The sequence below is a fragment of the Natator depressus genome, chromosome 15 (genome assembly GCF_965152275.1).
Source record: "Natator depressus isolate rNatDep1 chromosome 15, rNatDep2.hap1, whole genome shotgun sequence".
Taxonomy (NCBI): domain Eukaryota; kingdom Metazoa; phylum Chordata; order Testudines; family Cheloniidae; genus Natator; species Natator depressus.
This window is the reverse complement of record NC_134248.1, coordinates 10,889,294-11,032,693: the sequence shown is the minus strand read 5'-3', so window position 1 is coordinate 11,032,693 and position 143,400 is coordinate 10,889,294. Positions and strand designations below refer to the sequence as shown.

Here is a 143,400-nt window from a genome sequence, read left to right as displayed (position 1 = left end):
TTGAGATCCTGTTGAGGTATATACACTGAGCACCAGATATTTTACTGTGTGGGGGACTTCAGATCAAAGCACCTTCAAAACAGAGCCCTTCTCTGCTGTGCATGGACATTAAAGATCCCCTGGCACTTTTGTGGCAGTAGGGGGTTGCCTGTCCTTCTTTAGCTGAAATTCCCTCCCGCTGCCCCAGGTGGCTGCATTTTGGTGGTGCTGTGAGTCTGAAGTGATAAAGCACTTTGGGGTCTCCAGGGGTGGTCAGTACCAACAGCATGGATACACGTGGGCTGTTATCAGTTATGATCAGAAGTGGCCGAGAAACTCTCTGACTGGCCAATCTCAAGCGACCAAAAATCGTGAGTCAGGCCACAAAAAATCATGAGATTTAAAAAAAAATTGATAGTGTGGTTTTTGGTCAGTCTTGATTTTTTAACTCCCCCTGCCCACTCCCTGCATGTGTGTGTGACGCTTAGTGTTGTGCACTGTACCAATTTTACTGGGAAATGTGATTCTGACCCCTGCTTCAGAAGCGCTCACAGCCACATCTGCCCGTTCCCTGCCCAGCAACTTCTGATGCCTCCCAACCTCCAAACCAATCCTTTTATCAGTTCTACCCCCCCCCAGCTTCCTCCTTCAGTTCTGCCCCATAAGTTCAGCCACCCTCAGTTGAGCACATCCCCCACCTCCATCAGTTCAGCCCCCCAGCCTCACCTTTGCTCCTGCTGGATTCTTCACCACCACCCCCCCCACACACACACACCTGGGAGGCTGCAGCAGGAACCCCTCTGTACCCCTGTCCCTCCCCAGGCTGAGTGTTGCAGGGGCGGAGTAGAGTGCTGTCCCCACTGCTCACAGGAGGGAGCGGAGCTGCTGAGCTCTTGCTGCTCCCCGAGAGTTGCTTCTGGGTAGCTGAGGGAGCTCTTCCTACAGCAGCTCTGACTGTTGCTGGGCCCCAGGAGGCAAGTAAGGGGGGCAGATAGCCAACTGGGGGGCTGGGCTCAGTCCCTCAGGCAGGGCTCAATCTTGTTAGAGGCCTGGAGCTTTTTGCCTTGTCTCCAGCCAGGCTTCAGCCCAGCCAGAATCCCCTCGCTGGGGGGCATGCCATGGCAAAACCTGGCAGCACCACTGGTGAGGGGCATTGCTGGCTGACGTCGCTCATCTATGACAAACCTGAGCAGTCGGCCAGCCCATGTCAAGGTAGGGCAACCTTTGCCCAGGAGGGGCACAGAGCTGGGCTGTGCTCTATGAAGGGGTGGCTCAAGGACAGCCCCTACCTCACAGGGATCTCAGACAAGCTCTTCACTTTCATCTGTAGTCCGAAGGTGCAGCCCACAGAGACACACAGCTCACCGTGCCTTGCTTCATTCAGTCCAAGCAGAAGGTTACCCCGTATGCTGGGAGCTCTTCCTGCCCTACCCTTCTGGTGTGTGACCCAGGAAGGGGCTCGCTCAACTAAGGAGGGTTTGTCTGGAGGAGGGGCAGCCATTGCCATCCAAATGCACCTGCTGCTGCACTGAGGGCTGGTATGTGTCACTCAGGATTGCACAGTTGCTGGTGAAGAGCAATTTCACTGGGGTTGCTTGGAGGAGATTATACAGGGACCTAATGGCTGGCCTCTGGTGCTTTTCTGTATCAGGCCAACTTCAGCTTCCTATGGAATGTGAATGAGCAAACCTGGCCCGTCCCACCCTGCCTGGCAGCATATCACACAGGGGGCAACCCTTCCTCTGACACTGACCTTGGGTCTCCTTCCTTCCTGTCTCAGAGGGAGGTGCTCCTCCTGATGGGCTGGTGCTGGGCAGGCCTCGGGCTGCTAGTGGCCCCTTTATTATCTCTTCTGCTTCCTTTCAGTTCTAAGACTCAGCTGGCTTGGAAAGGGTCATGTGTCCCTGCTATGAACAGGAAAAAGGGAAAGTGGCATATTGTTGTCTGTCCCCTCCCCAACACCACACTCATCTCTCCAGTTAAGAGAGTATCTTCCTCTGTGCCAGCCAGGTGGCTTATTATTCACTGAGTAGCAGGCTTGCTTAGCACCCAATTTGGCAAAAGAGGATCTAGGTCTAGTTGCAAGAGTGGAGTTCAGCCTCCATGATTCAGTTCTCAGTCCCTCTGCTGCCACTGTCAGGTGAGTCGTGGAACCCACTAACAAGGACTGAGACCATCCCATCCCCACCTGCAATAGGTCAAGGACGTTGTCCATAACATTCAGACACTACCAATTTAGATGGGAGATAGTGCTTTAGACACAAAAGGCTCTGTATCTTGTTACTAATCTGCTAAACCAGCCAGTCCCCTGACCCATGCTGGGTTTACACTAGAAACCTACAAGTGAAAGGCCCAGTGTTGTCTTCTCAATCCCTGGAGCTGTCCCCATCCTCTAGAGCAGCACTGAAATTAGATTAATTCATGAGTTGCACCTGTATTTATTCTGCATGGTGCCTTCAATTAGTCCTCTTAAGACATCAGTCATTTACTGTGGAGGGAGGTTACAGGCTATATTATCCATAGGAATTATCAGTAGTCGGGGTGGATAAAACAGAGAATGGAGACCCATGGATGGGAGACAGAACCAGGGCTCAGTGAACATGATAGACTGAAACAAGATCAGAGCTATCTTGATGGGCAACATGGTCACACTCAGCTAAGGACAAAAACACTTAGAGACAGCAGCCTGAGGCCTTGGGGCTTGTCCTGATGAGTACAGGGCCATGGCAAGAAAGAAAGAAGGGAGACAGATGGAGCCTTGCTTGTTCCATATTGTCCTGCAGGGCTATTTGGAAGCCTTCCTGGCACTGGCTGGGAGATGAAAGCAAAAGGATTATCCCTGGAATGAGATTATTAGATTGAAGATTTAATCTCTGACCCTGTCAGCACAAAAAAATAGCAAAACTCCCTGGGATTATTTGAGGTTGCATAGGGAAATAAAACCAGCCCTGGGAGGAAGAGACTCTGCTGGAACCAACAGCAATCATCGCATGCATCCAGACCAGCCCCCTCTGACCTATCATGGGGTTGATCCTGCAGTGAGGAGCTAGTGGGTTTATGGGGAATGCCAAGACTTTCCTCAACAGAAGCCTTGGGCTTTCATGTCTACTCTAGCCCAGCTACAGCCTCTTCATGCAGCACAGCTGTGCCCTGATACAATCCACAGCCCCAGTGGTTCCATAGGGCAGAGCTGGACTCAAGATTCACAGGTGAAATTGTGTTTAGTGATATTCTTTTCTTCCAGATTAGAGTGAGAAAGCCCCCAATCTCTGCCATCACCAGACAGGAAAGGCACCTCCCTACCTTCCATCTGTCAGAGCACCCTTCCCCCCAATACATGCACTGCACCTGCATCCCACAGGTTGATGCTTTGTCAGGGTTACTCTAAGCATATGTGATTATTTGTAAGCCCCCAGTAGCAGTAATGAGCAGAGAATGTGCCCAGTGATTGAGATTATGCATTCTGGGGAATCCTGTGCAATTTGGACTCTGTGCAACCTCCATGAATGGGCTTATGTTTTTAAATAAATTAAGACAATGTCCCACCATCTGTTGCTGCAGGCAGAGGAGCCTCAGTGCAGGGGCAGGCAGCAAGCAGGCAGCCAAAGAGACAGTTACTGTGACTATTTTACCCATTCAGAGGCCACACGCACGCAAACTCATTCCCATCATACATACATACACACACACACACACACACACACACACACCCCCCACAATGTTCCTATTGCTCAGTATGCCATGTGCATGCGCACTTACTCTTATCACACACACATGCATCAAGTGCCTATCACTTAACACCTGTGCAGGCATTCCCATCACATGCATACACAGGGGGAATCCATGTACATTCCCTCTCATCCCTCACACATACACACGCTGTTCCATCACTTCACACATTCCTATTGTGCACACACACAGAGGACATACAAGTGCACACGCTCCCATTGCTTAGGGACATGCCTATACAAACACTCCCATTGCATGCACACATACACTCCCACCATACACATACCACACGCATGTAACTAGCTAGGGTTCTGTGCTACACGCATTACAGAAGTATCTGTGCACAGCACACACACACCATCTGCACACACACATCACAGGCCTGCATGTTTGCTTGAGCATCATGTGCAACTATTTGTACATACGCTTTCCTTTCAGCTCTGGTGGGCATACCCACATACCTATAGCAGTATTGCGTGTGCACACACAGAGATCTCTCATGCAAATAGCCATGTGCCCACTCCCATGCATTCCCTACACACACGCACACACAAACCCTTCTGCCCACACACTCCTGTCCAAATACTCTCATACACGCGCCCACTGCTGGACTGTCAATTACTGCCGCAGCAGACTGACTGGCACAGCAACGAGCAAATGGAAGCAAGAGAACATCCTCATTCAGGACATTGCGCCTTTGGGAGAGAGAAGAATTTTGGAACCTGGCAGCCTGAGGGGAAAGAAGAGAAATAGCAACATTGGGCTAGTCGGACTCTCTTCTGCCTCAGGCCCTATCCTGGGAAGAAGGACAGACAAGGAGAAGAAAATGCTCCCAGGAGACTGAGAGAAATCCAGAGAGGGGATGATGCCCCTTGAACTGCAGGAGGAACTAGGCCCAGTGATCTAGTGAGTGACTGAAAGCCCCAGCCTAGAGAAACGGGGATGTGAATGGGGCAGGCCCAGCATCTACCTGAGACACAGAGAGTGAGGGGAAGACAGGAGAGTCCAAGGGAGAGCCTAGGATAAAGAGAAGGAAAGGAACAGAGGGGGTAGCACCTGATGCTATAAAAGAGGGACAGGAAGAGCCTGGGGGCCAGTATCATGGTACATACTGCAGAGTCACACACTGCGTTCTAGAGTGCACTTCTTAGTAGGCAGACAGACAGACAGAGTCTCTGTGTTCTGGATGACTCTACAGCCTCAGACACTGGGCCAAAGTAACCCCTGGTGTAAGTCCACTGACAAAGGGATTTCCAGCAAGGAGGAACTTAGCCCATTAAGTCTTTGGTACCTGGCAGTATGTATACCTTGTGTTTGTATTACGCTGCCTGTGGCTAGAATGGCTGGAGGTATCACTCACGCTGAACAGCACCTAGTCACCAATCCTGCAACAAGCAGCCTCTACCTCCCCTGGCTCCAGCTCGTCCCCCCAGCCGCGACATGGGTCCCAAAGCAGTCTGGTTGGAGTGGATCGGTTGGCAGATGCTCCTCCCTCTGGCCTGCCCTTCACCTCACACAGAAAGGCCAGGGCTGCGCACAGCTTCAGTTTGCACATTTATCACCTTTTTTTCCCCCCCCAAACATGTATTTCTAGATGCTCTTGGTAAACGTAGCCACAGAAGACACGATAATGTACCAGGGAGGCATAAATAACTCCAGACAGACACACAGCAAACACGGACACAGTTCACCAAGGGAATTGAACAGGTGCAGAGCACAACCTGCTGCAGCCACCAATCCCAGATGGCTTTGCTTTCATCCCCCAGTCCAAGAGGGTCTCTCCTTCTCTTGCTTTGCAGCAGTTGGTGGGAGAATAAAAGCAGGAGGGGAGGAGTCTAAAGTTGCAAACATCTCATGAAAAGATCGTGGCTTGTCCTGGCACTGCAGTTTCCTGCTGTCGCCTTCTCGGAGGAACAGTTCCAGTTATGGGACGTTATGAGTCTTTCACAGTGTGAAAGGGCGGAGGGGTGTGGGGACCACTTTGGGGCAGGAGAGGCGGGTCATCTCGCACTGTCTCAAATGCATCCAGCCTATAAACCTTTGCATGGGAACGTCGGGGCTAGATGCTCCCCTCAGGTCTCTTCTGCCCTCTCTGAGGTGCTGGTTCCTCTTCAGATGAGCGTAACCTTCAACGGGACATCATCCTAACAAACTCTGCAGCCATTGACAAACAGAGAGGCTAGAGGAGAACACACCAACTGCACCAACACATTCCCATCCCACCTCTCATCATCCTGAGACACCATGCAGCCAACAGGAAAGCCCCATCCCCACTGCTCACTGGTTTGGTTTCTTTACTGACCCTGGAGTGTTTACGCAACGAGTTACAGGATCCCACTAGCCAGGGCAGTTTATCATTTGGGACACCTGCCCTAAAACAAGGTAATGTCTCCTTTCCACACTAAACTCTTTGGTGAACACTGACACAGTATGTCTACACAGCAGCTGGAAGATGTGATTCCCAGCTTGAATAAATGTAAATGCACTAGCTCTGCTCAGGCTAGCACACTAAAATAGCAGTGTGGCCACGGCAGCATGGGTAGCAGCTCAGGCTAGCCACCTGCATTTGTACCCAGGGGGCATCAGGGAGGAAACAGAAATCCACCATTGGGCTGCCCATGGCCACAGAGAGGTTTCTCCTCTGACACAGGGACAGTCTGTCCTAGTATGTGATTCAGGGAGACATGCTTAACACTGAGATGCATTGAGAAGAGTTGTACAGCCAGACACTACTAACCAGGAATTTCCTACACCATCCATCTCTCCCCTAATAGCCTTATCCTAACTAGGGAAAATCCTAGGAGATTCTGACCCAGCTGCCTCTCACCCCATTCCACAGATACCTGGGCCTCTTAGAACATAGAGATCGTTTTCCTTCCTCCATTCCTGGAGCAGGGCAATAAGCCAGTCTCTGATCCAAAATCCTGCCTGACCCCAGTGAAGATGGAGAGTAGCACATTCTCTCTCACCTTCAAAATCCACGTGCCCATCTCCATTCAGGTCCACATCTCGGATGATCTCTTCAATATCCCGATGGCCCACCTGCTGCCCCAGCAGCTTCTTCATGGCCTCCCGCAGCTCGCTGGTGCTGATCTCTCCATCGCCATTGGTGTCAAACTGCAGGGAGGCAACAAACAACAGCAGAAAGAGCACGGTCAGCTGGAGTGGACCCTGGGAACCCACAGTCTCCAGACTTGGGTCCCATGTTTTCCCCTTTGGAGTGCACATATTTGTCCATGAGGTCCCCTGAGTCCCTCCTGGCTCCTTCTTTCCTTCCCTAGGCATCTTCTCTCCTCCTGCTCTGGGGCCAGTCTGTTCCAGCAGGTCCTTTTCCTCTCCTCACAGACCCCAAACATTATTACTGTGCTTGGCCCATCTTCCCCTTTTGTTCCCTTTTGGGCCTTTGCTCTCCTTGTGCTCCTCTCCTTTCCATACTTGGTTTCTCTTCTTTCCTTCTTAGGGCCCTCTTTACTATATATGCTCGCTCCTCCTCCTCATTCCCCCACTAGTCTTTTCTCTTTCCTGCCTTTGCTCTCCACTTCTCTCCACTTTTACTACATGAAAGAGGGCACTTATCTCTCTGAGGGGGTCACACAGCACAGGGAGTGTTCATCTCTGAGGGGGTCACACAGCACAGGGAGTGTTCATCTCTCTGAGGGGGTGATGCAGAACAGGGGGGCGCTCACCTCTCTGAGGGGGTCCCGCAGCACAGGGGGGGAGCTCACCTCTCTGAAGGCATCACGTAGCTCCTTTACACCAATCATATCTGCAGTTTCTGCCAAAAGCTTTGGTCCCATCAGCTCCACAAAATCTTCAAAATCCACATGGCCGCCCACTTGGGACCAAGGGGAAATTTGTGTGTAAGACATTAATACGCCCTTTTTCCTTAGCCCAGCCGAGCACCCAGGGTAACACATCCATACATGGCTTCCACTGGAGATCAGCCACCCATGGGAGGCACAGCACAGAGAGTGCAGTTCAGGGGGAGGAGAAGCAAACATGACTTTACACCACCTCTGCACCCTCTGGATTCTGGGCAGGGACGAAAGGGTCCCAGCTCCTCTAAATTACAGCAGCCCATCCCAGGCTGCCTATGAGGGGCAGGCAGTTCAGAATCCCCACAGCACTGTGTGCTATGGATCTGCTCCCAGCATACACCATACCTCAGGGCTCGTGAGCGGGCAAGGACATGGCAGCCCTGTGGATGTGTCTGAACAGAGGGAATTCTGCCTCAACCAGCTGTATCTCCTATATGGGCCCTATACTGCACTGGAGCAGGGGAGAAAATCTGCCCCAGAAATTCAACACCACAGCTGGACAAGCTATTTGTAACAAACAGTGTATTCAACAAATTAATGCATTTTCCTGTTTATGAAGTAGCTGCAATTGGTGAATAGTTCCTCAAATTCCTACCTGTTTGTCAGATCACCAGCCTGACCTAATTAGCCAGCCTGTGGATCACCAGACCACCTGATCTAATTATCCAGCCTGTGGTTCACCAGACCGCCTGATCTAATTATCCAGCCTGTGGTTCACCAGACCACCTGACCTAATTATGCAGCCTGTGGATCACCTGATCGCCTGACCTAATTATACAGCCTGTGGATCACATGGCAACCAGTGCCATGGTTATCTACTATTTGTTATGTGTTATTCTCACATGGTACTGTTTCTGCTCCCTCTCTGGATGATTAATACTTTCTAGCCCAGGGAGTACCACAAATAATGCCTAGTGAATACTCCCGTGGGCACCATACAGCACTGCTGCAGACAGGTGTAAGGACAAAGAACTGACGATAGAAGGAAAGGGCACAAATACAGCCATATCCAATCACAGACATGTTTGTGAATACACTTCCCCATTATTCCACCTTTCGTGTCACAGCAGATGGACAGAGGGTAGCCCCTCAGCCCATCACTACCCACACACCAGAGCTATCTCCTCAATACGCTCACACCTCAAGGTGAACACCCCAGCATTCTGCTCTGACATAGCACCACCCTCACACCAAAGGATCTCCCTCCTCTTAGCACCCAGTCTCCCTCCTCAGCACAGACCACCTAGAGACCAGGTTCAATACAACATGCAGCAGCTGCACAACAATGCCTTAAACATCCTTAGAAGGGCAACAGTTGACTGTGCACACACCAAGGGAAGTCCTATGTTGGTGTGTCTGTCTCAACATATTGCTCTGATACCTCACTATCTACAAACCCAGATAGGTTGGTAGGTTGGAGACAAGCAAACTGACTGATGCCCAAAGAACTAGGCAAACAGACAGATGGACTAGCAGAGAGAGGGTGACGGACAGGCAGGCAGCCAGGACAACAAAGGAAGAGGAACAGATGAGAGCAAGAGACTGACAGCTAAAGCCCAATGCATGGAGGCAGAGAATGGCAGTGAGAGGGGAACATGCAAGCGAGGGGTCACACTCACAGTTCATGTTGATCTGCTGGGATAGCTCTATGAGCTCCATCTCGGTAGGCATGTAGCCCATGGTCCGCATGCAGTTCCCCAGGTCCCTGCAGTTGATAAACCCATCCTTGTCTTTATCAAACTCCTTGAAGGCTTCTCTTAACTCTGTCAGAGTGAATCCGATAAGGACAATGCTGTCAGTGATGGTGTTAGACACAGTTCCCAGAACACCCCCGACGAGGAGTCAGCAGCACTCTGGCATGCTAGGATCTCAGAGATGTTCTTCAGGAAGGTGCACATTCCCCCTGCAGATTCCCTGGAGACAAGCTGGAACTGGAGGAGCTCTGAGCTCCACCACCACTAGCACTGCTGCACCATTCCCCACAGCAGTCCCTGCTCAGACTGCAGAGTCTTGGAATGGCCAGACGGTCAGCGCTCCTAGGACTATGTTCTACAGCCCTCCTGCAGGAGATGGAGCAAATGTGATCTCCCCCAAAATCATCACTCCAACACTACACTCTACAGCCCTTCTGTCAGGAGGTGGAGTGTATATGAGCTGCCCCAAAGTCAGCACTCCTGCACCATTCCCTATGATGTCTTCTGCAGTGAGTGGCTAGAATGGGAACAGCTATGAGCTCATCTACCTAGTTTTACCCCAGATTTCTCCCCCCTGTGATCAGTCTGGCCAGCAGTATGTTTTCACTGAGCAGAGAGAAAGTGAGACATGGAGGAAAGGTCAAAGTTTTACCTTCAATTTCTTCTGGTCGCAGTTCTCTGTCCTGCAATGAAAGAACATCTTCTGTTAAACCCAACCATTTGATAGAAAAGTGGTCTCAGAATAGCACTCATGAATACAGGCAGGTCTGGGAGCATCACGCACAAGCAAGAAAGTGACAGAAGAAACAAGAAGGTGATGACATGTTTAATCCCATCTACCTGGCAAGGCTTTGACATCACTCCCTTTCCTATCAGGAAAGTACCAGCAGCTGCCTGCACACTTCTCTGTGGAAACCCATCTCCATTTCGCCTGCTGCCCAGGTGGCCAGATAGAAGTATTGTTCCACACCTCAGGTCCAGGGCAACACAGGCTTCTCAAACGGACTCCAGCACTCCACTCCAGATGGATGAGCTGGAACTGAGAGCCTCCACAGTGTGCCTGTATCATTCCCCTACAGCGACTCTGTGTGGCAGAGTCTGGCACTGCTGTAGTTCAGAGCTCCTCTGAAGCTCTTACCATATTCCCTACAGCAACTCCTGCTGGGAACATCTGGGTCTGGAAATAGCTGTGAGCTGCTTCACAACCAGCAAGCCTATAGTGATGGAGAGCAACCATGAGCTCTCGCAACCCTATTTCCTAGAGCCACTCCTCTAAGGAGGGACTGGAACTGTAGAAGCAGTGAGTTCACCCCAGATACAAACATTTCAAGCCCAGGCAGAGAAACAAAATATACAGCAGCAAGGTCATCTACAAACAAAACAGGACAAGGATTCACCATGATCAGGAAACACTGCAACTTCAAAACATCCAATTTGGGTGTCGTTTTTCAGAGAGGGGAGGGATGTAAAAGAGTATAGGAAAACTCCAGAGACTGCATCAAGAGGAAGAAAAGATGAGCGTGGAAATGCACTGCTTTCTGGTTACTAAAAACCCCTTCTAACTCCACTTATGGCTCCCAGGCAAATCCAGAATATCTGAGAATTTGGAAACAGAGATGAAATTTCCTTTCTTGTCTGAGTCCTGGCTTCTCCCCTCATCTCCCAGGGGTCTGCAGCCTCACCACAGGTCCCTGGAGACTGTGCCCTTGATCTGTTTCATAAGGATGAGCTCTTGCTAATTAACCACAGGCTTCTGTGGTAACTCTAGCGGCAGCTACCCAGAGAATACAGCAAAGTAGGACACACACTGGTTTATGTCTGTGCAAACAGGGGCTGTGCCAGAGAAGTGATCAGCTTGTCATTCATAACCTTCCCAGAGGCATCACTGTGCTGCATGGAACTTTCAGAGCGCTCTAGCTCTGCAGTTTCATCCTTCACAGATCTGGTAATTTCAAACATGTCATCCCATTTCTTCTGCTTTCATAGAAACTGATTTGTAAAAGAGTTCACATTCTTTAAAGCAGGCACAGGAGGCCTCATTGCCTTCCTCTCAGTGATATCATAATGAATTACAGAGACACATGATCAGTAACATAGTGCTTAATCTGTGCCAGGGCTGAGCCCTAGCCCCTCTGGGCTTGCCACGTCAGTTATGAAAGTAAAAAAATTGCTTGAGCCCCGGCACCTCTTTCATTACACATTAAGCACTGTATGCATACATCTCTGGCCAAGAGTCTCCAAACTCTTTATGAACTTTAATGACCCCAGCAGTCCTCCTTGAGCACCACCAGTCTGATCAGGAATGTTCAAGATACAGAGGTATCATCATCAACTCCATTTTACAGAACAGTGAATTGACTCATGCAAGGTTACTCACTGCATCTGTGGCAGCACCTGGCTGAGAACGCAGATCTCCTGCCGTCTAGGCCTGTGCTTTAACCACTAGGCCAGTCTGTAGCGCAGTAGATGTCTGAAACCCCATTACAGCCAGCGTCATTAACACACCAGAATGTCCACGAGGAAGTCTCAAGACTTTTTCAGCCTGGCCTCTATTTTGGCACATAGAGGCATTTGCATGTGCAGAGATGTGAGCACTTCTTTGTGTGTGCAGATTCTATCATTAGAGGGGGCCAATGACTGTATGTGCAAAAGAAGAGGCCACTCCAGGTCCCTTGGAAAATCTAGACCAAGCTGTAACTGGTGTTATGAGGAGATTTTCTGTTTTAAAGTCCAAGGAAGCTCCCTTAAAAATGATTAAATAGGAAAACATCTGCTTAAGAAGAAATCAGCTGAAGCAGTGTAAAGCTTTCTGAGGAGAACATATGGAAAAAGGGATACACCTGTTCAAAGAGCTCAGGTCCTAGGAATACACTAGAGGTGATCATCAACCACTCCATCATAAGAAACTTTCTGGCATTCATTTATTTCTGTCCTATGCACACTAAATCCTGCTGGTCTAAAGAGTCAACGAGGAGAACAGCTGTTTTAAAATACATTCACTCTGCACCAGGGCTGTTGTCAGAGATGTCTGTGCTCCTCTCTCTGGAGCCTCCTAGGATATTATGAATTTCCAGGCTCTGAACATGGTGGATATAGTCACCTGCAAGCTATTGACATTCTAAATGGAATTTGGATCCAGTTCTTTATATAAGCACATATGATTTGGTAGATGTTTGTGTGCCATTATATATATGTGTGTGTACTTCCTTGAGAATATTTCTGCATGTGTTTTAATGTACTGGCTAATGGAATATGCGATTGTCTGCTAGTGGTTGGAGGCTGCAGAGAATAAAAATTTACAGTGAGCAATAACTTGCCTTCAGCTCAAGTGGAAGGGGACTAGGTTTTGGAACTAAAGGTCCTTGATTCTATTCCAGCTAAGGACAAGTATGTCTTTGCATGTGAGTATATAGAGCAGAGATTTATTATGGAGGGATTCCTGACAACTGGATTTTAACTGCCATGAATCTCAGACATTGAGGATGAGCTTTGTTTGACTGGAAGAGCATGTAATGTACTGGATGAGTATATGCAAGTGTGTATACCTAATCACATATATGCCTGTATGTGTGTTAATAATATGGTGTCTGTGTATATGTGTTTAAGTACATTAGTATAGATATTAAATGTCTGTGTACAGGGGTATGTGCTTTATATTACTGTGAAGGTACAGTATGTAAGCATGTCTCTATGTACATTTGACATGTCTGTGTGTATATTTGTGCATATTTTAAGGTTGCAGGAATGGATGTATATGTATGCATATATATGCTTGGATGGGTAGAAATATCGATATGGGTGTGTGCTGTATATTAGAGGGGGTGTAGGTACTGGTACTTGTTTGTGCATTGCTTATTTGAAGGTGTGTGAACAGGTAGCTATTTTGGGGTTTGCATGTATGTGTTCTCCTGTGCAGACATGAGAGTGTGCATGAATGTGTATATGAATCTGAGCTTGTGTGTCAGAGTGAATATAGACAGGTATGCATCTCAGGGCGTATTTGAATATGCTCATCTCCGTGTATTGATGGGCCCAATTTTCAAATGTGGGCACGTTATGGGACAGTCAGATCCAGTGAAGCACATATAATGGCCATTTAGGCCCTATGTACTAATCTGAGCCTCCATATATGGGATGTGGATGTCTCATTGGAGTGTCATATTTGAACACTGGAAGCCTCAGGTATATCTGCATCCATATGACTGTGTGAGTGCTTCAGTGCGCACTGATCTATTGATCTGTACGTATTTCTACAATGCCTACTACCTAGGTGCCAGGGTATCTCCGCACATCTTCCAGTTCACATGCCTGAGCATGTATGTGAGTCTGTAAGTCTGCATTTGCAGGTCTGAGGCTATATGTTTACTGTGGTTGGGGGATCTCAGAGTCCCATGTACGTAGGTATATGTGTGGCTACATGTTTGCGGCATTATGGGCATTGTGTTTTGTATGTTTCTCGCCCGGCAGGGTGTAACTTACGTACAGGCTGCCTGTTTTCTGCGAAGCCCTTCCTCAGGAAGATGCATGCTGGCCCCAGCAGGTTGTGCATGACGGCGCAGTTCTGGGCCAGCATCATGAGTGGACCTTGGTACTCGCAGGCTGACGGCCCCTCTTCACTGGTCTGAACAGCCTTATAGCAGGTCTTCTCCTCATGACGAATCTTCCCAGCCAATCAGCAGCAAGTAAACAATACAACAGAGGAAGTTACCTCCCCATGTCTCTCAGTCTTTGATCTGATGTTTTACTGGGCTGCCTGACAGAGTAATTAGCCCTAAATTTCCTTCATCTTTCCATGCTGGGTCCCTCCCACCAGTCTAGTACAGGCTTGTATAGAAGCAGTAGGTACAGGAGTTCACTGTCAATGGCTGATAAAAGTCCAGCCAACCAGGAAGATTTCACTTTGAAATGACATCAAACTTTCTCAAAGCTGCACACATCCCTCCAGCTACAGATGAAAGGGCCAGGATAGAAAATGAACATCTCCCGCCCCTCCTATCTCCAGCCCCAGAGTAAATGATTTCATGTGTGGCCTGCAGTCTGTGTATGTACAGAAGGAGATTACTGAGAGAGAAGCTTCCGTCAGGGACCTCCACTGAACAGCAGGCACAGAACCTGCACAGAGAGTCTAAGTTTGGCTTCAAGTCACTTTCAGTCAACACAGTTCAACAGCTTACAGCTCTGTATTAACACCTGTACCATAGTCTTACTAAAACCGTCAGATGGCCATTTACAGTGTCAGCGAGCTGAGTTCCAGACAATCACAATTCTAATGAGTTACAATAACTGACCGAGATTATGAGAATGTAGTCTGTTCAGGTCACTTACAATCCAAGTCCCTGCAGCCTTGTCTGCGCTGCATTTTCACAGACCATTCTCAAGGAGTCCACACATCCCAGCCAGTTGGGACTGCAGAATAGAATCTGAGGTTGGAGCTCCAGGCTCCACTGAGGAGTCACTGCTTTCCTTATATAGAAATGCTTTTCTCTGGCTCTGGTGGAAACGTCTCATCCTGGTATTCCCATGCAGCTATAAAAAGCCAGCACTACCCACAGGACCTTTGGTTTTATACAATAAACATTAACAATCATATTTCTGCTTCAGGAATGAGCTCCTGCTTGTACCGATGGCATTCCCAGAGTTCATCTGGGAGGCTTTGTCCACAGCCATTGTCTTTTTATATTGACTCATCCCTTAAATCATGAACTTCTTCTTTCAGGGCTGAGAAACAGGCCACACTTGCTCCCCACTCACACTTGCTCACATTTATTGTAGCTATTTGCTGCGTCTGCCATATGATACTGCATCGCACACATGCTTTGTAGTTTACATTTTAAAACACAGTCTTAAGACAATCTGCTCATGTATAATGTCATGTGACTATCCACCAAAAGCACCAAGACCAATATAACACAAAAAGAAACTCACAAAAGAAAGGAAATAGCATAACAGGGTTCTAATTGCAATCACAGATGGGAAGGAAACCCTTTACCTGATTATACATGGCAGATGGGGAATTTATCTTTACAAATATAACAGACTAACATCAATCCACACCTGGCACATCACGGGCACAGCTAATGGTCTTGACATTTGTGTGATAATGACGTGAACATTTGTCACTTTGGTACAACATATTTTGTAAATCACCAGCTTTATTTCCCAGAGTCTTTTTCAATATATAATATGAAAGATTGAAAATATACACGTCAGGCCAAATCTGTCGCAGGAGTAATTCCACTGAAGCCAAATGAAAGGTGAAAGGTTCCAAAGCCTAGTCCTAATCCCTACCTGAGCCACCTAGTCTCTCAAGCTTATTATGAAGTCAGTGGAGTTCCATGAAGGATGAGATTAGCCCATTATTTTCCTATGTGGACAGAAATCACAAGTCTGAGGAGAGAATTGCCAGAGACACAGAACAGGCTGATCCAGAGAACCACAGGTAGTGCAGGGAAAGGGAATTGGACTTCTCTGGCCTAGTGTGACACCATGTGAGTCTCCCCTCACCCCTCTGCCGATAGTGACCCAGGGTCATTTACAGGGCTCACGGAAAACTGCCCTACAAAGCACCAGTTGCTGCTGCTGTCCATTTGCTCTGCCCCTCCCCCCCCCCCCCAATCTGGTGCTGGAAAGTCTCCCTTCCCGCATGTGTCCCATAAACACATCAAGCCAAAGCAGAGGAGACAGCTCCTCTGCCAGATGGATACAAGGCAAAATGAGGCCAGCCACCTGTTAGTGGCAGAAGCAGCAACATGCAGATCTGAGTACTGATGGCAGCAAGGTAACAGTGAGGAAGGCTCAAGCCCTTCTTCCCTCCCCTCCCCAATAAAACCCCACAGCCACTCCTGGGGTGATAAAAGCACTTGGCCGGACTCCAACAGAGAGGTGACTGTAGAGCTGGCAAAAGGTGCCAAACAGAGTGACTTGAAGAATGAAGCTTTCTATTCAGCCACTGTTGAGGCAGAAGCAGAGCCAGCTTCCCCCACATTCCCCTGCCAATGTGCCTCAGTCCTGACCCCGAGGGCCACTCCGAAGTACTGAAATTTATCCCATTTACACCTAGGTGCCTCTGATGAGACGGTCAATTAGTGTTGTGACAGTGGTGTTTACTGCTGTGCGGACACTGTGCACTAAATAGGGGGCTACCAACAAGAGACCGAACGGGAATGAATTTCAATGACAATTAACTAGAGACAGATGTGAACTAGGGAGGCGGAGGTGAAAAGGTCCATACACCAGTCCCAAACCATATCCCCTGAGCCATCCCGTCCCTCCAGATTATTCTGAACTTTCTGTCTTGTCTGCCAGAGTTCAAAGTGAGCCCGCTCCCTGCTCTGTCAGGGCACTTCACATCCACCATTTCCAGGGCTTCCTCCTCTGTCTAAGCTACTCAGGGAAGTCTCAGTTTGTCTGTGTAGAGATCCTCTCTCATCATACACAGCTTCTTGTGCTGCCTCCATAATAAAGAGTGCTGGGAGCACTGCAGTGAGAGAAGCTGCTAGGGAGAGGGTTTGGGTGACAGACGATTATCTGTCACCGAAGCTCTGCTTGCCCCCTTGCCTCAATTTGAAATGATGCCCCCCCACAATGCTCAAAGACGTGCAGAAGGCAGCATCTCTGTCATGCAAAATCCATCCTTCCTCTCCCTGAGGGAGGCTTATCAAAAGCAAGAGGCCTCCAGGTTCCTAACCCTGTTCTCCTAGTTACGTTAAAGCCTCTGTTTCCACTTGACAGGCTGCGTTCGGAAGGAACAAATGGAGGAGACCAGCAAGAAGAGAGCCCTGCTTGGCATCATTCTAGCCAAGGTGGTTCCTCAGTCTCAGAACAGGACATGAAAACTCAGTGGAGCTAGGGACAGTGGGAGAAATCTCCCTGACAAAGTCTAGTTCAACCTATGTCCCATCTCTCCTTGCTCACTGAGTTTCCCCTCAGTCTGCCAATGTCAAAACCTGAGGAAGAGAGGAGGAATGTTACACAGAGCGGCAGTCTGAGGTTATGTCATGTAATGGTCTGATCCTGAAAGGTGCTCAGTAACTCCAGGCTGCAATGAGGTCAACAGCGGTGTAGGGGACTCAGCACCTCACAGCACTGGGCCCTGAGGCCTTAATATATGGGCCAAAGCGAAGCGTGCAGAGTTCTATAATGCAGCCTGTGGGCTTCCTCACCTTAACCCCTTCATTCCTACTCTCTGGAACTATGTGCAGACTGCATCACTTTAAATGGCTCTTAGGAATGAAGAATTAAATACAAATAAAGGCAGGGCCTAAACAAGCTACAAGACCCAGAATGCAATGCTCCATTTTGATCTAAGCAGTCAGGGCCCACTGCATGCTGGGACCTGTATTCTCTGCAAACCACATCTCCACATGAGAGACGAGTGCAGGTACATTCTGTTCCATTTTATGTGCATTGGAGGCAGACTGCAAATTGCCAGAATAGCCCTTTCAGATGTGCAAAGTTTAGGCACCTCCAGCTGGCTGAACCCCAAGTGCCTCTCCTGCTTCTTCCCCAGGGTCACACTGACCAAAAGGGAGAGCTCAGCACTGTCTAGCTGCTTTGGAATTAATTGCCTCATTACATACCCCATAAATCAGCTGGGTCTGCTGGGGTGGGTGGGCTCCCTCCCACACAGCAATGCTTTGTCATTACCAAGAAACACTCCAGATTTAACTTACACTTGTGCCTTGTTTGTGGTAGCTGAGCTCGCAACCATGAGCTGCTCCACAAAAGTGACAAACCCAAGGCCAGAAAAAATTCACTGCTAGCAAGGCCTCCACACCATGAGCGTCCTCGTGGCAGGGCCGTTCCATGGCTGGCAAGGTACTCAGTGACTCCAGGCTGCAATGAGCGTCCTCACAGCAGCACCATTTCACTGCTGGCGAGACCTCTGCACTGTGAGCTTCCTCATGGCAGTGCCACTTCGTTGCTGGCGAGGTCCCCTCAGCATGGCTTCCCCACAGCAATGCCATTTCACTGCCACTGAGGCCTCCATGCCATGAGCTCCCTCAGTGCGGTGCACTGCCATTGCCTATTACAACCTTCCCCTTTGTAAGGAACAAGCAGAGCATTTCGTGGTGAATTATTATTTGGTTCAGCGTCCCCAAGTGAATTCCTTCCTCCAGCTGGCCTAATGGGCACATTCTATCTCAACGCCTTCCTCATCCTGATACGCACAGTGCCCAGGGAGAACCATTCCCATTGCCAATTCGGCCCATAGTGGCAGCACAGCTCCTAAATCTAATTAATCCCTGAACCATTCTGAGACCTAAGCACACAGCAGCCCACAGGTAAAATGCAAACAGACACACATGGCAGTACAGGTGGGCATGAATGTGTACACACATGGGGCATGCTTACACATGAGGGAAAGCATGAACACACATACCTGAGCAAACATGACCAAACACATGCAGACACATACCACAGAAAGCAGGCACCCACATATACATAAATACGGGCACAAACATGGATACATACAAATATGCAAATACACAAATACTCAGATCCACACATATGTGAGGACACCCAAGAATAAATGCACACATGCAGACACAAATGCACACACACACACACACTTCTATGTGTGGACACACACTCATGCATACACTTAACCACACATCCTCACTCAGAGATGTTGCACACGTACGCATGAGTATGCACACGCATTCAGATATACACATGGAAATGCACACACACGCAACACACATTCATGTGCTCATTTGCATACACATAGAGAGGGACATATGCTAACAAATTTGTGTGCTCCCACACTTTCACATGCACACACATAGAGAAACAACACAAATGTCCACACCTTCACATGCACACACACTGACAGACAGATACGTCTTAACTTGCACACATGCATACCCACACAAATGTGTGCACATACAACCAAATAATATCTGCACAAACGTGCCCATATGCTTGCGCACATACACGTGCACCACATGCAAGTGGACAAATACATGTATATGCACATACACACACTTACACACATGATGGAAACATGCCTACTCACATACGTACACACCTATTCACAGACTAGCTGTGGCGTTCATCATCGCAGGTTCTGAACAGTGCATTTGCATTAACAGCTCTTAGGAAAAGGACTTCGGGAGGGAGCTGAACCATTTGCAGACAAGTCTGCATGTTCCTCCCACCTTCCCTTCCCGTCTACCCACAACGTCACCCGTCCCAAGAAGCAGGGTTTGAAACACGCATAACGCACTTGGATTCAGGGAACATACCTTTTTCGAGAGGTTTCTCAGTGGAGACTTCACACAGTTGCCCATAATATGTTGAGTCTGCCTTTCCGATGGACTTGGTTATAAAGGAACCGAGGCAATTGATTCCATTAAAGGTATTCCTTGGGAGCAAAGCAAGAAAGGCAGCACCAGTCAAATCCAAAAAGTTATTGGCTGCTGGGGCTTCCCTCTTCAGGGAGGTTTTTCTCTCTGCCTCTCTCTCTCTCTCTTTCTCAGAGTCTCCCTCTCTTTCTGTGTTTTTACTTTATGTTCACTTTCTTGAAAAGATGAAGTAGGAAGAGAGGGAGAGGAGAGAAACAGAAAGAGAGAGAAAGAGGAAGAGAGAGAGGGAGGACAGAAAGAGGGAGGTGGAGGTATAATCTACATCAGATTAATGCTCAAATCCCTCCCACCCCCCTCAATCTGCAGTGAAGATTGTTTCACTCATGGAAGAGGGCTGATTCAGGGGAAATTAAAGCAGAGAGTCACCATAAGAAGTGATTTCAATGACAAGCCCAGGGAATCTGGCTACTTTGGGTCCACACAGCCAGTGAATATCTCATTCTGTATCTCCCCTGCCCCCCCACCCCGCCCCCATTTCCAATTTCTCTGAGCTTTTCAATTACCAAAGAGCCAGGCTAGTTGGAAGGCAATCCACTTAGAGGCTCTGAGCGGAGACCAAAGCTCAGACCAGCACAGCAATGGACTATTTATCTGGATGGGACCTGCTCCTGGTCTACAAACAATAGAAGACCTGGGAGCTGGCTCTTTTACTGCTCTTTTCCTGCTATGGCCAAAGCAAGTAGCTGAAGGCAGCAATCCAGTGCCTCCAGACCCCGCTTCACCTCCAGAGAGTAAATTTTCATAATGAAGGAGAGATGAAGTGCCAGCCAAATGCCAGAGTCTCCCCTGCCTTCTGTAGTTAAAAAACAAGTGGTTGGCTTTTCCCTGCACACATGTGAGCAGAGATGGGCCCAACCAAACCCCTGACAGTGCCGGTACTAGCCTATTGGGAGCCCTAAGCAGGAATATTTCTCACACACACACACACGCACAAATAATAATTAATATGGGATCCTCTTGAGCTGCTTGGGGCCCTAAGCAATTGCTGTGTCTGCTTATGCCTAGTGCCGACTCTGCCCCTGGATCCGGACTTACCCAAGTTCTGGGGATGTACTGGGAAAGTGTTCAAATTCCAGATCCAAATTTCATAGATCACTCCATATTTGCAGTGAACTGAACCAAACACTCAGCTCCAAACACCCTGGAAATCTAAGGCCTCCACCACATATATCTGAATGTGAACTGCAAGGATTGGGCCCTTCTCTCATTCTAAGGCACATGGAGATAATAGAATCTTGCTCCTTCCCCATCACAGGGCAATGCAATACCCATCCCTGAAACAATCAGTATTTGAGTCCCAAACAAATTTACTTCTGGCTTCAGACTTTGAGAAGGCTGAGAACGTTCAGTCTGAAGGGAGGTTTAAATTACAGAAAGGATCCACCACCATCCCATGCAATAGGGCTTTGAATTTAATGGTGGATGCATCCTTAGCTATGAAGCCACCATGGCTGCAGATCCACAAGAATAACTAGACCATGGAATGAAGAGCCACTTCCATCTATAACTGCAAAGAGAGAGGTGATGCTGGAGCTTCTGCTGTACTTTAGAACATTCATTAATCTGCTAGGGGATTTAGGAGTTCTCACCTACAGCGGAACTGCTTTAAGACATTGTTCACAAGTGTGGTTCCAACAACAGCTGTTAAGGGATCCACCCCAGGATCTTAGCCCTTGTGCTGCTGTGCTGGAGACATAGGGTTATTCCCCTTTCATGAGTTCTCACCTGTAGGATTGTAAGAATGGAGAAGGATGAACTGTCAAGGCAACAGCAAAGAAGTAATTTTTCTGCTTTCATACTATCCGGCTGTAGGAAATACTGTAGGATCCCTGGGTGTGAAGAGAATTCACAGATATTCCACAACGCTGTGGTCTCTTCTACCAAGAGTCGCCTCAAGGATTGGTTTAGGAGCCCTGACTGTGATGGGAGCTGACAACGTCTCCAGTTCCAGTCCAGCAGGAATTACTCCTCATTCTGCTAGTATTATACAAAGGTGAAGTCTCCACACGCTATAGCCAGCCTCTCAGTGCCCCTTGAGTCCCTTCTCCAGCGCATTCTCTGGGACAGATCCTGCACATGGTTATACCAACAGCATCTGAAAGACATACAGCCTCCAAGATGGAAAGTTCACTATGGAGGAGGTTGTGGTGGCAGAAATTGGCCAGAAACTGCCTACCACCCAGGGCAAATGGGTGTTATCTAACCCTGAAGAGGGGTTTGGGCAGGGAGGATGGGGAAGCACAGATCAGGGCATCCCCTGAGCAGACTCCATGGGCAGGGTCCCTATGGAGCCCTGTTGGGAAATTTAGCATCTCTTGCCTCCACACTCCCAATCCCTGCAGAACCGCTCCAGGGAGCACAATGCTGGTATCACAGCCCACCTTCCCTCGGAGTAGAGCGGGATTAGGTTGCACAAAGAGCTGTAATTCACCCCTCCCTGCAGTAGTATCAGTGAATCAGATCTTCTTTCTGTTCTGTTGTTTTGTGAACCACAGTTTGAGAACCACAGATGCAGGGGAAAACGCAGGACCATGTTTGGGAGCGGGAGTTTGATCCAGTCCCAGACTCACTCAGCAGGAGAGCTAGAGGAAGCACTAGCCATGGGGGAGCTCCCAGCTCCTCCTCTCCTGTGTATGTGGCTACTGATTTGAGCCTGCACTGCTCAGAGATGCTAATTAAGTGCTATACTGGGCCAAGCTGTTGGCCGTTAATAATGTTCTTTGTCAGCTGGAACCATCCCTGGGCTCCTTGTTTATTGACAAAGTGCCTGTCTCCCTTGAGCAAAAGCTGCCACATAGCAAGTGAGACGTCTCGCTCCTTCCCGAGACAAATTACTCCAATTCCAGAGCAAACCTACAAGAGAATCACCTCCCTGCTGCTCATGAATCTCGCTGTGACAGGCAGCATAGGGCCAGGAACGCCCTGCAGTTGATAAATATCTGCCGCCTGTGTCGTCCGAGAGGGGAGGAAACGGAGCAATTTAACCAGACTTCTATCCCCAGAGATGGCACTGGCAGAAGGATTAATCAAATCACCCAAGCTGCTACAGGAGAAAGTGGAAAGGCAGGGAACTGCAGGAGGGACAGGACAGAAGACAGACAGAGCATAGGGCAAGGGTAGTCAATAAGTGGACCAAGGGCCAAATCCGGACCGCCCAATGCTTTTGAATGGACCATGAAATCTTTTATTTTCTCTGGAGTCTGGACCTTGACTATACCTTGACCAAGAAATTTTGGACCTTGACAAAAAAAAAACTGATTACCCCGGCACAGGGGAAGGGCCAAGAGGAGCACTTCCAGATCCGGAAGGGTGTGGTGTGTCCGGGATTGGACCCATTTTGCACTCAAGTGTGCAACATGAGCATAATCCTAAATCTTCAGCCCCTCCCTCTGTACATAGAACTCCTCTAAAGTCAAAGAAACAGAGCACCTGTCCAGCAAGCCTCCAATTTAGATAGTAGAGAACCTAAGCCAGTGATACTCAGACTGAGGCTCATGAGCCACAAGTGGCTCTTTAATGTGTGTCCTGCAGCTCTTTGCAGCACATGATATTAAAACACTGTATGATTTAATTATTAACCAATCAAAGTTATTAACCAATCAGGATGCTTTTACTATGTTAATAACCAATTGTCGTTGATAAAATAATAATACTTGGTCAGTCATTTTGCTGGCTCCTGAACCACTGAGGTCTGAGTATCACTGGCCTAAGCACATCTACTGATGCACATCCTGCACAGCCAATTCATTTTACAGGCTGTGGTCCGATTCCCATTCCCATCCTCAGCACCTCTAGTGATGCGCAATGAGATGTGGCATCAAAGCTGGCAGAAGGGGCATTAAGAAATCTGGAGGGAGGGAGCCAGAAATGCAAAAAGGCCAGTGAAATCTATCTTTACCCCTCCTCTACCTCTCAAGCTTCTGTGCCTGGGAGGAAAAGAACCCTAGGAGTCAGCAGATGGTTACGTGTGTACACAAGTGTTTCATGTGGGTGCACATCAGTGGGTGGATTTATGTGTGTGTGGGTGCAGGTAGATGTGTGCATATGTGTTTGCCCACACACATTAGGTTTTCTTTAGAAAAGTCTGGAATTGTTTCATAAAACTTTTTGAAACATTACTGGGCTTTTGTGACATTCAACTCTCGCCTGGGTCCTTGCATCCCCACTAAGAATCCCAAGGATGGGACATGGAGCCTGGCTTGGATGGAGCCTGGCTTGGAGTTGGAATTTATCATGCAGGAATGAGAAACTTGCTATGGAGACTGACCACGGCATGAAGCAGGAAGGAGCCTGGTATGAAGGCTGGGATAGGCACAGAGTAGGGGGATGGACTAAATGACTGAATACTGTCATTTTTTCCATCTCTAGATTCTATGATCAGAAGGAATGTTGTTCTTGAGAGAGATGGAGACTAGTGAAGTAGGTTTTCACCTGTAATAGCAGCTATCTGTTATAAGACGCCTCTTCCTGCTAATGATGAAAACGTGGAACTGACACCTTACATACAGACATTAAAGAGGGTCTTCTTTCCAAAGACAAATGTTGCTGTGTCATAGTTCTGATTAGTTCAGAGGCAGCTGCTAGGGCTACTTCCAGTAGCAGAGAATGCTGACAGCCCCAAGAGATAGATCGAAAACCAACTCAGAAATTGAGATCTGAGAGGGGAGGAGGGGAATTTGCTTTGTCAGATTGCAGCCTACCTTGGCAGCATAGAATAAAAGTGTTTCTACTGGGCAAGTAACAGTTTCCAGAGGACAAAGCATTCCTGTTCCTTATCAAACTTCAGGTCCCTTACAATATGTCATCTTTCATCTTCTGGGACAATAGATCAGACCCCTGTTTGTGACTGGTATAACAACAATATTAGTGTGGTGGTTTAATCTCTGGTGAGAATATATGTAGGAGGGTCAAACTCATCCGCAGTGGACCTCCACTGAAGTCAATGGAGCTACCTAAGGGACGGATTTGACCTATTGTGTATTTGGAAGGTTTCACTGTTTTTTATCTTGAGAAACCCATCTGACTCCTGCCTGTTTAATTTATCCCACTCATACGTGTGATTTCTACCTGCTCTGGTTCTGAATTCTTTCTCAACTTTGCCATGAGTTTGCATCTGGATTGCTAGCTTTCAGCCTTGTTCTTACTCACCCTCCACGTGGTGGCTATATAACTCTGTAGAAATAAGAAACAATGCAGTCGTGTTTGTTGGATGACTTTCAATGAGCCTGTTGATTAGGATTTATTAACATCCTTGGAGCTACATTGTCATTGGTATCAGGGGTCCTTCTGTTACAGCTCCCAACCACTGGTACCAGCGCTGGGCCTCCAAATATCTGAGACTGGTCATCTTCCCCCCTTCTGTGTTAGGCCCTGGCATGTTATTGCTGCCCATTCAGTTGTGTGTTTTCCAACCAGGAATAGAGCTTGGACTGTACTATGCTCCAGTCAGGCAAAAGCAGGTACAACTGAATGCGGGGGCAGCAGCAGACACAGGTCTTGTACAGGAAAGGTCTTAGTCTAGCAGGCAAGTACAACTGCCTGAAGAGTTTGGGACCTTCTTTATTCTTAAGTGTCCATTGCTGACTCATGCTGGCCATAACATTATATGAGTGTTTCTCTTCTATGTTACACTAATTGGATCAGATTCAAACACAATCAGAAAGTCTGTTAACAAAATTGAACCTCCACAGATATTTCCCATCCCTCCCAAGGTATAAGAACCATGACCTGCAATTGCTGCTCAGGACAGTTTTATCTCTAACTGTTCAAACAAAAGCAGAGGGCCTGAATCTCAGTTACACACTGTAGAGTGGAAATGGCCTTCTAGTTTAAATAACCTTTCCCCTCAGTGCCCATCCTTGCCCTAAACTCAGGAATAGGGGAAATGTGAATCAGTCACACTGTCTGGAAAAAAACATGACACTGCAGAAAGCACTACTTATCCTCTGATCCCAGGGTCAGCCTGGGTCTGTACCTGGTGAGACACTAAGTGCTGCAGTCAATGGTGCTGGTGACTAGAGAGGTGGTGCTCTTCCCTTGGAGTCAACACTAAACCAATACCCTAGTGTGACACTGCAGATTGGTATGAGGCGAGAGGTATCATCATAAAACCAAGGTCCTGATCATATGCACTCATTAAAGATCCAATGACACATTTTGTAAGAGTCAAGATGGTATCCCAGTGTGAGGTCTCCTGATCAAATTCCAACTCGGGTGATCATATTCTGCCTTCCTTAATTGCCCCTCCAGTTTTTTAAGTGAATACAGGTTTCTTCTTTACTTCCTGTTCTGGACAGTTGTGTCATGTTGCTGTGCAGTGTTGCGTAGCTGCCACATTCTACCCCAGAGTGGAGGGTGCATATCAGTGTGGGATGAAGTGATCCATGTATATCCCTTCCCAGGGTGGTTGCAAGAGGCTACACATGTGCAAAGTATGTTAAGTAAGGGATAGGTAGCATAGAGATTAGAATATTTCAACACTTTTGATTTAATGGTGACTTCAGTCACAGGTGTATTGAGTTTGGTAGCCTCATCTTAGTACAGTAGGCTACTAAACAACTGCACAGGACCACACCAATTGTAACAGCTGTTTGCCTCTATTCCAAGAAGGGATCTTGAACTGGAATAGAAGGGTGATTCAGGTTTATGGATCCTGCTGACTCTCTACAAGGTCACACGAATGTTACTAGGTAATTAAAAGGGAGGCCAAAGTTAGCTAAGCATCTTTTACTGGATATACATCATACAGTTGCTTGTTATTGGAAATCAATACCACTCATGGCTCATAGGAGGAAAACAGCAACTGGAGCTGTGATGCCGGAAAGAACCACAGCTAATTTTGGTGACAAATACACAGGATCTGCACTGTACCTAGTGCCAAACTCTTCCCTGATTTATACCTTGTGAAAGCCCATTGACTCCAATGATATTTCATGAAACATAAGTCAAGGCAATACATAGTCCTTGGAACCTACATTGGGCTAATTTAGAGGGCAATTAATTTTTTTTCTCTCCCAAAAGATGAGCCTGATCCAGCCTGCAGATTTGTGCATGTCAATGGGTTAGATATTATGTTGTATATTTGATGAACAGAGCAATGATGGATATTTGTTTAGCTTGGTTTTACTTTGATGTTTTTACCAAATCCTTAAAAAATAAAGATCTATTTTAAAAATATGTCACTAACAAAATTAGTGCTCCCTGGCAGAGGTGCTGTGCTCAGGAATCTTGCCCATTGCCCCTCAGTGCTTCTGTGTGCCTGGCTTCCATCCTTCAGGCTCTTTAGAAGCAATTAATGTGATAAATTCTTCCCCCTGCTGAGCAAAGGGTAGACTGCATGGATGTGCTCAAGTCAAACCGTGTTTTTCTGTGTTCATAACACACAGGGGGCTCTATGAATATACTCTGCATATCTCTAGAGCCTTCCAGCTGAGGAGCTGAAAGACATTAGTGAATTAAGCCTACAAACACAACTGTGAGGTAGGTATTATCCCCACTGTACAGACAGGGAACAAAGGTACAAGTAGGGTGACTTGCCCAAGGTCTTTAGCATAGCTAGAAGCAATGTGAATAGTCTGTCTCCCAATTCTGCATGTTAACCACAAGTCCCTCCTTCCTTTTCCAGTAGAACATGTCAGTCAGTGGGTGCTCAGCACACCTGAAAATCAGGGTATTCTTCTTTAGGTGCCTGTACATTTAGATGCCCAACTTTAAGAACTAAAATTTGAAAATGTTAGCCTTTATATGCATATATGTACATTCATGCAGGGGCATGTGCACATACATTGGATTGTAAGAAAACTGTATATTTGAAGTTGTGTGTGTATGTATATTTTTAAATAGAGGGAGTTGTGTTTTGTGTGTGTATCCTTCTAAGAGAGTTTTGTGTGTACATATATTTAAGTGTATTCATGGAGAGTACTCTGTATGTAAACATATAGGCGTTTGTGTGTGTGTATGTGTGTACATATGTACATACATATATAAGGTTGTGTGTACACTACGTAAAATGATTTTGTTACACAACGCAGGTTGTGTGGATACATTTAAAGAAGTCTATATACAAACATGTTGGAATTTGTGTGAGCATGGGTATACGTGAATGTTTGGAAAGGATCTGTATGTGTGTGTATATACAGCTTGTCTTTGCACACAGGGATGCATGTGTGTGTGTACCCACACAAAGGAGTGTATGTATGAAGGCTATATGTCTAGATACAGGGGTGCCCATATGTAGATTGTGTATATACATACAGGGTTGCATGAATGTATGTTGACTGTGTGTATACATACAGGATGTGTATGTGAGTGTGCACACAGGCATATACTTGTGTAGCAGTTGTGACCATGTGTGCTCTTCTTCTACCATGCAACATCTTCTGTACTAAATACCTGTTGGATGATGAGGGCAGAGAATTATCACAGCATCCTCTGTGCTCCTCGGAGGAAGGAGCTGTTGAATTTAAATACCTCCTGTCCTGTTGGGAAGTTGGGGAGGACTTGGGGGCCACATATGTCACAGCCTCCCACAATGCGTCACTGCCTTCCTGCTCCAGGACTATTCCGAATGGTTGGTGGGTGTATGTGTGAAAGCTTGGCAAGATGGGGTCAATAAGGGGAAGAGCCCTTGGAAGTTTGGGGGTGGGGACTAAGCTAGAACATAAAGAAGTCTGCTAAGGAGAAACCTACACTGAGACTGTAAAAAGAACAGGAGTGGCACCTTAGAGACTAACAAATTTATTTCAGCATAAGCTTTCATGGGCTACAGCCCACTTTATCGGATGCATAGAATGGAACATATAGTAAGAAGATATATATATACATACAGAGAACATGAAAAGGTGGAAGTTGCCATACCAACTCTAAGCGGCTAATGAATTAAGATGAGCTATTATCAGAAGGAGAAAAAAAAGTATTGACAGAGCCAGAAGAGTACCCAGAAGTCACCTACTACAGGACAGGCCCAACAAAGAAAATAACAGAACGCCACTAGCCGTCACCTTCAGCCCCCAACTAAAACCTCTCCAGTGCATTATCAAAGATCTACAACCTATCCTGAAAGATGATTCCTCACTCTCACAGATCTTGGGAGACAGACCAGTCCTCACTTACAGACAGCCCTCCAACCTGAAGCAAATACTCACCAGCAACCACAGACTACACAACAAAAACACTAACCCAGGAACCTATCCTTGCAACAAGGCCCGATGCCAACTCTGTCCACATATCTATTCAAGTGACACCATCATAGGACCTAATCACATCAGCCATGCCATCAGGGGCTTGTTCACCTGCACATCTACCAATGTGATATATGCCATCATGTGCCAGCAATGCCCCTCTGCCATGTACATTGGCCAAACCGGACAGTCTGTACGCAAAAGAATAAATGGACACAAAATTGACATCAGGAATCATAAAAAGAAAAGCAGTACTTGTGGCACCTTAGAGACTAACCAATTATTTGAGCATAAGCTTTTGTGAGCTAGAGCTCGCTTCATCGGATGCATGTACTGCTTTTCTTTTTGCGAATACAGACTAACATGGCTGCTTCTCTGAAACCTATCAGGAATCATAACATTCAAAAACCAGTAGGAGAACACTTCAACTTCTCTGGTCACTCAGTAACAGACTAAAAGGTGGCAATTTTGCAACAGAAAAGCTTCAAAAACATACTTCAATGAGAAACTGCTGAACTGGAATTAATTTGCAAACTAGATACCATTAACTTGGGCTTGAATAGACACCGGGAGAGGCTGGGTTATTACACAAATTGAATCTATTCCCCCATGTTAAGTATCCTCACACCTTCTTGTCAACTGTCTGAAATGGGCCATCTTGATTATCACTACAAAAGTTTTTTTTTTCCTCCTGCTGATAATAGCTCATCTTAATTCATTAGCCTCTTAGAGTTGGTATGGCAACTTCCACCCTTTCATGTTCTCTGTATGTATATCTATATATATCTATATATATATATATCTTCTTACTATATGTTCCATTCTATGCATCTGCTGAAGTGGGCTGTAGCCCACGAAAGCTTATGCTCAAATAAATTTGTTAGTCTCTAAGGTGCCACAAGTACTCCTGCTCTTTTTGCGGATCCAGACTAACACGGCTGCTACTCTGAAATCTGCCACTGAGACTGTAGTGAATTCTGCTGGTCAGCAGCAGAGGGCGCCTTGGTGACACTGATAGAGTAGAACCTCCCTCACTGGAAAGTCCCATAAAAGGCAGGGTCCCCTGGAAGGGAGTGGAAGGGTCCCTCAGGGACAGAAAGTAGGGAGGGTCCCAAGAGTGGAATGGGGCAGAGAGGAAATGTTTGGTGTAGGAAAATGAAGCCGAGAACAGGGTCCCTTGGTGAAGACCTTCCTTGGATCACAATCCTGACCCTTCCCCTGAAACCAGAGTCACAGCACTGGATTCATGCTAGATGTCTGTGTCAAAACCATCTGTTTGCCTTCTGCAGGTTTGCTCTAGGCTACCGGGACCTGCATTCTGGGCCTGAGATCCAACTCTTTCCTATCCTCTGATTCTGCACCAGGCACCCATGGTTAGGATTTCAGAGTTGTCTTTATACCAACATCCTGTTTCATTCCCTCTCCTCTATAGTTTAACATTCTGGTCTCAGAACTGATCGTTTCTCTGCATCTGGGCTCACTCTGGATACCCACTTCTATGTCTCAAACAGGACCTCACAGACACCACAATAAATGCAGCAACAATAATAGTCCAGTCAGAGAAAAGCAGCTGGACAGGAAATTATGCTTCCCTCTTCTGTTTTATTCTGTGTTAAACTGTGCACCCAAGTTCAGTGTTTCATCAGCTAGGAAGAAGAAAAGGAGGACTTGTGGCACCTTAGAGACTAACAAATTTATTTGAGCATAAGCTTTCGTGAGCTATAGCTGTAGCTCACGAAAGCTTATGCTCAAATAAATTTGTTAGTCTCTAAGGTGCCACAAGTCCTCCTTTTCTTTTTGCAGATACAGACTAACACGGCTGCTACTCTGAAACCTGTCAGCTAGGAAGGAGACTTAATGGAGTCGGCGCTAATGTGGGGACTGGACTATGATCCACTGAAGAAATTCCCTGCCCCTCAAAAGATTATGAGAATCGAACATCCTAAATGTGCAGCTGTGAGAACTAGTTTCCTCAGTTCACCATAAACATTGAGACATGACTGCTCATCTCTGCTATTGCACAGCCTAGGACTACATCCAAGAGACTCTATCACTGCAACACAATGACATCCCCTCTGCTATAGCACAACACAGCATACAGGGACCTCCATCACTCACACACATCTGTGTAAGACAGTCTGGGATCCGGAAACTTCCATCACTGAAATATAAATGACTCTCTCTCTCGTCATTCAGACTGAAGAGTATCCTTGTGCGTTTCTGCTTGGAGGGCTCTAAGTTGTGGGCCTGATGCAGCAGTTCTTAGTCAGGCAACACTCCCATTCAAATCAATAGGAACTCAGAGTTCCCAGTGATGTCAACGAGAGTTTTGCCTTAGTAAGGACCTCAGGATAACGTGGAGAACAGGGAGAAAGTGCTCACTCCTTCTCTGTGGGTGGCTGGGAAATATTCTCTTGCCTTGAAGTTTCTGGCTCCTTTTGGAGAAGAGCATTCCTTATGGCAGTTACTCACCCCTACAGCTTGGGACCCCAACCACCTGATAAGCAGGGCTAGTTCCCCTCACTCTGGTTTGATCCATGATGCACCCTGACTCCATTGCTCTTCTACTAGTAAACTCTGAAGAGATGGAAGAAGATGGACAAGGAAAGGGAAAGAAAAAGAAAAGAGGAGGCTGCAAATAAGATTTTTCTCCTCCTCCTGTTTAATGTTCATTGGGTCTCTAGAATTAAAACCTGATCCAGGAGTGGGACTGCAGACACCAAAAAGATAAAGCCTCTCATGGCCTCTGCAGATGGAAATACAACAGGCCCTTTGGCCCTGGGCACTTAAAGACAGAGCCTGTAAATATTTGATAGGCTCTTATGCCTTTCTCTGACCCACACGATCCCCAGGCTATTAGAAAGCAATTGACAGAAAACTGTGTTGGGAAATCACTTCATTAAAAAATTTAACAGCCAGGGAGGGCGTGAAAGCAAAACAGCTCTGAAAACGGCCGGGTCTCACATGGCAGGATCACTTACAAATTAATATTGCATGGCAAACGCCAGGAAAGGCTCTGCTCAAAGGGCCAGTACTATGGAGCCAACAGAACTAAACAAGAAAGAATTGGAGTTATGCTACAACCGCACTGCTATCCTAGCCACCACACTATTACATTGCTATGCTACCAGGCTATTGCTGCACTGCTATCCTGCTGCCAGGCTCCAGCTGCCACACCACTGCGGCACCACTATCCCTGCTGCCAGGCTACTTCTGCACTGCTGTCCTGCGAGCACACTACCACTGCATCACTATCCCTGTCATGCTACTGCTGCAACACTGTCCCTGCTGACATGCTACTGCACTGCCGCTATCCCACTGAGATGTTACCCCTGACAGCTATCCCCGCTGACACACAAATGATGCACCCCTTTCCCTGCCATCAGGCTACCCCTAGACTGCTATCCCTGCTGCCAAGCTACAGTTACACCTTATCCCTGCTGCCATGTTACCCCTGCACCACTATCCCTGCTGCCACGCTAACACTGCCCTGCTATCCCTTCTGCCCTGCTATCCCTGCACCACTACCCCTGCTGCCACGCTAACACTGCCCTGCTATCCCTGCACCACTACCCCTGCTGCCACGCTAACACTGCACTGCTATCCCTTCTGCCCTGCTATCCCTGCTGCCACGCTAACACTGCACTGCTATCCCTTCTGCCCTGCTATCCCTGCTGCCACGCTAACACTGCACTGCTATCCCTTCTGCCCTGCTATCCCTGAACCACTACCCCTGCTGCCACGCTAACACTGCACTGCTATCCCTTCTGCCCTGCTATCCCTGCTGCCACGCTAACACTGCCCTGCTATCCCTTCTGCCCTGCTAACCCTGCTGCCACGCTAACACTGCCCTGCTATCCCTTCTGCCCTGCTATCCCTGCACCACTACCCCTGCTGCCACGCTAACACTGCACTGCTATCCCTTCTGCCCTGCTATCCCTGAACCACTACACCTGCTGCCACGCTAACACTGCACTGCTATCCCTTCTGCCCTGCTATCCCTGCACCACTATCCCTGCTGCCACGCTAACACTGCCCTGCTATCCCTGCACCACTATCCCTGCTGCCACGCTAACACTGCACTGCTATCCCTTCTGCCCTGCTATCCCTGCACCACTATCCCTGCTGCCACGCTAACACTGCACTGCTATCCCTTCTGCCCTGCTACCCCTGCTGCCACGCTAACACTGCCCTGCTATCCCTTCTGCCCTGCTATCCCTGCACCACTACCCCTGCTGCCACGCTAACACTGCCCTGCTATCCCTGCACCACTACCCCTGCTGCCACGCTAACACTGCACTGCTATCCCTTCTGCCCTGCTATCCCTGCACCACTACCCCTGCTGCCACAGTAACACTGCAGCGCTATCCCTCTGTCATGCTAATGCTGTACTGCTATCTCTCCTGCCACGCTGCCACATTACTGCTGTACCAATATCACTGTGCCACGCTTCTGTGCCACTGCAACATCCCATTGCCACGCTGCCATTCTACTGCACCACCATCCCTGCAACATGCTGCTGCTCCAACATCAGACACCAGGCTGCCATACTACTGCACCACTCTCCCAATTGCAAGCTGCTGCACCACTATCCTCCTGCCACGGTCAGTCTTCCCCACCACTGCACTAGTATCCACCATCGAGCTGCATTATTGCATCATTGCACTAATATCTCCACCACTACACTGTCACTCTAAGAAACTACTCCTGGACCGTAACAACACTGCATTAAGTTCACCGTACAAAATTGTATTTCCATAATACTGCACTAATTTTACTCTCACTAATTCACATTAATTCTCCCCTCCAGCACTGTATTAACATCTCACTCACTGTTTTATGGTATTACAACACTGCACTGCCAGACTGGCACAGCCCTGTGCTAACATCACACTGAATGCAATTGCCATGAGACTGGATATCATGCCTTTACAATATTATATTACTCCATCATTAGACTGCCAACCTGCTACACCACTGTGCTGCCAAGCTACAACACTACACAAATATCCCATCCTTGAACTGCCAAAATATGCACACGCTGCACCAGTATCACTTCCTTATACTGCCCCAGGACTGTGTTATTATGTTACTGCATTGTCCGTACTGTACTATCAAGTCATTCTGGTGCTGTACAACACCCAAGCATAAGTACCACACTAAAATGCTCTTATAATATTATGTATTACTCCACAGAGCCAACACACTAATATGTCATTAGCCTAATGTGACACTGTGGCTTATACTAATACAGTATTAAAACACCCCACATCTGTTTATCCATGCACCACTGGACTACTACAGTATAGTATGATGCACTGAAATAGCACTATTGCTCTATATACAATACCAATGTACCTTGAGTGTAGTTAATAGAATACTTCTTTCTGCATTACCGTACCCTGACAGTACCATGCCTTAGCATTAGCCTGTAGCATACACCATCAATGCACCACATAGCTGTGCTAGCACACCAGTTATATATTTATAGCACTTCTGTCCATGCTCTCGTTTCTTTCTGTACAGTTACAAATCTATCTGCCTAAGACACAACTCTGGAGTCCTGGGCTGCTATTGCACAGGGCTACAGCAATAATGACATACTGTGTGAAGTCATCCCTGCAACGTTTTCTGCTGGTCTGATTGTACCACTGTAGTATTCTGCATACGCGGCCATATCATTGCACCACTCTGTAAGTACAGCAGGACGTTTTTCTTGTGTATCAAACACATACTGGTGCTCCTGGATCATATTTTGTCATTGCTGTAAATCTGCAGCATTGTGCTCCCCTGCTAATGTGTAACTGAAAATTTATTTTAACTGCTTAACTCACTGTGTGATAACAACACAGTGGGCTGGGTGTGTTAGCTAGAAATTCCTGGACTAAAGAAATTGTTTACTCTACGGTGCTGTTGCTCTCTTCTAATGACAGTGTATAATAAATGGGTGTTGCAGCTCCTGCAACGCTATACTGCAATCCTGTGCATTACTGCACCCCTGTGACACTGCATCCACCCATGATTGAAACGGGCTGCTATAGGTAGACTTTCCTGTCCTCCCCTACGACTGCAAACTCACATTTCTATCCAACTGCTAACATTCACTTCTCCACTCCTGGGACACAGCCTCCATCTCTTCTACTACCATGACAAAACTTGCACTTGCTGCTGTCTTAAGGTCTCCATCCATTCCTGAACTTTACAATTACAATTTTCTTTACTTTGTGCCTGTGCTCCTGTATCCAACTATTTCTGCATTCCATGCTGTAGCTGCCAGGGCATTCCTGCACTGCTGTGTTCACCCATTCCCAAATGTTCCTACTACAACCCATGCCACACTCCTGTCTTACATTATCCATTGAATGGTCATTTCATCTAAATCCTTTCAGAGAAGGCAAGAGGCAGACAGATACAGATACAGAATGCCACGCTATGAAAGAAACGTCTCTGTTTCTTCACAAGCACAGGGGCACTGGGTAAAAGAGCCAGAAGCAGCATTTCATCTGTGCCCTTCTTTCTTGTAAGCAAGCCAGCATTATTGAACTGGGGGGACTAAATCTTGCAGAGTTTATGGCATGCAGTAGAAGGTGGTGACACCTGAATGTGGGTAGGCAACACTGATATAATAAAGAGCCCATTCAGAGCCAGTTTCCATCAGTGGGAAAAGGTCAATTCAAAACTAGGTAGACAATGGCTTTTGTGTTGGGGACCCCATCCCTGGCATGGATTTATTTTGTGGTTCTGATACTTTGAGGCCATGCAGGGCTACAGAGCTAAAATCCACACTCGGTTACATCTCCACTGATGTCAGCCAGGTTGCAGAGATGTAACTGAACAGAATTTAGCCAATAGATTTCCAGATATGCTGGTGGCATATTGCTCTTTGTCACCTAATTTAGCACGGGCACTGACGAGGACCCTGAATGTTGCTACTCAAAGATTTTATCCCTGAGTTTTGTTATCCTGTTTGTGGGGCGGGGAGAAATACTAGTTCTGAGTCCACTGCAACAATAATATTAATATCCCAACAAATAAAGTATTGTTGATTATGCAAAGTCCTGGGAAAGGGGAACAGGTGAGGTTTGATTTTCTTCAGTGCAGTCAAGGTTATCAGAGGTTGACAGCACTTTCTGCCACTGAACTAAACAGACCTGGTGCACACTGTTCTTGCTCTTGACTACTAAGGTTCTGCTCCTCCCTTCCTCTCTCCACCACCCCAACTTGACGAGACATTTCTACACAACCTCCCAAGCCAACTTTGTCTATAAAACAAACCACAAATCCTAATTCTGGTTTCACTGATCACTCCCTGTACTGGAATTTAGCACTTCAGGCTATTGGTTTATATCTATAGTTGTGCTTCTGGGAGATCTCAGTTACATTAATCTTCCTGGAGATTACATTTCCCAGTAACATCCCATAATGGTTCTAAATGAAAATTGGAAGTGAGGCTCCCTTTGCCTCTTCACTTTTCAAGAGTAGCCCTGTCAGGGGTCATTTCATTACCAGGCGCAGCTAAAAACAACAGCTTTGTACAGAAAGAGCTTGCAAACACTGAAAGCATCTGTTCCTTCTCAACACACTGACTGAGAGGGTTTCAGAATTGGGTCAGAAGGATTTTTTGTCCCCCTCCCTTCTTCCGACAGCTCTGCCATCATAAATGAGTCATATTCTCATTGCACATAAATGTACCCTAAGGAGAAGTAAACATATAAAGAAAAGAAAGGGCGAGAGAGAGAAAGACTAATATCTGCATTTCTTTTTCAGATCAGATTCTTTGACTCCCTCCCCCAAGACTAGAGTGGATTTTCAGCGAACCAAGGAGAGAGGGAGATGGGGCGAGGAGTGGGATTCACTTTGGTGTTGGGATGAAATAGAATTAAGTGCCCAATATCTCTCAGAGCGCCACACGCCGCACAGCACATGCAGACCCGACCAGGAAGAACCCTTTGTCACCCAGCAGACTAGGGCAGCTGCGGCAGCGTCCGCCTCCCAGTGGGGATTTCCTATAAGCCATTGACCTGACGGGGTTTGTTCTTTCCTTAGGGAAGACACAAAGTGCACAGATTCCACCCCCCGGCTGCCCTTTATCAATAGACACTCGCAAAGCCAGCTCCCAGTCCGCACACCTAAGCCTATGCCATGCCCGTCCGCGGTACAAACCTTCCCGCTCCACACAAACACACGCACCCTAGTTCACAATTGCAAGGAAGACGCCCCTTTAACTTTACACCACTGTGATGCAAATGGCTCAGAGAAGTTTGGCAGAGGCAGCCAGGAAGCAGTGCATTTATAGCTGCGAGCTTATCTCTAAAGCACAGGAGGGCTCCGAGCCGGCAAGCCAAAGATGTGTAAAGGGGCAGAAAGACGCGGGTGCTGGGCGGGTGTGAGACACTCTGGTCCTTACCTGGCCAAAGACGGAGCTGAGGATGGGGTGCAGCTGGTGGAAGAGGGGATCTGCCTCCCCGGACCTGTCGCTGCTGTTGGACTTGGTGGAGTACTTGCTGCTGGATTTGGACAGAGGCGATGAGCCTTCAGAGAGCTTTAGGGACTCTCTGCTAGACCCCTCTCTGTGACCAAAGAAAAAGTCCTCCTCCCTCTCCTCCCCATCCCTCTGGGTGTGCGGCTGCTGTTGGTCCCGGCTGGGATGCTGCTGCTGAGGGTGGTGATGGTGATGATGCCTAGAGGTCCTCGCTTCTGCCTTGCTGCTGCCTCTGCTTGGACCTCCTTCTGTTGGCTCCGGCTGGCTCTCGCCCTGTCCATGTGACTGCTTCTGGAGCCCCTTCACTCCATTCTCCTTGACTCCGGGGTGGCAAAGTGGCCTCCTGGAACTGGGGTCCCCATGGAGCTGCTCCTGGCGGCTCAGCTCCCGCGCTGGGTACCTGGGTTGCCCTTTCCCGCCCCGGGCATGGCTCTTCCTGGGCTGGGGCTCCGCTCCTGCCGCAGCCCTCCGGCTCCCCCCTGCCTTCAGCAGCGAAGTCTTGGATTCGCTCTTTGCAATGGGCGAGCTCATCTCGGGGAGGCTACAGACGCATCGTAAAGCCCGCAGAGGAGGGTGTCTGGGGGAAGCTCTCCGCCCGGCGGTCCCCACGGGCTGGAGGAAGTGCTCGTGGCATGTCCTTCGGAAATCTGCTTAAATTCAGCACCACGGCCCATGTGACAGCTCAGACAATGGCCTGGGAAGGCACTGGCTCGGCCAGGGAGCAGGGGGCTGGAGGGCACCGTCTCCTCAGCAGCAGCCTCCCCCTCCCCTTGCTGGCCTTCCAAGGTGCCGACGCGCAGCTCCTTCAGGTGAGGCGCTGAGTCTCCTCCTCCCCTCCCCAGCGAGAGGAGCCGACCCGGGGGCGCTGGGGGACCAGGCGGGCGCGGAGAAGGCGGGCGCTCCGCGGCGACCGGCGCTCAGCGGCTCCCCTCGGGTGGATGCTGAGGGCAGCAGCCATCTCCCACCCAGCCCGGGCTGCGCTGTCTGCAGCTCCCAGCAGGCACGGGGAGGATGGAGATCGCTGCGGCAGCTGCATGAATTTTTAACCTGGGATCGGGTGGTGCGTGAACGTGGAGGGGAGTCCGAGCGCCTGAAACCCGAATCCGTCCCTCTCACCCACCAGGAGGGGCTGAGGGAGCCGGTTCGGTGTCAGGCAGAAAATGAGCATCACCATAAACATCCAAGGACGCTTCACATTAGCCCCCTTCCCTTGTCTTGGTAACCGGCCCCCGCCTTGACTTGCAGGGGGGTCAATTTTCCAAGCAGCCCTGGCCCAGCTCTTTTGTGAGCAGGAACTTGAAGAGAGGAAAGCGGACAGCAGAAAGAGGACTAAATCAGGCTACGCATAAGAAATAAAGTTTGGCACTGCTGTGGGGAAGCTTGCACTGTAGAGGTCAGGGGCAGGACACTGCTGTGGGGAAGCTCACACTGCAGAGGGCAGAGCTGGGCACTGCAGTGGGGAAGCTCACACTGCAGAGGGCAGGGGCAGGGCACCGCTGTGAGGAAGCTCACACAGCTGGGGTGCTAGCTGAGTTGAATGCACTGCTGTGAGAAAGCTCCTGTTGGTGTAGTGATGGCTTCCACTGGTGCATTGCTGTGAGGATGTCACAGCTATAGAAGTGGTGGTTAGCACTGCAATTGGGGACTCCACGTTCCACAGAGTTCTAGCAGGCACTTTCTGAGCACTGTTTTTAGGGAGCTCAAACTGCTTAAGTAATACATCCCTGGAATCTTAGGCCTGGATCCAAACTTCTTACTGGTATAATTGGCAGGAACAAATCCCTGGATCAAAACACTCCCAAAGGTGGAGATTCAGATTCCTGATCCAAATCCCAATGTTCTCAAAGTTCAGGAGAGCTGGAGTCAGTTGTTCAGACTTTTTTAGAGATAGCTTCTTCCTGTGAACTCAGATGCAAGCCTGGTAATGGATCTGGGGCCTTGGTTCAGGGCGATTATAAAAATAAAGAAACGTTTGTTTCTAAGAAATTGGTGTCTCAAGTGTTACTGTAATCAAACCCACAACATTATTCTCAAAGGGTGACAGGTTTGAAAAGGGGCTTTAAAATTTAATCAGTTGTTGTTGGACAAAGATAAGCGCTAAATGTTCCTATCAGACACGTCTCAGTGAGTAAAGACCACACTCTCCCCTTCCCCAACTTTTCCATGCTGTGTTTATGTTTCATTAACAGTCCTGGAGACCGAAGGTGCTTAGCTACAGAACGGGTCCAGCATGTTCCGCTGCAGTGCAAGATTCTCCCACAATATGCCTCAAGCCCTCTCGAGGGTCAAGAGAAGAGTCCAGTGTCTATGGCTAATTAGTGCCAGCTGTGATAGTGGTTATTGTAATAAGGACACTTGTCCAGTAGCAATTTCCTGCTCAAATCTGCACTGTCATTCTAGCTTTTAATTATAGCCCAGCTGCCCTTTTGTATAACTGGCTGTTCATATGTTATAATATTAAACTAGAACTGCACTCGAGAAGCAGTATGGTTACATGTATGAGAGGCAGAGTCCTTGCTGGAACTACTATAGCTGGAGAATTCATGGATACTGAAGAGACATTTCTGCAAGGAAGCTCATGCTAAACAGCACACTGGTATGAGAATCCATAATGAGGAACTCATACAGACATTAGGTGGGCTTTGGAGAAGCCCATAGTGCTGGAGTTCTGATATTGACATGGTACTGCTTTTAGAGAAGTTGGCATTCCTAGAGTCCCAGCTGGCACTAACCGCGCACAGCTGTGAGGAAGTGCACACCACTGGAGTCCTATTTGACATTGCTTGCTGTGAAGAAGCATGAAGTTCTTGGGGCTATTTCTGAGGACTGTGGTGATATCACTGCCAGCAGATGGGTTATAGTTCCCTGTCTCAATCAACTGAGCACTGCAGAATTTTGAGCAGATGCCTCATTTGTGGGAAGGGAGTCACTTATGCAGGTGTGTGATTCATCACTTTGGAGAACATTTCAGGGATGAAGGTAAGAAACAGCTCCACTAACTGAGTCAATAACAATGTAGACTAAGAGCCATGTTATAGAACAGAGCAGCAAGGAAACAGGCAGCAGCTGAAGCAAGTGCAGAAGAGGACAGAGTAAGAGCATGGATCTAACACCTGTTGTTCACTAACCCAGGCCTGGGTCTCAGCAGGGAAGGAACATGTTTGGAGAATCTGAACTAGACTCTCCTTTCAAATTTGCTTTTAAAGTTCTTCACTTATGTCCTCTTGCAGACACAGTTTAATCGTGGGATTTCAGTGTCAGGCAAGAGGCTGTGTGGCATCGACTGAATACTAAAGAGCTAGCTGATCTGCAGGAGCCAAATGCCAAGGAACAACAGTGCCCAGTTACAGAGTGAACTACCATAAATCCAGCTGCTAAATGTATATGAACATCTCTCCAGAGAGAATGGATATTCTATGCCATCTGGCAGTACAAAAGAGGACAGAACAGAATCCTTGAGACACTAAGATTATATTACATAACACACATACTCACTGCTTCCTGAGATGGAACTAACGTCAAATCTATCTGTGTAATTCAAAATCAGATGCTAAACCAGAAAGGGGATGGCATTCCATTCCCAAAGTCATAGGCATCTCAATGTCAGCAGGTGGCACGGAGGTGCCTGTCCCATTCCAGCAGGTAATTATGAATGCAGCACTGCCTGTAGGTGGTAAAAATCCTGCCCAATCTTTACAACAATTATCAAAAGCTCTTTGCTGTTGGGATCTGAATCTTTTTGCCCCTCCTTAGCACTAGTGAAAAGGGCCTGGAAGAAATGGAGCAGGATTCAAAGGAACTAGGGGTGTATTATCTGTCCTAAAGGAAACTCAAAAGAGCACATTTCAGTTTGTATTAAAGAGCGTAGGGAGCAGGCCTGTTAAGGAACTGCTTGACAGTGAGATGAGTGAGAAATGCCCCAGGACAAGCTGTGAAGCCCCAAAATGCCTGAGGAAGGAGAGGCCATGGGCTTTGTGATTTGTTGGAATAGATCTTTCTGCAGTTTTTTCCTGGTCCTTGTCTTCCTTACACTTGCATTTGGAGAAACACTACCTTCTTCTATGAAAACTATAACGCTCGGCTCTCCAGGAGCACCTCCATCTGAGCTTCTCAAAGTGCTTTACAAACACAACTACACGTATGGGACAGGCAGGTCTCATCCTCATTTTACATGTGGAGAGCGTTAGGCACAGATAAATTAAAATTACTTTTACCCAAGGTCACATAGCTAGTCAATGACAGAGCTGGGAATAGAAGAGTTCTGACTCTCAGAAGCCCCTATTCTATCCTCTCTGAGCATTCCTTTTCTATCATTCTCCCACTCTCACATTCAGACCTTCTTCCATAGGGCTGCTTTAGCTTTGAACTCACTCACTAACCTTGTGCACTCAATGAACGCTCTCTTCTTATTAAGATCCCATCTTGCCCCGTGAAACCCATTAGTGGCATCCTGCCAGGGGATCAAGGGTAGGACATTACCTTAAACAAAGGGATAAATCACTGCTTGGATATCTGACAAGCAGCTATGGCATTATAAATCCAAACTGTATTGGCTGGTTAACGTACAGTGTAAGTTCCTTGGTGCTCTGTAGAGTGCTGAACCCAGTACTGTTGCTCATGAAATAGCCTCTGAATCACTCCAAAACATGCTAGACCAACTCCTGGTCCCAGCCAAGCAAATGGGCATTTTGCCTTTGATGTAGATGGAACCAGAATTTGGCTCATATGCTGCGATTGAAAAGGCGTTCTGAAATGATAATGGTAGAAACATATTTACTGAGGATTTTTGTGAACAAGGATTCCTTTCCTGAGGAAAGTGAGGTGAAACTGAACTTGTTTTAGTCTTGAAAGTTGTTGCCTTTATGGGGATCTAACCATGATAAGAGTGCGTGAAAGGCTCCTACAGAGACCCATTTTGGTACAGAAAAGGGGTAGGAACTGAAGTTCAAGAAGTAGGGGATAGGATAGAAATTAGAAGAGATTTTTTTCTTCCAGAAGGTCATTTTATTATGGAATCATCCATCAAAGGAAGAAGGAGTGAGAAGGATGAACAAACTGAAAGCAAAGGTGGACTAGGCAGAGCTGCTGGGTTGCTAGAGAGGGGACTTGTTCCATGGCAAAAGAAGGCCCATCACATCCTCTACCATGTTGCTGTCTCTGTCAAATGATGATGCAGAATCACAGTGTGTTTCAATGGGAACAAGGGTGCCAAGTGTCTGCTTTCAGGGGAACTGCAGTTGGCCAACCACGTGTCTGTCTCTAAAGGGAGCTATAGAACTGACAGCTGGAGGTTCTGTTTGCTTGACGATGTGGCCTTGCTCTTCAGGCCTTACTCCATAGGAGAAGAATAATCCCCACAGCATTACAAAGGCATTATTGTTCTGGCTGTAATCCCTGTGCTCAGATCCACTCGGGTTACTTCACATGCAGTGTCACTGGGAACAGAAAGCTCACTTCAGCCAGCACTAGATGAAGGGCAGCAAGCAGACAGGAGAGGACTGGGTTCTGCAATCAAATAACTCTGAAGAGGAAAGGAGCACAAGTGGCCCTATGGGGACTCTGGAGAGGGAGGGGAAAGAAAGAGGGCTTTAGCAATCTCAGTAGAGGCAGAGATGAAAGGACAGAGACAGCAGCCTACAAGAGAGAAGAGAACCTACAGGAAACAGAGATAGTGTGAAAGAACCAAGAATGGTTGAGAGAGAGGAGAGAAGAGAAGAGGAGGAGGGGAAAATATGCAGGAGAGAAAGTGATGTTCTGTCTTGTCCTCTTTGCTAATGGGGAGGTGGGGGGAGTGATGCTGCAGGGCCTGTCAGAGGTAGAATCAGGTTGTGCCTCTCTAGCAGGACAGTGGGGACATGGCAGATGGGAGCAATCTTCAATGGGGTGAAGGAAAAAGATACAGGGGCAAACAGCGTTTCTTGTCATGATGATGGTAGGGAAAGATGCAGACCTTTGCATGGCTAGGGCCCTTTGTTGCTAGCATGATAGGCCACTAAGAGCAAGAGATGATATTGCACATCAATTAACTTTAAACATCTTTTCAGTTGGCCACACCAAGCAGAAAAGGAAATTTAAGAAATGCCCTGCCCCTCTAAGGGACAAATACAGCAGGGCTTCCCTGAGCCAAAGAGCAAGGCCTAACTTCACCCAAGCTCCAGAGAAGCAGCAGCTCACCCCAACTCAGTTCCGTAACAAACCCAGAAATCTTCCTAGAGCTGCATCCTTCTGAACTCCCTCTTACAGACCCAGCTCCAGCCCTAGAGGCTGGGAAGAGAATTAACTCAGTCCTTAAAGCTGGGTTGGCCCTGCAGATCCATGCACTCTGCACTCAAAGTGGCTAACTGTGGTCCTTCCTCTAGCCAGACCTGTTCCCTACCAAACTGATCCACTTCACAGTGCAGCTTGTCACGGAGTCCCCGGGCAATGCTCTCAAACTGCTCCCTATGAAGCCAGTCAGGACTCTAGTGAAGTCTCCTCTCTGTGAGCAGACTGTCTTCAGGGCAAAAAAGCTCACACGTCTTCCACCTTCCTGGGTCTGACCTCAGAGCATTCAGCTTGCTCTGCCCCTCCCTGCGCTTCCCACAGCGAGTCCGCCCAGGCGGGGTCCTGGGGAAGCCAGAGGGTCCTGCACCCCAACTTCACAGTCAGACGTGACTCTTAGCCAGCCAGTAAAACTGAGGTTTATTAGATGACAGGAACATGGTCTAACACAGAGCTTGTAGGTACAGAGAACAGAACCCCTCAGCCAGGTCCATTTTGGGCGGCAGTGAGACAGAAAACCACGTCTGCACTTCACTCCATGTCCCCAGCCAGCCCAAACTGACTCACTCTCCACCCCCTCCTTCTCTGGGCTTTGTCCCTTTCCCAGGTCAGGAGTTCACCTGATTCCTTTGTTCTCCAACCCTTTAGCTATCACCTTGCAGGGGGGAAGGGCCAAGGCCATCAGTTGCCAGGAGACAGAGTGTAGGCCATTTATGTACACAGGCCCTTTGCTCTGCAACAATTACACCCCCTTATCCCAACACCTAGAGACTTAAGAAATGCCTAGGGGAAACCGAGGCACCCCTACAGCATTCAGAGGAAACATTAAGAACAGTCCCACTTCGTCACAACCTCTACCTAGCAGGGCTCTCTGTGGCATTGGGAAAGGGAAGGGTAAACCACATGGCAGCTGGGGCAGCACATGAAGGTGTAGATTTCTGAGTCCTTGTGTTAAAAAGAAGAATTCTCCATGTAAAAAAATAAAAGCAGTCTTGACATGGCTCTAGCAGGGACACCTGGTGCCAGCCTGTGGATGGCAAGGGGAAGTCCCAGGGCAAAAAACCATGTGGTACCAGAGAGTAAATAGGGAAGGAAAGTTCTATCAATTGGCTCATCTTTAGCTCAAATTGAGCACAACAATTAACATGGGAGGAAAAGTTTTCACAAGAGACCTCTCAATACTCTCCTTCCAGATGAGCCCAGCTCTCCCAGGCATCTCTCCGGGATGAGTCCAAATCTCCCAGACACCCTGCTTCCTCTGGGAGCTCACAGAGCTGTGGGAGGGTGAGGCAGTCCCAAGGAATCAGGTCATGTGATGAAGTGATCTCTTCCCCTGAAGGGAAGAGAGGAAGAGCTAAAATGGCACCTGCGTCACATGAGCAGTGCCCTCTTTTCAGAGAGATAGGTGGACTCTTGAGCTGAACTGAGCAGAGGTGAACGTATCCCTACCTATGTGGTAAATGTCTTCCATTTCTGCCTGCCTTGGCATATTTTTAATATGTGCCATCCAGGAAAAATTTATCAGACCCTATTTTACCAGACATTGAGGGGTTGTATTGGAGTGTCTCTTGAGGGATGGAGTGGGAGCAAGGATTTGCACTGGGGAAGGACTGAGGTGATTGCTATTGCCTTTACTTATAGCCTAACACGCTGACCTTTGCTGCAGCCTGTCCATCCTTGGTAGAGGACACCTTTCGACCTTATGATGGGAAAAGGCTCTTTTCTGCAACTCAGCATTCGCTGGGAATGAAGTGTCCATGTGTGTGCCATTTGCAGATGATGACAGATTCTTGTGCCATTTCATCTTGCCATCCCCTGCCAGGTGTTTGGGAAATTAGGACACAAGCAATTGCTCCTTTTCATCCATTGGTCTCTCCAGTATAACAACTAAAACATGAGCTGCCATCATGACTCTGCAGGGGGGACTCAGTTATTACAGCAAAAGAGCTAAGGGTGTAAAATAAATACCCTGAACTCAAACTCAGCTTGGATTGGCCAGAGTGATTCACTCATTATCTCCAGGCTCCAGGATGGCTGTTCTCCCTTCATTGCAAAGATTTTACATAATGAACATAGCTAATGGTACAAAACCAACAAGGTGCCATTAGAACATAGTTCTGGAGAGACAATTTGGCACATACAGCCAATAAACAGAAATGAAAACATGAGTCTGAAAATATGGACATACACTGAGCAGCTTCAGCTTAACCCTGTTCACTGTGGGGAGGAGGATAAATCACCATAGCTTGAAGCTTCATTACCTTAGGCTGGAATCTGATTAGGATCCTGATCCTTAAATTCTTGCAGGATCAGGACCTAATTCACATACACTAAGCACGTTTAAGTCTATTTAGAACTTGAGAGCTGTCTAATCCCAGGGGATTGCAAGAGGTGATGCTGGTGACTCAGGTCAAAACTATCAAACTTGGCTGTTAGAATGATATATGTAAAAATCTTGGCTAGGGCACCTAAGGAAAAGTGGCCTAATCTTCAGAGGTGCTGAGCACCTGCAACTCCCACAGAAATCAACACAAGCTGCAGTAGCTCAGCACCTCTGAAAATCAGGTCACTTTTACTTAGGTACCTAAATATGAATTTAGGTTCCTAACTTTAGGAACCCAAACACAGAATCATAGAGTTCAACGCCAGAAGGGACCACTATATCAAGTCTGACCTCCTGTATAGCACAGGCCACCACGACCACCCGCACACTAAACCCAACAACCGGAATGAGACCAAAGTAAACGAGACCCATAAAAAACTAGACTATTATGTTTTACAGGGAGAGAATAGGAGGGAATAGGAAAAACTGAGATACACCAGTGCTTGAGGCCTCTGCAATAGCAAGGAAATGATTAAATGAGATATACCCAGATAATCCTGGCAAGTAACCCACACCCACATGCTGCAGAGGAAGGCAAAAAAACCCCCAAATGCTGGTCATAATATGAAAAGTTTGAGACCAGCAGATAGCCCCCTTTCCTCTGAGTCAATGCTGAACCAATACCCTACCACACTGCTAGGGGGCACTGTGCTGTTGGAGATATCATCTTGTACCTGAAACATAACACCAAGGCACTGAGGATTCATAGTCACTAAAAGACCCAATAATATTTTTGCAAGAGTTTGAGTACTACCCTGATTTCCTAGGCAAATAATAGCTTGAACAGTTAATTAGCCCAGAATCGCAGTTATTTTCAATACTTAATTACCATTAATTTCAATGACAGTTACGCACTTAAATAACTTTGAAGATCAGCCATTCTGCCTAACTTACCCTTCAGTTTCAGCTGAAGTCATTGCTCACTTCTCCTACAGTACCGTTATAAATACAGAACGCTTATGGTGTCCCATCTCAAAGATGGCTGCATTTCAGTGGTGGGAGAAAGATCTCTAGATATACAGTGTGAAAAGAGAACTGGGATCTTTCAGGGTGAAAAGTGCTATAGAACTGGAAATTGTTATAATAATTAGTAATGATGTTAATAGACTGAATCTTGTGATAGACAAATAAACCTGAATTTGGTATGAGATTTGCTCTTATTTGGCTCCCTGTTCCCTGGGAATTTAAATCCCATGTCACTTAACTGAGCTTTCACTGAATCCTATATACTAGAGCACAAACTGAACAATAAAGAGGATTGCATTAAGAAATATTGGGCAAAAAGCAAAAAATCTTTTTTAGGGACTACAACCCAGCTCAGAGTACTTACTACATCTTCCAGGATGGCAACACACTTTCCAAAAGAGGGTAAGAGTAATTATCCATATTTTACAGATGGGGAGACTGAGGCACGGGACGGTGACATGATTTGTCCAGCAAATATACCAAGACAGCAGAGGAGCTGGTAATAGACTCTAGGTCTCCTGACTTACATCCCCGTGCACTAGGCATATTTTGTGCCCCATTTGTAGGCCTAAAATAAATCTTGAACACCTGCTCATTCCAGTGGATTTTTTAAGGTGAAGAACAAGGAACCAGGTGTTAGTGCATTCTCAAATGTCACAAATTCACATACACAGCAGCACAGAGTGACTGTGCCAGCAGCTTGTCAAAATGGACAGAAAGTGGGGTGGTTACAAATCCTAGCAGGCAAAACAAAACCAAAAAAATGTTCACAAAGTATTGGTGTGAGGTACTTCCATTTCTGATGGAAACTGCATGATACAGAAATGAAGTTCAACTTCCTAACATGCCTCTAGGGGGTTGGATTGGATTAGAATGAAGGACCCTTACTTTTATGGACAAGTCCTATAGAATTGAATAGAAAATAATAACCTTAGTATAGATAGGTTTCAGAGTAACAGCTGTGTTAGTCTGTATTCGCAAAAAGAAAAGGAGTACTTGTGGCACCTTAGAGACTAACCAATTTATTTGAGCATGAGCTTTCGTGAGCTACAGCTCACTTCATCGGATGCATACTGTGGAAGCTGCAGAAGACATTATATACACTCAGAGACCATGAAACAATACCTCCTCCCACCTCACTCTCCTGCTGGTAATAGCTTATCTAAAGTGATCATCAAGTTGGGCCGTTTCCAGCACAAATCCAGGTTTTCTCACCCTCCACCCCCGCCCCCCACAAACTCACTCTCCTGCTGGTAATAGCCCATCCAAAGTGACCACTCTCTTCACAATGTGTATGATAATCAAGGTGGGCCATTTCCTGCACAAATCCAGGTTCTCTCACCCCCTCACCCCCCTCCAAAAACCACACACACAAACTCACTCTCCTGCTGGTAATAGCCTATCCAAAGTGACCACTCTCCTTACAACGTGCATGAAAATCAAGGTGGGACATTTCCAGGAGAGTGAGTTTGTGTGTGGGGGGCGGAGGGTGAGAAAACCTGGATTTGTGCTGGAAATGGCCCAACTTGATGATCACTTTAGATAAGCTATTACCAGCAGGAGAGTGAGGTGGGAGGAGGTATTGTTTCACGGTCTCTGTGTGTATATAATGTCTTCTGCAGCTTCCACAGTATGCATCCGATGAAGTGAGCTGTAGCTCACAAAAGCTCATGCTCAAATAAATTGGTTAGTCTCTAAGGTGCCACAAGTACTCCTTTTCTTTTTGCTTAGTATAGATGTTTTCTGAACCACGCTATGGAATTCTTTAGCAGGGATAGCATCCTCTATTAAATTCCACAGGATGATTAAAAAACCCTCCATTGTAAGGTTGTCATTTTCTATTACATTTTATAGGGTTTTTCAAACCAATTTTTATAGAACCTTACTAACTACCTAGAGAAATGTCTTGGTTTCATTGCTATTAAACTCTACAGTAATTTTCCATAAGGCAAGGAGACAAGTTTTTACAGGGGCAAATTAGCACATATGGAAAGAGTAGCTGTTTTATCTGGGACTGTATAGTAGAGCATGTTTTAGATGAAAATACTACAAACAGGCCACATTTGATCTTAGTAAGAAGATAAGACACAGGCGCTCAAAGTTACCTGCAATGGCAAAAATCACCTCCCTATTTTTTTCGAGGTAGCACAAATTAGTGGATACAGCACGGGGGCTGAAAGTCAGGACACCTGGGTTCTAGTCCCCTTTCTGATCCCCCGTGACTTTATCTGAGACAGTTGAGGCCAGATGCTGACATCCACCTATAACAATCGGCCCCTTCATCTCATTGTGCCTTGGTTACTTTATATGTAAAGTAGGTAGTTACACTTATCCACTTTTCTGAAGTGTTTTGAAACCATTTGATTTCTATTTAAGGATTTCTATTTAAGTACAAAGTATTAAGTATTGCGGCTTCAGAAGTGATTTTTTTTCCCTGTCTTCTTGGGCAGCATCCAAACCAGATGCAAGAAACTAGGCTCCTTTTGTTTTGTTTTTTTGTGATCCTGACCCTAAAAATATAGGAATAGGTCCAGATCTATACCCCCATCCTTTTCCAAGCTGGGATGAAGGAAGCGGTTCAGATTTGATGTTCAAGCTCACTTCTCAAATTTATCTAGTTATTAATAACACCAGTGTATGAAAACTGAAATAATTTTCAAAATCTAATTTAGCATGAATGCTCTTTGTCTACTCTTTGCATTTCTTTCAGGCTGTACAAGGAACTGAAAAGGGCAGTCACTTCACTTTGGGTATCTAGTCAGTTTCAAGTCAGCTTCACTTTCAGTTTCTCATGTATTATCTCTATGCAGCAAGGTTTGGATTGTGAACAAAGGATGGTGTTGTTTATTTCTTTAAAAACTCACAACACTGTTTCCACTGGACTTTACTTAATTTTTAATTTAATAGAAACAATTATCTTGGTTTCAGGTCTTATCAAAGTTTTTTTCCTCCCTACACACCACCTAGATTTGAGCCAAACTTAATCTGACAGCATCCTACTGAAAACAAGTTTTAGTGGTGGAGTCTTTTGCTCAGAGGAAACAACAGCCTGGTTTTGAACTATCTAGTTTAAAAGGGAAGAAGGAGGCTCTGCAATGACATAGTAGTGTCCCTCATGGACTAATAATGGGAAAACATCAAAAGATTAAGACGCCTGATACTGATCTCACACCAACTTGCTTCCAATGACTTCCATGGAATTACTCATGATTTTCACCAGTGTAATTTAGAGAAGGATCAAACTCTTGGAGTTCAAGTTTAGTTTCCCTACACACCCAAATATTCAGATGCTTTACAGAAGCTCATGCAAACAATTTAAACCTGCAGAATTTGGCCACAAATCTGGTAAGAACAGATTTTCAATCAAAGATACCAACTGCTGCTCTTATTCAACTATGCTGAGTAAGGAATGTTTGAAAGTGCTCTGGGCTTGTCTCCTAAAGAAAGTCTCCGAATCAGCTACAGGAAGGTTCACATCAGTGAACAGGCCAGTATTTGGTTTTAAAGACTACTTTAAGCACTCACTAAAAGATGCAAACATTGCAATTGACATTTGGAAAAGGCTGGCAGCTAACTGAACCAACTAGACTCAGTACTGTAGTCAGGAAAGGAATAATCATCTTCAAGGAGTTCAAAGCAGACCTAAGAACTTCAGACTGAACAAGGCTCATTATGACTCTGGACCAGCTAGGATCCTTTCCCCAGCTCAGTGCCTTGCTGGAATATCTATAAAAATAAGTGAGCTATTGGTTCCTAGTCCCCAGGATCCCTAACTCTCTAAAAAAGAAAAGGAGTACTTGTGGCACCTTAGAGACTAACACATTTATTTGAGCATAAGCTTTCATGAGCTACAGCTCACTTCATCAGATGCATTCAGTGGAAAATACAGTAGGGGGATTTTATATACACAGAGAACATGAAACAATGGGTGTTACCATACACACTGTAACAAGAGTGATCAGGTAAGGTTAGCTATTACCAGCAGGCGAGGGAAAAAAAAAAACCTTTTGTAGTGATAATCAAGGTGGGCCATTTCCAGCAGTTGACAAGAATGTGTGAGGAATAGTAAGGGGGAAAATAAACATGGGGAAATAGTTTTACTTTGTGTAATGACACATCCACTCCCAGTCTTTATTCAAGCCTAATTTAATGGTGTCCAGTTTGCAAATTAATTCCAATTCAGCAGTCTCTCATTCGAGTCTGTTTTTGAAGTTTTTTTGTTGTAATATTGCCACTTTTAGGCCTGTAATCGAGTGACCAGAGAGATTGAAGAATTCTCCAACTGGTTTTTGAATGTTATAATTCTTGACGTCTAATTTGTGTCCATTTAAAAGTCCTAGGTTCTCTATCACTTACTCCCATTCCCAAGAGCTGTTGCATATAGAAAGTTAGCAACACTCAGGACTTTGTGAAAAATCTTCTATCTCATAGTTTTCTATAGCATACATCACAGTATTATCTGAAGTCTTCCCAGGTGAATTAGATCTGCATAACAAGACCCCTAGAAGACTTTATGGAGTCTTCTACTCTACTCCTGTTGCTGACTGCTGCAGCACTTAAATGCAAACATGACAGCAAATTACACTCCACATAATACAGTAGGATTTTTTTTAAATATACATTAACTGAGCTTAAACACTTGAAATGTATTGTATGTTTTTAATGACTTTGTGTATTAAAGGCACAAGGACTAATGACAGAACGGGGAGATCAAAAGAGAGAGGGAGTTATTTCCTGGCACTCCAGATCTGAAGGACTCAAGTGTGAATAAGGACATTACGTAAGACAGATTTTCAGATGTCACTAAAATGCTTTACAATTAAGAATGAATATTAATAAATGACTTAAACTGAAAACCTCCAGCTATTAAAAGGATTAAGGCTTTGCACTGCTGTAGGGAATGCGCACAATGTCAGAGCCATCTGCAAGGCTGTGATCAAAGGCAAACGAGGTGCTGGGAAGTGATATCTTTGGCGGGGCAGAGGGGGAGAAATCTCAAGCATCAATTCAAAAACCTATGTAGAGGTCACGAGACAGAGCAACAAAAAAGAGGAAAAACTGGGAGAGGAGAGGAGGAGACTAGGACGTCTTCCTTCTCTTAGGCATGTGCAGTCTGTGGTCATTTTATTTACTCTCTCTCTCTATATATATATATAAATAAAAAGAAAAAGAAAGAAAGAAAAAATCTTCCACAGAGTGTTCGAATGAGCAGACAATCATCTCCCGTAGAAACCAGGCCATCTCTCCTGCCATTGTCCAGGAAACAGCACCTCTGATGGCCTCAGCTTGTCCTTATTACCAGAGAAATGCCACTCTGTATCACAGGTTTCAGAGTAACAGCCATGTTAGTCTGTATTCGCAAGAAGAAAAGGACTACTTGTGGCACCTTAGAGACTAACCAATTTATTTGAGCATAAGCTTTCGTGAGCTACAGCATCCGATGAAGTGAGCTGTAGCTCACGAAAGCTTATGCTCAAATAAATTGGTTAGTCTCTAAGGTGCCACAAGTACTCCTATTCTGTATCACGTTATAATTGGGCAAATAGTACTGATTTCATTTTGAAAATGTATTTTACTTACCCAACAGATGCCTTATAGAATTATAGAATATTAGGGTTGGAAGGGACCTCAGGAGGTCATCTAGTCCAACCCCCGGCTCAAAGCAGGACCAATCCCCAACTAAATCATCCCAGCCAGGGCTTTGTCAAGCCTGACCTTAAAAACCTCTAAGGAAGGAGATTCCACCACCTCCCTAGGTAACCCATTCCAGTGCTTCATCACCTTCCTAGTGAAAGAGGTTTTTCCTAATATCCAACCTAAACCTCCCCACTGAACTTGAGACCATTACTCCTTGTTCTGTCATCTGGTACCACTGAGAACAGTCTAGATCCATCCTCTTTGGAACCACCTTTCAGGTAGTTGAAACCAGTTATCAAATCCCCCCTCATTCTTCTCTTCTGCAGACTAAATAATCCCAGTTTCCTCAGCTTCTCCTCATAAGTCATGTGCTCCAGCCCCCTAATCATTTTTGTTGCCCTCTGCTGGGCTCTTTCCAATTTTTCCACATCCTTCTTGTAATGTGGGACCCAAAACTGGACACAGTACTCCAGATGAGGCCTCACCAATGCTGAATAGAGGGGAATGATCACGTCCCTCGATCTGATGGCAATGCTCCTACTTATACAGCCCAAAATGCTGTTAGCCTTCTTGGCAACAAGGGCACACTGTTGACTCATATCCATCTTCTCGTCCACTGAAACCCCTACGTCCTTTTCTGCAGAACTACCGCCTAGCCCCTCGGTCACTAGTCTGTAGCAGTGCTTGGGATTCTTCTGTCCTAAGTGAAGGACTCTGCACTTGTCCTTGTTGAACCTCATCAGATTTCTTTTGGCCCAATCCTCTAATTTGTTTAGGTCCCTCTGTATTCTATCCCTATGCTCCAGCGTATCTACCATTCCTCCCAGTTTAGTGTCACCTTCTGGGAGACACTGGGACTGGAGGAGCTCTGAGCTTCTCCATAGCCTTTGTGGCTATACAATTCCCTAGAGAGCCTCCCGCTGGGAAAGTCTGGGCCTGGAACAAGTTCTCTCACAGGCAGTGCCCCTTCATCGTTCCCTATAGTGACTTTTGTTGATGGGAGAACCTGGGACTGGAATAAATAACAATACTTTCCCCTTCTATAGTCCCACGCATCTGAGGATCTCAGAACACTTTAGAAGCATGGATTAATTTTCACAACCACTGCTCCTGCTGTAAGACAGACATCATGATCCCTATTTTACAGTAAGAGAAACTTAGGCACAGGAGAGGACATTACCTGCCCACGGTCACATAGTGAGTCAGTGGCAGAAATAGGAATAGAACTCAGCTAAGGTGATGCCATGTACCAGGCTGTAATTGCTAGTCACATAACCAGTGCCACTTCCCCGTTCCCTGCAAAGAGTCCTGTTATGAGAGGCAAGGGCTGTGGAAGATGCACACGTCCACCCAGCCAACCACTACTCCAGTGCCATTCCTGGAGCACATCCTGATGGTTGTTTTATTTTTGTAGAAATTTGTACTAGAAATACTGGTGTGGAGCAGAGGAAAGGGACACTGATTTGCCCCTGAAATGGCAGCTCTTCTATGGGCACTGCTGTGATCTAAGAGCCAGAAAGACAACATGAGAGGGATCATCAGTAAGAAGCTCCTAAATGAAGAAATGAACTGTATTTCCCTTGGAGAGGGGGCTTATTGGAATGTAACAAAAACAAGCCCCAGCCCTCCTCCCCTGCATACACACACACCCTAGAGGCTTTTGCAAAGCCACAGTAACAGAAATAATTTAGTTTGAATCCATCAAGCATTAAAATCCTTTCGCTGAGGGATTGAAGTGAAAAATGAGCCATAGATGGGAATTAGAAGCTCTCCGCCCAGGCTGTCAAAAGGGATTTTCCCCAGATAGAAAACAAGCAATTGGAATTGCAGGAAGGTAAATCCTTCCTGAGCCTCTGACATGCACACACTCTTGATCTCCCCTCCATGGCCCTGACAACTCTGGGATCATGGAGACTGACCGGGGCAGCTCACACTTGGCACTTAGATCATGGCCTCTTGGGCTTGGAGGGGGTAGTTGTCAACTCCTGAGCTTTCCTGAAGAGCGTCATCAACCCTAAGTCAAAGAGAAGATGGTGAGATATGCAGGGAGTACTTGGTCTGAAACAGGTGAGGTAAGTGCCAGCTCGTGTCCAGAGCAGAGAAGGGGAAATGGGCAAGACAGCTGCTGGAAAGGATAATCCTGCGACCATGGGCCAAGGACAGCTCCGGGTACCATCTCATGGCCTATGCAAGATGAGTCAAGAAATGAAATAGCTAATAGTGTTGACATTTAATTTATCATCACTAGTCATCTGAGTTAACACCTCACTGAAATGAATGGTGCAGTTCCCATCTATTAGAGATATTGTCCCAACCTCTCTGCAGGCTCATGTAAACACCTCTGCATCAGTTACTTATTTCACATTTTTTAGTTTCTCTTTACAACCACCACAGACAGACACTGAGGCTTGGTCTACACTAGCAATTTATGTTGATATAACTACACCCCTGAGCAATGCTGTTATACCAATCTAACTCCTGGTGCAGATAGCACTTCGGCTAGGATTACACTACAGCCTATGTTGGCAAAATTTATGTCGCTCAGGGGTGTGATTATTCCACATAAGCAACGTAAGTTACACCAACATAAGCATTCGTGTGCACAGCTCTCTGTTGGCGAGAGAGTTTTCCCACAGACAAAGCTTTTGTCGCTTGCAGAGGTAGGTTTTTTATGCTGAAGGGAGAGCTCTGTCCTGTTGGCAAAGAACATCTTCACTGAAGCGCTACAGTGGTGCAGCTGCATCAGTGCAGCTCTGCTGCTGCAGCATTTTAAGTGTAGACAAAGCCCTGATTTTTTTAAAAAGTGAAAGCTGAGATTTGGAAGAAGATAGCAGCTTGAGAGATGTGCTGATCTGCCATACCACTGCTCATCAGCCTAATGCAAGCCCTGGTCAGCCACTGAAGAATACAAGGTCTTTTTACATTTACTGGTCTCCACCAGAAACTTCATAGTTGGACACTGGGAAAGGAATGATTCCTGCAGCATCACTGTTTGGCTATTTTATAAGTGTGTGCTATTCATATAGTTATTTATCTTATGGCTTCAGGGCCAAGACTATTAATGAAATGACACTACTAATAGGGCCAATAAGCCCAGAAGATTGAGGGTGCAATGATTTAAGGCAGCCATGTAAGGGAGCAGCAGTGAAGGGAGTTGGGCAGCTGGGGGAACTCTGAAGAGCAGATGGCCTGCTGGTATAGATTTAGCAGCTGTGGATGTGCCAGATGGCCTATGGAGGCACTGGCACTGTATAATGGCTATACACAATGAAGGAGCAGTGGTCTTGTTGGTGGGAATGGACATGAGAAACAAAGAGGTGAGAATGGGAAAAGAGAGGAGGCCCATAGTGAAGTGATTCTGCAGAGCCAGCTGAAAAGTGCAGGTTTCAGAGTAACAGCCGTGTTAGTCTGTATTCGTAAAAAGAAAAAAGAAAAGGAGTACTTGTGGCACCTTAGAGACTAACCAGTTTATTTGAGCATGAGCTTTCGTGAGCTACAGCTCACTTCATCGGATGCATAGCATATCGTGGAAACTGCAGAAGACATTATATACACACAGAGACCATGAAACAAAACTTCCTCCCACCCCACTGTCCTGCTGCTAACAGCTTAGCTGAAAAGTGCAGAATCTGTGGGAAGGGGTTCCAGAATGATGCGAGCCATGCAGCTCTTTGATCTGTGTTGTTCCCAATATGTACATTGGTTTAAGAGTATGGTAAGGGACACACTCAATATCAAGGCAAAAGGAGCTCATGGGGTTGTTGAAGACTTGACTTCAAAAGCATCTTAGAGAACAGACAAATCAAAACCATTTATTTTAACATAAAAATTCAGAATCCTGAAACATGCTCAGAATCTCCATGATGCATGCCACAGAAGTATTTAGATCTAGACAGGTAGATGCTTATAGAAAATATTTCTCTTGAACATGCTGTCCCCTGCTATTATGTGATGTGATTTCTTATTAGTCTGTGCCCCTTTCTTTGGTAAAACAACAACATGGGGGTGCTTTTCATCCATAGATCTCAATATGCTAAGCAAAGATAGGTATCATTGTCCCCATTTAACATATGGAGAAATTGAGTCTGTGGCAGGGTCAGGAAAATAACTCAGGAATCCCATAAATTACAGCATTAGCTCTTATACAAGGGACACTCTAGGGTTGCCAACAGTCCTTTATTACAAGGGACATCCCTTATTTTTTCATCTCTGTACAACAAGATTTGGAGTTGCTGAGTGCTGCAAAAAGCAGCAAGAAATACTTATGGTGAATGTAGGAGAGTGTTATGCTAAACAAAGCACACGGGATCTTTTAGAAAAGAAAGAAGGCAAATACACCATATTTATTGAAAATACAACAGTTAGCATATGCTTTTCAGTCACACACACACACACACACACATTATGCACACAGTCCTGCCAGTTGATGTTTTTATAGTTACTAGTCTGTTGTAGCTCAAGTCAATCTAATGGCCAGTTAGACTGAACACGAGTGAGGAGCTGGGTTCTGTCGGTCGCGCTCCAATGCTCTGAGGTTTTGCAGGACTGAACCCAGAGTTCCATGGCAAAACACCCTATCTTTATAGTTGTAAATTCCCATTTGAGTCCATGCATTTTGCAATGTCATCCTGTAATCATTAGTCCTTAAGTGGTGTTAATCTTGGGGTTTTCTGCTGTTATCATTTGATGGTTATTGTCAGGCTTCCCATCGTTATCTCCTATTTGTTGTCTCGCCTTCGGGGGTGCCTGCCTCACCTCTGACGTCCTCAAAGCTGCTAACATGTTTATTCTCGGATACAATGGATATTTCTGATTGTCTCCTGGTGTTTCCAAGTCTCTCATTTTTTCCTTGACCATCTGGACACTTGTGATGGCTTTCACACCTTATCTTTTCCTGATGCATGCATTCCTCATTTACACAAAACAGTCTCTCACAGAAATCTTCAAAGGTATGCAGAATACATTGCAAATTAAAGTCTTGCTAAATCTTATAACTAAAACAATTCACATTGGGGCTTCAGGCCCTCAACATTTCTCTAATCTATTTATCATAGATTAATACAAAATCCTGTCTTATACTCACTAAACCTTAAAACAAAGAAATGTATATTTAACTAGAGTGCCTAATTTGTAATACATATAGGAAACCATAGTAGACATTATACTTATCCTAAAACAAAAGGGTGACTATAATCAGTCATAAGGATTGTTCTGGTCTGTCCCTGCCTTAACATCAGTATAGACACTGGCAGTCTGCCAGATGCATTCCTACCAGTGTCCCAGAGGGTCATTCTTAAAATGAAATCAAGACATACATTAGTACCTCTATTCTTATAGTACAATTATAAAACCCTGCTCCTACAAGAACTGCTTATTATTAATTATTTTTAATAATATATAATATCAGGAGGAGGGCTGGGGCGGGTATGCGGAGAAAACAGTTCCTCTTTTTTTAAATACGTTGGCAACCCTACCTCAGAGGGTTTTAGATGGGGTTTCCTGTTGGTATGATGATTGTTTGAGACCATCCAGGGAAGAAACTTGCTTCAATGACAAGACAGACAGAGTGAGGTGAGTTTGCTAGGATCACTGACAGGCAGAATGGGTGACAGCTAGACTAATGGCAAGAGTCTGTGTTTTGTGCACATGGGTTATGGGCAGAGCCCAAGGTGGGACAAGAACACATGCAGAGAGCTGGGCAAAGGGACTGGGATAGAGGAGTGGCTGAGGTCAGCTGCTCGCTAGGTGCCTCTGGAGGCACTGTAGTGTTTATATTTGTAACTGAAAAATCCCCCCCGCCCCTTTCCCTGTGTTGAAGATGCTGCTGCACTGAACCTGAAAGGGCTGGTTATAAATAGCTTCTCCCTGCAGCTCCTGAATGAGCCATTGAGGCAGAATGAGTCATCCCTGCCTGCTCTGTGGCTCCCACCAAACCAACTGTGTCAGGTTGAGTGTGGCTGCCAGGAGCAAAGAACACACTGTTCTCTCTCAAAGGGCAGTAGCCTGGGGACAGGGAGGCTAAACAAACAAGTCCCTACCCCTTACCCACATGCACCCAAAAAAGTCCATCTCTGTGTGAGCTAGAATAATGCATATTTCAGAGAAACTCTCAAGAGGATGGAGAAACGGAGACACTGGTGCCCTGAGCCTCTTTTGTGCATACCATTTTCCTTGCCTGCTTGGCTTTCAATGTGAGCTTGTGGCCCATTAGTTGATGTGTGATGGAGACGATAGTGTCCCCTTATAGGGGCAAGTCCTTCGGTCTCCCTGCAGGAAATTTCTGCTATCCAAGCCCTGATAATGGGCAGGTCAGGAACCAGGAGACCTGCCATGTACCTTTTTTCCAAGCACTACCTCTACCTCCCCAGAGGAGAGACTGGAGACAGAAGCAGGGAATGACAATAGGAGACAAAACCACCCTTGTGCTTTGCAGGTGCCAAACTGCTAGAATGGGGAAATCTGGCCATGAGTTGCCTCCTCTTTTGCTGAGGGGAAAAGATGGGGTTGACAGTGAGCTGACACCTCTTTCTCCGGTCCTGCTGCTGGAGAGGAAGATAACGGATATCAGTTGAGTTCCAGAACTCTCATGGGATGTGGGGCCTTGTCATAAATATAAAGGGAAGGGTAACCACCTTTCTGTATACAGTGCTATAAAATCCCTCCTGGCTAGAGGCAAAACCCTTTCACCTGTAAAGGGTTAAGAAGCTAAGGTAACCTAGCTGGCACCTGACCCAAAATGACCAATGAGAGGACAAGATTCTTTCAAATCTGGAGGGTGGGGAAACAAAGGTTCAGTCTGTCTGTGCGATGCTTTTGCCGGGAACAGATCAGGAATGCAGACTTACAACTCCTGTTAAATTAGTAAGAAATCTAGCTAGAAATGCGTTAAATTTCCTTTTGTTTTTCCTCTCTGATAGCTGTTCTCAGCCTACAGAAAAATCCTTTTGTTATGCCTGCTGCTCTGTCCCCGAGGCAGAGAGACAGAATCTACAGCTGCAATCACCTTTTAAAATCCTGCTGTGCTTCTGGTTCAAAATGATCCCACCGCTCTGCCACCATGTCAAGGTTCCTTCCCCACTCTGAACTCTAGGGTACAGATATGGGAACCTGCATGAAAGACCCCCTAAGCTTATTCTTACCAGCTTAGGTTAAAAACTTCCCCAAAATACAAATTTTGCCTTGTCCTTGAACCCTATGCTGCCACCACCAAGCGTTTTAAACAAAGAACAGGGAAGAGCCCACTTGGAGACGTACTCCCCCAAAATATCCCCCCAAGCCCTACACCCCCTTTCCTGGGGAAGGCTTGATAAGAATCCTCACCAATTGGTACAGGTGAACACAGACCCAAACCCTTGGGTCTTAAGAACAATGAAAAAGCAATCAGGTTCATAAAAGAAGAATTTTAATTAAAGAAAAGGTAAAAGAATCACCTCTGTAAAATCAGGATGGTAAATACCTTACAGGGTAAACAGATTCAAAACATAGAGAATCCCTCTAGGCAAAACCTTAAGTTACAAAAAGACACAAAAACAGGAATATACATTTCCTCCAGCAGAGGTTATTTTACCAGCAATTAAACAAAAGAAAATCTAACGCATTTCTAGCTCGATTACTTACTAAGTCTGCATTCCTGATCTGTTCCCGGCAAAAGCATCATACAGACAGACTTACCCTTTATTTCCCCCCCACCACTCCAGATTTGAAAGAATCTTGTCCTCTCATTGGTCATTTTGGGTCAGGTGCCAGCTAGGTTACCTTAGCTTCTTAACCCTTTACAGGTGAAAGGGTTTTGCCTCTGGCCAGGATGGATTTTATAGCACTGTATACAGAAAGGTGGTTACCCTTCCCTTTATATTTATGACAGGCCTCCAAAAGAGAGGTTCCAGAAGCAACTTGCTTTGCTTGTGTGGGCCTTGTTAGTGGACAAACGGACCCTCACTAAGGAAGGGCCTGCCCCAAAACACAAGATAACAGGGGATAATACCCTCTGAATTGCAGGAAAACAAGCATGTGAGAGCCTGAGAGACCTTGCTTAGAGAAATGGGGCTGTGTGAATGGGGCAGCCGCAGTGTCTGCCTGAGACGTGATGAGCGATAGGGGAATTTCACAGCAGGGCCAGGAGTCAGGGGAAGAGTCAGGATTAAAGAGAAGAACAGAACAACAGGGAGGGAGGGAGTATGAATCTGATGCTCTAGGAGAGAGACAGGCAAGGTCTGGGAAGCAGGTCTCCGAAGCAGGTCTCCTTGGTGTGCAAGGAGCAGGACTGTGGGGAAGAAAATGAGGGTATCATTTGATGCTGGACTCCTGAAATGGAGTGTTTAAAGAAACATGAACTACGGAAACTTGTTCTTCTGTTTCTCACAAATTACCCTGGATGACAGTGACAGATCTCATGAGTGACATCTGGGAAAGCGAGCTCTGTGTAACAGTGAGTGAGGCCAATGGGACAACCTGGCAGTTCCCTTCAGTAATATCTGGTGAGAGAACTGAAGCCATGACTTTGCTGGTGGTTCACAAGGGGAGCTGTACCTGTGAATAAAAGAGGGAACACACATGGGTGGCAATGGTTTGAAAAGAAAAGAAATAAAATCCAGCAGGAATGATGAGGTTCATGATGGAATCAGAATAGTCAAGAACTCAGTCACTCAATACTTTGGCTAAAATACAGCAGAGATCACCCACTCACTGCAAGTGGCTCCCTGTTGCTATACAGTGCTATAGCAGAGGTGATGCAGTCATGTCTTGGTGATGAAGGCTCCTGGGTACTGTGCTGTGATACAGAAGAGGTGGTGGATGTTTTTCTAACAGAAAAAGTGATGTAGTCATGTCTCAGTGATGGAGAGTCCTGAGTAATGCAGTCATGACAGGGTGATACAATAATCCTGTTGGAATGTTTCCCACTCAGTTTTATATCAACTGCCTTTGCATTTATTCCTCCAGTTTTTAATTTACCACCAGAACAAGAAAGCCTCCTCTGTGAAATCTTAATGTCTTTGTTCTCATATAGTTTAAAACTTGACCTACTTCTGAGTTTTCCAAGTTCATCATGAGCAGCTTCATCATTCAACTGTTCTAAATTCATGTTGCCTAGTAGCATTTTGTCTTTGAAGAGATTTTTTTTCTCTAAACAGAAGAGAGGCTTTCCATAGAAGAAGCACCTTGAAAAGTCCCCTACCCTCCCTCTACCCTTGCTCTTTAGTGCCTTGAAAAGTTACCCCAGCTCTCCACCCATGTGCTTTGGAAAGCGAACTCTCCTTCCCATTCCCACTTCTGACTTCTCCTTCTCATTATCACTTCTTCTCCCCTCCCTTCCCAAGAATTGCAGTGGAGAGACTGCAGTCTCTCTTGCCTTGCTTCTATGTCAATGCCTGAAAACTAAAGACCCCATTCCCTCCCTTCCACAACCCCAACACCTACACAAGACAGATTCACCATTCCTTCCCTCCTCTATCAACCCAGCACTTGAAAAGGATCTATCTGCATTACCATGGTCCTTTATATTCCTTACAGAATTTATGGGGTATCCAACCTGTGACGGGTTGGATCACAGAAACCCCCTGGGAGCGGTCACCTGATATGCCAAGACTACTTCTGCCCCTGCTTTCCTGCCCTGGCAACTTAGGACTTCAGTGCCCTGCCTGGTTTGAGCCAGGCCCATTAGCTTGCTGCAAACCCAGACCCAGGTCTGAACCATGTCCCCTAACAGCTGTAGGCTTAACTGAAAGCAGCTTACAGAAGTGTTCCTGTCCTTGACATTCAGGTGCCCAACTCCCAATGGGGTCCAAACCCTGAATAAATCCGTTTTATCCTGTATAAAGCTTATACAGGGTAAACTCATACATTGTTTGCCCTCTATAACACCGATAGAGAGATATGCACAGCTGTTTGCTGCCCCCCAAGTATTAATACATACTCTGAGTTAACTAATAAGTAAAAAGTGATTGTATTAAATATAGAAAGTAGGATTTAAGTAGTTCCAAGTAGTAACAGACAGAACAGTGAATTACCAAGCAAAATCAAATAAAACACGCAAGTCTATGTCTAATCAAACTGAATACAGATAAAATCCTCACCAGTTCCAGTAAGCTCTCTTTTACAGACTAGTCTATTTCTAGTCTGGGTCCAACAATCACTCACACCCCCTGTAGTTACTGTCCTTTGTTCCAGTTTCTTTCAGGTATCCTTGCTGGTGGAAAGGCTACCTCCTTAGCTAGCTCAAGACAAAATGGAGGGGTCTCCCACAGGCTTAAATAGACTTTCTCTTGTGGGTGGAGACACCCTCCTCTCTCCTATGCAAAGTCCAGCTCCAAGATAGAGTTCTGGAGTCACCTGGGCCAGTCACATGTCCACGCATGACTCACAGTTTTTACAAGCAGAAGCCATTGCCCATGTGGTATCTGGACTGTCTCTAGGAAGTCTTCTTATGTGGATTGGAGCCTTCCAAGATGCATTGTTCCTTAAGTGCTTCTTGATTGGGCACTTAACTTTGAGAATTCCTTTCTCCAGGAACTGACCAAATGCTCTACTAAGGTAATTTAGAAATCAAGCCAGTACATGGCCAATATTCATAACTTTGAATACAAAAACGATACATGCATTCAAATAGGATTAATAGATTCAGTAGATTATAACCTTTACATAGATATGTTACATGGCATATGTAGCGTAGAACAAATTCCAGTTATGTCATATATATTCATAAGCATATTTCCATAAAGCCTTATGGGGGGCACCGTCACACAACCCATTCCATCTTATTTCCTTTTTTCACTGACAAAAAACTTGGTTAATGCAGAGTTAAGGTTTTCCAGTGGTATTTTGTGGCCTTCCAGAATGTTGAGTTTAGCAAAACTCAAACTTGTGAAAACTAGGAAATTAAGGTATTTCTAACTCACTTCTGAAAACCAGAGTTAACAACCTTAACTCTGCTCTGCTGAAGCTGTCAGTAACCAGTGGGAATTATCTGTATGCACTCCAGCTGCATTCACTGTGTTAGGTGTAGCGCAGAAGAGCTGTGATTGTGCTAGGAGGTGATTTGAGGGGCCGTGCCCCTCTGGGGTGTATGTGAGCCCCTCTCCCTGATCCCTGGCTGTGTGATCAAAGGAAAGAGATACAGGTGTGAGAGATCTAGTATGCCTCATTTCAGTGCTGCATTATGTAAGCTGTGTCAGCAGTAGGGAACAGGAGATTGACAGCAGTTAGGTAAAATTCAGCAGATGTGTTCTTTCTGTGGCGTAGGTTAAGTGCTGAATGTAAAACAGGTGTAAGTAGCTCCTATTCAGTACAGCACAAAGGCAGGGTGTATGTGTTATGGGTGAATTGGGGCATTGCTCAAAGTGGGCAGAATCTGCTATAATAAAGGTTGTGTTGCAACTGGTTAGGTGCATCCCAGGAGTGTATTTCCTATGGCTGTATGCAAGTCCCAATCCCTACTGAAATGCGGTATGATGGCTGAGCAAATGAATTTCGTGGGTCAATTCCACAGCACCTGTTCTAAGCCCAGGCCTCTATTTAATAGTGGGAGAGGGGCAGATTAGGCAAATCCCTGGTACCTGATGAATTCCTTAGCAACATTTTCTCACATTTCTAATTAAGGGAATTTTATTTAATATCTTGAAAAATATTCCCTCTCCTGCTTTATTTATAAAATGACAAATTTAGCACTTTGCTCCTTTGTTCTATTTGGAGGCTGGTGCAATTTATTTTAGATGTAGCTCAGCTGTAATCCTGTTACTTGCCATTCAGACTGAGAGGCATGCTGCAAAAAAGGGAAAAATAAAGAGACATCGCCGAAGGGAGGGAATTGATGCAGTCCCGCTCATAGTCTTTGTGAGGTCACTAAAGGACACAAGACTCACCACCAGGATCTCCAAAAGCTCCCTGACCTAAGTCAAACATGGGTCCTGTGAAGGCTCACAGCCCAACTTTCCAACCCCTTGGCTGGCTGCCCTTGCCACTTTGTGGTCTCTACTGCTTCATCTTCCATCATTTTTTCTTGTGACAGAGGTGACCTTAGCCAAAGAGTCTGGGACTGATTCTCAGCTCATGTAAATCACTGTAGCTCCACTGATTTCAGTGAAGAGATACAGATTTACATCAGCTCACAATCTTGCTCTCTGTCTCCATGCAAATATTCTTTGCCATAAAGAGTGACGACAACAAAATGGAGAAAATACAGGGCACATAAAAATAAAACTCTGCACATCTCTAGTGCCTGACGTACAGGGCTCTCAGAATGCTGAATTTAAGTATCACAACACCCTATGGGAAAGACAACTATTATCCCCATTTTACAGATGGGGAAACTGAGATACAAAAAGGGGAAGTTTCAGAATAGCAGCTGTGTTAGTCTGTATCCGCAAAAAGAAAAGGAGTACTTGTGGCACCTTAGAGACTAACAAATTTATTTGAGCATAATCTTTCATGAGCTACGAAAGATTATGCTCAAATAAATTTGTTAGTCTCCAAGGTGCCACAAGTACTCCTTTTTTTAAAAAGTGGAAGTGACTTTCCATGTGGTCAGACAGCGAGTCAGAAGAGCTGGGGAAAAGCTAGGAGTCCTGATTGCCAATTCCCTGCATTAAACAGTAGATAAACCATCCCTCTAAAGGAGCTGGATACCCCAGCCTCTCACCTAATCTCTTCTATCCTATTCTCAGCTAATTCAACACTTACTGCAGTGCCATGACCTGCCCCAATCAAGAAGAATGGGCTGGGTACAAGTAGAACCCTAAGTACACACAGGTCTCTGAACATCACTGTGGCAGCACCACATGCTTTTCCGATAATGCAGCTGCCCGTTTTAATACAGCTGCCAGTTTGCAAAGAACTCCAGGGAAATACAGCCCACAAAGGTGGCATGCTCTTAACTTCACACCGGGCAGCATGACAAAACACAAAGGACTGAATTCTTCTCTTGTTTAAGATGGTGCAATTTCCCATGATTAGGGTGACCAGACAGCAAATGTGAAAAATTGGGACAGGGGGTGGGGTGTAATAGGAGCCCATGTAACAAAAAGACCCAAAAATCAGGACTGTCCCTATAAAATCGGGACATCTGGTCACCCTACCCATGATGCCAATGGGGTTGGGCCAACCTAAGGAAGAGGAGCATTTGGCATGAGAGGAGGAAGTGCTCAGGACAGAGTCCTCACTCTGACCACTGGGCAGCAGGCAGAGGCAGCTGGCAGTCAACAGTGGTGGGTCAAGCCCCAGGAGGCACAGTAATCTCTCTTTTTAATTATCAAGATGGGCTGGCAGCAGGATCCTGATGGGCTATCAGGGAGGCACAAGACTCAGCATGGGGAGCTCTATGTTAGGGGAAAGGTGTAGATTGAAAAAAATGGTGCCCTAAACACATGTAAAGACCAGCTCTGAACAGACTGGTCTTTTGCAGTTTGGCCTCTCTGACCACTGACAACTCAATCTCAAACCCCCAAGGGGCATGCTCATCTCTGTCCCAAGACTGCAAGGTTCCTACATCCTCCTGATATGCAGAACAACCTCAGAGATTAAAGACACTGGGTGAGCAAAATAGTCATTGCCAAGAGAGGAAATGTAGCCCTCAAGGAGCAGCTGGAGCAATGGGGCTGCTGCCATCAGAAAGGCCAGAGCTGTCAGGTCTCCAGGTGAGAAATCAGCAATGGAAGAGACCTATTGGCAGGACTGTTCTTTATGGGACTGACACTTGTGGGTCCCCTTCTAGCTCCCTCCCCACCTGTGGCAAGGCACTTCTCCCCCACCCCTTCCAGATATCCATGCCGTCTCCTCCTTGTGATGAACACTCAGGACATGGTGACCCCTCCCTTATCTACCCATGGGTCACCACAGTCTCTGGTGACTTCCCCTATTGCCAGAAAACCAAGAAGTGGAGGAATGAAATTAAAGAATTAATTCTCCAGGGTCAGAGTGGACTACAGTTGGACAATGGCATGCTGGCTTGCAGATCGCGGGGGGGGGCAGAGATGACCTACTGTATCCCTGGAAGACCATGGCTCTACAAGGGCACAAAAACTGCCTGCCTTTAGACTACTTAGTCCATACACTGGGAGCCAGTGCAGCATTGTGTCCTTACACCAGATTTCTAGTGCTGTATACAACATTGTTTCAAATGCCCCAGTGTGGATTCCTGTAGAGGGCACGTCCACTCTTTCAGATCACATACTTTCTCAGTTCTGCCTCAATGTGACTAGACCTGCTGTGATCTTTCCATGCACATGGAAAGGAGCAGAAAGATAGCCAGACTTCCTTGGCAGGCTCCGTCATAGAATCATAGAAGATTAGGGTTGGAAGAGACCTCAGGAGGTCATCTAGTCCAACCCCCCCTGCTCAAAGCAGGACCAACCCCAACTAAATCATCCCAGGCAGCGCTTTGTCAAGCCAGGCCTTAAAAACCTTTAAGGATGGAGATTCCACCACCTCCCTAGGTAACCCACTCCAGTGCTTCACCACCCTCCTAGTGAAATAGTGTTTCCTAATATCAAACCTAGACCTCCCCCACTGCAACCTGAGACCATCTGTCATCTGCCACCACTGAGAACAACTGAGCTCCATCCTCTTTGGAACCCCCCTTCAGGTAGTTGAAGGCTGCTATCAAATCCCCCCTTACTCTTCTCTTCTGCAGACTAAACAAGCCCAGTTCCCTCAGCCTCTCCTTGTAAGTCATGTGCCCCAGCCCCCTGATCATTTTTGTTGCCCTCCGCTAGACTCTCTCCAATTTGTCCACATCCCTTCTGTAGTGGGGGGACCAAAATGGGATGCAATACTCCAGATGTTGCCTCACCAATGCCTAATAGAGGGGAATAATCACTTCCCTCGATCTGCTGGCAATGCTCCTACTAATGCAGCCCAATATGCCGGCAACAAGGGCACACTGCTGACTCATATCCAGCTTCTCATCCATCCAGGTCCTTTTCTGAAGAACTGCTGCTTAGCCAGTTGGTCCCCAGCCTGTAGCAGTGCATAGGATTTTTCCGTCCTAAGTGCAGGAATCTGCACTTGTCCTTGTTGAACCTCATCAGATTTCTTTTGGCCCAATCCTCCAATTTGTCTAGGTCACTCTGGACCCTAATCCCTACCCTCCAGCGTATCTACCTCTCCCCCCAGTTCAGTGTCATCCGCGAACTTGCTGAGGGTGCAATCTATCCCATCATCCAGATCATTAATAAAGATGTTGAACAAAACTGGCCCCAGGACCGACCCCTGGGGCACACTGCTCGATACCGGCTGCAAATTAGACATAGAGCTGTTGATCACTACCCACTGAGCCCAACAATCTAGCCAGCTTTCTATCTGTGTTATAGTCCATTCATCCAATCCATACTTTTTTAATTTGCTGGCAAGAATACTGTGGGACACCATATCAAAAGCTTTGCTAAAGTCAAGATATATCGCGATCACCGCTTTCCTCATATCCACAGAGCCAGTTATCTCATCACAGAAGGCAATCAGGTTGGTCAGGCATGACTTGCCCTTGGTGAATTCATGTTAACTGTTCCTGATCACCTTCCTCTCCTCTAAGTGCTTCAGAATGGTTTCCTTGAGGACCATTTTTTCCAGGGACTGAGGTGAGGCTGACTGGTCTGTAGTTCCAGTTGTGTTTTGGCCTTCCTGATTACACCCCTGCATGTTTTTATACTCTTTTCTAGTCATCTGACCAAGTTTCCACTTCTTATAAGCTTCCTTTTTGTGTTTAAGCTCACTGTTAAGCCAAGCTGGTCGCCTGCCATATTTGCTATTCTTTCTGCACATCAGGATGGTTTGTTCCTGTGTCCTCAGTAAGACTTCTTTAAAATAGAGCCAGCTTTCCTGGACTCCTTTCCCCCTCATATTAGCCTCCCAGGGGATCCTGCCCATCAGTTCCCTAAGGGAGTCAAAGTCTGCTTTTCTGAAGTCCAAGGTCTGTCTTTTGCTACTCTCGTTTCTTCCTTTTTTGAGGATCCTGAACTCAACCATCTCATGGTCACTTTGCAGCAGATACAGTCTCATCTCATGGAATGGTCATGAGAGGGGTTTTGGAACAAAATGATAAATTAAACTGTAATAAGTCACCATGACCAGTTGCTATTCCCCCAAGAGTTCTGAAGGAACTCAAATGTGAAATTGAAGAACTACTAAGTGTGATATGTAACCTATCATTTAAATCAGCTTCTGTACCAGATGACTGAAGGATAGCTAATGTGACATCAATTTTTTTAAAAGGCTCCAGAGGCAATCCTGGTGGTTACAGGGTGGTAAGCCTAATTTCAGTACCCAGAAAACTGATTGACATTATAATAAAGAATAGAATTACTGGACACGTAGATGAACATGATTTGTTGGGGAAGAGTCAACATGGTTTTTGTAAAGGGAAATCATGCCTCACCTGTCTACTAGAATTCTTTGACAGAGTCAATAAACATGTAGACAAGGGTGATCCAGTGGATATAGTGTACTTAGATTTTCAGAAAGCCTTTGACAAGGTCCCTCACCAAAGGCTCTTAAGCAAAGTAAGCTGTCATGGGATAAGAGGGAAGGTCCTCTCATAAATCAGTAATTGGTTAAAAGGAAACATAGGATAGGAATAAATGGTCAGTTTTCAGAATGGAGAGAGGTAAATAATGGGGTCCCTCAGGGGTTTGTACCAGGACCAGTGCTGTTCAACATATTCATAAATGATCTGGAAAAAGGGGTAAACAGTGAGGTGGCAAAATTTGCAGATGATACAAGATTACTCAGGATAGTTAAGTCCAAAGCAGACTGTGAAGAGTTACAAAGTGATCTCAGAAAACTGAGTGACTGGGCAACAAAATGGCAGATTAAATTCAATGGTGATAAATGCAAAGTCATGCACATTGGAAAACATAATCCCAACTATACATATAAAATGATGGGGTCTGTTACCACTCAAGAAAGAGATCTTGGAGTCATTGTGGATAGTTCTCTGAAAACATCCACTCAATGTGCAGTGGCAGTCAAAAAAGCAAACAGAATGTTGGGAATCATTAAGAAAAGGATAGATAATAAGACAGAAAATATCATATTGTCTCTATATAAATCCATGGTACACCCACATCTTGAATACTGCGTGCAGATGTGGTCGCCCCATCTCAAAAAAGATATATTGGAATTGGAAAAGGTTCAGAAAAGGGCAACAAAAATTATTAGGGGTATGGAAGAGCTTCCACATTGAGGAGAGATTAATAAGACTGGGACTTTTCAGCTTGGAAAAGAGACAACTAAGGAGGTATAAGATAGAGGTCTATAAAATTATGACTGGTGTGGAGAAAGTGAATAAGGAAGTGTTATTTACTCCTCATAATACAAGAACTAGGGGGTCACCAAATGAAATTAATAGGCAGCAGGTTTAAAACACACAAAAGGAAGTATTTCTTCACACAATGCACAGTCAACCTGTGGAACTTGTTGCCAGAGGATGTTGTGAAGGCCAAGCCTATAACAGGGTTCAAAAAAGAACTAGATAAATTCATGGAGGATAGGTCCATCAATGGCTATTAGCCAGTTCTTATATCAGCACCTGAAATGGTCACTTTAAAATGATGCTATACAGCTGATTATATTATAGGGTCTGTGAGGAAATGTTTTGACTGTAAATTCTGTGGGGAGGGGGACCTGTATGGAAAGAACCAAGCCTAGCCATAACATTATGGAAATAACACAAAAATGGAGTTTGCTGGGCTCAGATGGTAAGCATGTAGGACTTACATTGCTTAGCTCACTCTCTCATTCGCTCCTCTTCCTGCATCCTTCACTCCCTTCCACACCTCCTCTTTCTAATCCCTGCTCTGTTCCCTCACCTCTCCCAGCTGCCCATTCTACTGTACAGAGCACTGATGCACAGATTGTGCAATGACATTTTTAAAAATCGCCCTGTGGTTTGTTTGGATCATATGCAAAGCAAGTACATTTGAACAAAAGATAAACCCTCCAGATGGAGCCAAGAAGTCAAACCCAGGTGGCCAGCAGCTGGTGCCCCAATGGCATTTCCAGTGGCTTGGACATGCTGTACAGGAGTAGCAATTACTGGGGAATAGGCATTCAGAGGGAGAGAGTGCAGTGGTGCTCTGTGCTCCCCACCTAATTCTGGGCTGATTTACAACAAACATAGGGGCCCAAACACTGGTACCTGCTGCTGTTGGTGCCTGACAGAAAAATTTTATTCCCTATATGCTGTCCAGTGCCATTTTAACTTGTTTTAGGGCCTAGATCTATTTAGGAAGATTTGTGAGGAACTAGTTTTTCCCCTCTGCATGATGAATCCCCGGGGCAGGGAACAGTGTGTGCAGTTGCTTAGTATTTTCATCCTCCTATTGCAGTCTCATACCAGTCAGTCACCACGATCAGCTCCAGTGGAGTAGAGATGTCTCAAATAAGCTGCAAAAAGGTAAAGCCATCTCAACTACACCTTGGACATCACTGACCTGCTGCTCATCAGGCTCAGCCACCAAACTTAAGGTGATCACCTGCTCAGCCAGTCCCTCCCTCCCTCTCTGTTGTAGAACCTCTGCACCCTTCTGATATTGAAGAAAAGGAAAGCAGCCACCACAACAGTGAGAGAGCCAGCTCTCCTGAAGTTTGACTGCTCTGCAGGGTTCTTTTAACAGATCCTCTCAATTTCTGTTTTAATACTGCTCTGCCTTTCACTGATTTTTCTGCACGGCATGACAAATATATCTGGCCCTGCTGTTGAAGCTAGTCACTTCAGCCAGGCCCCAGGGAGCCACTGAACCATGGACTGGAGTGAACAGCCACTGTGCCCCAGGAAGGAAGGGGTACTCAAACAGTATCTGGAAAAAAAATCCTTTCCTTTTTTTCCTTGGAAATCTCCTGCTTGTTTCTTTCTCTCAGTTGGGCATTTTCTTTCTGGGCAGTAGGGTGCTGTGGGGTAGGGTGCTATTTTACATAAATCTAATGCTTTACGTTGAAATCCGGCCCACAGCTGCATCTCCAAATCCTGAAGCCCTGGAAGAAAGCGAGCAGGAGATGAGCATCCCTGAGGGAGCAAGATTTCCCCAGAGGAGCTGCTGCAGCAGGAAAGCTATTAATAAATGTTTGCAATCATTTAATCGCTCTGCTAAATTGCCATCATGCTCCTGCAACCTCATAGTGTCAGTGCAGCTGCCTCCCGCCACCCAACCTCCCCGTGTTCATGCATGTGAGTGAGGGGGCACATCAGGAAGATGCTAATCTCTGAGGGCTGCTGCAGAGTTAGAGGGAAACCAATTCTGCCAGGTGACTTTTAAAATCTCTCCTATTCAGAAATAATCAGCCTATTAGTTACATCCATTAACCATACTTTCTCCTGGCTCTCATTTACCAGTAGGTACTGCTTCTTCAAACCCAGTCACATAGCCTCTTCCAGGAGAAATATCTGCAAGACTCTCACATCTGATCTAAGTTACAATTTTGGAGCTGGATACCTGAGCAATAGCAGTGTAGCTGCAATCAGATGGAACACTCCAACTGGCAGTCACCCTAATTTAAATGTGGAAACATGAGGGAGTTCTCAACACTGGAACAATTTCCCCTGCTTTATCCAACAGAGTCCTGATTTGATGGCCTTCAGGCACATCATGAGGCCTATGTATCTTCTCAGGCTTCTTCTAATGGGGTGAGCTAATTGAGGTATAAATGGGCTAGAGAGGTATAAGTGGGTAATGTTATTTATGATGGTCAACATTGCTCCATCAGAACAAACAGAATTAATAATTTAATTATCTACTTCCCTCCTTACACATCAGACTGCATCCCTGACAGGTATCACATACAGAGCAACCCACTCACATCATGGTGGGGTTCCACTTAAAGCTTCATCCACTCCCTCCCTCAGCCCAACGCTTCATCTTTTTCCTAATTATAAGAGCATTTGATATGATCATGCTTTTAAAAAAAGATGCTACCACTTACATAATGTTCTTATTGCTTATTAATGATTTCAGCAAGGAGAGCGAGTTGCCTTGCATTGTGGGAATTATGCAAACTAAGGATGAGCCATAGATTGCTGGGCTCCACTGATTCCTTACATGGAAGCCTGATGCATGAGGATTACCATGTAATAACAGATGTAAAGGCTTTTAGTAAATGACAGGTCTGCCTCACCTACTTGAAAGAAGACATGACAGGCATCACATTTTGTGGTGATTAGCCTCGGGCGCTTCTCACAGGCAGAGGACTTGAGGTGGAGCGACTTTAAACACCCAGCAAGAGTGATAATCCCCAGAACAGCACCGCCTGAAGAGTCTGATTGCTGTTAGGAAAGGAAGCTTATGAATAATAATAAAGGAAACATCAGGCTGGATATTAGAGACATGGTATCAAGCACTGACAGCCAGAAAGTGATCCCCATTTACATCCAGAGCCTTAACTCCATTGTTTAATCCAAAGTTACCTGTGCCCTAGCCTCTGAACACATTCATCTGTAGAAGAGCAGATTATGACAAGACAATTACTAAAAAATTGATTTTGAACTTTAAAATATCCTTTGACTGCAGGATATTTTACACATAGGACACTGTGGTACCTGTGTGGAAAGGTATAATATTCACTATCTGGAGGGTAATGTGATATTCAGTGTTGCCAGCTCTTATGATTTTATTGCTAGTCATGCAAAATTGGTTTTTCTTTTCCTTGAAGCCCCAGGTCCCGGCATAATGTGATTTCATGAGTTTCTTGACTTTCATTTAAAAGAAAAAGTAAGTCTTTAACCCTTATGTTTGTGGAGAAATGCTTGAAGTTGTGCCCTATATGCACCCTAAAGGTTCAGAAATCAGAAGACAAAGAGAACCCCAAATTTTAAAAATCTCATGATTTTTAAGCCAATCACATTCATTTTTATTCCCTAATTCATGAATTTTTAATGCTTGGGGCTGGCAATACTGAGTATCTTTATATAATAAAGTATAGGTGCTCACCCAGGGATCAGGGTTTTATACAGAGTAATGTGACAGGTTTTTTCAAACAAGTTAAGGGAGTGTTGAGCTTGACAGTGTTTCAGTGGAGGCCAGCTAATGCTCAAAACCATCATATTATACTTTCCTACCAAAAATCCTACACTTTAAAAAAACATTAAAAATGGCACCCTAGTGTAGCTACTCCAACTTCTGCCATGAGCAACACACAATTGAGGGAGTTTTGTGTTGGGATGGGGAGTGAGTTGGAGGGAACAATCAATCTGCATCTGGAGGTAAGTCTCTAGTGTAGAAAAACTCAATGTCAGCATGTCTGGAAATAATCAGTTATTTGAGCCAACCAATTCCTCACTCCCATATAAATCTTCAACATTCATTACCACCCTGCCAAAATAGGGTCACCCCTATGTGTTCTAGAAGAGGTTGGCATTTGGTACTGGGAAGCTGAGGTATTAGGGACCACATAAGTAGACAGAATGAGATGGACATGCCTTTTGCTAGCCCTGTTATTGCACCAGCAAGTGCCTAATGTATAATTCACCCTGCCAAATTCTCAAGAGACTGAGATAACAGTGTAAGAGGAGCCACACTGTGTGTAATGCCAGCTCCTGTGGCAGTGCTGAGTGGAAACTTTGCCACCTATGTGATTCACAGACAGAGAAAAACCTTCATTGGCTCTGGGTTAGATTCTTGACCCACCTGTGTATACTGGGTTTGAAATGAATCTGATCCACAAAATAGACTCTTGATTTGGATTTCCCATCTTAACTGTAGAGTCTGGGTTGTACTGTGAGCACGGAGTCCCTTGCAGAGGATGGTTCTCTTTGGTTGCTTGAATTTAGACACAGGCAGCCACTAGTGCTGATGTGCAAAAAGCACATGCTGAAATGTGGAAAAGTGAGCTCTTCCAGGACAGTTGGAAAGTAAAACCAGATGGCCCCTGTGGTATAAGAGAGAAGAAACGGGATCTGAGCTGTAAGTTGACTTGATGGAAACTGGTTATGTCTGGAGATATTAGAGGCAAATTCATCTCTGGTGAAGGCATTGGATTTATACCAAGGCTGAATATGGCCCTTCAAGCAACACAAGTGTGGGGACGGGTTGGAACTCCTCAGTCACATAGCACCAACTGTTGGGTTTCACAAGGTACTCTGGAGGCTCCAGCTTAGGTGGCATGGGATAGATAACTTGGATCTATCACCCCCCAATTACTTCTCTGTGGGAGAGGGCATCTAGCTCTCCAAGGAGGCTGCTGTGTCCATCACTGGAGACCCTGGTGTAGGACCAGCCAGCAGCAGCAGGAGTCATCCCAAGTGCCATTCAAACTTCATCCCCTTGGGGCGGTTGGTTGAGTCAGTCAAGCAAAGACAACAAGACTTTTTTAGTTTGTTCCTATCCTTGTGAAGTGCAAAGCTAGAAAAGCGACAGCTGTTTCCAATCCCTTTGACTCAAGTGTAAACACATCTTGAAAAAACTGATAATATTAAACACACAAAAAACCCAAAAGCCCTCAAAAATGGGTCAGATGTCTCTGGAGCTCTCTGTCTCCAAGCTAATTACAGCAGATGCCCCCAGAAAATTGTTTCCTCTGTGCTGGTCCCAACTGGGTTCTGGCATGTGTCCATGAGCTACCCAATCAGCTCAGCAGTAAGGAAAAATGTGTGCTGATGTCCTCTCTTGAAGCTTCATTCACATACTGCACCTCACTCTCCTTCCCAGCGGCTCTCATTTGTTGTGGTCAGTGGGATGTTGCAACCACAATTTGATCAAAGCTGAAACAGACAGATGGGCAGCTCTCTGTCGGAGAGGGTCAGCCATGAAATTCAGATCTGTGCACCCCAACTAGTCAGTGAATGGCATACTCTTGGCACCAACCTGACACCAGCACAAGCTTAGACCCTCCAGCTGCCAATCAGAGTCCCATCCCTACACAGCCAATCCACTGCAGCTCCCCTCCTCCCTGTCAAAGGTTGTTGCTGCTGCTGCTGCTGCTGCCCTGCCAAATCCCATGTAGCAAGCACAGATTATATAAAGTCATCCCTGGATGCCTGTCCTTGTGCCATCACCCCGTGAGCTGCCTGAATGACGGATGCACAGGCAAATGGTTTTCATTGCCTTCCTCATTAGGGAAAGAAGCACTGTTGTGTGGAAGATATCACTGACTCTGGGTTGCAGAGGCTTGACAAAGAGCTGCTAAGAGAGGATTGCCCAGCTTTCAGTGATACCAGCGGAACCATTCTGCAATACGTTAGGATCCCTTACTAATATCCATATGGGAGTTTGTGGAGGGAAAGCAGGAGGCAAGAATCTGCTTCAGAAGACTGAGCCTCTTATCTCCAACCCAAACGTGATGGGGAAGGGACAGGGCAATCTATCTATATATGTTAGGTACTTAATTATATGGGCCACATTAGCACAATACCCAAGCATCTCACAATCTGAGTATTTTTTATTTACCCTCACAACACCCTGTGAGGTATGGAAGTGCTATTATCCCCATTTTACATATGGGGAACTGAGGCAGAGACACTAAGGGCAACACCTAACTTCTAGGTACCCTGCCACCCAGTGGAATTCACAGACCTGAGTTAGGCAGCCAGGCTCCCCGTGCTTTGTATGGGAAGAGGTAGGAGCCTAAGAAAGGAAGACTTGTGGCACCTTAGAGACTAACCAATTTATTTGAGCATGAGCTTTCGTGAGCTACAGCTCCGATGAAGTGAGCTGTAGCTCACGAAAGCTCATGCTCAAATAAATTGGTTAGTCTCTAAGGTGCCACAAGTACTCCTTTTCTTTTTGCGAATACAGACTAACACGGCTGTTACTCTGGAGCCTAAGAAAGGCAGTCTCAGAAGCCAACAAGCTGAGCAGGGAGCTACCTAAGCTAGCCTGGAGTGAAATGCAGAGGAAAGAGGTAGGACATAGAGCCCAGATCCACAAGGTATTTAGACATCTAACTCACCTTGGTCTGGGCCTTTGGTGCCTGACAGGCTGGAGAGAGCTGTCTATCTCCATTTGGAATTCTCTCCCACGAATCCTCTCCTGAAGCAGTGGTTCTCTGAATGTCAGTGCCATCGAAATATTGGATTTAGTTGCCTAAAGAGGCAGTTAGGCACCAAAGACCCTTTTTGAATCTAGCCTTAAGTGATTTGCCCAGGGTCACACATGAAGTCTGTGGTAGAGCAGGGAACTGAACCCCAGGCTCCCAGGCTAGCACCCAACCACCATCCTTCCTCTCTAGGTTGGGGTGCTCAGCCCTCCCGAAAATAATCGGTAACTTAAAATTTGCCCTTGATTCAAGCATCTCAACCTGTTACCATGGCTGATATCTCTGTTTTCTGTCCTGAACCAATGGATGATACATTGATACCAAGGAGTTCTACATCAGGGGACCTCGTACAAAAGCTGTCTTCCTGGACAGGCAGCCAGAGCGTCTTTGGAATTTATCCCCATGAGTTGTCCTTTGAGGTAAAGCCTGGAGGCTCCTTTGTTGGACACTTAATCAACTTTAGCAATTGCATCTGGACTGCCCTGGTATCCACTTGGCACTGACCAAGGTCTCAGGGTCCTGTCCCACCAGCAGGCATTGAGCCCAGTGCTATCTGAGGAGCTTGTTCTAGAAGGGAATTTCTAAGGACATTACAACATACTGGGTCCGTGGGAGTTCTCCCCGTAGCATCACTGAAGCCTTACAGATGGCAAGAGGTTAAAGGGCTGCCCATTGCTGATGGGAGCTGTGTGAAGAGGAACAATTTTGGAATTCCACATAATTAATTAATAACTTGCATTTAGCTTCAGAGCCATGAACAAATATAAACTAACTAGCCCTTCTAACACCCCTCTGAGGCAGGTACTAAATATGTATTTTATACAGTGTATGTACATAGACTAAATTTAGACCAGATAAGTTGCAAAGTTCCCATACTGGGAACCGTGAACAATCTTACACTACGGCAACTAGTATCCTAGCCTTCTCCCTAAGTGAATTAACTAGTTTGGAATCAGCTATGCAGAAAAGCAGCTTGAGGGCTGCTAATGAGAAGTGTGCTGCCCCTCCATTCCTGCTTAAACCTCTCACTCTGAAACAACTTTTCTATGTTTATTGGAAGTTAAGGCTATCCAAGAGGGTGCTTTATACGGTTACCCCTTCAATATATACCAGTGAGTAAAGTATTACTATTATTCCTATTTTACACATGGACAAACATGGGGCTCAATAGTTTAGGCTCAAATCATCAAGGTGGTCTCTAATTTTAGATGTCTCAATTATTGAAAGCCTACCTTTAAACACCTTGAAACTGATGTTCAGACATGCTGAACACACCTACCTCCCATTCACTTGAACTGGCATTTAGGATGCTCAGCCCTGTTAAAACATTTTTGCCAAAGTGACGAGCCCAAGACCACGTTTTCAGTCAGCAAAACAGAACCTAGGAGTCCTGACTTCCAGCCCCCTGCTCTAACCACTAGACCATGGCCTCTCAAACAAACCTTCCACATGGTAGGATAAAAGGGAAAGGCTTTGAAGATGCTCTGAGCAACATCTCTGGCAGTTCCAGCAGATAAGCCAACAAGTACAGGCCCTCAGCAGCCTAGGCAGATGCTCTCTCAGCTCTGCCACTATATAACAGAAAGGGGGCAAAGGAAAAATGGGTGTTGTGCCCGTTTAAAAAAAAAATCATAAGACATCACATCCTCTTTCACCTGAAGAAGCTTCCTGTTAATTAGTGACTAGCTTGAAAGGCTAATGAGCAGCAGTGACATGTGAGCTGCTAAGCAGGATCTGCTTTTATTCGGAAGTGTAAAGGTCAGGACAGACTTGTTATTGATCTGAGGGCCCTGAGCTCAAGGGGAAAGGGTGGGAGTGGAGAGATGGGGAATGAGGAATGAAAGAAAGGGACCAGAAGCTGAGAGTGGATTTCCGAGCCCTTAAAATGAAAGTCTGTGCAGAAGCCAATGTGCCTGAAGAATGTGCTCTTCTGTCTCAGTGACCTTGCAAAATGAGACACAGAACAAAAAGCTTCAGGCAACAGCAGACGGAGGCTTTAAAAGGCAGTTTTAATTTTAGACGGATTGTTTTGTATGTTCAATCATGGGGTTATTTTGGGATAAAATGTACTTACACTGGAACAAGATTAAGGAGTTATTTTTCAGCCCCCTAATATACCTGGGACTTAAAATAATAACAGGGCCTCTAAATCCAAACCAATTCTTCCCACCCTGGAAGCACACCCTCAGCCCACCGAGGTGACTATGGCATAAGAAAAAAATTCCATTCTCCACCTTCTGCTCTCTCAGTGTTAACACTACTAGTGCACTGCACTCAGAGCACACCCTTGATTCAAGGATCTCAAAGCCCTTGACAATCTTTAATTAAGTCTCACAACACCCCTGTGAGGCGGACAAGTATTCTTAGCTCTGCATGGAAAATGGAAACACAAAGCTGTGTGTACCAGAAAGACAGTGGTAGAGTGAGGAGCAGAACTTAGATCGCCAGTTCCTAGTCCTGTGCTGTAACCACTACACTTGCTAGCAGTTCCCTTTTCAGCCCTAACCTGCAGTTATGAGGAAGACATTTGCATTATGTCATATCACACTGCAGTCCTTCTGGGATTCCTCTCGAGCTGCCAGCCCATCAGATGTTGATGAGTTCTCCCTCTGATCTTTTTGGGCTGGTCTGCTCAAAAGGATCCAGGTCTCAGCTGCTAAGGACACCACCCAGTTGTGGAATCTGGTATCTGATCCCTAAGCTGATCTTCCCATCCACACACACACACACAATGATCAGAAGTAATTGACTGGAGATAGAGAGGGATGGATGCACAGCAGGATGGGCAAACTGATTGGAAGGACAGATGGATTAGAAACACCAATCTAAAAATCCCAGTCAGAGCCTTGCTGCTATTTTCAACAGCTGTCCTGGGCCAGTCAGTTACCCGACACTGGTCTGGTCTACACTATAGAGCAGGGATCAGCAACCTTTGGCATGTTTCAAAGTAGCAGCCGTGTTAGTCTGTATTCACAAAAAGAAAAGGAGTACCTTTGGCATGCGGCCCGTCAGGGTAAGCCCCTGGCGGGCTGGGCCGGTTTGTTACCTGCCAGGTCCGCAGGTTCAGCCAATCGTGGCTCCCACTGGCTGTGGTTCGCCGTCGCAGGCCAATGGGGGCTGCGGGAAGGGCAGCCAGCACATCCCTCAGCCTGCGCTGCTTCCCACAGCCTCCATTGGCCTGGGACAGCAAACCGCGGCCAGTAGGAGCAGCAATCGGCTGAATCTGCGGATGCGGCAGGTAAATAAATTGGCCCGTCCCGTCAGGGGCTTACCCTGATGGACCATGTGCCAAAGGTTGCCGATCCCTGCTCTAGAGTCAGGTCTACACTAAAATGTCGCTCCCATTGATGTAACTCGCCCACTACATCCACTGAATAACTCCACCTCCACAAGAGGGGTATAGTCAATGTCGATATAGTTAGGTCAACAGAGTGTCAGTAGACACTGTGTTCCTTACATCGACTGTTGCTGCCTTTCAGAAGCCATCCCATAATGCCTCACACTGACAGTTAAATCTGTGTTCCTGGTGAGGACATGCACTGCCGACACAAGGAGTGTAGTGTAGACATGCAAAAGTGATTTAATTACTGCAGTGGCTGTATGTAGACGTAACTTAGGTCGACATAATTTTTACTGTAGGCATACTCTTACACTTTGTCTACACTAGAACTTCCTTCGGTATAACTTACATCGCTCAAGGGTGTAAATAATCCAGAGAAGCTCTCCCACCAACATAGCTACCACCTCTTGTGGGAGGTGGAGTAATTAAGCCGATGGGAGATCTCTCTCCCGTCAGCTTGGAGCACATTCACCAGAAGTACTACAGAAACACAGCAGCGCTTCTGGTGTAGATGTAGCCTTAATCTAGAGCGAAACTGGCTATATCAGGAGATCATGTTTTAACATCATTAGATCTTACATTATGACCAAATAGTGTTATATGCACGTTATAGACTCATATTAAAAAACAAAGCTCTAATATGGCTTGGTGACATGGTTATTATCTGGTTTAATTGTAGCTATACAGGAAAGTTCAAACTGCATTATAACAAGGATAGAGCACTATTATATTACAACCTAACTCTTAAACCCATTACTTTAGCTGCATAGATGGGGGCCAGGAGGTATTATGAGGGATGCACAGAACAGATATTCCCATCACAAAGTTGCTCCAGTTCTGCCTTCTTCCTCTCACTGGGTCCCTGTGCTATATTCCCAGCTCTGTCACTAACTCACTGAGAGCAACTCACTTAACCTCTTTGTGCCTTTGACTCTTTCTGGGACTTGAACAAGTCACTTAGTGTTTATGTACCTCAGTCTCTCCTTCTGTAAATGAGGATAAGAATAATAGAGATAAGCCAATAGTGAGGAAAACATTCACAAATATTCTTTCAAACTTGAAAGTTAATTTAGATTTAACCATATTCACATCCTTTACATTCACTGCCCTTGAATACTTAACTGCCACAAATCCTCATGAAAAATTAATTTTTAATAGTATATTCGCTTGTAAATGTCACATTTTGCACTGGTTTGATTAGTTACATAAGTCATCCAGTCAGGGAATAGAAACAATACCACACGACTTACAGAAACAGACCACACAGCATACATTGCAAATTTTGAATGGAAAGTATTTCATAATTCACAAACTACCCTCAGACCAGGAATTTTTCCAATGAAAACATTTGTCAGTAATTTCAAATAGCTAATACATTTGCTAATTCTGAGATATTGCAGATAGAGAACAAGTATAAATTCATTATGTAAATTGTTCATTGCAGTTTATTCACCCAGCTCTTCCTGATACAAATCCAATCCAACCCCTTACCTCCTAAACAAGGATGGCCTGAGGAGTAATTAGGTACTATCTATAAAGCCTCTTGAAGATGAAAAGTGATTTATATACCAGGGATCAGGTTCTAGATCTTGAAGTCAGCTATGAAAGGTTAGACCATAAATGCAACTGGTAACACCTCTCAGAACCAGTTGGGGCTGTTTGGAGATGAGCTTTCCTTGAGACCCCCCCTGGAATGAAGTTGGTGAGATAAGAGGGACTTCAGCTTCCCCTATTCACTTTTCCAACATCCAGGCTAATGTCATAAAGACTCATTTTTAATGTCCCTAAATGCAGGCAGATATGGAATTGAGTCAGAGGAAGGTCAGAGCCAGTTTGCGTCGACCCATCCTCCTGAGGCCCTGAGCAGACACAGTGGAAGGTGAAGCACATTATGTCAGCTCCTGCAGGCCTGGCTGAGGGCTTAGGCTGCTGAGCACCAGTGTTCTGGCCAGCTGTCTCTGAAGTGGAACTGCTTAAAGGTCAAGGATGACAGAGGATGCTAGAGCTCCATCTCACAAGCAGACTCCTCCTCTGCCTGCTTCCATCCCCACTCTGCATTTTAGGAAGTTTCAGAATAAGGTATGTCTACAGTATGAAATTATTTCAAAATTATTCTATTCGAAATTTTGGAAGCTATTTTATGCATTCGGCCTTCTGTGTGCCCACTAAAGTGCGTGAATTTGGTGGAGTGAGTCCACAGTACCAAAGCTAGCATCAAATGTCGGAGCTATCCCACAGTTCCTGCAGTCCCCGCCGCCCACTGGAATTCTGGGTTAAGCTCCGAGTGCATGATGGGGCAAAAACATTCTCTCGGGTGTTTCTGGGTGCGTGTCATCAGTAGCTCCTCCCTTCATGAAAGCTACAGCGGACAATCGTTTCGCGTCTTTTTGGCGTGCAGACGCCATTCTGCTTTCAGCAGACAGTGCATTGCTGCTCTCCTGCTACTATGAATCCACCTCTCATTTCCTCTCATCTTCCTATGTAATCTCTACTATCTACTCTTTCTCTTCCTCATCGAATGCTTCCGCTGCCAATTCTGCTCAGCCATCGTAAACCGAGCAGCACAGCTTGACCATAGCATCCCGCCTGTTTTCATCGCACACGTCCCTCCTCTCTTCGTATTCATGTAACGCTTTACGCGACTCCGCAATTGTTCGCCGCCACGCATTCAACTGGGCCCTATCAGTGTGGGAGGAATGCATGAGCTCGGCAAACATGTTGTCCCGAGTTCGTTTTTTCCGCCTTCTAATCTGGACCAGCCTCTGGGATGGAGTAGATAGGGGCCACGTTGAAACATTTGCACTGGCTGCGGGAGGAGAAAAAGGGAGGGTAGTATTTTAAAAGATACATTTTAGAGAACAAAGGGGACACTCTTTCTCAGTGAAACAGGCAATTCATAGTACACAGCACAGGTTCTTTCTGTACAAGGTCTCATTTTGCCTCTTATACTGAAGTGCCTGCCACTTTGGTGTGAGTAAGCCATCACATGCGGCCGGACAACAGAATTCACCTTGCAGGCAGCCATGGTAAGCCCTAGGGGCACGCAGGGTCCTGCTTCTTTCGCATTCATTTCAGTGCTTTCAAACTGCCGGGCCCCCTTTCCCATAGCAAGCAATGCCTGGTGGGTTTGCCATATAAAAGGAGGGCCTGCGGGCTCTCTGGGATGATCGCTTCACACAACACCCCCCCCACACACATACAAATACACACACCGCGTGGCTCCGATGATGCTCTGAGCAGGGATGAGCCCTTTAACCTAAACGCGAACAGCCCAGTGTGGCTGGGTTTCCCCCCACCCCCCGGCTCCAATCAAGCTCTCACTCACCAGAAGTGCCCTCTCCAGGGTCATGGTCCAGGAGCATGCCTTGGGAGTGGGGGAAACTATTGGCTCCAGCGTTAAGAATTGTTCCTGGTTAGGGGGGAAAACAGATTCCCCACTTGCCACCTGGGCGCTGTCCTCCTCCTCCTCCTCCTCTTTGTCCTCCAAAAGCTCATCCTCCTCGGTCCATGCTACTCCCACCTTGCAGGTGTCCATGGACAGTGGTGGGGTAGTGATGGTGTCACCCCCGATAATTGCATGCAGCTCACAGTAGAAGCGGCATGTATGGGCTGTGACCCAGAGCGCCCGTTCACCTCCCTGGCTTTTTGGTACGCTGGCCTGAGCTCCTTGATTTTTGTACGACACTGCTCTGTGTCCCTGGAGTAGCCTCTTTCCGTCATGACCCTGGAGACTTTAGCGTACGTATTTGCGTTTCTTTTTTTGGAACGTAGTTCTGCCAAAACAGATTCATCTCCCCAACGGTACCTCCCGTTCGGACCATGCTGGAGCTCGTCTGCGAATCCGGGACTGCGTGGTCTCTTGTGATGGTGGACTCTGCACGGTCGCCTGTGATGGTGGACTGTGTTGATGGTCACCTGTGCTGATGGTGACCAAACAGGAAATTCAAAAGTTCCCGGGGCTTTTACTGCCTACCTGGCTAGTGCATCGGAGTTCAGAGTGTTGTCCAGAGCAGTCACAAGGGAGCATTCTGGGATAGCTCCTGGTGGCCAATATCGTCGAATTGCGTCCACAGTACCTGTAACCCGGAACTGCGATCACGATTTTAGAGCTACTCCACTTGCCGAGCCCTTTAAATCGAAAAAACTGGTTTGGTCATGTGGACAGAATCAGTTTTATTTCGAAGTAACTCGGCTAATTCCAAAATAACCGCATACTGTAGACCAGGCCTAAGAAAGGGAAGGCCAATGGGGTTAAGAATACGCTGAGATGTTTCCAACAGACTTAGACATTTTGGGGGAAGATCATTGGGTGTCAGCTAGAATATATCTAACTGCAGTCCTGGTAGAAGCCCTGACATTCACTTATGGGTAACAGCTCTGGGACCTGCTATGGCAACTCTGAAACACAGTTTCTTCAACTCCCCAAAGCATGTGGATTTATATCAGTCACTTCTTGCACACTCTGTATTATTGATGAGATGGACTCAATATACAGATTACAACTGAAGACATGCAGCCTGGTGACCTTTCCCAATTAACCAGTTTATTCTCTAACAGTCCAAGATAAAGATTTATGTTTATAGACTGTCTTTAATCCAAAGTTCTCAAAGTGTTTTACAAACTATTTACAATGTGCTTAATACGCAGTACAGAGAGGGGACACTGTCACCCCCCACCCTCCTTAACACTGGGTGACTCCATTTTGAGGAGACACCCGAATCAAGAACAGCTTGTCTCCTATAGCATTTGTTAAGGTCTCCCGCAGCAAGGCAACCCCTATCCACTGACACAGCAATTCTCTCAATTTAGTCTTTATCCTGAATCGCTCTCCTGCTGAACTTCTCTATCTTTAACACACACACCCCCACCCTCTCTCAGTAGACACCTCTCTCTCCTCATGGCTGTTTAGCCCATCCTTCATCTGTGTCCACACTAGTGCATCAATTCAGGCTTTAACAGCTAGTGAAGTGTCTTTGTTGAACTCATCTTTGAAAAGCAAACAGTGGTGACCAACACTATCTTCAGGGTCAACATGCCCAGTTATACTGGGTCCTGGATCTGGAAGCCATACAGAAAACATAGCAATTGTAAATGTTCCTGAGAAGAAAGGGAGCAGATGTTGTCAGAGCATAGACATACCAGGTCCAGGAGGATCCATCTTAGTCCTGTCAGCAGGTTCAGTGGAGGTTTGCAGCTCAGCAGAGATCAGATGCTTTGGGCATCTTCACACACACAGAGGAATCATCACATCAAGGCCTACAAGGAGCATTCTCTCATGGTTAGAAGTGAACTGGAAGTTAGGACTTCTTTCTTCTATTTCTGGCTATCTCACAGACTTGTGTGCAAGTTATTTAGTTTTTCTCTGACTCAGTTTCTCTCCCTGAAAAATGGAGATCATACCTACCTCACAAAGATGTTAAGAGGCTTCCTAATTCATTACTTCTTGTAAAGTGCTTTGAGAGTCTCACATAAATGGCACTACAGGAGGACATTTCATTACCAGAAAAAGATACTCAAAGAATTTTTCTACTCAAAGCTGTAGGGTGAAGGGGTGTAAATTGGATTAATAAAGGAAGCCTGGTTGCAACCTAAACTATGAAGAGATTATCAGTCCCTCCATAATCATTACAAGGTGATGAAGAAATCACCAGAACAGAGCCCAGTGCAGCTAGGCCAGGGTTGTCCTGCCAGTTACTTTTTCTTGGATCATCGATGCTGTCACATGTTATGTTGATGAGGGTACTGTGCAGTGAATATACTGAGTTCCTCTTTTCCAAGCAAGATAAGTGCCCTGTCGAGCCTGACCAGAGTTAGGAAGCATGTTCTAACACGGGCATTAATTGCAGATGGAACAGGGATGGCTCAGGGCTGCTTTGTGCATCTCTACCACGTCAGCAACAGTGAAGCACAAGTGACATTCTGCAGGAAATGAAGCAGGACAGGACTCTCTCTAAACACTGTTTCCCCTTTGCTTTCTGTGTCTCTCCTAATCAGCCTCCTGGACTGAAAACAGAAGCCTTCGCTGTGCACAGGGCCAAGCCCTGAGCATGCACAGTGCACATGTCCTATTGGATTACAGGGCAGAGCACACTCACGTGGCCCAGTTTGTCAGAGACTCAGCTGTGTCTCTGCAGAAAGTAAAAGGAAGGAGGGGGGTATATGTGAAAGCAACCTGCGTCTGCACATTACAGTCAGAAGGCTGGAAACAGGATTCCACCTGGGGCTGTATAAGCAAGCAGATGTAAATTGAGACTTTCTGCATGGGGGAGGGGCACCTCAGGGTGATAACTCAGGACCCCAGCCTATAGGCAGGAAACTTGGTGTATCTAAAGCAGGAGACCTAAAAGTGGAGAGGACAGATCAATATTACCTGCGGGCTTACTGCATCTATAAGTGGGATGAGTTGCAGACATTGTGAATTTCCCTGAGAGCCCAGGGGATGGGAAGACGAGGTGAAATCATCTGGATACTGAAACACAAGGTAATGCAGTAGAGACCTGCTCAACACATTCCATCACATGGATGATTTAGCTGGTGTTGGTCCTACTTTGAGAGGGGATTGGACTAGATAACCTCCTAAGGTCTCTTCCAATCCTAATATTCTATGATTCTATTATTCATGAGGGAAGCAGGCTTGATCCATGATATTGTCAGGGCAAGATGATACCCTCTCATCATCAGTCCCATCACCTGTAGAGGGCAAAGGTGAAGGGCTCTCAACAAACCCATTTTGGACTCCATGCTCCCATCAAAGCTATTCACATCACAATCTGTAACTGCCATAAAAGCTTGGCAGAAAAACATGTGATCCCAGGTGGAGGGGAGAGGAGTGAAGAACGAAAAACCAGATCAAGGGAGTTGGCATCCATTTCAGAGGGCAGGAGTTTATCATCCAGGACAGTATTTCCATTGGGTTTATTGCTATTCTCTCTGCCTAGAATTCAGGTCATGAACAGCGATGTTTCCACACTGAATTAACAATGAGCTCCCACTTTCCCCTAAATCCTTTCCTTATAGCATGCCAATAGTCCCACATGATTTCATTCCAAGGACCACTCTGTGAGAGGGAGTCCATCCCATGAATCACATGCCAGACCAATCAGCTCTCCCCCCCCCCGACAATGCTCTGCCCCCCCCCCCCAACCTCTCATATCTAAATACTTTACCTGGTCTCCTATTTTACTCCTTCTCTTTCAGCCTCCCCAAAGGTGACCAGATGTTCCAATTTTACAGGGACAATCCCAATTTTTGGGTCTTTTTCTTCTATAGGCTCCTATTACCCCCCACCCCCGTCCCGATTTTTCACATTTGCTGTCTGGTCACCCTAGCCTCTCCACACCTCTCCCAATACCAAGGCTTCACAATCTCCCAAGCATAATTTTCTGCTTTCTGAGGTGGTCTATCAGGACCAGAGTCAGACTGAGAACCACTACATTAGTGTAGCAGGAAGGAGGAGCTCTGCCACTTGGATTTCTGTGGCTGTTTTTACCTGGTGAGACAAAGAGAGATACAAACCAGGATTCACAGTCCCAAAATTCACAGGCTTCTATGCCTTCTCTAAGGAGAATCTCCAATAGGTACTAGTAATATGTTTTTTATCCTGTGGGCTATCAGAGGAACCCACAGTCTAACATTCCATCCAGCAGGGGCAGTGCTGAGCACACACACCAGTCAGTACAAGACTACAGGCAGGTTCCACAAGGCGTGTTGGAGACAACATTGATACTCTGTGTCACTGGCTCTGGGTCTCCCCACATCACAGCCAGCACTGGGCTGGAAGTGGAAAGATCCAACCATGGATGTAGTGGCATGGAAATCCCCTTCTAGTCATAACAAAATGTTCTCCACAGCATCTGGCCCTGTGGAGGACTTTCTCAGGCAACGGTCTGTGACCAACAGAGGCAGGCCCTGTGAGAAAGTGTGACGTTACTGACATAACCTGTAACCACATAAATCGTTGTTGCAACCTCTGTCATATATTTGCAGAAAATATTGTACAAAGGTTGTCGTGTAAGGTGTCTATGGAAAGGTTATGATTTGCTGATTATGATTATGCTATCTGTATATATGTATCATTTTTGTAGTTGAAGTTATGAACATTGGCTATGTTCTTGTATATCAATGTGTTTTGATTCTAAGCAGCCTCAGTGAAGCATTTGGTCAGCTTCTTGAGAAGGGACTATTCTCAGTAAGTGCCCAATCAAGAAACACTTAGCTGACAATCAATTTTGGGAAACGCCAATCCACATCTGAGCTTTTCTGGGAACGTTCAAACTAACATGTAAACAATGGCATTGGCCTGTAAAGTACTGAGTCATGCATGGACATGTGGCTTGCCCATGTAACTCCAGGCTCCATCTTGCTGCTGTGATTGTCCACAGGGCAGAGGATATAAAAGGCTGCTGCATCTCCTCCATTTTGTCTTCAATACTGCTTCTTGCTTCTGGAGGAACATTGCTACAAACTGAAGGTCTGAACAAAGGACTGAATGACCCATCCCAGCTGTGGATGTACTCCAGAGACTTAATTTGAATCTGTACTTTATTGCATCACTGCTACAAGCCTGAACCAAGAACTTTGCCATTACTGTATGTAATTGATTCTATTTAACCAATTCTAGCTCTCATCTATATCTTTTCCCTTTTATGAATAAACCTTTAGATTTTAGATTCTAAAGGATTGGCAACAGTGTGATTTGTGGGTAAGATCTAACTTATATATTGACCTGTGTCTGGGGCTTGGTCCTTTGGGATCAAGAGAACCTTTTTTCTTTTACTGGGGTATTGGTTTTTATAACCATTCATCCCCATAATGAGTGGCACTGGTTGTGATACTGGGAAACTGGAGTGTCTAAGGAAATTGCTTGTGTGATTTATGGTTAGCCAGTGGGGTAAAACCGAAGTTTTCTCTGTTTGGCTGGTCTGGTTTGCCTTGGTATGCAAAGGAACCCCAGCCTTGGGCTGTAACTGCCGTGCTTTAAGCAATTTGTCCTGGTTTGGTACTCTGAGCTGGGTCCCACCAAAGCCAGTATTGTTACAGAAGGCCAAAGTACATCAGCCCTACCAGAGTCTCCATGTGCGAGATGGATGACAACCTGGTAAGCAAAAGATGCTGATTATTGTTTTTATGATTGGTTTTCTCTTAAATTCTTTTGTTTTGAATAAATAGTACTTTGCTTCACGAGAGCTGGTTGGTCACTGAATAAACCCTGTTGTTGTCCCTGAAAGAGCAAAACTGCAGGTGCTGAGCTGAAGTCAGATTGGCTGAGGTGATCACTGTGAATTACAGGAGTTTGAAGCCTAAGTCCCTGGTCTGGAGGAAGATGATTGCAGAGTCCCACCTGGAGAAAGGTGGCAGCTGGAGGCTTGAGACCTAAGTTCTGTGCCCTCAAGAAGGTCATGATGGGGTCAGAGGCAGAGTTAACATAAGAATTGTGACACACTCCCATTAGCTTTAATAGGTGACAGGATAAAGCTTGCAGGATCCATCATTCACTGCCTTCAGTACCTGCTCAAACTAGTTATGTTTGTATTAATCATTAAGAGAGGAGTGTTTGATGGTAGCAGCAAAAGGACAGAGGCCCAAAGGCTGCATACAGGGGAGGGCAAGACGAGGGCGATGGATACGGGTGACTCATGTGCAATGTCCTGTGGAGCCATCTCACTCCTCGGTCTTTTATGAAACTTCCAGGCTTTGTGCAGCCCAAGCTGTACTTAGTGAAGAGGGGGTGAATGGCAGAGAAGCATCTTTTTGTGTCTGCAGATCAGTAGCACAAGCACAGACAAGCAGATTTTGAAGTGTAAATGAGGTTCCCCACAGGTTCAGGCAGACAGGGAAATAGAAGCCACAGGACACTGCCTTCCTCCCACTCTACTTGCTCAGCCAATTGTCTCTCTCAGAAGGAAGCAGTAAACTTCTCTTGTATGAACCCACCAGGATGCACAGCAGGCAGCCTAGGGAGCAGAGGAAACAGGAGAGAAATGGGAATTATTTTGCTGTATTACCAGATGTGCTGCCACTGCTGCCATTGACTGTCAAACTGAAGACTGAAATCTAGGATTGAAAAGTCTTGTGTATCTGAGTTCAAAAGACTACTCACAGAGTTTAAGGGGAGAAGGGACCACCAAATCATCGAGGCCAGTGGTTCTCAACCCAGCGAACGTGTACCCCTGGGGGTATGCAGAGTTCTCCCAGGGGGTACATCAACTCATCTAGATATTTGCCTAGTTTTAATACAGGCTACATAAAAAGCTCTAGCAAAGTCAGTACAAACTAAAATTTCATATTGACAATTACTTGTTTATACTGCTCTATATACTATACACTGAAGTGTAAGTACAATATTTATATTTCAATTGATTTATTTTATAATTATATGGTAAAAATGAGAAAGCAAGAAATTAGTCAGTATAGTGTGCTGTGACTTTTGTATTTTTATGTCTGATTTTGTAAGCAAGTAGTTTTTAAGTCAGGTGAAACTTGGGGGTGCGGAAGACATATCAGATTCCTGAAAGGGGTATAGTAATCAGGAAAGGTTGAAAGCCACTGATCTAGGCCAACCGCCTGTATATACCACAGGCTACAAACACCACCCAGCCACACCCACACCAAGCCCAACAACCAGAATTAGACCAAAGTATTACTGCTCTCAGAAGACAAACTATTATGTGCCACAGGCAGAGAACACGAGGGACTAAGGTGTTGTCAGCAGTTGGAAATGGAATCGGTTGGAGATGGAACCTGAAAATGGAGTCGGGCTGGATGTAGTTTATGAATAAAGGACCCTATTGCTCACTGTGCTAACTTGAGAGCCTTGTTGTTACTGTATGTTCTTGTTCCCATTCCATTAAATTCAAAGGGCAATTGGATTGTGGGAAGCGTAACAGGTAGGATCTTGAGTTGAAGCTTGGCAGCTCTACAGGCACAAACCAGTATAAGTTGAGGAGCTGGCTGGGATCCCTTCAAAGCCAAACCCTCCCCATCATCCCATCAGGAATTGCAACCAGATGGCACATCTCTGTTCAGTTCTTTATCAGTATAACCTCCAATGACAATGTCTCCTCCTCTGCACCAGCAAATTGGTGACAGTGCCAGAGCAATGCCTGGCTCCTGCAGTAAAAGCATGGTACCCCTCAATCTCCTTTGAATAATGAATCCTTTAGTGGGTTTAATACAAAACAGTGCAAAACAAAGAAAAGCCACAGAGACGCCAACCACACTTCACCCATCAATGGAACCATGGAATTCCCTGTCCAATACCATCCACATCTACCCACTGCTCAATGCCATGGATTATGCCATGCCTCAGTGATTATCACTTAGGACTGTAGAACACCCCACTCAGTGCCATTCACACTGCAGCTTTCCTGGAGCCACAGGGCAACCTGTCCAATGCAATCCATGCCCAGTGCCCATCACTCAGGGTCACAGAGCTCCCTGCCCAACACCGTTTATACCCAGTGCCTATTGCTTGGGGCCACTGACCTCCTTACCCTATGTCACCTATACATGCCTGTGACTTGGAACTACCAAGCTCCCTGCCCAGTACCACCCATACTGCACTGGTTGCCCCAGTGCTCACTGCTTGGCCCCATCCACTTCACACATCACAGTGGAGCTGACACTTAGGCTCTTTCCCTGACAGTGGGTTCAGTTTCAATGCCTTGGACATGTCTTCATTTGAGACCCCTTTGGCTTTTCTCTATCTTCATTCCAAACTGGTATCAGCACTGTGGCTGAATGGGGGATGAGGTTCCCATCGTACAGCGACACAGCAGAAGCTTCTTCACCTCCTCAAATCCAAACTGCTCTACATCCCAGGCTTCTGGACAGGCTTCTACTCTTTCAGAAATCCTTTCACTAACCACCCACCATGCATTTGGAACTTTACTTACATATTGGACAAACTGGGATTAGGGAAACTTGATTTACATAAATCCCTGTAGTTTCCCAGAGTGAGGACACAAAAGTCCTAAAGTTCCAAGGACCAGTTCTTACTGGGAGACCATGTGTTTGTGACTCCCACTGGCTGCCCGAACTCCATTACCAAGAAAAGAGCTGAGGGCTGCCTTAACTTTCACCTTTATCAGAAAATAAGTGGATAGGGTGAGAAATCCATGCCAATCCAAGGGTGGGATCAGATCTAAGGACAGTGGGGGCCAACCCTTCCCCATCCAAAACCAGAAACATTTTCAGCTTTTATTTTTTGCACTAGAACCAGACAAGCCACCATGAAATCACTTATCGAAAATGAAACTAACTTCTCTAGAGGAAAGAACTTACTTGCTAAGGGCTTGCTTATGCTTTCCTTCCTGCTTCTCAATTTTTCTTTCATTTATCCTGATGCTTTTCTTCGAGCTTTTCCAAGCCAAGTGTTTCCTCTACACTCACGCTTCTCTCCATTTTCATTTCTTTTTCTTCAGAGCATTCTTCCTTCCTGATTTGTCCTCTCTCCCTACCTTTTTCCCCCTTCAGTCTTCCCTTCTCCCCTCTCTGCCCCAGCCCCCCATCACCATCGTTCACACCCCTGTGCTCTTACTCCCCTTTGCTCCTCTCTCCTTCATTTTTCAACCAAGGTCCTCTCGCCCCACCGGGCTGGGCGGGGAGCGGGTGCACTCACCCCCTCACACACATGGGAATGGCAGGAGTCTTTCGGAAAGTGAATGGGTCACAGTGGCTGGGTAGGGTTCCATGGGCCAGCGGAGAGCGCTATATCCTCGGAGGGGACCTAGGGCAGATCCAAGCCTCTCACCGTGGAGGAGGGCCTGTGACGGGGCGGGGGGGGGGAAGAAGACCTCGGAGGGCCCCGCCCCGGCATGGCAAAGCGCCTCTAGAAAGAAGATGGGAGAGAAACAGGGCCAGGGGCTGGGGGGCAGATGAGGACAGAGGGGCCAAGGGCGGGGCCAGGGGTCTGACGGGACCTTAGTCAAGCCAGCCAGCCCGCCCGCCTTGCCCCAGCTCCCACTGGCCGGAGGAGGCGGGGCAGACGCGGGGACCCGGGAGCCGAGGGGCGCTGTGCGATGCTCTGCTGCCACCGCGTAGGGCTAACGCTGGGTCTGGGGCTGGGTCCGGGTCTGGGTCCTTGGGCGGGAGCGGGAAGGCAGGGGATGCGCCGCGAGGCGCTGCCCGGGCTGCCGCAGGGACCCCGCGGTGAAGGGGGGAGGGGTGGTTACCCGCGGGCTAGTGCCCCTGCGCTACCAGCCGGCAGCGGGAAGCGCGCAACCACCAGCGGTCTGCTGCCGCGCGCGCCGCTCAAAGCCTTGCGCACGAGGACGTAATGCGCGCGCGCCGCTCCCTCGCGGTGTTTCCTGCCCCTCCGGCTCCGCCCCTGCTGAATGTCGATTGGCTGTAGCGCCCACAGACGACACTCCCATTGGCTGAGCTGAGTGTTTGTCTGGGTCGGCCTGTCGGGGAGGCTGGCGCGCGGCCGGAGGATGAGGAGATGGTGCGGTTCAAGCACAGGTGAGGCTGGCGTCTCTGCTCCGCTCGGCGTGGTCACTCTCCCCCCCGCCCCTAACGCGGTGCCTTGCGCTGTAGGTACCTGCTGTGTGAGATCGTCTCCGAAGACCCCCGCTGCCGGCAGTGCATCGACGAGCGGGCGGTGAGCGCTGCGGCGAAGGATGCGGTGGCCCGGACCCACGGGGACTACGGGCTGGCCTGCTGCTCCATCTCCTTCACAGGTCTCCGGCTGCCCCTGCTCCCGGACCCCCTTTCTCGGGGGACTGCGCGCACCCCAGAGACGGGGTCGGGGGTTGCCCATTGATCACTGGACGTAGAGCGCGGGGTGTTTGTTTCAGTGTCACAAGGGGTGGGTGAGTCTTGAAAAATCACCAACAAATGTGTGTCATTCCTGCGCTAAGCGGGGTCTCCGACCGATCCGGAATGGGCCTTTCGCCCCCACTTCCCAAAGCACTGCCCGGGGCTGAAAGGAGATTGAAGTGCAGTCCCTTGGCTCGTGGCAATTTTTCTGTCTTAGCAGCCCTTGATGAAAGTGCAGTGCGTTGTCGTACCCATCCTCCTGACTGGAGGCGAGTGGCTGCCAGGTAGTGAGGCTTGGGAAGAATCAGCATAGGCCCTTGCTGTGTCTAGTCTCCTACTGCCTTTCATGCTGTGGCTGCACAGCCAGTAAATATGTAGAATTAGTTCTGGAAAACATTTGAGGCTTTGCCTCAGTATAAGCTATTTGGAACCTCAGGTTCTGTAAATAAACCAGAATTTCTGAAATAGGATATGATGTTCAAGTGATTAATGAAAGATCAATTGTTCTAATCAGCTGTTTTGTGTGCCCAGTGAAATATCTCAATGCCTATACAGGCATAGTTCTCTTACGTTGCCGAAAGGACTTCTACAGGCTCCTGTGGTCAGCTCTTCCCTTTGTCACTTACTTAGAGAACAGGAACCAGCGTTATTCCTGTTTCTTCAACACACTACATGTTGGAGGTAAGATTTTCAATAGGTTTTCTTTGGTGGCCTGTCTTACTAATTCCTCCTAGTGCAGCAAGATCTCAGAACTTTGAGATCTTGAGTTTCTTATTACTCTTGTAATGATTAGGAGGGAAAGAGCCCTCAGTTATTTAATGTTTTTCCAGTTATATGACAGATGAAGCCCATGTAATGCCTCACTGAGGCTAGCATAAACTCACTTCTAATAGGTCATCCAAAAGCAAAGACATTCTTCATTCTGCTATGGACTCTAGAAGCTCTGCTGGTTTTTTCATTATGCTGAGTTATTCACTCATCTGTCCTCCATTATTCTGTTACTGCTTTAAAAACAAAGGCCCTCCTACTTTGCAGATGTGACTTTATTCTCTCAACTTCACTACTTACAGCAAAGAGCTAGCCACCCTGATCACATTTTGGTAATCTGCCATCGGGGAGCTGTTTTGATCAAATCTCAAGTGGAGGAAAGTGGTAACTGAGTCCCTGTCAAGAAGTTTCGAACAGGGAAAGAAGGCTGGAGGGATAGTAAGAGTTCTTTCATTGTTTAGCACTATTTCTGTAGCTGATTAATATTATAGCCTGTGTTGTTCTTGCTGTTTGATCCACTACAATCCTACTTCCAGCATGAGCAGGGAGACTACATTCTAGCAGCATTTAAATGGACTCTTGTGCTACTTTGTTGCATTTAATTTGCTTCAGCCCTCTGCTAACATGCAGAACTTGTTCCCTTGTTTCTCCAACAGGGACAATAAGAACATGTCAGAAGTTCCTCATTCAGTACAATAGGAAACAGCTGCTGCTACTATTGCACAACTGCACCAGTGAAGGTAAGCAGCTGCTCCATTCATACATTCTAAAAGGGGCCTTGTTACACATGGACTTTATGTTGTATGATGCATTTGTTGTTTCTCTCCTGTCAGTCTGGTTATTTGGTAGAGCTGGGCTCCTCAGTTGGTCAGTGTAGTTATGTGAACTTCTTGTACTTCCCTCTATGTGAAGGCATGTTGAATAGTGACACTTTTCATTGTGTACCTCACCCTCATTGTTGCAGAGGAAAGACAGTCCATCCAGAAGTCAGTGTTAAGCTGTTGCCTTAAGGAAGTGGAGGAAGAGCAGTCTCAAAGTGGGGATGAAGATGATGACTGTGCAGAGACAGACTGAACATAAACCTAAAACTAGTGCAGTGCCTTCTGTGAGACAATCGGATAACTTCCAGTTAAAAGATGTCCTGGGCTTTCTGCCCTATGCTGAGCAGATAAGGATTAAGACATCTCTTGCCCAACTTTTTTAAACATTTGATTTTTTTGGAAATAAAGCAAAGGGTAAAATGTTGTTTTCTTGTGAAATCACTGTGCAGCAGCTTAAAACTCAACTAGAGCACTCTTTAGGTTAAACTGTTTAAGCAAGAGTTTGAATCTCTTCAAGCCAAGAGGGGGAAATGGAGTGGTGGCTTTCACCAGGTTGTATAGCAGAGGAATAGTGGTAGGTTAGCTGTCTTTTTTAATGGCATGGGAGACATAAGCAAGCTATTCATTGGAATTATTTGAAGAATGGAGCAGTGTTTTGTTGTTTGTTTTTTTTTTAAGCAGGTCCAAAGACTTCTAAGTTAACCTCCAACTACACACATCTATGGGAATCATCATAGTACTGGATCAGGCTTGCTTTTTATAGTAGAGATTAAACTTACTTAGTATCCTATAGAGGATATTTCTTTGAGTATGGTTAAATATATTGCCTGCTTTTGTAGTCTATGGTTAACCTGTTTCTAACTGTCAAAGAGTAAGTTTGAGCAACTGCTCTACTACCTTAAATAACACACTAATAGCTACCTGTGGTTTTTGATTGAAGTGTGCTTATAGTGTATTAATTCACACTGCTGAGGAAAGGTGAACCATTTCTACTAAGAGAATGTGAAGCCCCCCCCCCAAAATGTTTTCCCACTATCTATGAAATCCTAACATTAGTAAGGTTGAGACTGCAAAACACCTGCTGTAGAGGGCATCACAAATCAAGGTTAAGATATTCATAGCACTCAGGGAAGAACAGGAGTTGATGGTGTAAAAGGAAAGTTCCCATCACTGAACTAATTCAGCTCACATAGAAGAGCTAGTATAGACAAGGCTTCAGTGAGCTGCCAGCACCTTCTCTAGACCAAAACTATTCCACACAACCTGGCTGTTGAAGTTTCTCTTAAGTACAAGAGCAAGTAGTGGCACGTTTTCAGTTGAGTCCTAGTGTAAGCAAAGCAGTTTGCTCTGGCAGATGGAGAGACACTGAGTTAGTGTCAAATAAAATGGTTTGCAAAGGAAGGGGTATATGTTGAACGTTTGCTGAAAGGTTCTTAATAAGTTTACTTTTAGCCCCATCTCAAAAAAAAATTGGAATGGGTTCAGAAAAGGGCAAATTATTAGGGGGTATGGAACAGTTTCTATATGAGGAGAGTAACATGGGGACTTTTCAGCTTAGGAAAGAGACAACTAAGGCAAGATATGACAGGCCTATAAAATCATGACTGTTGTGGAGAAAATAAGTGTTACTTATGCTCTCTAGCACAAGAGCTAGGGGGCCACTAAATGAAAATAATAGGCAGCAGGTTTAAAAACACAGCAAGTATTGCTGCACACAACACCTAGTCAACCTGTGGAACTCTTTGACAGAGAATGTTGTGAAGGCCAAGCCTATAACAGGGTTAAAAAAAAAAATCATGGAGGATGTGTCTATCAATGGCTGTTAGCCAGGATGGGCAGGGATGATAGCCCTAGCTTGTTTGCCAGAAACTGGGAATGGGCAACAGGGGATGGATCACTTGATTACCTGTTCTGTTTGTTCCCTCTGAGGGCATGTGGCATTGGCTACTGTCAGAAGACAGAATAGTGGGCTAAAGGGGCTTTTGGTCTGACCCTGTATGCCCATTCTTATGTTATTAGAAAAACAAGTCTAGCAAAGGGTGAGTTGTGATACTAAGGAAGAGCTAAAGGGGGACAAGGTGTAGTTTTTATTCAGACTGTTTGATAAAAGGTGCCAGAACTTCTCTCTAGCATATTAAGAATCTAACATTTTCTCAGGGTGAGAAAGCTCACTGCATAGTAAGTGTCAGCATATCCAAATGAAAGAAGGTAAGATGACTTGACATGTTATAGTTAAGGAACTTAAAGCTGCTGTTTTAGAAGGAAGGCCTACAAGCTAAAGGGCACAACCACATTCTTCCCCTTTACCAACTGGTGGAAAAGGAAGTCTTTCAGGTAGTGGCTGCTCAGCCTAACTTTATTTCCAACTCAAGTCTCAACAAATGGGGTAGAGTACTGCAGAGGAAGGACTCCTGCCCCCCGCAGCACTATAATTCTAAGTGTGCATATGATTTATTGCAACTGTTTGCCTTTGCTGGTACATTACACCTACTGTTCCTTTTATTTAATGAAAATCCACACCATTTAATGCATTAGCTTCAAATTAAACCACAGGCAGTGCAGAATGAGACTGCTCCAAGAAAAAAAAAAAAAAAAAGTGTGGGAAGAGAGGGGAAGGGAGAAAAAGGTTTATAGTAAGATGAGCCTAGTACAATCCAACTTACATCCCTGCACAAAGCACAATAAGGCCCCTGCCCCCACAGGACAAATAGTCTGGCTGCCTGCTGTAGGGTTAATAATTCTGCAGATTTTAGATATCTCATTCCTCTGATTCCAATGCAGCTGATCTCAAAAAAACCCCACCCAGCCTAGTTATCAAGAGACTCTAGGGTGGAATGTTTGCTCCAGATCATGGAGACAAAGAATTTCTTTGCAACTTATGTCTTACCACATCCATGTTAACATACAACACTAAGTCATTCCCTGACATTCATTCTGAAATGCAGAGAGTCTAGTATGTATTGTAACTTGAACTTGGTAACAAGGATCTACTTTATTCCCACCCTAGATCTAATCCTTAGGCACCAGAAGGAGTTAGTAACTGCTATTCCTGTCATTTTAAAGACAAAGAACCCTCCTTCCTACTATGATCTAGAAACAGGCACCTCTTCAATATTGCCTGTTTCCAGTGGAAGGCAAACTGCACTTGCTAAGAAAAAGGATTCTGCTTTACAGCAAACTGCACCTACTACCAGATCTTGTGTACTGTTTCCTCTCTATACACACACCAATAGGGAGAGTAGAGGTTCTCTGCCTTTTGAGTGACACCACATTGCAACAAACTGGCAGTGCCACAGACAGCAGTAAAACACATTCAAACTGCTGATGGGCCAAAAGAGCTGACTTGGCACAGACTGGAAACCCTGGCAGGTTCAGTTTCTCTTAATACTTTGATTTTGTATAAACCAATTGAAGGTGCTAGAATAAAAAGTGGGTATCTATGGTCCTCTCCTCTCCTCCCCCCCCCCCCCCCCCCGGCCTAGGAAACATGGATTTAGTCTGTTCAAGCTTAAATACTTAAACTATAGCAGCAAAACAAAAAGCAAATGAAAACCAGGAGACAGAACTTTCTTGGACAGCAGCATCACTTTGTGTGGACAACTGAGGTGCTAAATAGCAGCTTCTGCTTCTGTTTCTTTCTTTTCTTGCCTCCCTTTTCCTCTGTAAAAGAAAGAAAGATTTATATATTTTTTTTGGCTTAGACAAAGCCATATTTCTCCCCAGCTACAGAGATCTTCCCATTTCATGGTTAATAGGTTGGGGAGGAGGGTTAGTTTCAGTGTAGGTACCTAGGACCTTGTCGTCTATTGCTGTGGAATTTTTGCCACACAATGCTATAGAATTTTAGGACTTGTTTTAAAACTACATTACCAGCCCTTATGGTGGCTACAGAGGAAGCTGTCCAAAGCTGAAACATGAAATCTGATGGGTTGTTTTTTGAGTCTAGAATTTGAAATATAGTCAAGCAGTATGAACTGTTCTTATTGCTGTCATTTTAGTAGCTCTGAACTAGCATGCTTACCCATCACACAGCTGGATACAGGCAAATATTGAGTAGCAAGTGAGAGTAGCTCACCTCCAAAGAGGAGGTCACTTCAATCCCATTCATAAAGGTTAGAAATAAAAAAAAGCGCATCTCCTTCCCACTGACAGAAACAGTTCTACCAAGTTATGGATCATCAATATTGAGTCTGCAATACACTGCAACTTTCATGGCAGCATGAAACTGAGCAGAAGAACAAGGACTAGTGTATCAATTGATGCCCAATTCATTTAAATGAAAGTCTAGATATGAATTAATTAGTTTGAAACATCTATATGGCTGCAGAAATCATCACTGGAGTGCCAGAGGCACAAAAAACTTTGGGGTGAGCTAGGCTCACCTTACCACAGAACACCAATCCTTGCACATAGGGAGAAGCCAGCAGAAGCTGGCACATGAATACCCAAGATACATTTGTGTGCTGTGCTTCGGAAGTCCTACTCAGGTGCAGTCCAGGGAAAGAGGGGGCAAAGGTGGTTTTAAGCCACCTCTGGGCCTATACGATTCTGGGCTTGTTGGAGGCTGGTGCAACTCCCACTGTAACTTAGAACAGCTCCCTCTTAAGGCTGCCTCTGAGCAGCTCCACAACCTGGAACTGTTCAGAATGGTTCTAGTATTGTACGTTACAGTTCCATCCCCAACATACCACCATGTTCGCACGAACTGGTTGTTAAATTTTGAAGCAGTTTTACAACCAGTTGTTAACCTGCTTCCCTGCAGGGGGCGCTGAGGCTTTGATGGGCTCTGGCCAAGAAGTGATGCAATTCCTCCTCCGGCCACTGGGGGGGGGGGGGGTGCTGCAGGAGCCATGTGGGCTGCCACATGGCCCTGGGCATGAGCCCTGGTGCTGCTGCTCCCACTGCTGCCTGGTGGGTCCCCGGCTGCTCTGCTGGGTTTGGGCTGCATCCTACTGCTTGGGCTGCTCCGAACCGCTCTCCCTGTGAGTACCCACCACCCTGCCCGCAGCCAGCCCTGCCTCCAGCCAGCCCCTGCCGCACGCCCCTGTCTGCAGCTGGCCCTACGTCCACTGGTGCCCTGCAGTTCCCAGGGCAGTAACCCTAACACCTGCTTCAATGAGGGGGACAGGGAGCAGCTGGGACCCACACATGTGCACACCCTAGGGTGACCAGACAGCAAGTGTGAAAAATCAGGACAGGGTGGGGGGGGTAATAGAAGCCTATAAGAACCCCCCCCCCCCCAAAAATCAGGACATCTGGTCACCCTAGCATACCCCCAGGGAGTGGCGGGGACCCACATATGTGAAACGGAGCTCATTTCTAGTTCAGGCCCATCTTTTTAAAAAAAACTTTAGGTAGGGTTAACATACGTCCGTATTTTCCTGGACATGTCATATTTTGGTTCTTAAAATCTGTCTTTTTAAATTTTAAAAATTCCTCTTGGGAAAATACGAATGTATGGTAACCCCACTGGTACAAAAAATACATACTGTGGCACATCCCTTAAACCAGAACTTTTTATAGGGAACCAGTTAAGATTTTGGCAGCTCATCACTGCCCATAAACCTTATGCAGTGCCAGCACTGGGGGAAACTTGCCCAGCCAGCCAGTGATAGGGCTTTTATGGCCCCTGTACACTGGGAGGGAGGACTCCCAGTGTCAGGGAGCTGGGCATGTTAAACTGCTTTGTTCTTACCAGAGAGGGGGTCAGATGTGGACGGCTTATCCAACTTCAGGAAGGCTGCCTCAATAGCTTGGCTAAAGGAATTCTGGAAGCTGGGCACAGGCATACGGTCAGAGTTGTCACTCTCTCCATCACTATCCACTGGAACAGGAGGTGCCAAGTTATTCTGATCTGGAAGAAAGGAGATTTCTAGAAAGGCCACAGATGATGGAAGAGTTGTGTTGCTGAGCTTGTACAAGAGTGCTTTTATTCAGTAGCCATTACACCTGAAAGTATGCAAGATAATCACTGGAGGTAGGGTTTCCTTACCTCTTGTGTTTGAGGCAGCTTTGGGCCACATTTCTGGCTTTGCTTTTCCAACTCTCAACATCTAACAAGGGAGGGGGGAAAAAAAGTGTGCATAAGAAAGTAGACCAAGGCCTATCTGTCAGCATCCCTGCCCACACCCCAGGAAGTTTGTACAATACAACTTTCAAGCCAGAAAACAGGACTTTGCCTAGCATTATGGGTCTTTTGCCAAACATTAGCACTGATCAACTGAAGAGTGGAGGGATCATCCCATTTTAGCAGCCACTAGGACTGTGCTTGGAGGTCTTAAAATTCAGACCAGTGAGGAAACAGCAAGTAGGATAGTCAGCTGGGTGTTCTGTTGCATATGCAACTTTAAGGGAAGAGGATTTACCTGGGCAAAGGAGGGCAAGGGAGACTCTTCTTCCAGGCTCCCAATACAGAGTGATGGGCTAGCCAGGCTGGCAGCAGTTGACAATGGAGTTGAGACAGACTCTGCAGAGACAAGATTCAGTCAAACAGGAAAGCTAATTACATTAGCAAAATCCCACATTTGTGTAACGGAGGAGAAAGAAGCTGGTGCCAGCCAACTCAACATGTTATAGCCCAAAATTTCCAGCTTTCATCTCAAAGCATCTCGTCTGTTTCAGTTTCCCCCTCTGCTATTTAGCCTCTTATACAGATTGTCTCAACATGTTTTTAATACAGGGACACTTTTACTAGAGAGCAAGTGACCAAGAACCATCTCAGAATGCTGGAAAGGAGACCCAAGGTGAGATACACCTAAGGTGGTGGAGTCACTGAACTTGATCCTTCTCAGGACTAACCCAGGAAAACATATCCTATATTCAGTGCTAAGGGTAGCATGTGTCAGGTTACAACACACAAGAAAAATAAATGGTGGTTCACCCAAGGCAGAATTGTAGAGAGTTACTTACAAACCTTCCCAGCTCCACTTGGGAGTGGGGGTCCATTTCTTGGAAGTAGCTATTCCTTTTCCTACAATATGAGGCTTCTTGTAAGTGGTGGCTGCAGTGCAATGCTCAGACCCAGGATATAGACAAGACATAGTGGAAGATAGGCAACACTTACAGAGATATACTTTAGTCCTCTATTTCTGGGTGCTGAACTTTTGGATTTCACCACCAATACAAAAGGGTTCTGTGGTCAGCAGTGAAAGTCTAGGTTGGTGTTCAGAGTCAGAAAGCCTGGGGGAGGGACTGCATCAATCCATCTGTGCATTCTTCCAGCTGCTCACCTGTGAGAGGCACAGAGCTTCTGCCAAGAAGAGACAAAGAGGAGCTCTGGTCATCACTGCTGATGAGTTCTCCTGAACAGGCGCTGAAGGCAGGAAACTGCTGCAGGTTCTCTAAAGCAATGTGGACCTCAGGATCTAGAGAAAGCCAGAAAAAGTTTTTAATAAGAACATTGCTTAATATGGGGTAATGGGTCACTGGTGTGCAAGTGTCAAGTTGTTTCAGGGGCTTTGGGAGTGGTCTCTTCCTTGAAGGGAAAGTAGCAATACTGCTACTGTCACCTTGAGAAAAAACCCAAATAGAAGATGTTTGTTCCTCCTTCACCTTTCCAGTTGAAGGGATTAATTTGGATTTAGAGACAGAATCCTGGGAGTTACATGAATACAGTATATCCTTTCCATGGCAGCCCCCCCACCGTGTTCTTCAGCTTCAATGTGTTGGGCATGGTAAAGTAGTATGTTAGTTGTGCAGTTTCTGTTAAATGCTTCTTTGATCCAGGTAGCGCAACTCATGATCTCACCGTATAAGGAAAGGGTGCTAGAGAGTTCTACAGCAAGCCCAATTTATGGCAAGGTTAATACGTATTCACTTGTGATCATGGCAGGCCCCCAACCTTATCCCCAATGTATTAACCCCTAATCCTCAAACCTTCCCAGCATTTGAAGAGAAGTAGAAACCCACCAGTTGTGGTTAAGTGAGACTTACACTTGCCCTGCTTCTTATTCTCCTCCATCTCAATTCTGCGTTCCCGACGCCGCTCATCACGAGCTTTCTTCTGCCGCAGGCGTTTCCTTTTTTCAATGTCATCTAAGTGTCACACAAATCATAGGAGACCAGGTAAAAGCTAATACTTGGTAAAACTTTTCAGTTTTGGAGACACTATCACTAGTTGATCATTAATTTATGCATAAGCAAGTTAGTGCAGTGTCCATGTTCTACTGTAGATTGATCCTTCCCACCCTTGTCCATACTCTTATTCGTGTGGATTTTACAAATGTTTGAGAGAAAACACTCACCTGTTGCAGACAAATCAGAGGAGTTCCTTAACCTGAACTAGGCAATCCCTAATTCTAGCTAGGATCATCATGAACTAGTGTGACTGAGGAGCAAGCCAGCCTTTTACATTCCTGTTATCCATTTGTCCTCCCAGCCACAGAAACAGACATCCCTTCTTCCAAACCCTTTATGGTTACAGGGCATCATCCCTCCTGGGAAAAGGAACAAAAGCACTAACCTGAAAATGTCTCTAGGGTCTCCTTGGATATGACAGGTGGCTTCAGAGCCAGTTCACAGATGCTGAACTCACAGGTGAGAGGCAAGTGACACAGGTAACGATGGCGCTGTCGCATATCCTGAAAGGAGAAAAAGATATCAGATCTCGTTGCATTAGAACCCATAGGCCAAGTCTCTCCCTTCACAACCACGTATATCACCGGCTTTTTGGGGGTGACATTACTCTCACCCACTAAACACTTGAAATTCTAGGAACCTGTCTTGGAAACAGTTATGCCAAGTACTCCCCATTAATCTATTCTCAGGAAGAGGAAACAGAAGGAACACCAACGAAGCCAGTCAATTCATGGGAATTTATTACAGGCATTGCTGCTTCCAAAGATGCCTTAAGCAGATCCCAACCCTACCCCCAGCCTGGAAAAAAGTGCTTCAGCGAGTATTGCAAAATGCTTGACAACCACTGTAAGTTGCATTTCCTAGTAGTATCTTACCCACCATCAGCTCTCAACTGCCCTCTTTAAGAAAAAGCTACAGCAATTACCTCGGTCATAGAGTAGCCAGTTATCTCCACCACAGCTGCAGTGAGCTTCTCTGGACTGTTCTCCAGGCTGCCATACTCACGAACAAGACAGCGAACATTCACAGGGTGAAGGTACATACACTGTCCATCCTCCGCTACAAGGGAAGAAATTCACTTGTCACTTCTGTACTTCCCACCTCATCCGTAACTCCCCTGGAACTACTGATTTCTCAAAGCCATACCCCCTTCTCCCCCGGAGCGTCAAACATTAATGGCAAGAAATGTTAGACTTTCTTCTCTGAAGTTCTGTTTCATAGGGGTTAATTAACAAGCTCATGAATCCACTGAAGCTACAAATGTTTCCCCTAGGGCACTTTTTGGTGAGCATTTACTTCTCCCTCCACAAACAGACCCCATTCCACTAACCTTGATAGAAATAGTAAAAAGGAGAGTTGTTGCGCAAACGTTCATTGTTGGCTGTAACTTTAGATTCCTGGTAGTTACTTTCTGATGGACTAGTTTCTTTTGTAGCATTCACAGCTGGTACCTCCTCAGTGTCCACCTCAAGTACCTCCTCCTCTTCTGCTTCCAGGGGAAGAGGAAAGGAGCTTCCAGAATCAGAGTGAGCTTCCACCATCTCTTCATCAAATGCAGAAAGATATTCCAGAACACACTGCTACAGAAAAAAAAAACAAAACAAAACAAAAAAAACCACACACACACAGTGTAGAGTCAGTATCCAACTCACATCATCCCATTCAGAAGAACTATAATCTCTGGTACACAAATGCTCTGAGAAGGGTAGATATCCTCAGTGCCTGCTCACCTTACACTATAGTGAGGAGGTGGAGTTAGATCCTAACTGTGCTTGTCCTGGGGAAGAAAGGGAGACCAAAACACCCACCTTTTTCTCCTGGGAAGCTGCAGGCACCCTGGCCATAGAGGGTGCCATCAGGGCCAATTCTTCTACAGCTACTGTGGCTCCTGTGACATCGATGTTGCTACTCTGGTCCAATGAAGCTAGAGCCTTCTCTCGATACTACAGGCCACCCCAAAGAGAACACATTTCAGTTTCTTGTTTATTCCAGGAGACTGACATTATAAACGTCAGTATTCCCTCCCCTCGTGTCTCACACTGTCACAGATCAAGATTCTCCCTCACCCAGTGGCCACTTCTGTAATAGAGGGAGACACCAGCTTACTTAGAAATGACCTCTGCAGGCCATCTGCCACATACTGGCTTTGAAACAAGCAATAACCTACAGGTTTGGTTAAAGAGGTTTTATAGACAAAAGAATCATTATCCCAAGAATTAGCTATTCCTGACACAAGGAGAGCCTGGCTTCACCAAACAGCAAGCTTCCACAACTACCTCTGCAGTTAAGACACTACTCGGAGGCTGGTGGCATTCCAGGTGGCAGAGTTCTGTCAGTGATAGTGATTGGGATGCATGTAGTTCTTATTCCTTTTCAGTGTTTATATTGCTGCTTTTGATCAGCAGGTGTCACCAAAAGCAAGCTACCTTGCCAGTATTCTGTGCCCCAAAAGGAAGAATATTTGAGATTTTAACTATTTTCTTTTGTTACTACTGCAAATACTGAATTATCACACATTTCCAAAAATAATCTCTATATTGAGATACTTCTCATCTCGCTCCCCCACCCCCAAACCAAACCTGCTGTGGATACTTGGCCTCCATTAAAAACACAGTAAGCATCAAATACCATTAACATCTACCACAACTGGGGATCCTCACCTTCAGTTCCTGGATAGCTGCCTCAATAAAGCAAGCCTCAGGGGTGTGCTTTTCCTCCTCGTACTGTCGTAGCAATGCTGTTTTCTCTTCCAAGATCACCCACTGCAGCACCTGCTTCCTGGATGCCAGCAACAGCTTAGAGAATTGGCTGTGCTGCTCATCTGGAAAGAATATCAGTAAGACATCCAATGTGCAGCAAGGTCCAAATTCAACTTGGCCATTCCTATTAAAATCTCATCTACTCTCTGTGTGGGCAAGTCTACTAGGAAGACTAAATCTGTGCATAAGCAATGTTGTTGGCAAGAAGTTACTAAGATAGGAGATCAGTTTATTGTAAATCCCAATAGCAAGCTATTAAGTTAAGTCTCCATAAACATTCAGCAAGAATTTCTGCACTAGATATTTGTTTTAGTGACTTGGTCACATCAAACATTTGTAGGGTGGGATTCTGCATATTTAGAGAACCCATAAAAGGCTTTTTTTTTTTTTAAATAAAAAAAAGGGATGGGCTTTGGTCTCTTTATGAAATAAGCAGTGCCTGGAAGGTATTTCCTGCCTTAACCCCCCTAACAGCATCAGGAATGGCAAGTCTGGTCTTTCCTCATTTTGATGGAGGGCCTCAGAGGATGCTGGCTCTCACTCTGAGGGTGGGGGAACTTGATCTCAGTTTGGTATTAAACCCAAAGTTTAAACAGTGACAAAAATATTCCTTTTGCTCTCTGCCCCCAAATAAGTAAAAGCAATTTCAGCGTTTGAAATCCCAGATTAGAAACAAAACTTTTAAAAAGGACATTAGATATCCTTCATTCCTCCAAATCCAACCCTCAACCCAATTTCATAGTGTCACTAAAGGACAAAAATTGAGAGGGGAAGAGGTTGAGAGAATCTTGTCTGTGCATTTTGCATCTCTTACCATATTTGGATTTCTTTTAAGTGCAAGCTGAATGCTGAAATTTTCTGGATTTGCAGTTATATGGACGCCAAGTCTTACAATATCCCTGTAGTGCTGTATGTTTTGTTTCTTAACCAAAGTTACTGATGTATACTCAATCTTAACTTTTAAATATCCAAGGCAAACATCTGAAATGAGTTCTATGCTCCGGGATCCTATGTTGGGAGACTGGTTTCAGAGTAACAGCCGTGTTAGTCTGTATTCGCAAAAAGAAAAAAGGAGTACTTGTGGCACCTTAGAGACTAACCAATTTATTTGAGCATAAGCTTTCGTGAGCTACAGCTCACTTCATCGGATGCATACAGTATGCATCCGATGAAGTGAGCTGTAGCTCACGAAAGCTCATGCTCAAATAAATTGGTTAGTCTCTAAGGTGCCACAAGTACTCCTTTTCTTATTGGGAGACTGACCTTTAGAGCTAAGTTTAAGGTATGTCCTCCCTCATAGGATTGGTTGAAAGACCACAGGTGAAAATAACCCATAAAGCAGCAGTGATAAAATGAAGAACGTTGACACCAGTCACACAAATTGTATCATCATCTTATCTGTTAGTGCTTTAAACATATGACACTGTATAAATAACTCTATGAAGCTCATGATCAAGCCCCAGATAGGTAATAGGTTCCCAAGAACCTGAAAGTTTTCCCATATTCCCCATTAGGAGATTCCACTGGTAGAATCATGCATATGCTGCTGCTACACACAGCATCTCTGAAATAATCTAGCATAAACTACAGAGTAAGTCAAATCTAAAATAATTCACTCTGCGGCTGAGCCATGATTTGAAGGGGGGGGGGGAGAAAGAGGTGGGAAAAAACCCACGTATGGGGAACAAAGAGAGACCAACAAAAGGAAGTGAGCTCTGCAGTGATGCACTAACAGTTATGAAATACTGAATGTTGGCTTGTTGTGTAAATTATTCTGGGATGGCAGGGCCTTGCAGCACAGAAACTAGAAAAGAATACAATGTATGATGCAAGCTTATGGAAGTGAGTTATGGGGTAGGAGACTGCAGGTCAGTCATTTAAGAGGTGGTAGTTAACTTGATCAGTATTTAAAAGCAATGTTTTGTAATCTGCCATATATAAATCCACGTAGAGTGAGAGAAGTGAGGTTTCCCCATAGCAACCAGCTTCCACATCCAAGTTTTAGTCATACATGTGGCCAATGTTCCAGGAGAGTGTTCACAAGTACTCACCTCCAAGGTGAATGGGCTGCTCTACATTCATCCACTTGGATTTGGGCAATGCTACCAAAACACTTTTCTCCCTTCTCATCAGCTGCATTGTAATGGTGTCACCAATTGTATACTGGCGTGTTTCCATAGCAACAACACTGCAATACAGAAATAGACTAAGTAGCAAGAATTAACTTTACAGAAAGATGAAGGGATTTGAATTCCCTGCAAGTCTTACCTCTTGAGATCCTTCTTGTGAATAGACCCATAACAGATGGGACATTTGCTCCAGGTTCTCTCACTCAGGGAGAGATAGTGCAGAATGCATGCCCAGCAGAAGATATGCCCACAACGGGTGATCTTGGCTGCCGTAGGTGGATACAGGCATATTGGGCAGGAGGGCACTTCATGGCTACAAATTCGCTGGATGGCCATAAGAGAAGCATAATATAAAGAAATTACTAAAGCTAGAGATTATAAATTGAGATATCTGTTTGGGAATTTGTTACAAAGTTGTCACTTTCTCTAGAGGGTGGAAATATTTGGTCAAGACAGACTGGAACCTTTCCAAGAAAGAGGGAGAGTATATTCCTTCAGTCACCAAGAAATTGATCATATGATTTAGCAGGAACAATGTTTTTAAAATGCACATAGGGTAGTCTGTAGAGCCATCTACAGGGTATTGTTGTCAGACTCTTCAAATGTACTAGGAGGCTTGGTGTCCTAGTCAGATTAGTTTCCCTTTTCATGTGTTCACTGACCCCCATCTCCAGGATTACTAGCATAGTCATCTGAAAGCAACTAATCTTACAGACAACAGTGGACTTCTTGGTGTCACCTTGACTTCACAACATAATTACACAACTAAACTTCTCTGCATCTCCCTGATTAGAAATTTAGGACCCATTGATTTCTTTAAACAGACATATTAGAAGATTAGACAGATGCTTCTTAAATAATGTATATGTAATCTGTTTAAGACTACTGGGGGAAGTGTGCACACGCATGAGTTCCCAAAGAAGCATCAAGCTCAGGATAACAGCAAACACACTCCCTCTCAAATGCATGCTCTGCATCATAGACTAAGTATTGAGAGAGAGACACACAGACAGATGCTATTTTCTAGATCTGGTTGGAATCCTGGGGTGCTTCAAGTAGCTACAGATTTTTGTTGTGAGGCAAAAGACATTTGCCCATGCACAGCATAAGAGTCTGTAAAAGCATTCTACACAGCACACTTCCTTCAACTCCATCCCTGTGACCTTGTCAGAAGGCTGACAACATTTCTCCATAATACTATGGGGAAAAAAGTGCATCAGAAACACACTTAATATCCCTATAAAACTTCCATCTATACAGCAAGGAGGAAGAGATCTTCCTCATAAGAGTGTTTGGCAGTCTTAAGCTCCTATCATGTACGGAGTCTTGCCAAAGTAATTCCCTATCAGATTCTCCTCTGTTATTCACGCAATGCTAGGAGGAAAGAGACTTGATGGCAACTAAAGACCCATTATGTCAAAAGCAACTAGAGCAACAGGTAGGCACTTTTTTTTTTTTTTAAAATATTAGATAGGTAGAAGGAGAAATAAGTTTTAAACACCCATCCCATCACTACTGACCACTTGCTCCACAAAGTCCCAGTTGACCAAGGTATCTGGGTCAGCAAAGTTCACTGTGTAGTCCTGCTCCTCAGACACCACAAACTGGCAGCTGGACGGAAGACACAAAAGCATCATAGTTGATCAGTCACCTATTTTAACTGTGTCCAGGTAACAGCAGAAGCGGCCTTTGGATTAAGATCCTCAAGAGACCAAGTCAGTCCTGTCCTTAAGGACAGTACCCAAGAATGCCTAGCACAGCCATATGCTGGGTACGTGAAAAGACTTGGCATCTAGGCTGACCATGGCCAGCAGTTACCATCAGTGAACCTAACAGGACTAAGTTCAGAGCCAGCACATCTTTGGACACGGTTCTTCTCCCTGCGCTTTGGCTATCCTGCCTGAGTTCTTGTCTGAGTACAGACTAAACAAAAGGGAACTTATGCAGAGGAAACAGGTTTCCATAAAGGAAACTACTGAACTAGGTAGAACACAAGGCAGGAAATCACATACTATTCAGACAAGTGCTATAAGAAGTCTCTATAGCAATAAAGTATATTCACATTTTACCATAGTATACAAAAATGTAAACGACCACAATTTTAGCAGTACTTTTCATGGTCTTAAAGGTGGTGATCAGATACAGAAAATGTTCAACCTGCCCCATATTAGAGAGAAAGCCATTAGTATATTAGCTTAAAAAAAAAAAAAGAGAGTTCATCTGCTAAACTGACTAACTACCTTGATTATTGATGCATTCAGTACAAATTTCTAAGCATAAGTTAAAATTATTCAAGTCATCTTTAAAGATAAAGATGAGTAACTATTACAATGTATCTGTTTAAAAACAAAGACCTCTGCACATGAGGACTTAAAAATTGAGACTTGCTTTGATCCCAAAAGAAGCACCTTTTAACATCTCATTGTACTAAAATGGATTGAGGTTTTTTTGTTTACACCACGTTACTTGAGTTAGAAAGGAAATGTGAACTACTTAAGTGGGAAAGGGACCACAGGCCTTCCCGGACCCAACAGGGTATATTAAATTTTACAGGTGGTGCTTGAGTATTTGGGCAGAAGGGTGTTACCCTTTCCATCCTTCACACTCAGTCCCTTTAACTGCATTTCCTTTGTTTTCTCTCAGATACCAATATCGCCTTTTATAATCAGGAAAAGAACATATTTCACCCTTCTGCGTACACACAAGGTAACCCTTGCACCAATACTGTGGAGGCAGAACCAGTGGAGCAGAACTTCAGTAACTAATACAAAAAAAAACAAACCACACCACTCACTACAAACATTCAGTATAATTAAATACTGAATTCCCTGACTCAATTACCTACAGAGTGAATACATATTCCCTTAGAGCTCATTCATATGAATGTCTAGGAGCCCTGCTGATCTTCCACTCACTTGGCCTGTAGGAAGAGCTCTTTGTTGAAGGGTTTGTGTCCCCATTTGTTCCTTTTCCCCCAGTTGCCGTGTCCATTCCCATCAAAGTGACCTGCTTGGCCCCGGGGTTCAAAGGTGAAGTTCAATAAGTGGTTCAGACTAATCTTCTTTGGACCAGAGAACTGGGCAGGGCTGAACTCTGCCCGTTGAACCTCTGCTACCTAAAAACAAAAAAAAGGACACAGTTCTGGTTAGAATTTACTGGAAGCTGGTACACTGCAACCTATCAGCACAAGCACAGATCCATTCCCTTCAATGGTATACAGGGAAATGCACTACCCCTACCTACTCACCTTCTCCCACTCCAGGTCTGAAGATCAAATACTGCAGCATTAGAAATGCAAAGGAACTTGAAAGTTAAGATTGGGTAATCTTTTTCCGTTGTATAAATGGAAGTGTAAAGCAACCTTTGTAGTGAAAAGTGAAAGCTTTTTTAATTTTTAAAAACTTGTTACCCATGTCTCTAATCCTAAACAACTAAAGCTATTTTTAAAATGACAATATCCCTTTAAAGAGCCAGTATTGCAAGCTTTAGGATCATTCCAGGGATCTCATGATTTTAGATTAGTTTCCATATAGTTGAAATGGTCAGAATAAGGACTCAGAAAATATAGTAAGTGAATACGTGATACTTGTAGACTAAATTGCTAGTTTTAAAAAAAATGGGTGTAACATGGTTATATGCCAAGTGGGGGGAGGCAGACCGATAGTATACATCAGCATGAAAGGATTCCTGGTCTGCCTTTATTCCTCACTAGATCACATCAAGACTAGTCAGATTACTTTGCTAAATATTCCATAATGTGGGATTCAGAATACACAAATGGTTGGACATAAATGTGTCACAGATTTAGGAACTGAAAGCTGTATTACTAAGAGATCATTTTCATGAAGAACCTGTGTTTCACAATATGCATGTGGCCTGTCTATACACCCATTCCTCAGACTGTACTTCTGTTAGTTTCACTGGTCTTGTTATTGAAGAAATCTCAGACCAAAGAGCATCCTCTTCTCAGATGTTGCAAAGTTGTTCTGATCTCACTCAATCTGGCATCTCAGCGATGTTACCACCTCAGGGTTCTTGCCCTTCCTAGCCCAGAAAGGGAACACAGGAGACCTAACTAGCAGGTCAGAGTGATCCTCTTGTCCCACAAAAAGAGGCCTTGCAGACATAGCATTACAATTCTCACCTCATCTCGTCTTCCACCATTACAAGAGCTAAAAAGTTTGCCACTGCCCCCAGTGCCCCCTCTCTGAGGGGGCATCTTGTTAAAAGCTTTGCTTTTCTGTGAATTGGAGCGACGGGACTGGCTGGAAAAGTTCTCATTTTTTGAATATGAAGTTTCTCTTTTACGATTGTAACGTTGTTTGGATCCACTTGCATTCTTACCATCTGGGGGGGAAAAAAAAAAATCATCAGACTCAAGCTCAGCGAGGTACTTCCACTGCTTTTCTAGTGGCAGTCAAGTAATTTATGCCTTTAAGACAGGACCGCATTTGGCCTGGATCATTTTTATACCTGTCTACAGCAATACTGACTCTTATCCAGAGCTCCAAGGCTTCTCTAACTACACCACCAAACCCACAGCAAAGTACTTTTCAGGCACATTAGTATCCAGGAACCTATGCATCCAACAAAGACAGATGTCTTGCTGCCTTGAAATAAGATGCATCTAAGTTAGCTTCTATTGTCCAGGTTCTTCCTACCATGGATAGTTTCTATGCAGAATCAGCTCCGTAATCAGCATTTACTGAAACATACACCAAAATCCACCACTACTTAGAGCTTATACCAAGCAAAGGACTAGAGACATAAGGCAGGTGTTTAGCTGAACTGAGGACAGTATTACACTACACTTGATTCATTTACAGAACTAGTTTCAGGCTAGAACCAGGAACAGCCACTAGCAGGGTATGTTTAATTAAAACCATTTGACACCAAGTAATCAAGATTGAATTTTCTAGCTTCTGGTGTTCTTCCAAAACACTCAATAGCCATCAGTTAGTTTTTTATTCTGGGAACACATAGGCCTGGTCTACGCTACAGAGTTAGGTCAATGCAAGGCAGCTTACATCGACCTAAACATGTAAGTGTCTACACTAAAATTTTGCTCCTGCCAACGTGACTGCCCCGCTATGCTGACTTAACTCCACCTCCATGAGAGGCATAGAGTCAATGTAATTAGGTCGACGCAGCATCAGCTTAGACACTGATGCTTACATCAACTGTTACTGACTTTCAGAAGCCATCTCACAATGCCCTGCACTGACAGTACAGTTAGTACAAGGGCTCCTGGTGAGGACTTGCACTGCCAACACAAGAAGCATAGTGTGGACACACAAAGCGATTTAATTACTGCAGCAGCTGTATGCTGTCATAACTTCAGTTGACAATTTTGTATTGTAGACATGCCCTTAGTTGATTACATGAGTTTTCAGGTCTAGAATGTGTAAAGGTACCATCCTGCCTGCATTTGTCTGTCTCTAGATCTCCCACATTTCTCTATTATGTGGGCTTCTCTTTTTAATCACTGTTCTGTTTACTTCCTTTTCTCCTTTGTGCCTTCTTTCATCCTAGGCCCTATGCTTAGGGTAGTACAATGCATCAGGCTCTCTTCTTGAAAGCCACACTTCTTCCACAACGCCCACAAAATGTCAGTCCGCCTCAACACACCACTACCACCTTTGGTCTCCCAGTGCAGCTATCTAATCTGTGTTTTAATGAGTAAATCCCCAAATCCTGGATACAGGGATTGTTTGCCTGGTGAGAGTGCTGAGCACACTGTTGGCATTTTAACACAGAAAGCACTGGCAGCAAGCACAAAGTAGTGGCTTTAATTCGAAGGCTCACAAGAATGGAAGAGCCATCAGACATTAGTTGGGTATTCTAAATGTGTACAAGAGTTGCTAATGCTTCCTAGACTACTGCAGAGGATCTTTCCGTAACATTAGAAAGCACTTCCCCCTAAAGTTCCAATAAGTTCTTAAATGTAAAGTCAGGTTGAGTCCAAACATGGTAATCCATTTCCTTGTGTATCTAGTGGCATTACCAGGTTAATACATTTGTTTCCTGAAACAGCAGAATAAAATTAGAGCTTAATTTTCAATGTCATCAGCCCACAGATATGCCAATACACCATTCCCTCCCAGAAATATGTTAATTAACATTGCATCAGGTCCATTGTGACATATCAAATCTAATGCCTCACAATAGCAGCACTAGAATATCAGTTGCATCTAGACCCACATATTGGGAAGTAGCAGGCTTCTGCCCCCTTTTCATCACTCAGGATTCTGCACAAGTCTTTTGCAGCTAACAGCTTCCCTCCTTCCCTATTTTAAGATCATATTAATTACTGTTCCACTAACCTTGGTAACTATCTTCCACTATTACTCCTGAGCTACAGGCATCAGGAGCAACCCAACTGCACATTTATAGCAACCAAATGATCTCATTCATGTCTGTTCTCCACACTTTTCACTGCAAAAGTTTCATTTCTCCCTCCTGACCCCACCCCCAAAAGTGTGTTTAGGGAGCAGTAAGGGCTGTGCATACCTCTACATGACTGAGCATCCAGATGCTTTTAAAATACAACACATTAAAAAAAAGCAAATGTATCTTAAGACCAATTAAAGCTTTCACCTCTTAGTAGAAAGGAAATGCATAAGGATGGAAAGGTGTGGCCACCACACTTTAGAATTGTGGGGGAACACTAGTTTAAGAGGCCTACTGCACCAGTTTTCACAGTTCAGCTTCCAGTGGAGTCACAGCTAAAAGCCTACGCAATTCTGAATTTTACTTGTCAGATGTGCCTGTGATTTCCAAAGAGTGATAATCTTGCAGTAGAAGATCTTCAAAATTAAGACGAAAGCCAAACACCTTTCAGATTACATAGAGAAATAGAAGGGCAGTAATTTATTAATCATTAGTTAAGAAGTGACAGGGAAGCTTTCAAGAAGCATTATGCAACCACTCTGCCACTATTTACTGACAAAACTAGTGATGTACTTGGCCTAATAGCAGAGCCAAATTCAGAATTGAGAACTCAAACAGTTCCTGCTATTGTATCACAGCATGTGTCTTTGAGTTGTGCAGCAGTTACAGTGCACATGGGAGAGACTGCAAGTCAGCCTGACACCTTAGGTGCAGAATGTTATCTGGAGAAGCACACCAGTTGCAGCTAAATATTCAGGGTGTAACCAGGCCTGGACTATGGTGATTTGGACAGACTTTTCTGAGTGTAGAGAAGAAGCTGTAATTTACACCACAGAGTAGGATATTGTCTCTGGTATAATTAAAATTCATTCCAAAAACAAGGAATGGCTATTGGATTAGGATTAGTATTTTCATAAATTAACTTTAAGAATGTCTATATGGAAAGCCAATAGAGCTGAAGTTCATCATTGAACAGCCTTCTTACAGTCACAGTGCATATTCTAGACAGGCCACAGCAACTTTGAACTTTTCAATCCATGAGCACAAGGGGACAGAAAAATGTATCTGCAAACAAGGGGTCAAGATAGCTTTATAGCCTCAGTCTCTTTAAATTGGGTCAGATTACTTCTTGTCAGGTGTAGCAGTAATCTTCCCCTGCAGTTGACAGCAAGGAAATTTCCCACCTTAGTACAGCTAACACAAAATTACAGCCATTATGAACATTAAATTGTCAGTCAACGCTTACCAGAACATTCCTATCATATTACATCCCTTCAACCTGACTCCATGGCTTTTAGGAGTTTCCCTTTCATCATTATGACGACTTTACTGCATCACACTTTAGGGATTCCTTGACCATAGTCTGTGCCTTTTGATCAAGAATCCAGAGTGGTATAGGCTCCAGACACCTTTTCTTCACAACTTCACTGGTTGAAGGCAGTTCCCCTCTTCAGGATGGTCTGCATGAAAATTCTCAAGAATTTTAAGAACCACCAGGGTTGTAGTAAAACAAGATTGAAATGAGAGAAGAGTCAGATATAAAGCCAGAGAAACCGTATGAATGTCTAGTCTTGCTGCAAAAGCTCATCTTAGATAGGATTGCCTATTTCCCTACAACTACAGGAAAAGGGCTTTTCTTCCTTCTGATTGTTTTGGCAGGCAGCATGTCAGAAAAAAGCTTCTGTCCACTGTCATCTTTCTTCCCCGATATGCCTCAGTTATGGATTTCAGGTTACTATGAACTGCCTCTGGTGACCTCTCCTACCAAAGGTACTTATCCAGCGGTCTTCTGTATTTAGCCCAAAATTAATTCAGAATTTTATTCCTTGGACTAGAAAAAGCTTTCAGTTCCTGTCCCTACCTCCACTTCCCAAAAAATAATTTTAATGGACTTTGTATGTACATGCTTTTAAAAAACTAACTATCATTTCCAAATAGACTTTCGCTACTGGTTGCCAAAAAACAAACAAACATACATTCTCACTTCGGGGGCCCTGCAGTTTGTTCCAATCTAATGATGATGAATACTTTTGAAAGCACTAATCATCTCTAGAAGTGTTAATCCAGAAACAGCTCATTTTAATGAAGCAGGGCTCATTTCTAATAGTTATCTCATTTCAAATATATGAACCCTAGGTAGAACACATCACATTTCTTATCTTTAATTGTGAGAGGAGGGGGCCCCTCAGACATGGGAGCATTGTGTTTAAATTTTCAAAGTTTGAATTCACATTTAGAACATTTTAGTTCTATAAACAGTTTCAAGGCACACCCTGAAAGGGAGCACAAGGTGCCTTATCCACAAGTCAGAAGCTGTGATAAAGTACTCTATTTCACCAGTCTCTATTCCAGTTTCTCAACTGTTCACAGCAAGTGACATTCAGAAGTGCCTAGATGACTTAAGAGCTTAATTTCTACTGAAAGTCAATGGGATCTAAGCTTCTAAATCACTTCATTTTCAAATGCATTTCTTTCAGAGGGAACCTCAGAGCTATTTGCTGACTTACAGCTATATACAAAAGCGAGCAAGTTGATCATTACTCTAGTGTATCAATACCTTTGAGGCACTAGAATAGTACCTGAGTGGATATATATTCAGAAGTTAACATTTTGAATAAATAAATACTAAGTCTTAAGTCAGGCATTAACACAATTTTTAAAACAATCCAATTAAAACAGCTCAGTTTATAGCTTTTTGCTATATAATTGACATTATCTCTCCAATCTGAGTATTCCAGTCTATGCCTGAATTACAAAAATTTAAAAAAAAGTTAATTTTAATGAAGAATCCTTTCAGGCGATCTTTATACCTCAAAAAACATATTAAAACCCCCCAATTTTTCCACTATGCAGTTATTTAGGAAACAGCTTAGAAAATTAAGTGTGAAACATTTAAACATAAAAACAGCCCTTGGTATAGTCTCTTTGTATTAGTATATGGCCTATATTTCATACTTTGATACGAAGTAAGAATCTTTGAGGCTCTGTTGCCTCCTTACTGCTTCTTGTAAAAGATAGGCCTCTGACTTGTAATTCTTCACTCAGTCCTCTCCAGAGAGAAGATTTAACATATGATCTGCATTTCAGTTACATTAGTCTCCCTCTTCTGCAGCATTGCCAAGTTGGTGGATATTCTGCTGGGGGATGGGAGAAACTTTCACTTCAGCTTCCCTGACCACCTCTCTCTAGGGTAAAGGGTATCAGAAAACCGTGAGTTCCCACCCATGGCTGTTTATATTTCTCTGGACTGACATTGAGCAAAGCACCATATCCCTACCATAGGAAGCAGGCAAGCATCACCACTGTGCCCCATTTTACAAAGAGAAAGTTTTACAAGAGCATTTTTGGCAGAACTAGAATGGAATCTAGTTCTTCAGTGACAGACCCCACATTTAATCCATTCAGCCACAGTGCCTTTCAGAATAAATGTACCAAAATGTATGTACTGTACTTGGCTGTTCTGTGTAATAAACCACCCTGTTCCCCTTCCATGGCTAGAATCCCAGAACTGTTCAGTATCCTCCTCTTCCTCCCTTCTAGTAGCTGGCCCACTGAGGATAACATTTATTCCTTTATCTCAAGTGGTAGGGATCTGTATGGGGAGTCTAAAGGGCCCAGCTTCAAACCCAGCTATTGAATCATGAAGGGGATCTTTGTAGAACTTAGTTGTTCAGTTTAAAAAAAAAAAAAAAAGAACCCACATATTTGACTCACAATGACAAAACATCTTTAAAAACAGGTTTTAAGTTAAAATTAATATCAGTTATGGTGCAGCCTAAAAAGATATTGGTGTTCCACATTCAAGTAATCTGGCACACACTCCAGTTGCTTAAAGATAAAGTATGTCACGTATGCCCTTCAAATTTGACATATGCAGTGAAGTCTTGGGGAGAAGTTAACACCTTAAGAGTTAGAGCCACATATTTCATTATCTCATTCATTATGTCTATAGCTACTCTTTGAAGCTTATTTCATTTCACTGGTAGACTCACCAAGGTATACATTGTCATTATGCCAACACTTTTTTATAATACAATTAAGACATCAAAACACCCAAGAGGAAGGAAATGGAGTACAAGCCATCCCAGCACCATTCCAATTAGACTGTATTGTGAATAGTTCTGTGTCAAAGGGTCCAGCAATATCAAGTATTATTGCAAATTTCAATACTTAGAAACAGTTAGGATCAAACTGTCAAGAGTGTCAAGCTCCAAGAACTCCAACTGCCTCAGGATGGAACGGCTACTGCTCAGCACTTCTGACAATCAGACCCTTAGCTTAAAATAATGTAGTGCAACTGTACAAGTGATACACAAGATGGTTTATAAACCATCAGTGAGAAGCTATGTGCAATAATAATCTAAACTGAAATGTTATATTTAACTACTATAGGTTCATACAAGATCCCTTTAATACTAGAGTGCAAGGGTGTCAAACGTACAGCCTGCAAGATGGATCCAGCCTCTCTGATGTATCTTTATGGCCTGCATGACAAATTATGCAGAAAATATTCATGTTAAGAGTTTTTAGTACTCACAGTTGCAAAGAAAGCCTTCAAAATGTGATCCAAGTGTAAACTAATATGGGTGATCTTCCCAAAGTCTGCAGGCAGCCTGAAACAGCTCTAGAAGTATGGATGTTCCACCTCCTATCTCAAAGACAGTTAACTCTAAAGCTCAGTTACAAGGTTACTTCACTTGCTAAAAAGGTGAGCAGTAAAATGGGAAAAGGAGTGGAAATGTTCCCCTTGGAAGAGAGAACTAGGCATTGCTGCAGTTAAGGGAACCTGAGGGAAAGACAGAACACAAACAGGGATGAGGGAGAGAAAACAGAAGAATGGAGGAAAGACAAAAGGCTAGAAATAATGGTCCTAATGATAAGCATGTTCTCCCACTAAGTGGTACTGAATAAGTAATAGTGATAATCAGATGTTCAATTGCCACTTCTAATTTTGATCCTAGTATAAGCCTCCTACCAAAAGTAAGCAGTCTGGTGTGGACTGAGTGATGTGTGTAAATCTAGATTTATAACCTGTCCCATTGAACATATGAGTGAAATTCAGCCCTCTCCACCAAGCAAGTTTAACACCACTTATCTTGTAATTAGACCAAGGGATGAGGATTTATTATTCCTGGATTTTGGAAGAGCTAGGAACAAAGCTTTCTAATATTTAACTTTGTGTAAGTCCCAGCCTTTCCATCTGTAGTTAAGATATTGGCCCTGCCTCAAGGCGGGTCAAGCCGTAATTTGTAAGTTGCTTAGACATCCTAGGCAGGAAGCCACCATTCAAAAGGCAGAGTACTACTTCAGGTCACATCATCTTGGCATACACCACACTTCTATTAACACCAGAAAGGAACCTTACTCAGGAGATAATATTGCTGCTGAAAGCTTAAGCTGACCAGGATATAGGAAGACCAGAAACTGATAGCATGTTTGTTTGTTTAACAACATCAATAGTGATCTTAGTGCTTACAAGCGGCTCAAGTGACAGCATGGGCAAAGTGACTGTCCATTCATGTACTGCACAAATGGACGTGAGCAAGAAAGTTTCTTTACACATCTTCCCCCTCTCCCTCAAGTGTGTCTCAGCGCTGACCTAAAGAACACCTACAAGGGAGAGATGGTCAAGTTTCCAAGCTCCATTAAGTGATAATACAGTGGCAATGCATGCCAGGCATACAATTCTTGGCCTCTCCAAAACTACCAGACACGCCCAGTATGTTAAGGGCTGGAAACTTGCAAGTTCACCAACTCATTTCACAGTATCCCTGTATCCTGTCAGAGGGAAACAACAGTGGATCAATACCACCTGGGCTGCGGACCAACCCGTTGGACCCTTAGTACCACTGCCCCATGCCGACCTCCTGGGGAGGGATGTTAACATTTCCCAGAAGCATGGAGCCCTCCGACTGTTACACAGCCTGGCGGCCCACCCCACCCCTGCCCCGTCCCTCTTAGTGCAACACACCTGCCAGCACCTTGGCTGGAGGCTACGCTCCTACCCCAGCGCCCCTTCCCCCCGGGCCCGTCTCTTACCGCCTTTGGGCTTAGACTCCCCCGCGGCCGGCCCGGCCGAGGCGGAGCGGGTCTGCTGCCCTTTGCTGCCGGCCGAGGAGCCGGGGATCCCGGAACCGCAGGGGCTGCTCTTGTCCATGTCGGAAGCTGAGGCGGGGGCCGCGCTGGGCGAGCTCTGCAGCATCAACGGGCGCCCTGACGGCGCTGGGGAGTGGAGAGCAGCGGCTCTGAGCTGCGGGGCAGGACGGGCACTGGGGGAGGCGACGGGGGCCCAGGCTCATGGCCCGCGAAGGGGACCGACAGGGGCGGCGCAGCGCTGACTCGGCCTCCTTCATGGCGACATCTTCTCGCTGCTCCGCTTAAACAGGGAGAGAGCCGGGAGGAGGCCGGGCCGGGCCTGCGGGGCTCCGGGGGGGGGGGTGGCAACAGGACGGGGAGCCCCGCGGGGCCCGGCACTGGCTGCGGTGGGGGTGGTCGGCGCCGCCCAGGCAGCGCGGGCTCCTCGGCGCCGCTCCTACAGCTACCGCGTACCGTAGCTGTTCCCCTGTAATGGCGACGAGTCGCCAACAGCAAGACAAGAACCCGGATGGAACTCATTATATAGGAGCCGGCTGTCCCAATGTATGCTGGGAATTGTAGTTCTCTAATGAATCTGGGTGTACTTGGTTTGCATTCACTATCATAAGGCATTATGGGAGGTGTAGTTCTTAGTGTTTCATGCTATTAGTTCTCTGCGTTGTTTTGTATTATCCGGAGCAGAGCATTGTGGGAGTTATCATTCTTTTCACATCTGAGTTGGTTTTGAGACTACTTCACAGAATCACATAAATCTGCAACCCCAGAATATTGTAAAGCAATTTTATTGTCTTTCACGTATAGATGAAACCAACCTGTGTTATGTGCATGTTACAGAATCATAACATCACAGAAAACTACTAGAGAGACAAGGTGGATGACTAAGGTAATATCTTTTATGGGACCAACTTTGGTTGGTGAAGGAGACAGGCTTTTCAGCTACACAGAGCTCTTATACCTTTTATTAGACTAACTTCTATTGTGAAGCAAGACAAGCTTTTGAGCTTACATAGACCTCTTCCTCAGGTGGCCTGAGCTCTGTGTAAGCTCAAAAGCTTGTTTTCCTCACCAACAGAAGTTAAGTCTTTTATGATACCTTTATCACAGGCCTCTTGCTTTCTCTCAAAAGTAAACTATACCAATCTTTTCAATCTCTTGTCATAAAAGAGTTTTTCCATCCCCCAATCATACTCATCGCTTGTTTCTACACTCCCTCTAATTCTACAATATCTTTTTTGAGATGGAGTGAATATTGAGTACTGTGACCAGTACTGAACATTGTATTCCAGGTGCGGGTGAAGCACTAGTTTATACAATGACATTATAATACTTCCTGTATCATTCCCCATCCCATTCCTTGTACATTCTAACATTTTGTTTGCATTTTTTACCACAGCTGTACATTTACCAGAGATCTCTGTTGAACTTCCCACACCAATACCCAGGTCCTTTTCCTGATCTGATCCATTTAATTTAAACCCTTTTAAGGTGTATGGTAGTTCCAATTTTTCCCTCCAATGTACATTATTTTATATTTATCAACATGAATTTCATCTGTCATCATGTTGCCCTTTCACTTAGCTAGTTTAGGTCTTTCTACCATTCCTCATAGTCCTCATTGGACACCATACAATAATTTTGTGTCATCTACAAATTTTGCCACCTCACTGTTCACCCCCTTTTCCAATTTATGTGCCTGTACTAGTATTTTAAAACTGGGTGGAAAATCAAGGTATAAAGCAAAATATCAATACAGGCTGTAGTTGTTTCCATCTTGCTAATGGGTTACATATGCAGAAGGATTGCAGGTCATGACAGAGACTCAATAAAATGCTGCCTCCCTTGAAGGATCCAGTATCTCATAAATGTGAGGCAACATGCCCCATAATAACCCTGAGGGTTGGAGAACGTCAGCTACTGTCCCACATTTCTTGGAATCTATTAGAACTTCTGCTTCATTTTAGCATTTTCTGCCAAAAAAAAAAAAAAAGTATGAAAATGAGAATTTGTACGAGTCAACAAATTATCTAGATAGTCTGCTGACCAAGAGGTGGATACCTAAATACTAAGGTGATGAATCCATCAAAAATATACCACTAGCTATCTAGATGCTTAGAAAGATAAAACAAACTTAGTACATTACCCTTATTTAGTATATTAATGTGTCTGGTCAAGGTAAAGGAGGTCCAGAGGAAGAAGTACATTTGTACTTTAGTATCTCCTTATCTTCATATTTATAAAGATACCAGTTTTAACCTTCATATCTATTTATCTGCTTCTCCCTCAAGTCTCTTCACTTTCTTCCTCATTGTCCTATATACATGGAATGCCCTCCCCACGCTTGTCCAGTCCATCTAGCCCAGTATCCTGTCTTCCAACAGTGGCCAATGCCAGCTGCCCCAGAGGGAATGAACAGAACAGGTAATCATCAACCATCAACCACAGGTTGACTGTGCATTGTGTGAAAAAATACTTCCTTTTGTTTTAAACCTGCTGCCTATTAATTTCATGTGGTGGCCCCTAGTTCTTATGTTATGAGAAGACCCATTACTTCTGCAAAGCCATGTAAACTTAGCTAAATCATCAAGTTATTTATTTCATGAGTGAACTACTCATTTAAGAGAAGGGGTTGATAAGGAGTAAACTAATCAGTTGTGAACATGGCTCACTAGGGCCCTCAGCCTACAACTTTCTGCATGGGCAGAGGCATTTGCTCTCATGGAGCCCCAGTGAAGTTAAAGGGGCTCCAAAATCAAAAAGTCAAAGGGGAAGGGCTACGCAAAATTAATTGCAGGATTGGTGCTTAGTCTTATACGCTGTATCCCTTTGTCTATCTTTTTCAGTTGTGATCCTGCAAGTTGTTCTACATGAGTGAATCCCTGAGTCAAACAGTGTCTTCTTCTGGTTTGCGGAAATGTGTAACACATTATTTTGGGTGCTACCACAATCTAAATAATAATGTACAAAGCGTTGGGTATTTGATATGTTCTGTTCTAAACTACACAAACTTAAGTACCTACAAAAAAGTCAATAAACAGATCAGACCACAATGGAGTTATAACACACATACTCATGTACCTGAAATTTGTAATAGCATATTTAAATTTTAAATGCAGCTATGTTTCTGCTTAGCCAGGGCGTTCAGTCACGTTCAAACATGTATTAAAAGCAGGAGTGGTTAAACTGGTTTATAAAGTTGTTTGACTTACATGTGAACATGACTATGGGCCAGATCCTCAAATGTATTTAGGTGCATAACTTCCATTGAAATCAATAGGAGTTAGGTTCCTAAATGCATTCATGGATCTGGGACTTTATTACCATGCATATTATGATGTCTATACATTGATAGAAATGCCCATATTTGAGAAAAAATCAGTCCTAAATGAGGACAACTAAACTTAACTAACACTTGTAACCTGCTAGAGGTTCTTAGCTGAAGAGTGCTATGTGAGCTATTGGAAAGTAGTACCCTAAATGCTGCTTTGCCTATATTTATTGTGCAGCTCTTACTCACGTGCTTGGTTCACTGATGTGGCAACTGAATGAGGGTTGTGGGCTCAGATGTAACATTAGAAATTAGAAATGAGCGCCTGAGAGAATGGCGTTGATTTCAGGATTTCCTCAGAGCACAGGACCAGAGGTGTGAGGGTTGGAGGTCGCAGTGCAGGGTACAGGTGAAGGGCGGTGGGATGTGGGTCATGGTGCATGCAGGGCCACTAGGGTGACCAGATGTCCCAATTTTATAGGGACAGTCCCAATATTAAGGGCTTTCTCTTATATAAGGGCTTATTACCCCCCACCCCGTCCTGATTTTTCACACTTGCTACTGTGTGGTGACCCTAGGGGCCGGCGGGAGAGACGCGAGAGGCGGTGGTGGGGGATCGCGGGACGGAGGGGGCCGGCGGGAGAGACGGTGGTGTGGGGTCGCGGTGCAGGGTCCCGGGGCAGGCGCGAGGGGCGGGCGGTCCGGGGTCGCGGGGCGGAGGGGGCCGGCGGGAGACACGCGAGAGGCGGTGATGTGGGGTCGCGGTGCAGGGTCCCGGGGCAGGCGCGAGCGGTCCGGGGTCGTGGGGCGGAGGGGGCCGGCGGGAGACACGCGAGAGGCGGTGGTGGGGGGTCGCGGTGCAGGGTCCCGGGGCAGACGCGAGGGGCGGTAGATACGGAGTTGCGGTGCTGAGCCGAGGGGAGAGACGCGAAAGGCAGTGGGGGTTGGGGGTCGCGGTGCGGGATCCCGGGGCAGACGCGAGGGGTGGAAGATCCGGGGTTGTGGCGCTGAGCTGTGGGGGGAATAGAGACGCGAGAGGCAGTGGTGGGGGGTCGCGGGGCGGGGTCCCGGGACAGACGCGAGGGGCGGGCGGTCCGGGGTGGCGGGGCGGAGGGGGCCGGCGGGAGAGACGCGAGAGGCGGTGGGGGGGGTCGCGAGGCGGGGTCCCGGGGCAGGCGCGAGGGGCGGGCGGTCCGGGGTCGCGGTGCAAAGCCCGTTTCTCTGGGTGGGAGGCGAACGTGCCCCAGCATCGGAGAGCCCATGCCCCTGTTTCCTCGGGAACCGCTCGCCTCTCCCCTCAGCAGCACGTTCCGTGGGCCCGGCTTCGGGTTGGCTGTTACCTAGTAAAACCCGCCCTCCCTGCCGTATGGCCAGTGAGAATCACGCGCTTTATTTACTCCTCTCCAGGCGGGCTTCCTATTGGCTGGGACGGAAGTGTCACATGACTCGGAGCCGCGTTATGCGAGTGCAAAGTTCACGCCGCTACCAAAGATGGCGGCCTCTATTGGAGTAGTGGCCTGTCGGGCTCTGCACAGCCGCTGTCATGGGAAGTTGTTGTCTATAGGTCGGGGGCTCTTCAGTGGGGCGCGGTGCCTTGTCGCAGAGGGGGAGATGAGCTTCGGATTCCAGACTGTGTCGGAGGCGGAGAAAGGGGAGAAAGGTGAGGGGGGCAGGAGCAAGGCGGGGCGACTGGGACGGGGATCTAGCGAGCGAACTGGGAGACTCTGGGGAGGGAGGAGGACGAGATGGGAAGAGATTGTTGGGCTGTCCAATGCCCCAGTGACTGGTGTACTGTACGAGGCAGTGCGGTCCAGTTATTGTGAAACAAAATGGACCGAGGAGACCTGGGTTCTGTTTCTAGTTGTGTCGCTGATCCCCTGGTGAGGACCCCCCCCCCCCCAGGCAAGTCACTTGCTCTCTCCATATAGTCTTTCTTCTCCCTGTGTCTGGTCATTTTATAATGAGAGCTCTTTGTGCTAGGGAGTGTTTTTTGCTTTGTATCTGAACAGTGCCTTGCACAACAGATCTCTGATCTTGGTTGGAACTTGTTAGAGCTACCCTAATACGAATATTTAAACCTTTTCAACAGGTGCGTTGTGTACCTCAAGGATTAGCTGTCTGAGGGATGAGAATGTCCTAGCAAGTTGATGCTTATTTGAATGCTTTCATTTAATCCAAATATAAATAACTTTTCAAACAAATTGCACTTCGTTCACATGGTGTCTTCTAGATTGGGACCGTGGTGAAACATAGGAATGTGTTGAAAGTAAATGCATGTAACAAAATATAAACTTTGTGAAGTATGATAATCTAACTAATGAGATTAAAAAAATAGGATTTTTGCCTGGGACTTTATGGAGCCATGTGTTAGTATAGACCTAAGAAGAGGACAGTGAATACATAGAAGTGAATTTAAGTGACATGCTTTGCCCTGCTACCTCAAAGTGATATATATTGCATTATAATGTAATTTTATTTCAGTTTACCGTGTATTTGAAAGTGTGGCCAAGAAGTATGATATAATGAATGATTCAATGAGTCTGGGGATTCATCGGCTCTGGAAGGATATCCTGCTGCATCAAATGAACCCTTACCCAGGAACTCAGCTGTTAGATGTTGCTGGAGGGACAGGTACACTCCATTTTATTTCTAGTACTTTTATTAAGGAATACTATTTGCTGGAGTAATGATTCCTTAATGGAGAGCAGAAGTTAATCTACCTATATATGAAAATGGAAAATAAGTACAGTATAGACAATAGAAATCATAGTTGCACTTATTACAACATTTACATGACTTTATAGAGAACACTGTATAGTGCAGTAGTCCTCAAACTGTGGGGCCTGCCCCCTAGGGAGGCGTGGAGGAACATTCGGGGGGGCCCTCAGAGAGGGAGTGCCACCCAGCCCTGCTCTGCCCTGGCCCCAGTCCCAGTCCCAGCCCTGGCTTCAGTCCCTGGGCTCCCTGGGGCATGACCAGATTACATTCCGGGTAAGTGGGGACACAACATAAAAAGTTTGGGGACAACTGGTCTGGTGGCTAAATAATGGGCCTGAAGTCAGGAATACTGGGTTGTATTATTTGCTCTGCCGCACACACACTATGACCTTAAGCAAGTAATTTACTTCTCTGTCCCTCAGTTTCCCTCTCTGGAGAATGAGGATAACTTCTACCCTTCAAGGGGAAGGGTTGAGTCTTAGGCCTTGTCTACACTGCCACTTTACAATGCTGAAACTTTTTTGCTCAGGGGTGTGAAAAAAAACCCCCCTGAGCAATGCAAGTTTCAGTGCTGTAAAGTGGTGGTGTTGACAGTACGCTAGCGCTGGGAGTGACTCCCCTCATGGGGGTGGTTTTTTTTACAGCGCTGGGAGAGCTCTCTCCCAGCGCTGGTGCTGCAACTACACAGCCAGCAGCGCTTTAATGTTGGTAGTGAATACATACCCTTAGTTTTCTAACGTTTTGAAGCACTTGAGATCCTTGGATAAAGCTGCTCTAGAAGTGCAAAGTATTACACTTGTAGAAAAAATGGTTATTTACCTTTTGTAACTGCCGTTCTTTGAGATGTGTTGCTCATGTCCATTCCATGTTAGGTTTGTGCGCTCACCATATGCACCGGTGCGGGAAGTTTTTCCCTCAGTGGTATCCATAAGGACTGGCCCTGGAGCCATCAGGAGTGGCATGCATATTCGCCAATATAAGGGTGCCACTGGCCCCCTCCCTCAGTTCCTTCTTGCCACCAGTGACAGTGCTGGAAACGTTTTCTTTACAGTTTTCTGCAGTTTCCACAATATGCTATGCATCCGATGAAGTGAGCTGTAGCTCACGAAAGCTCATGCTCAAATAAACTGGTTAGTCTCTAAGGTGCCACAAGTACTCCTTTTCTTTTTTCTTTTTACGAATACAGACTAACACGGCTGTTACTCTGAAACCTGTCTTTACCCAGTGTTTTTTTCACTATCACATTGTGTAAATAGTTCTAGATAAGTAGTTTCTTTGTTCTCTTAATGACTAGCAAATTGTATTGTAGATAAGTCACCGCTAGGACTTAGCCCAGGGAGGAGGCATGCCCTGTCCCTGGGCTTCTAGCCTTGTGATCGCTGTAAAAAGCCTATGTGGATCAACGACCTGACCTTTATCAAAGTTACCTGAAGTGTTTGGGAGAAGCCCTCATTAATGCTAAGTGTCCCAGCATCTGCAAGAGCTTCCAGCCAAGAACTAAAAAGGAGCAGGACATAAGCGCTCCTCATGGAGTCGGCCCTCATGCCAGTCTCTGAGCCGCCGAGATCAGACTCTGCAGCGAGCGCAGCGGCATGGATGCAATGTGTGCCACTGCAACTGGTCTCCCGGCTCCGGTCCCAATCCCCGGTACCTGCTAAGAAGCAGGGGAAGCACACCGGGAGAGGGCATTCCCCAACATCCTGGATGGGAAAGGGAAAGTCCAGAGAGGAGCAGGGCAGCAAGACTCCAGAGCCCGGCCAGGCACCTGCGTCGCCAGCTAAGCTATCTAGTCCTTCTAGGGATCCACCAGCCACCACTTACACCTATAGAAACTCTGTTTCAACTAACAATAATGGGGGAAACAGACTTGTTAATGTTTCATCTAAAAAAATAAAGCTAGGGAGCATGTTAGTTCCAGTTTATCTAAATATTAAAAGTCCTAACTTCCTGATGAATATTTAATTTTTATAATATCAGAAAATATTCCACATTTTGCATCTTCCTTTCAAAACTAATACAGGTGACATCGCCTTTCGGTTTATCAATTACGTTCGTTCCCAGTGGGAGCACCAGATCAGACAGAAACTGAAATCCCATCAGAATTTATCATGGCAAGAAATCTCTAAGAGTTACGAGGAAGAGGAACTTAAATTGCCAGGAGGGTCCCAAGTGGTGGTCTGTGACATTAACAAGGAAATGATAAAAGTTGGAAAGCAGAAAGCACAACATCTTGGCTACTCTGAAGGTAAGTCCTGCATTATATCACTTCTGTAGTAGGTCTCTGAGTGATAGAAACTTAGATTAAAAAAATCCTTATGTAATGATAGTCCAAAATTCTACTTATTTGCCTGGAGCAGTAACTTTTCTGATGGGCAAATATCAGGTGCAGGATTTTTATCAACAGTATGGAAAGAGAGGGTAAGTAAGATGATGTACAAGAGCTGGCCAATTGTCATGACAATTCAGCAACTAGGAGTTATGCTCTCTATGGAGGCACCGTGAGTCTCTTTAATACTTGTATCCCTTTGAAAATACAAGTCTGAGCATTAATCTGAAGCCCAGTGTTTGATTCTCCTTCAGAATCAGCCAATGAGCAAAACGCTGCTCTGTTACACCAGTGCAATTCCCCTGAATTTAGTCAAGCTGAGTAGGTATGAAACAGGATAGTTTGGCCCTAAGAATCTGACTACACCACAGATTTCAGAAGCGATACTTTAAAAATAAAGGCAGCAAATTAAAAATGACATGAGTCCAAAAAAAAAAAAAAAACCAAGAAACAAACCTATATAGAGATAATATCTGCCACAGAGAATGGGTTATAGTGCTTTTGGAATCTGAATCGTATTAAATATTTAGTTTGCAGGTCAATGGGTTAATCCATGTTGGTCCTTTCGATCAGGATTAATTTAAGAAGTAAGTAATAAATTGTGCTGAATACACAGTATTTGTAGAATAGTTGTTTGTCCTCTCCCACTTTAATTAGAGAAACATTCCTTAAATAAGATTTACTATATGTATTTAAATGTGGTATATTTTATGTAAGACTTTCAGTTTTAAATTGGCTTTAAAAACACTGTTTTTAATACCAGCCCTTGTTTCAAATTAAACTAAAGATTTATCAACAGTAACTGGAAGATACAGTCAGTCTCAACGTTTGAAGTACCCCTGAAACGTTTAAAACTTGACTGAAAACATAATTTCAACTCCCTCATTTCCTCTTGATGAACTTTTTGGGGAGCAGGTAAAATTTTTAGTGTTACATACCCCCAAACCAATTACTACACCCAGCTCTCTCTGCATTCCTGATTACGTCATTGGTACAAGTAGTGCATAGAGAAATAACTGTTGAAGAAACAGATCAATGTTTCCCAATCAGAGAGAGAATTAGTAAGGTAAAAATCTTTTTTTTTCCCCCAGGCTTAATCAAAAGAATTGCAAATATTGGTGAGCACCTAAAGATAATTTAATTGTTTCTCCTTTTTTAAGGTGGAGAAGAAAATGTGCTATATGTAGGCCACATGACATAAAGGAATCCTGTAGAGGGCTCATTTTGTATTGTGGTGATGCAACACTGAATGACTTTAATAATGTCTGTGATTTCCTGCCCTCACCCCCGTCTTAGTAGTTGCTTAAGTAAGCTGATGATTTCTTGTAGAAGTAACTTGGTCATCTAGGCTAATGTGTGCAATAGAAATACCTGGAAACTAGATAAGATCATTTTGCTTTCAAATGCCTGTTCTCTCATATCAGTTCCAGCTTCTTGATTTCTTCTCTGTTACCCCCTGACTTCATGCCTTCTTCCAGAAGGGGGAGCTCAAAGGTCAAACACTGGGTTGTCTGGCCTCTTGAATTGTAGCCCATCTCTGTTACTACAATAATCTTTTGTTGCTCTCCAGTGCTGATAAATAGAGAGACAATAACCAGTGTGTTCAAACAAAGAAATATTGTTTTGGGGCAACTTTTTATGAAATGTCTGCATTTCATAAAATCCATATAAAGCTCGGGAACTCCAATCTGTGGATGGAACAGGACATTTGTTCCTACCAGTATTCGTCTATTTTTTAAAAATGTATATGACTCCAAAATTATTTAATTCCACCCTATGATTCTTCCTTCTGTAGGTGTATAGGATTCATGACCACAGTTTACCTTCTGTCATGAACGTCATTCTGACATCAATACAGATGGGTACATTTTCAGTGTTTTGTGGGCTTTGTACAACTCATTGCAAAAACTATCTCCAAGAGTGATTGTAATAGTGAGAACGTTGCAGAAGCGAATCCTTACACTAAAATACAAGGGCAGCCAAATAGCTGTTGCTCTCTTCTGCCATGCAAAAGAGGTAGGTTCAGTCTTATTCCCCCAATCTGGAGTACTGTGGGTACAGCATACCTAGCTCCAGTGGGGAGGAGGAGGTGTTTGATTGATTTAGGAACAAGTTTGTTGGACTTCTTCCTTGTCTGATGAGGAATTGCCATGATGCAGGACCTTGAAGGGTAGCAGGTATAAACTTGAGGTGTCTTCCCCCACTAAAAAGAAGAATCACAGTATGATTTAAAAATTATATATTAGGGCTGCTGATTAATCGCAGTTAACTCATGTGATTAACTCAAAATTAATCGCAGTTTTAATCACACTGTTAAACAATAGAATACCAATTGAAATTAATTATATATTTTGGATGTTTTTCTGCATTTTCAAATATAGTGATTTCAGTTACAATGCAGAATACAAAGTATGCAGTGCTCACTTTATATTATTTTTATTACAAATACTTGCACTGTAAAAATGATAAAAGAAATGGTATTTTTCAATTCACCTTATACAAGTACCATAGTGCAGTCTCTTTATCCTGAAAGTGCAACTTACAAATGTAGATTTTGTTTGTTTTTTACGTAATTGCACTCAAAACCAAAACAGTGTAAAACTTTAGAACCTAAGTTCACTAAGTTCTTCTACTTGTTCAGCCAATCGCTAAGAGAAACCATTTGGTTTATGTTTACGGGAGATAATGCTGCCCGCTTCTCATTTACAGTGTCACCTGAAAGTGAGAATAGATATTCGCGTGGCACTTTTGTAGCTGACATTGCAAGGTATCTGTGTGCCAGATATGCTAAACATTCGTATGCCCTTTCGTGCTTTGGCCACCATTCCAGAGGACATGCTTCCATCCTGATGGTGCTCATTAAAGAGATGTGTTAATTAAATTTGTGACTGAACTCCTTGGGGGAGAATTGTATGTCTCCTGCTCTGTTTTTTACCTGCATTCTGCCATATATTTTGTGTTATAGCAGTCTTGGATGATGACCCAGCATGTTGTTCGTTTTAAGAACACTTTCACTGCAGATTTGACAAAACGCATAAAAGGTACCAATGTGAGATTACTAAAGATAGCAATAGCACTCGACCCAAGATTTAAGAATCTGAAGTGCCTTCCACAATCTGATCCGGATGGGGTGTGGAGCATGCTTTCAGAAGTCGTAAAAGAGCAACACTCCAAAGCGGAAACTACAGAACCCAAACCACCAAAAACGAAAATCAACCTTCTGCTGGTGGTATCTGACTCATGATGATGAAAATGAACATGCATTGGTCTGCACTGCTATGGATCATTATCAGGTAGAACCCATCATCAGCATGTCCCCTGGAATGGTGGTTGAAGCATGAAGGGACATATGAATCTTTAGCACGTCTGGCACATAAATATCTTGCAATGCCGGTTACAACAGTGCAATGCAAATGCCTATTCTCACTTACAGGTGACATTGAAACAAAGCGGGCAGCATTATCTCCTGCAAATGTAAACAAACTTGTTTGTCTGAGCAATTGGCTGATCAAGAGGTAGGACTGAGTGGACTTGTTGGCACTAAAGTTTTACATTATTTTTGAATGCAGTTTTTTTTGTACATCACTCTACATTTTTAAGTTCAGCTTTCCTGATAAAAAGATTGCACTACAATACTTGTATTAGGTGAACTGAAAAATGCTATTTCTTTTGTTTTTTTTTACAGTGCAAATACTAGTAATAAAAAATAAATATAAAGTGAGCAATCCACACTTTGTATTCTGTATTGTAATTGAAATCAATAATTTGAAAATGTGGAAAACATCCAAAAATATTCATTTAAAATAGTATTCTATTGTTTAATAGTGCAATCAATCGCGATTAATTTTTTTAATCACTTGACAGCCCTATTATATATGTATTACCTTTGCCAAAACAGAGTGAAGAGCTAGTCTTTCTGCAGGTTTTCTGGGATGAGCAACACCTAGTATCTGTGTGCGTTTTTGTTTGTTTTTTGTTTTTTTTTTTAAGGCTTGTCCTGGGTGGTTGGGAATGCTGAAGAGCTGCCCTTCAATGACAACAAGTTTGATGTTTACACAATTGCCTTTGGAATACGGAATGTAACTCATATTGACCAGGTAAGCAGGGGCAACATGTCCTGGGATATACAGTTCTCCTGGGTTTTCTGGGCACCAAGAAAAGAAGGAAACACTCCTGTATGAGGAAACCTCTGTTTCAACTTCTCACATGTAAAAGAAAGTGGGATGTAGCCCTACAGTTTGCTTGAATGAAAAGAAATTGAGGTTAATAAATATCCTGCCCTTCTAGAAGCATCATAGGGTTCAGATTTTTATCATGGAGATAAGCATGGTATAAATACTTGCATACATTTTTCTGGAAAGCTCTGAGTAGTCCTTTCTTAAAAATTAGAAAATATTTGTAAACACTCTAGCAAGTAAAGTCACCTCTTCTAATTGGGACCTGGTATTTTGAGATTGATTGGTTGTAACTGTTCTGCCTGAAAGGATATTTTTGATCACTTTTTTTTTTTTAGGGGGGAATCTCTTCACAAACTGGTAATTGCATGTAATGTTCCATGCTCTGAGATGTGCTTTGACTCCTTAAAATGTCATTACTTGTTTACACAACTGATGAAAGTCTTTCTGCATGTCAGCTTCTTTTTGCTTCTGGTTTTGTAGCGTTATCTCCCCATCTTCAGGAAGAAGATGGATGTAGCTTGAAATCTTATGAATCTTTGGATACTTGCTAATAGGCTGCAATACCTAATGTTTAATACCATCCTAAAGCAGGCCAGTCTCTTCCCAAAAGCAGATATAATTAAAAAATATAATAATGTGCAGCCCTATTGAACCTCTCCGACCTGAGTGGGTTGAGTTTAGCCTGACAGAAAGGGACTCGTGAAAATATTACCTAATTTAAAGCATACTTACCATTTTAGGCCCACAATGGATAGGTGGGTGGTATTATTGTCCAAGTCTAAATATTTTAAGTTCCCAGGACACTTGGCTGACTCTAACCAGAACAATCTTTCTTCTGCTTGGACTGTGCCCAACCAAAGAAGGTGGAACATCCATGTTTCACATCCTCATGAGATGTTAATAGGGAGGGTGCTTTCCTACAGTGTGTTCATCCACTTTTGATCTCTCTCAGGCACTTCAGGAGGCGTATCGTGTGCTGAAACCAGGAGGGAGATTTCTGTGTCTGGAATTTAGTCAAGTCAGCAACCCCCTTGTTTCCAGGTTGGAATATGACCATTTTTTTTCTTTTCTCTTTATTTTTATCCCACACATGAGGGTTTTTCTTGAGCTGGGACAAAAATACATGAGTCCTAATCCCTTGAAACACAATCACATACTTAAATCCAAACTCTGTAGAAGTCTACAGCAAAGGTGATATACAGAGACTAATTCCTCTTTAGGAAAAAGTTAGTCCTAGTAGGTTTTATTTTGGTGTCTGCATGTTAATCTGCGCTTCTTGTCTCTTTGGGCAGGCTCTATGACTTGTACAGTTTCCAGGTTATCCCTGTTCTGGGTGAGATTATTGCTGGAGATTGGAAGTCCTACCAGTACCTTGTGGAAAGCATCCGACGCTTTCCAGCCCAGGTAACAAGGTGCTCTACTTTGAATATTTAGTGTACAGATTGTCACCATGGGGGCAGCTGGGTTATGGGTAAGGAGACTAGGCCTTTAAGAAGGCATATGCTAGTTTACTTCTGCTAATTGCACAGTTACCTCTCCCCACACCCGAGATGACTAAAGAGGATATGAGAAAGGTCTACAAAATCATGAATAGTGTGAAGAAAGTAAATGAGGAAGTGTTGTTTGCCCCTTCACATAACACAAGAACCAGAGGTCACTCAACAAAATTAATAAGCAGCAGGCTTAAAAGAAATGTAAGAAAGTACTTCACACAACACAGTCAACATCCATGGCAATGAGGTCCAAAGGTTAAGACAAAAATAACTAAGTTTATGGAGGATATGTCCAGCAATGACTATTAGCTATGCTGTCAGTGTCCCTGCCAGAAGCTGTTCATTCCTTCCAAAGCACTTGGCCCTAGCCACTGTCAGAAGACAAGATACGGGGCTAGATGGAGCATTGGTCTGACCTACTATGGCTATTGTGTTCTTTATTACTATATTTCAGGAGGTGTTCAAGGCAATGATTGAAGATGCAGGTTTTCTGAAGGTGGAATATCGGAATCTAACAGCGGGCATTGTAGCCATTCACTCAGGTTTCAAACTGTGACCCTCCTACTTTGCAAAGCTCTTGAAGAATAAAGGGTATTTCCCCTGAAGAAGCTAAAAAGCTATGCAACTCCAAAAACGTCACTGCCACGATAGTCTGAGGGGATGGGAAGACTTGGTCCCTCTGCAGAATCTAAAGCTTCAGATTTTGGGTTTCTGAAAAGTTGAAATTATGTTCTTACAACCATGTCAGGACCTAGAATCCCTCTAGCACTTACCCATTTATGTAAGTATGGGTCAGGTGATTCCTTGATGCCTGGCATGTGCTCACTCAACTGATCACCACTTTCTTAAACCCTCACAGACTTTTATTGGACAATTTGTTTGGTACATATAATTCTCTTCTGAAGTACAGTGTGGATATTGCAAAAGTTACTTAGTCTTATTTAAGCAGGATAAGATGTACTCCAAACACCTGTAATAACAGAACTGGTTGAAGGTAGACATGGACCCACTAGCCTTCAAACAAGAGACCTCCCTATATTGTATTGAAGTAATGACTCAAGTTCAGTGTGGGTATGGGAATATAGGCAACACCTAAAATTACAAGTGTGTGTGACATGTAGTATTTGTGTATTTATTTTAAAGATATTAAATTATGTATCAGTCTTTCACTTTTGTGGTAAATGTCTCACTGATGTCTGAAGACTTGTCTGCAGAAGTAGTAAGTTACTGTTAATGTATTTCCTCAGTGATGGGGATAAAGTTCTGAACATCTGTTCAGTCCTCGCTTTAACTATATTGTGGTGAAAATGCTATAATGGTGGCTCTGCATCAAAAAGAAGTGAAATACCCTAGCCATCACCTTATACCACATCTTTGAAGAAATCTTCCACTAGTTTACTTCTGTATCCCTTTAAGGCTGACAAATTACTGCAGAAGTTTCCTTGGATCTGGGTAAGGAATGTGGAAAAACTAGAAATCTTTATTGAAATCTTAGCCTCTGTCTCTACTTACCCCTTATTTGAGCTGCATTGTGGTAGTATGTTTACTAAAGTTTAGAGTGGGTAGTTTAATTCAGTTATCACTAAACCTCCAGATAGCTAGTCTGTAATTTGTGCTTCTATACCAGAATGAGAATGCAGGACTGAAGTGTGATAAATACCTTAATAAGTTATTGTAACCTGCTGATAGCTTGCTAAAACAGTATATAATCACTATAGTAGTATAAAATATCTATTAAAGGAGCTTGGCTGCACTGACTTCATATGCCCTTAAATCACATTAATCAGCTCTTAGTGCATCATCTATTCTAGGACTACCACAATTCACTACCTTAAGTGGTTCATGCTACAGCGGGATATTTAATCTAACTATTTGACAGAATGTCCAGAGAAACTACCTCAACTGGACTCTAGATCAGAGCAACACATAAGTAGAGAGATATTTTACTCTTCCACTGCCAAAAAAGGTAAAGGCAAGGTCTTCAAACAAGTATTAAGTGATTCATTATTCTACAGTTATGAATGTTGCTTAAGTGTTAAACAAGGAAGCATAAGGTTATTGAACATTACTTCTATAATTCAGAACAGCATCAAAAAGCCTCAGTTGTGCTACTATCCTCCACAGTACAGTTGTTGCAGTGCTACCTCAAATGGGGAGGTAGCAACTCCCTGCTGTATCAAGGCTTTTAAACCAAATCAGAGTTATTTGCTGCTGAAAGCACTACCTTGTCTCCCCTTTAGTTACTAAGGCAGGAAAAGGTAAGGTAATGAGGTTGGCATACCTTTTCCAAAAGCTGCTGTAACTTTTAAGTGTAGTAAGGAGTGTAGAGCAGCAGAGACATGATGGCTGAGGAGTCTTTGTACTGAAGCTGGTGAATGTCCGCAAGTTTCGCAAGCTGGGGCTTTACACTAGGCATTTGAAGGATATAGTTCCCAGCTCAAAGTTATTGCCAGCCATCATTAAACATCAAGAAACTACTTGTCCTCCTCACTAACATCTGTGGAAGTGGTCCTGCTTACTGGGACTATAGCAGCCTCTGCCAGCACAACCCTCAAGAATCTATGTAGTATCTAGCATAATGGAAGCTCTATCATAGTAACTTTTTGTACATGAAATAGAAATGGATTAATATGTTCTATAAAATAGAGAAGGCAAGTGTACAACCACTCTCATCCTTGGACCAGAACTACATGGTGATATTACCTGTTTACAAAGGCTTTAGGTGAGAATAAGAAAAGCAGCATACATCAGATGGATAAAAGTGTAGGCTAAACTCACAGGAATTACAGCTCCAACCTAACTTTAGTAATGGCAGTTGTACCTGTCTATGCCAGCAGTGAACTTTTCTGCACTAACAGCTTTAGATAAAGTTTTGGGTTGGAGAAAATATGCTCACTTTCCATGGAAACAAGTGAGAAGGATTTCATAAAGACCACAGTACAAGAATCAATATAGGGATAAGTGGGCAAGATGGCTATAAAACTATTAGAATAAACTCTTAAAGGTTGAGTATATCCAACAGTTTTATTAAAATGGAAAGCAGGTTTTTGGAAAGAAAATACAAGAATGAATTTTTTGCTATTTTTTATAGCCACAATGAAAACAAACTAGTACAGAGGAGTCCCTGTCCATTACCACCACAACAAAAGGCTTGAAGAGCAAGGTGTGTTCCCTGGGGAAGGCTTAAGATTTCAGTCTCTATTTAGAGTTAGTGTGCAGTCCTGGAACCGGATGCAAGTTTGGCTAGCACAGACTGTGCTCTAACCAGATTTGAAGAGGAGAATAGCAACTTGGCCTAGGTAGAAATAGATGAAGTGCTTAGTCTCATGAGTCACATAGCTGCCAAAGTTCCTTCCCACAATGCAGTGCCAAGTGGGGTTGTACTTCTTGTCAAACTCCTGGAAGAAAAAAAACAAAATGCACATTACTACTACAGCAGAACTGCCTTTCTTAGATAAAAAGTTGCAGATTTTTTTTAACTGCTTTATTCTCACCTACATCTTTATATTAAGTGTTCAAACACTGGGGGGTGGGGGGTGTGTGTGTAAGAACAGCATATCCTTTGCTCTGCATTAAGACCACAGCTTTGATAATAAGGAAGAGGTGGAATTGCTGACTTACCTTTATTGCCCAGTTGCTGGTTATTACATCATGAGACACCAGAAGTAATTTTCTTACTAAGTAGCTGCAGGAGTACAGGTAGGATTTTATTGCTGTGATAGTCTATATCCTTTTATTCACCCCTTTCACAAGGCTGTTAAATTTTGTACAAAGCATACTATGTAAGGCATCATTTGAAAACTCATGATTTCCTGATGATTATTGTCCTGGTCAAAGGTGTGGCAAGACTGTAAAAGAAAACTCCACCATATGATATTGCCAAGGACATGTTCCAGCATGTTCTGGAACACAGTCACAAACAAGTTCCCCAGAGATAATAGGCTAGCCAACACCTCAGCCAGGTGTCACCTAGCTCAAATGGACCACCCACCTGATTAAGTGGCCACTCTTTTTTGGGGGGGGGGGAGGAGAATGGGGGGAAATGTACATTTTGACAAAGTAGTTGTATAAGGTTTCTGGCCACATATCAGCTGGACATGAGAAAGGGCTATAAGAAGACAGACATCCCAAATCCTCTCTTACTCTCTACCCACAGCATCAAGCCCTGAAGAACAAAGGAAGCAGCACTGGACTGGGGGCTGGAAATCCTGACAAAGTGGTTCAGCCAGGAAGACTGCTAGTACTTGTGGTGAGAGAGACCTTTGCTTTGTATTCACTTAGCTTGTTAAGTTAGGTGTAGTAGTTTTACCTTTTATTTCCTTGTAACCAATCCTGACTTATACTCGTAGTCACTTAATCTATTTTTCTATAGTTAATAGATTTGTTGTTTTATCTAAACCAGTGTGTTTGGACTGAAGTATTTGGGATAACAAGACTTGTGCATATCATTTTCTATTAATAAATGACAGACTTGATACAAGTTCGTATTGTCCAGGAGGGTGCTGGGCAGTACAAAGCACATTTCTGGGGGAAAGTCTGGGACTGGGAGTTTGCTGGTGTTGTCCTGCAGTGTAATTCATGGGTGGCTGCCTATAGCACTCATACAGTATGGCTGGGAGTGATTTATATGCTGGAGGTTGAGAGCGAGCAGATCAGAAGTGGTTGCTCTCACAGCGAAACAGGGTTTATAAAAGACACCCCCAGGTTAGGGAATTGAGGGGACAGCTGTTCATCAGTCCAGATTGTACTCTGGTTAATGTCAACTGCCCACCTGCCAAGTCTTGCATAACTCAAGCCAGTTTACTAGGTGTACGTATTCTCCCCTTCCATCCAAGAATCTAGCACATCCTCCTAGTAGATCCTTAGCACAATAGCTTTCAAGCTATGGATCTCAACCAGCAATAGGGCAACGCCCTTGCTAGTGATCTGCAAAAGAATTCTGAAAGTCAAGCAGTAAAGGAATTGGTTATGGAAGAGGGGTGACACAGGATCTCAAACAGGTGCATACAATGAAAGTGCAGAGTACTTAAGAGGCATTCCAGTGAGTCCATCATGCTAGTCTGCATTATCCTAGTTCATAAGAACATAAGTGAAAATAGTGAGTTGATCCACAGAGGGAAAGATCAGAGCATAACAAGCCCTAATACTCTATTTTTAAAAAAAGAAAAGCCCTCACTTCATTTAATAGACCAAATGTATTCACAAATTAGTACTGTTTTACAGTTAGACACTTTGGCTAGCAAAACTTGAGTCAGACTAATGTGATGACCAGAAAGTCAGACTGGTTAAGAAGTGCTTTATACAAATATCCATCCCCAACAGTCCTGAAATTTAGAGCTTTGGGCCAAGAAAGGTATACAGCTGTTTTGTATTTGATTATTATATTAAGCCTCTTGGCTAATTTCTATGTCCAATATTTGTCATCACATCCCCTCCCTGTCCACTGCCATTGGGAAGTTATACTGAAGTTTGACAAAGATATAGAATTGTTTTGTAGTAAATTAAACTGATGTTTCTGCTTCAGTTATTTTTAAGTGGTACATTCATCATAGGGAAAAAAATCTATACTTGTTTCTACATCTCAAGCAGGAGTGGGTTTTTTTTAAAATAAAAGTTTGCTATTCTCATTGGAAATTGCTAGCAGTAAGTTGAACCAACTCAGAAAACAGTTTAAGGAGAGCACTTGACTGACATTAGGTTTTATATGTTGTCAATGATTGCTGCTTATATGTCTGTTCCACTCAGCATAGTCTCAATTCAATTCAACCTTCCCATTCTTATGGCAGGCCAGCGTCTTCCATTAGCACTGCCAATTCAGCAAACTGCTGAAGTATGAAAAATGGTAAACTATAGTTTCCTCCCCCAGCTTTGCACAGTGGGCAACATCTATGTGCAGCTTCTCCCAACAGCTCCCCTGCTGTCAGAACAAGCATATGGCTAAGATAAGAAAAAAATAACCAAAGGAAAGAAAAAAACAGTTACCAAACCCAAGAACAGTTATATATGACACAGATCTTCACAAGAGTTGTATAACAAAATTACTTTGCAAATGAAAGCCTTTGTATACAAATTCAGATGAGCCGAGCACCTGGTAAGGCTTCACCTTTTCCTCTAGAGTTCCCTTCTGGCAGCATACCCCTCATATTAGATCAGGGGTCTCAAACTCCCAACCCACAGGCCATTTGCAGCCCGCGAGCCTCCCCAATGTGGCCCGCAGGGCTCCAGCAGTTTTGGGGCCAGGTCTCTCCCTTGGCCCCACCTGCCGCCCCCAGGCACTGCCCCCCACAGGGGCCCCGGCAGCACAGCAGAGCCAAGCAACATCTGCCTGCTCACTCCAGTGGCTGCTGCCCCCCCCCCCCCGGCCACAGGGCAGGGCTGTGCCTGCACACACTGCCCCCACTGCCAATAAGAATCTGCGGGGGCAGTGCCTGGGGGAGCAGCAGCATGCAGAGGCCCCCCCTGGCCCACCCCACCTTGGAGCCCCAGGTAAGCACCACACCCCCATCTCAGAGCCTGCACCCCACTCCTTTCCCAAACACTCCCTCCTGCCCGCAAACTCCCTCCCAGAGCCTGCACCCACACAAACCCCAGCCCCAAGCCTGCACCTAGCACCCAAACTCCAGCCCAGAGCCTGCATCCCAGACCCTCTCCCCCACCCAAACTCCCCTCCAGAGCCCAACCTCTCATCCCTTCTGCACCCAAACTCCCTCTCAGAGCCTTAGGCAGGTGGGAGGCAGAGGTTTTTTTTTTTTTGGGGGGGGGGGGGGCGGGTTCTGGGCAGCATTAGTGACATTATTGGCCTGCTGGGAGGATTTGAGGACTGGCACTGGCCCTAAGGTAAACTGCGTTTGAGACCCCTGTACTAGATTCTAAAACATGCATATCCATCAATAGAGGGAAAAGGCTATTACAACAGGCATTTACCTTCTTTATATGAGCTGCAATATCCTTCTCGATGTTATATTTCTCCAGGGCCTGAGTGGCACACTCCACTGAATCTTGCTGCATCTCTTCAGACATATCCGCATTCTTGATCACAGCCTTTCGATCACACATGGTTACCTAGGGAGCACGCACACACAAAATAATTTGACAGCAGTAGGAGCATCCACCATCCAAAACTCCCACAGACAATCTGTTTAATAGGCTTGGTCTTGTACAATGCATGATTTGTGGTCACTATCTTCTAGCTTAAGAACATTGGCCCAGTCTTAATGCAAAACACATCTCCTCAAAGCATGAGTAAGTCAGCTCTACAGCCAGGGACAGAAGTTATACAGACAGTGAAGTAAACGGAATGTAGTTTTTCAGCTGTAGTACTTTCAGACCAGTTACTTCAGCTGAAACAGAGAGAGGAAAGCATAGCTGGGAGCATTTTCATTTTCTCTAATCATGATCTCTTTCCCAAGAGAGAATCTGTAGAACTGCTTTTTGGCTTTTCAGCTAACCTAAAGCTTATCAGTCTGTACAGCCCAATGGTTCTCAAACTTTTATACTGGTGACCCCTTTCACATCGCACTCAGAGGGTTGCAACTACCCTTATAAATTAAAAGCACTTATATATTTAACACCATTTTAAATGCTGGAAGCAAAGCAGGGTTTGTGGTGGAGGCTGACAAATCGTGACCCCCCCACGTAATAACCTCACGACCCCCTGAAGGGTGCCGACCCCCTGTTTGAGAACCCCTGGTATAGCCACTACCATGAGGGGATGGACTCCACCTAGTAGCCCTTCATCATAATTTGAGTACAAACAGAGACCCTGAGTAGTTTAAAATACTATACATTTTCAGGACATGAAATTCAAAGCTGGAATATTTTTTGTGAAGATAGAGATGCTAGAAAATTCTGTGTAATTTCCCTGGCACAGATAAGCTACGGAGTAGCGCTCCCAGATATGCTGGCTCTTTGGGAGTGTCCACTGACAGTCCTGCCATACGTCCTCAGTCTCATTTTGCCAGACAAATCTTCATGTTTGGGGTTTTTTTTAAAAGCACCTAAAAACCCAATATACTTCCATCGGCACCCCCCCTTGCCCAATGGGTGGTCTTCCCCTTCCCCACCCCGCCCAACCGGTGGCCTCCTCCCGCCCCGTCACCTTCCCCGCCCAATCGGTGGTTCCCCACCCCCACCCACCCAGAGCACACACCCCCCCCCCGAGGACCCTCGCCCAATCGGTACTTCCACCACTCACCCCCTTCTACACACAGAATCACAGCACCCTCCCCCACGCCCAATGGCTCCCCCTCCCCCCACGGCTCACAAGAGCCCACGCGTCCCCGGGGCGCCCTCCTCTACTCCGCGCCTTCCCCCTCCACCGGCGGGATGACGAGAGGCCTCTGCCTTCTCCCTCCATGCGGCCCCACCTCTCCCAGCGCCCTCGGCCAGGCTCTCGGGTCCTGCCCCGCTCGGGAACTCACCGTGTGCTGGGCGGCTCCGAGCGCGGAGGGAAGGGATGGGGCGGGCCGGCAGGCAGCTTCTCAACCAGCGCTCGCTCGGCCAGCTCTCCGATGTGACTAAAACCGCGCGGCGCCACCCCCGTAGACCTCATACTAGCAGCCACGCCCCCTCCGCCTAAGACACGCCCCGCGTGCACCAATCATTGGCCTCTGCAACAATCTCTGGCGCACGTCATTGGCCGACATCTACCTCTTACCGCAGCTTCTTACTGTTGCGTTTTATTTCAGCCCGGCATGCATCGCGCTGGCGTCTGTTCCCATAGCGACAGGATGCATGCTGCTGGGGCCGAGCTCGAGGCCTGTGCCCGGGAGTGAGGAGCCTGCGGAGCTACGGGGGTTCAAGGATCCCTCCCGTAGCGTCTCATCCCATAACAGGA

The 143,400-nt window shown here is 45.2% G+C and overlaps 5 protein-coding genes across 12 annotated transcripts; 2 read left to right on the top strand and 3 right to left on the bottom strand.

The window, feature by feature from the left end:
* Positions 1–1,308: 1,308 nt before the first annotated feature.
* Positions 1,309–38,252, bottom strand: CABP1 (calcium binding protein 1). Of its 5 annotated transcripts, none has more exons than XM_074972660.1 (8): positions 37,174–37,309; positions 19,468–19,586; positions 13,704–13,880; positions 9,873–9,903; positions 9,146–9,289; positions 7,434–7,543; positions 6,678–6,825; positions 1,309–5,862 (listed from the first exon to the last, which is right to left on the bottom strand). In XM_074972660.1, the coding sequence occupies exons 2-8, from the start codon at positions 19,510–19,512 to the stop codon at positions 5,837–5,839; spliced, it is 681 nt and encodes a 226-aa protein (XP_074828761.1). In that variant the 5' UTR covers positions 19,513–19,586; positions 37,174–37,309; the 3' UTR covers positions 1,309–5,836. The 5 variants fall into 5 exon arrangements, with proteins under 5 accessions (XP_074828761.1, XP_074828760.1, XP_074828758.1 ...); XM_074972659.1 differs by having other exon boundaries at positions 13,704–13,890; positions 19,469–19,586; XM_074972657.1 differs by lacking the exon at positions 19,468–19,586 and having other exon boundaries at positions 37,174–38,252.
* A 54,932-nt stretch (positions 38,253–93,184) lies between these two features.
* On the top strand, positions 93,185–95,758 carry POP5 (POP5 homolog, ribonuclease P/MRP subunit). Its single transcript, XM_074972562.1, has 5 exons — positions 93,185–93,248; positions 93,324–93,466; positions 94,077–94,226; positions 94,970–95,053; positions 95,278–95,758. Exons 1-5 carry the CDS (start codon positions 93,229–93,231, stop codon positions 95,385–95,387), a joined length of 507 nt encoding a protein of 168 aa, XP_074828663.1. The 5' UTR covers positions 93,185–93,228; the 3' UTR covers positions 95,388–95,758.
* Positions 95,759–98,646: 2,888 nt separating this feature from the next.
* Positions 98,647–120,872, bottom strand: RNF10 (ring finger protein 10). Of its 3 annotated transcripts, none has more exons than XM_074972558.1 (17): positions 120,528–120,872; positions 112,243–112,445; positions 111,014–111,213; positions 109,619–109,709; positions 108,238–108,422; positions 108,021–108,157; positions 105,871–106,031; positions 105,019–105,153; positions 104,541–104,787; positions 104,136–104,269; positions 103,596–103,713; positions 103,067–103,168; positions 102,364–102,498; positions 101,500–101,600; positions 101,127–101,187; positions 100,830–100,988; positions 98,647–98,794 (listed from the first exon to the last, which is right to left on the bottom strand). In XM_074972558.1, the coding sequence occupies exons 1-17, from the start codon at positions 120,688–120,690 to the stop codon at positions 98,718–98,720; spliced, it is 2,409 nt and encodes an 802-aa protein (XP_074828659.1). In that variant the 5' UTR covers positions 120,691–120,872; the 3' UTR covers positions 98,647–98,717. The 3 variants fall into 3 exon arrangements, with proteins under 3 accessions (XP_074828659.1, XP_074828660.1, XP_074828658.1); XM_074972557.1 differs by having other exon boundaries at positions 98,649–98,794; positions 104,541–104,790; positions 120,528–120,871; XM_074972559.1 differs by lacking the exon at positions 105,019–105,153 and having other exon boundaries at positions 104,541–104,790; positions 120,528–120,871.
* A 2,015-nt stretch (positions 120,873–122,887) lies between these two features.
* COQ5 (coenzyme Q5, methyltransferase) lies at positions 122,888–135,681 on the top strand. 2 transcript variants are annotated; one of them, XM_074972561.1, is made up of 9 exons: positions 122,888–123,002; positions 123,425–123,499; positions 125,257–125,509; positions 126,331–126,480; positions 128,588–128,812; positions 132,884–132,990; positions 134,024–134,112; positions 134,364–134,483; positions 135,019–135,681. In XM_074972561.1, exons 2-9 carry the CDS (start codon positions 123,449–123,451, stop codon positions 135,035–135,037), a joined length of 1,014 nt encoding a protein of 337 aa, XP_074828662.1. In that variant the 5' UTR covers positions 122,888–123,002; positions 123,425–123,448; the 3' UTR covers positions 135,038–135,681. The 2 variants fall into 2 exon arrangements, with proteins under 2 accessions (XP_074828662.1, XP_074828661.1); XM_074972560.1 differs by lacking the exon at positions 122,888–123,002 and having other exon boundaries at positions 123,434–123,499; positions 134,364–134,475; positions 135,019–135,678.
* A 1,888-nt stretch (positions 135,682–137,569) lies between these two features.
* Positions 137,570–143,144, bottom strand: DYNLL1 (dynein light chain LC8-type 1). Its single transcript, XM_074972563.1, has 3 exons — positions 142,985–143,144; positions 141,489–141,626; positions 137,570–137,962 (listed from the first exon to the last, which is right to left on the bottom strand). The coding sequence occupies exons 2-3, from the start codon at positions 141,618–141,620 to the stop codon at positions 137,825–137,827; spliced, it is 270 nt and encodes an 89-aa protein (XP_074828664.1). The 5' UTR covers positions 141,621–141,626; positions 142,985–143,144; the 3' UTR covers positions 137,570–137,824.
* Positions 143,145–143,400: the final 256 nt, after the last annotated feature.

Bases quoted from the DNA above. Each gene is read 5' to 3' on its own strand.
- RNF10 (XM_074972557.1), bottom strand. From the start codon at position 120,690: ATGCTGCAGAGCTCGCCCAGCGCGGCCCCCGCCTCAGCTTCCGACATG. The intron at 109,710-111,013 runs GTGAGTGGAAGA...TCTTCCGTCCAG, and splicing joins GAGCTCTTCCTACAGGCCAA to CTGCCAGTTTGTGGTGTCTG. The intron at 105,154-105,870 runs GTGAGGATCCCC...GGTGGCCTGTAG, and splicing joins CAGCTATCCAGGAACTGAAG to TATCGAGAGAAGGCTCTAGC.
- COQ5 (XM_074972560.1), top strand. From the start codon at position 123,449: ATGAGTGAATCCCTGAGTCAAACAGTGTCTTCTTCTGGTTTGCGGAAA. The intron at 123,500-125,256 runs GTAACACATTAT...ACTCCTCTCCAG, and splicing joins CTTCTGGTTTGCGGAAATGT to GCGGGCTTCCTATTGGCTGG. The intron at 128,813-132,883 runs GTAAGTCCTGCA...TTTTTTTTTAAG, and splicing joins ACATCTTGGCTACTCTGAAG to GCTTGTCCTGGGTGGTTGGG.
- CABP1 (XM_074972657.1), bottom strand. From the start codon at position 37,779: ATGAGCTCGCCCATTGCAAAGAGCGAATCCAAGACTTCGCTGCTGAAG. The intron at 9,904-13,703 runs GTACGTAAGTTA...CTTTCATTGCAG, and splicing joins TCGCAGAAAACAGGCAGCCT to GACAGAGAACTGCGACCAGA. The intron at 9,290-9,872 runs GTAAAACTTTGA...TCACTCTGACAG, and splicing joins GCGACCAGAAGAAATTGAAG to AGTTAAGAGAAGCCTTCAAG.
- POP5 (XM_074972562.1), top strand. From the start codon at position 93,229: ATGGTGCGGTTCAAGCACAG. The intron at 93,249-93,323 runs GTGAGGCTGGCG...CTTGCGCTGTAG, and splicing joins ATGGTGCGGTTCAAGCACAG to GTACCTGCTGTGTGAGATCG. The intron at 93,467-94,076 runs GTCTCCGGCTGC...TTGTGTGCCCAG, and splicing joins CTGCTCCATCTCCTTCACAG to TGAAATATCTCAATGCCTAT.
- DYNLL1 (XM_074972563.1), bottom strand. From the start codon at position 141,620: ATGTGTGATCGAAAGGCTGTGATCAAGAATGCGGATATGTCTGAAGAG. The intron at 137,963-141,488 runs GTAAATGCCTGT...TTTTTCTTCCAG, and splicing joins TTGCAGCTCATATAAAGAAG to GAGTTTGACAAGAAGTACAA.